At 36.4% G+C, this 113,901-nt stretch overlaps 5 protein-coding genes across 6 annotated transcripts; 2 read left to right on the forward strand and 3 right to left on the reverse strand.

Moving 5' to 3' along the window:
• Positions 1 to 3,544: 3,544 nt before the first annotated feature.
• On the reverse strand, positions 3,545 to 6,816 carry LOC126817093 (probable methyltransferase-like protein 25). The gene has a single exon (XM_056100324.1). The coding sequence runs from the start codon at positions 6,316 to 6,318 to the stop codon at positions 3,577 to 3,579; it is 2,742 nt and encodes a 913-aa protein (XP_055956299.1). The 5' UTR covers positions 6,319 to 6,816; the 3' UTR covers positions 3,545 to 3,576.
• A 15,723-nt stretch (positions 6,817 to 22,539) lies between these two features.
• Positions 22,540 to 24,221, forward strand: LOC130012422 (uncharacterized). The gene has a single exon (XM_056100325.1). It carries the CDS (start codon positions 22,596 to 22,598, stop codon positions 23,796 to 23,798), a length of 1,203 nt encoding a protein of 400 aa, XP_055956300.1. The 5' UTR covers positions 22,540 to 22,595; the 3' UTR covers positions 23,799 to 24,221.
• A 12,160-nt stretch (positions 24,222 to 36,381) lies between these two features.
• On the reverse strand, positions 36,382 to 50,648 carry LOC126817111 (uncharacterized). 2 transcript variants are annotated; one of them, XR_008787827.1, is made up of 8 exons: positions 50,039 to 50,648; positions 46,714 to 46,865; positions 44,422 to 44,591; positions 43,207 to 43,367; positions 41,915 to 42,079; positions 41,231 to 41,321; positions 37,350 to 40,706; positions 36,382 to 37,310 (listed from the first exon to the last, which is right to left on the reverse strand). XR_008787827.1 is itself a non-coding variant. In XM_050543924.2 (7 exons), the coding sequence occupies exons 1-7, from the start codon at positions 50,302 to 50,304 to the stop codon at positions 40,485 to 40,487; spliced, it is 1,227 nt and encodes a 408-aa protein (XP_050399881.1). In that variant the 5' UTR covers positions 50,305 to 50,648; the 3' UTR covers positions 36,382 to 40,484. The 2 variants fall into 2 exon arrangements, 1 of the variants encoding a protein (XP_050399881.1); XM_050543924.2 differs by having other exon boundaries at positions 36,382 to 40,706.
• A 50-nt stretch (positions 50,649 to 50,698) lies between these two features.
• Positions 50,699 to 61,650, forward strand: LOC126817082 (zinc finger protein 532). The gene is made up of 2 exons (XM_050543875.1): positions 50,699 to 50,788; positions 55,557 to 61,650. Exon 2 carries the CDS (start codon positions 55,700 to 55,702, stop codon positions 60,647 to 60,649), a length of 4,950 nt encoding a protein of 1,649 aa, XP_050399832.1. The 5' UTR covers positions 50,699 to 50,788; positions 55,557 to 55,699; the 3' UTR covers positions 60,650 to 61,650.
• A 6,628-nt stretch (positions 61,651 to 68,278) lies between these two features.
• Positions 68,279 to 105,231, reverse strand: LOC126817088 (uncharacterized protein DDB_G0283357). Its single transcript, XM_050543886.2, has 24 exons — positions 105,212 to 105,231; positions 102,911 to 103,008; positions 102,245 to 102,365; positions 101,182 to 101,269; positions 100,310 to 100,398; positions 99,348 to 99,411; positions 97,900 to 97,991; positions 94,991 to 95,059; positions 94,041 to 94,159; positions 92,568 to 92,640; positions 92,326 to 92,412; positions 90,905 to 91,024; positions 90,388 to 90,453; positions 89,387 to 89,506; positions 85,929 to 85,967; positions 84,157 to 84,216; positions 81,510 to 81,566; positions 81,095 to 81,163; positions 80,098 to 80,178; positions 78,393 to 79,223; positions 77,711 to 77,795; positions 75,916 to 76,100; positions 72,536 to 72,653; positions 68,279 to 71,553 (listed from the first exon to the last, which is right to left on the reverse strand). The coding sequence occupies exons 4-24, from the start codon at positions 101,209 to 101,211 to the stop codon at positions 71,341 to 71,343; spliced, it is 2,667 nt and encodes an 888-aa protein (XP_050399843.1). The 5' UTR covers positions 101,212 to 101,269; positions 102,245 to 102,365; positions 102,911 to 103,008; positions 105,212 to 105,231; the 3' UTR covers positions 68,279 to 71,340.
• Positions 105,232 to 113,901: the final 8,670 nt, after the last annotated feature.

The following is a 113,901-nucleotide window of genomic DNA, read 5'->3' on the forward strand; positions in this document are numbered from 1 at the left end:
TTAAATTTTCGTAGCGTAAACCAATGACGTATATATACGTCATTGGTGTAAACGCTATCCGGTCTGAGAACAGTACTCAGTACGGATTACTGCGCATGCGCTTAATGAACCTTGACCTTTATCCCCCCCACAAACATTGACAGTTCTGTCAAATGGCTTCCCAAACTAAATCAAATGCAATAATTGTTTTCATCCCAGTAATTTGCATAGGGACTGAAATTAACTCTTCTGTGAAGAGTTCCACATTTGGCGTGCCTGGCACGGTTCAGAAACCAGTTATTGTAGGGTAATGTAAAGGGGTCAACCATGTCTACCATCTGCTGAATGTTTTTAGTATTTTTACCCAAGTTATTTTGTATATTTGTGTATTATATATTGTATAGGCAGAGATATTTAATAGACCTAGTCATATTAAAATAAAATAATATAATGTTGTTGTTTTGATATTGTTACCCATAGATCTCCTGTCACACTTCATGTAATATACGCCCACATTTTCACGTGGACGTATTATGCCGTCGCCCCGGTCTGTCAGTCCGTTTACCTTTGTTTGTGGACACTCTCGAGGAACCAAGGTCCCATGTACATCGGCGTGCGTGTACAACATCCCTTGACAGATAGAATTTGATATACGAGTAGGCCGTAGTACCGCTGTCCGGGCAAAACTTCCCTCATAGCACACTATGTCGTATGCCCGTTTTCATTATCCCAGTTCGGAGCAGAACAGTAGGGCTTTAAACCCCATTTCATTTCATTTCATTTTGGTATATTAAAGAGGCCTTATCTCATTTCGATTTTGGCATGTATTGGACCGTTACTGCATGGATTATAACCCCTGATTGTACGAAAAATCACTTTTTGTGCTTCTGGACCCTATTGATGTCACAATTTTTATTTTAATCTTAAAAAAACTGTCCAAATATATTTTTATCAAAAATAGGGAGTTTGAATTTTGCGAAAATCGGATCGAAACGTCCCATATATATGACCCCTCTCCTGTAGCACTACCGCTGCCTCGTATCTTTATTTTGGCCCGATTGTCTAGGGGTTGGTTTGTTAGACTTGGGACTGGCTACTTTTGCATCTCTCTTCTTAAGAACTCCACCATTGTGTGTACGTGACAAGGAGTAAGGTCGCCTGTCCAACCTCGTGGGTTTTCTCCAGGTCCTCCGGTTGCTTCCCACTGCTAAAGACTGCTAATTCCGATGCGACAATGGGAGAACAAAAGTCCATCTTTCCTTAAGGATATTTTAACTGAAAACCTGTATGTTTCGCTTGGGAAATATCATTTTTTGCATTCCATCCGAACGACTCGACACTTTGCAAAACCCGGTTAAAGCCAGGACAAAACTTACCGAGGCACCCGAAGAAATTGGCAAAATGAATACGCTTTTCATTGAATCTCTCTATCATATACTATTCAAAAAAAGTAGGGGATATTTGATTTGTAAGTGTTATTAAAGTCACCTAATGAAACTGACGAAGAAACAAATGACAAAATGAAATGAAGTTCACATTCATCGATTTATTCCAAATGATCGTTAGACTAAGTAAGCCACAGACTGACCATTATAAGGGTAAAATGATACCCGGGGTCAAACAGCAAAGTTACCACAGCATCACAACCAAGTCAGTAACGGGTAAATCCTCCTCTGTTTGCCAAACAAGCATTGATCCGACGTGGCATACTCCTAATGAGACGTCTAAGGTCATTTTGGTCCAGATTGTCCCATTCCTGTTGCAACGCAGCAGCAAGTTCTTGGACATTGGCAGGACGTTGTTGACGTTGACGTAACCTCTGTCCAAGCATGTCCCAGACATGCTCGATGGGGGAGAGGTCGGGACTCAGTGCTGGCCAAGGTAATGTGGTGATGTTCTGTTGTTGGAGGTAACCTGTAACGATCCTGGCCCTGTGACATCTTGCGTTGTCATCCTGGAAGATGAAACGGCGGCCATGACGTCGTGCGAACGGCACAACATGGACTGCCAAGATGTTGTCCCGGTAGTACTGGCCTGTAACACGCCCTGCAACAACATGTAAAGCCGTTCTTCCAGCAACAGTGATGCCTCCCCACACCATAACAGAACCACCCCCAAATCGATCATGTCTGATGACGTTAACGTCTTGGAAGCGCTCGTTTCGACGACGCCACACCCTCCTACGTCTGTCCAAAAAATCAACAGTGAACCTTGACTCATCTGAAAACATCACATTGCTCCAGCGTCGATTATCCCAGTGTTGACGATCCCTACACCAACGACGTCTTGCCTGAATGTGATGATCTCTCAAACAAGGGATCACGCGAGGACGTCGGGCGCGAAGGTGACCCCTATGCAGTCGATTCCGAATCGTCTGGCCACTCACTCTCACACCAGTGTCTGTTTGAAGACGAGCGCTGATCTGATTTGCTGTGATGACACGATTTCTCAAGGCCAAGGTACGGAGAAATCGATCCTGGGCTTGAGTTGTCGCCCTTGGTCGACCTGAGCGTGGTCTGTCCTGTACAGATTGTGTATCACGTTATCTGGACCATAGCCTGCTTATGACAGACTGAGAAACATTCATCGTCCGCGCCACAACCGCCTGTGTTGTGCCGATCTGTAGCATGCCAAGGGCACGTAACCTTTCATTTTGGGTAAGCCGACGCATATCAAAATTTGTTTTCTGGTCACTAAAACAATTAAACTGATGTTTCCACCCTGGAATTCAATGCCACAATGACTGTAACATTCAAAGTCAGAGTCGTGCAAATCTTGGGTTGGACCCCCATGATGATCCCAAGCATCACCTGCATTCCATGCGGTAGCTATTGGTGCGTTTGGGCGTCACATGTAACTGGAAATGTTTCTTCTGTTAGGTTCTATAGTGACTTTTTTCGTAGTCATTTGCATATTTTAGTATTATGCCCCCAAAATCAAATATCCCCTACTTTTTTTTGAATAGTATATAACATTTTGTATGCACCGTCTAGAGCCAGTTCCTTTTAGAGCAGTCCTGTCATTCCTGTCCACGCTTATTTAAAAGTTGCTATATGAAAATATTGCTCCACTTACCTGTTTTAAGGCTATTTTCGGGCCTTTACCTTCTATTTTTCACTGTATTTTTCTTATTTCAACAAAAGGAATCATTTCTCACTTCATGATCTGAAAAAACGAGTTTCTGTGTACACATTGGCGTGCACGTAAAAGATCCCTTGAAATTTGGAATTTGATATAAGAGTAGGTTGTAGTGCCACTGTCCAAGCAAAATTTCCCTCATAGCACACTGTATGGCGTATGCCCATCTTCATTAGCCCCGTTAGGAATAGGAGCAAAACAGTAGAACGTTAAACCCCATTTCATTTTATTTCGCTATTCAAAAACATAAACACAATATGTTTAAGTTGTATTGTCATTACGAGACTTGTATTGTCATATTGCAATTTATTAAGGATTGATATCAACGGTTATAGAACTCCATCCGTCCCGAAACTGCTCCAAAAGGAATAGTCTAGGGCAGACAATCACAAAATATATTTTTAAAAAAACCCAAACAAAACAAAAGTGGACTATTGGAACATTTTCTCCATTTTGTTTTTATTTCTTTATAGCTACAAATCCGTAACACCTCGGTGACACTTCCGCATCAAATAAACGCACTAAAAAAACATTTTCTAACATGTCCTGTTCCAACAGAAAGGCAAATCGATCCAGTAAAATTAGAGTTTCTATGCATGGAGCCAAGGCAGCTCGCAGTTGAAAAAATGCTGCCAATTTTTTCTCCTCTTTGTTATACTTGTCAAAATAATTTGATAAAAGTTCTTCACTTAAATTTTTGGTTGGAAATCCGAGTTTGACGAATGCTTTCCTTACATAATCACTAAATGTTGCACAATTTTTATCAACATTTCTCAACCCCCCAACTTTGGTGTCTTCCCCAAACAAATCACAGACTATTTTTTGTAATAAAGCTCTTTTAAAGAAAGTTCTTCCTTGTAGTTCAGAATCCTGTTTCTTGATTCTACATGGAGATTGGACGGCCAAATTTAAAGCAGTTCTACCAAGAAAACATTTGTTTTTAATAAGGGTATCACTAAGTGGGAAACCGAATTCGGAAGAGTCTTGGTTACTTTCATGGGATACAGAAGATTTGGAAGATTTTTGATTCCGTTGATGAAGATTAGAAGATTCAGAAGAGTATTGGTTCTGTTGATGTGAATCTGAAGCTAAGGAAACATTTTGGTTCCGTTGATTCAGATCAGAAGTTTCAGAAGAGTCTTGGTTCCTTTGATGGAAATCCGAATATTCGGAAGAGTCTTGATTCCGTTGATGGAGATCCGAAAATTCAAGAAATTGTTCCTTCATTAAATGATAACAACATCCTACATAACATAAGACACGAACTGACTTTTCTTTCAAAAAAATCTTAACAATATTGGATGCTAGATCTCCACATGTATGCAATCCAGTTAAAAGAATGTTGGGGACTTTGTGCGAAAGTTTGTCATCAACATGGAGACCAGTTGCATCTGATATATTTTCAGGTAACGATGTACGAATCACATCCCATAATTCAGTAGATTTATCGATGTAAAATGTTTGTGGGAAATAATTCAAAACTCTTTTTCCAGAATCTTTATGTTTGCCTTTACCAGGTTTTTTATTCTTAGTCAATGAGCTAAAATTGACATTTGTTTTGCCCACAGCCCCTTCATCTATATTTAACATAGAAAATTTCTCAATATCCCCAGATTGGTCCAAGTTATATATTTTAGTTGAAACACCATCTGTTGACTGTAAATCTACTGGAGGTTCTCTCTGGTTTGGTTGAGATAAAACACCATCTGTTGACTGTAAATCTACTGGAGGTTCTCTCTGGTTTGGTTGAGATAAAACACCATCTGTTGACTGTAAATCTACTGGAGGTTCTCTCTGGTTTGGTTGAGATAAAACACCATCTGTTGACTGTAAATCTACTGGAGGTTCTCTCTGGTCTGGTTGAGTTGAAACGCGATCAGTTGACTTTAAATGTACTAGAGGTTCTCTCTGGTCTGGTTGAGATGAAACATCATCAGTTGACACACCTTCTATTGAAATGTGTAAATCTACTGGAGGTTCTCTCTGACCTGGTTCCATTAAATCACCACCAGTTGATGCTGGATCTTCTCTCTGGTCTGGTTCTGCATCTTCTGTCGATATAAGTACTGATGACTCCATCTTCAGCAGTGGAGAATCTCTTAGGCTTGTCACTGGAGGTTCCTTTTGGATTAGTTCATTATCTCCAGTCTCTGACAAATCATTTTGTTGATCTGGGAACCTGTTCTGTTGTCTGGTGACTTCAGATTCCCCCTGAACTGACGACACATTGCCAATTTGAGACTCCTTTTGAACAGGAGACTCTCTGTCCTGGCCCTCAACTTCAGATACCCTATGTTGCCTACCTTCTCGAGTTCCCAATTTACCCTGATCTGAAGACTGCTTCTGTTGAACTACTTGAAACTCGCCCTGAAATGACGTTTTTGAGAAAATCTTCTGGTGTTTTTGCATGAGTTTTGACCTTTTCTTGGCACCACTTGTATTTCCAGAAGAGGAATCAATTCCCACAACTAAAATATTGTGATATGAAGCCAAGTGAGTTCCCAAATAACCCTTACCGCTTCCAATATCAACAACCAAATCGGTTTTATATTTATCATGAAGTCCTGAACATATGCTGGACATAATCTCAATCTCGTGTGATTTCTTTTTGTTCATAAATTCATTTCCAGTACTCAATCTCCCCGCACTATTCATGAATTCATTTCCAGCACTCAATCTCCCCGCACTATTCATGGATTCATTCCCATCAGTGTTCGTGTTTCGATTAATTGGGAAAATATTTAACTTGTGTTCAAGCTCGTCTAAAGATGTCACTACATTTAATGCTTCTAATCTGTGGCCTTGTATGGATTGTAAGAATTCAGTGAGACTTTTATCGACTGGAATCTGAGTGTCTGAACATTTACATGGGACTTCAGTTGAATCTCTTTCGGTGGACGAAACATCCTCATGTTCTAAACAACAGGATAGTTTTTCTAAATAGTCATTCTTGGTTATATTATTTTCAACAACTCTTTCCCTGCTCTCTAAAAATTCTGTCACCTCTGGGAGCAGTTTGAGTTCTTCGTCAGTTAATGACAATAATTCCTTCTGCATTTCATCTGGTATCAAATTCCAATGTTCGTGAGTTAAAAAATTAATTGCATGAGCATTTATTAGAACTTGGTATTGTTTTATAAAAGAATGAAAATTACACAAATACGTCTTGATAATTTCTATGCTGATTTTTTCGCAAGACATTTTAGAATATTTAGAAAAAATATTTTGTTTGACACTTTGATAAGACTTTATTTCGAAAGAGAACTACACTTGCCTCACCGTTCAATTTCAATATGCCGAAGATGGGTGAATTGTTATTCAATGTCAGAATGACTATTACACACATAAGACTTGATAATTTAAATGTCGATTTTATCGCAAGGCTTTCTTGGTATGTTTCGAAAAAATATTTTTACGTAGGACGTATGTCCAAACAAATTACATACGGTTCACCTTCCATACTGGTCTGCCGAAGATTGCCGACTTATTAATAAGAGCTGCAATTTCTATGTTGAATGTTTGGTTGTGTAACTGCCATGAACAATAAACTATTTTACGTACGAACTCTGCTGTGTAATAACGTACGTATCTGGCGATAATTTGTCTTCAATTGAATTGTAGCCAGTTTTTATGGGAGCTCTGTTTGGTCTAATATTTTAAGTTCTCGATCTCTTCGTTGCCATATTGTGGCAAACTAAAATTTAGTACTAACCGCCGAAATATAAACGAAACGAATTTACTGTAAAGACAGACTTCACTAAATGGTGATTTCAGTTATAAAATTTTTTTAGGTTTAGGAAGTTTAATTGAATCTTACATGTATTTGTTATTTTGTGTTGTTAGATGTATGCAATCCTGTTTAAAGAGGCATTATATGTAAGATTTAAATAGAGCTGGTTGTAGTTTTGACAAGATGTGTGTAGGTGATCTTAAAGCGGAAATTGCAAATTTTTAAGTTATATTTTTAAAATTTATTAAAATAAAGCCTGAAAATAGATGGTATCCATAAACAGTCCTACCTTGTTAAAGAATAATCCTATTAATCCTATAATTTACTATTGCCAGCTGAGAAATTGGCAAAAATATCATTTTCCTCTTCATTTTCAAACATTTGAATATCGCTACTCCATGGTGGAGAATAGAAAACAAGGGAGGTAATTGTGTTATTATTTCCTGTGTAAATGAATGACACCTATGATCGTATAATTTTGAGTTGACAACCTATTGAGTAAAAGACATAGAAATAATTATTTTTTGACTTTCTTAGAAAATTTGCAATTTCCGCTTTAAACATAGCCTACATTATGCAAGAGCTTAATCTGCCTATTGCAGGTCTTTCTTTAGGCCTGAAATGTTATCTAAATTATTAATTAGACATTAATTAACTGATCCAGGCCATAATCAACTCTCGATGGCATCGAATTTCTCCGATATTAAATAGATTAGAATGGTTCAGCCATATTTTGATTTAATCTAAAAATGGAGGACATGACTTAGCTTCGAACAACCAGTAGGCCTACGGTGGTTGAAATTATTACGCTTCTTGTAAAACTTTCAAAGGCTAATATCTTCGCTCGCAATAGAGTAATTTGAATGAAATTTTCAAATTATTCATTTTACATTATCTATTTTCGAACTATTATAGCAAGAATGGCTAGCTCTTTATCTAAATCTTACAGTCAATCGAGTCTTATTCTCACTTCTCCATTCTCAAATCATTGAACTGGCGTGGTTTCGATTCCCTGGTTGTTAAGTGACAAGGAGTAGGGTCGCCTGCCCAACCTCATGGGTTTTTTCTGGGTCCTCTGACTGCTAAAGACCCCTACGCACAAGCGATTTAATGAAATAAAAAATTGAACAATATGTTAGTCCCGAAATGCCCTGGTTTGTATTGAGTGGACGTTAAACCCCATTTCTCTCCTCTCCTTGCCAGGCCCTCGGTCTTGCACCACAAGGGGAAACCTGACCAGAATATCCCGAGGAACTTTCTCGGCCAACATCAGGATCAAACCTGGGTGGGACAGAATCTTATTCACTGCTATCTGGTCCTTTATATAACACATGCTGGTCCTTTATATACTATTCAAAAAAAGTAGGGGATATTTGATTTTGGGGGCATAATACTAAAATATGCAAATGACTACGAAAAAAGTCACTATAGAACCTAACAGAAGAAACATTTCCAGTTACATGTGACGCCCAAACGCACCAATAGCTACCGCATGGAATGCAGGTGATGCTTGGGATCATCATGGGGGTCTAACCCAAGATTTGCACGACTCTGACTTTGAATGTTACAGTCATTGTGGCATTGAATTCCAGGGTGGAAACATCAGTTTAATTGTTTCAGTGCCAAGAAAACAAATTTTGATATGCATCGGCTTACCCAAAATGAAAGGTTACGTGCCCTTGGCATGCTACAGATCGGCACAACACAGGCGGTTGTGGCGCGGACGATGAATGTTTCTCAGTCTGTCATAAGCAGGCTATGGTCCAGATACCGTGATACACAATCTGTACAGGACAGACCACGCTCAGGTCGACCAAGGGCGACAACTCAAGCCCAGGATCGATTTATCCGTACCTTGGCCTTGAGAAATCGTGTCATCACAGCAAATCAGATCAGCGCTCGTCTTCAAACAGACACTGGTGTGAGAGTGAGTGGCCAGACGATTCGGAATCGACTGCATAGGGGTCACCTTCGCGCCCGACGTCCTCGCGTGATCCCTTGTTTGAGAGATCATCACATTCAGGCAAGACGTCGTTGGTGTAGGGATCGTCAACACTGGGATAATCGACGCTGGAGCAATGTGATGTTTTCAGATGAGTCAAGGTTCACTGTTGATTTTTTGGACAGACGTAGGAGGGTGTGGCGTCGTCGAAACGAGCGCTTCCAAGACGTTAACGTCATCAGACATGATCGATTTGGGGGTGGTTCTGTTATGGTGTGGGGAGGCATCACTGTTGCTGGAAGAACGGCTTTACATGTTGTTGCAGGGCGTGTTACAGGCCAGTACTACCGGGACATCTTGGCAGTCCATGTTGTGCCGTTTGCACGACGTCATGGCCGCCGTTTCACCTTCCAGGATGACAACGCAAGATGTCACAGGGCCAGGATCGTTACAGGTTACCTCCAACAACAGAACATCACCACATTACCTTGGCCAGCACTGAGTCCCGACCTCTCCCCCATCGAGCATGTCTGGGACATGCTTGGACAGAGGTTACGTCAACGTCAGCAACGTCCTGCCAATGTCCAAGAACTTGCTGCTGCGTTGCAACAGGAATGGGACAATCTGGACCAAAATGACCTTAGACGTCTCATTAGGAGTATGCCACGTCGGATCAATGCTTGTTTGGCAAACAGAGGAGGATTTACCCGTTACTGACTTGGTTGTGATGCTGTTGTAACTTTGCTGTTTGACCCCGGGTATCATTTTACCCTTATAATGGTCAGTCTGTGCCTTACTTAGTCTAACGATCATTTGGAATAAATCGATGAATGTGAACTTCATTTCATTTTGTCATTTGTTTCTTCGTCAGTTTCATTAGGTGACTTTAATAACACTTAAAAATCAAATATCCCCTACTTTTTTTGAATAGTATATAACACATGCTGATGAAATAAACAAATAATTCTGGGTGTCTGACCAGTTTCATTCCACGGGGGAGGGTAATAAATACAAGCAATTTTTCTGGAGCCACTCTGCATTGAATGACAGTTTTCGGGCATTATCATTAATGTTTAATCAATTTTTCAGGACCTGAAATTTAATTTCTCTTATGATTAATTGTAGTTCAGATTGGCATTGTGTGGGATTTGGGTTGTAAAACCATACAAATAAGGCTATATTGGAAACCTTTCAGGGTCTGAATTAGCAGGAAAATGTGTCTAATTTTCGTCAATTGGCTGGGGGACACCTCCTGAAACATACCAGAGAGGTGTGAATGGGAATATCTTGCCGACATTTCATTTCTGCATACTGACCCAAAATCTGGCATTCAGCGTGGCACAGAGATAGATAAGACCATGTTGCAATATTCAACATTTTGTGGGCGGTTGGGAGGGGCGAATACATAAAATGGCTGCCCAATCTAATTCAAACGCCACAATTGTTTTCATCCGGGTAATTTGCATAGGGACTGAAATAAACTTTTCTGGGAAGAGTTTCAAATTTGGCATGCCTGGCATGGTTCCGAGACCGGTTATTGTAGAGTAATGTAAATGGGTCAATTTCTAGAAATTTCTTGTGGCCTAGTACCGGCCACGTGTAAAGGTGGCTTTCTTAAAACAGTAGTGGTGAAAGGTACCCTGTTCTGCTAGTCAAGCACCAAGACATCACACATGCAGCACCCCCTAAAAAAAAACCCAGCTGCTCAGCAAACTGATTTTATGCTACAAGGTTAACGATTAAAAAGCTTGACAGTTTGGTTTTAATAACATTTATTTATTCTTTTTAATCAATAATAACAATTCTATTACAAAAAACATTTTTTTTTTATTGTACATGTATGAAAACAATCCAACTTAATACAAAATTGAAAATAAAATATTTCACATGTAATCAAACTTTACTATAATAATAATTTCTATCACTCTCATTGACAGAACAAAAAAGAGGAAACTTGTATTGTAAAATCACAAATTACAATTTGTGTATAAATTAAAACAATTGTATAATATGAGAACAAACAAGTAAAGCTACTAGTTTTAGACAAATAGTCATGGACTAAGGGTTATGGACAAATATTTATGGTTAATGGACAACTATGGATTATGGACAAGTATTTATGGTAATTATGAGTTTTGTGCTCACTAGACAGTTGTTTTCTACTTGACAATTCTTAATTTCCATAATCATAACCCGATTCTAAAACTAACTGAAAGTGGATAGATTGTCTAAAATATTTTGGCAAAGATGAGAAGAAACACAGGAAGCCTAATTTACTGTGAATACCCTCACTTAAAAAATCAACCCTTATACCCAAAGACAATATTCAAAGATAATTTATTGATTTTAATTCTTTTTTTTAAACGGAATTCAGAGGATTAGAATATTACTGAATAGTGGTCAGAAAGCTTATCAAATTGTTAGTACGGTACACATACAACAATGGTGTGAAATGGGAGCGCTTTAAGGTATGAGAAGTGATATTTTTTGCTGATGCATGCTAATAAAACTGTATATTTATTTGTTTCTCAAAAATCCACCTTTTCAAGCAGACAAGGAACAGTAAAGCTTTTATTGGAAAAAAATATGTTCGCTTTTACTTATAAATAAAACATGAGTCCATATTCTTAAAGTTGATAAATAAACATTAAAATGTTTTATATAGATAATTTTTTTTTTTTTTTTTAGGAAACTGAAGAGAAAATAAAAGACATAGAAGAGCACTGTTTCCAATTGTTGGTAAGGCATTAATTATTTATTTGGATCTGTTTCAGATTTTAATGTCATTAAAAACAGTACTAAAAACTTTTTCAGAATCGAGAAAGTATTGTTCGTGTGCCGGTTACTACATATGGACAAATATTTATGGTAATTATGAGTTGTGGACAAATATTTATGGTAATTATGAGTTGTGGACAAGTATTTATGCTAACTATGCATTATGGACAAGTATTTACGGTCATTATGAGTTTTGTGCTCACTAGACAGTTGTTTCCTACTTTTCAATTCTTAATTTCCATAATCTTGACGCGATTCTAAAACTAACTTAAAGTGGATAGATTGTTTCAAATATTTTGGCAAAGGTGAGAAGTAACACTGGATGTCTAATTTACTGTGAATACCCTCACTTAAAAAAATCAACCCTAACACCCAAGGACAACATTCAAAGATAATTTATAGATTTTGATTTTTTTAAAACAGAATTCAGAGGATTAGAATATTACTGAATAGTGGTCAGAAAGCTTATCAAATTGTTAGTACGGTACACATACAACAATGGTGTGAAATGGGAGCGCTTTAAGGTATGAGAAGTGATATTTTTTGCTGATGCATGCTAATAAAACTGTATATTTATTTGTTTCTCAAAAATCCACCTTTTCAAGCAGACAAGGAACAGTAAAGCTTTTATTGGAAAAAAATATGTTCGCTTTTACTTATAAATAAAACATGAGTCCATATTCTTAAAGTTGATAAATAAACATAAATGTTTTATATAGATAATTTTTTTTTTTTTTTTTAGGAAACTGAAGAGAAAATAAAAGACATAGAAGAGCACTGTTTCCAATTGTTGGTAAGGCATTAATTATTTATTTGGATCTGTTTCAGATTTTAATGTCATTAAAAACAGTACTAAAAACTTTTTCAGAATCGAGAAAGTATTGTTCGTGTGCCGGTTACTACATATGGACAAATATTTATGGTAATTATGAGTTGTGGACAAATATTTATGGTAATTATGAGTTGTGGACAAGTATTTATGCTAACTATGCATTATGGACAAGTATTTACGGTCATTATGAGTTTTGTGCTCACTAGACAGTTGTTTCCTACTTTTCAATTCTTAATTTCCATAATCTTGACGCGATTCTAAAACTAACTTAAAGTGGATAGATTGTTTCAAATATTTTGGCAAAGGTGAGAAGTAACACTGGATGTCTAATTTACTGTGAATACCCTCACTTAAAAAAATCAACCCTAACACCCAAGGACAACATTCAAAGATAATTTATAGATTTTGATTTTTTTAAAACAGAATTCAGAGGATTAAGATATTACTTAAATGTGGTAACAATGCGTATAAAAAGTTAGTACAGTACACGTACAACAATGGTATGAAAGGGGGTCGCTTTAAGGTTTGAGAAGTGATATTTTTTGCTGATGAATGCTAATAAAACTGTATATTAGTACGGTACACGTACAACAATGTTGTGAAACGGGGGCCGCTTTAAGGTTTGAGAAGTGATATTTTTTACCGATGCATGCTAATAAAACTGTTTATTTATTTGTTTCTCTAAAATCCACCTTTTCAAGCAGACAAGGAGCAGGTAAACTTTTATTGGAAAAAAGTATGTTTGCTTTTACTTATAAATAAAACATGAGTCCATATTCTTAAAGTTAATAAACATAAATGTTTCATATAGATAAATATTTTTTTTTTTTAGGAAACTGAAGAAAAAATAGAGTAAATAATGTTTTATTTTACTTTTTTTTTTAGGAAATCGAATGGAAATAATTATTGACTAGAAATAATGTTTTTTTTTTTAATAGAAAATTGAATAGAAGGGACAACAGATATTGAATGAATAAATAAAGTATTAAAATATTTGTATATTCAAACAATACCATCATCAATATTCATCCATTGGAACGAAAATCCTCTCTTTCATTCGGAAATAAATTGAGTCCTTAAAATAAAATGGATGACAGTTTAGATACCTAAATAGGATTTAAAAAAATGAAAAACATGTGAACATAAATTGCTAGCTGAAAAATGACATAGAAGAGCACCGTTTCCAATTGTTGGTAAGGCATTAAGTTATATATTTGGATCTGTTTCAGCGTCAGATTTTAATGTCATTAAAAACAGCGCTAAAAACTTTCTCAGAATCAAGAAAGCATTGTTCATGTGGCTGAAAAAAGTTCTCGCCTTTTGATCTGGACACTAATTTTATTAATGACCTTACACTGCAAGGAGAAGATGTTTGCTCCGTACCACCAAAAGACAAGGTACTTTATCCTTCAATAACTTTGTCTTAAGCCTAGCTTATGTCGCCCTATGATGGGATAAAACTGACGGCGACTAAGAACAACTGACAGCTTATGTTGCCCTACGATGCGATAAAACTGACGGCGACCACCGGCAACTGACAGCTTATGGCGCTACGACTGAATTTATCCACGACTGGACGCAATCACGAGCAACCAGTTGATCATAGTCGTAAGTGTGCTCATGTCGCCCGGCGTCCGCTGAAGGATCGGAGCCACAACTGATAACATGACTGACACGTGATAACCTTCAAAATGTTGTTAGCGCCCCCTGGGTACCACGTGACTAAATAATCGAGTTTTACTGGCTACATCTGCAGATCGCCAATTCAAGCCAGTGTTAGTTGCGCTCATGTCGCTTGCGACTAGGGACAACTAGTCATCTCCAGTCATAGGAGTAGAACGTGCGACTCGGATTAACTGGAGACGACCAGACAGCGACTGGTTGCTGTCCAACTTACACCAGTCATAAGAACGCTCAGGTCGCCCAGATAGTCACGACTGATCAGTCCTACTTGATCATAAACCAGTCGCTGATTTCAAGTCGCCGTCAGTTTTATTGCGTCGTAGAGAGACATAAGCTAGGCTTTAGGAGGAAAAAATTGGCTGTTCTAGGTACAGCTGATAGAAACTGTTCCTGTTGAATCAACGTTGAACAGATTTGTAGATAGTTAGATTATGAAACAAAATAAAAAGGTCCTCAGGAAAGAAGTCAGAAGATTCTAAGTCGTTACAAGTATTTTATAGAAGGTCTAAAACATGTCTATATCAAAATTGAACCAATCTATGTTTTAATGTAGAAATCAGATAACTATTAACATAGACTGGGAAATGTTGGTCGAGTTGTATGCCATTGGTCTTTTGACTAAAATGTCCCATGTTGGGATCATGGCAAGGGGCTGGAAGAACATTAGGGACTTAACTGTGACTGCCAGTGACCAAAGGGTTGGAGTGAACTTGAAAGAACCGTTGAAGAAAAGTATATATATAAAAAAACAAAATGTAGTCCATGCCGAATTGAGTGTGTTTTTTATTTTTTATTAGATAAATAAAAATACCTATGACAATGTGGTGGAAGTATTTGCTACCATAGTAGTAGGAGCTGAATACCCGACACAAGGATCAATCACATTGTCATGGCAACCAACAAGATGGAGGATCAACTAAATACTTATTGATAACGGATGATATGTATACAAAAAAAACAAAATGTATTTTATGTTGTAAAAATGCTGAATTCAAGGGATTTTTTGGGTTGTTGAGATAAATAAAAATACTTAAGACAATGTGGTGTAGGAGGAGCCAAATACCTGACACAAGAATCAAGCACATTGTCATGGCAACCAATAAAACAGAAGATCAACAAAAATATATCAATATCACTTTATATTCATTAAATGATTTAATGTGGTTGAAAGAATCTGATTTATAATGCAAACAAGAGTACTGAGCTGCATACCAAGGTATTCACTTACAGCAGTCAACCAGGGCTGTCGGTATTTTTCACAGTTGATTAGCAGCACTGCTAATCAAGAAGTCCAATTTTGCCAAATCTGATTAGCAAATTTAAAAACTGATTAGCAGTTTTTCAGTTTCAATGTAAAACACCTAAATACCAAGATATTACTTTAATTCATAACAAATATGATTAGATTCTGACTATTCTTAAGATTTTTTTAGCACTGCCACAAGTACTTGTGACAGTTTGTAAATGTGATGTAGACATTTAGTTAGGTCTTATGTCTGAAGGCAATTCTTGACAGTGACTTCTGAAGCCCCACTCATTTTAATTGTTATTTTTTTGTTACGTTAGAAATCTTCCTTAGAAAACAATCTCGTCTGCTTTTTATCGTGTATTACTATTTTTGTTCAATCGGGCGCACCTCGATTAACTAGACACACGCGATATAAACAATAATATTTTACGGGAATTTTTACTTTGATTTATCATTTTACAATACGTTAACATGTATTTATTTTTTTATATTTTATTTACAATACGTGGGGGATACACTGGAGTTATTTATTTCAAAATGAATATGATATAATTACTTGATGTCTCGCAACGTGAGTGCGACTACTTGATTCCCTATTTCTGGTTTAATAGTCCCTATTCATAGAGTTATGTCCCTGTGTTATATAGTATTGTGTCTGGGTAGCTCGATAAGAAAATGTCACACGGAGAATTCAGTTTTGTTTATAAAATTTTATTCAACATTTTATACACGTTGAAAGTGTTGAGTAAGCCTTCTAGTCTTCAAAATGTGGATTATTCTTGTGACAATATCCAAAATGACTGGCACATTAATGATTCGCAGTAACTGCGATTCAAAAACGTCAGATTTTAATTTTTGGTTAGCAACGGACGAAATATGTATCGCAAATTGCGCTGCGATACTGGTTGTCGGCAGCCCTGCAGTCAACCCATCTTCAATAGAAGGCTTGATCTCGCTTTAACTACGTACATCTTATCAAGGCCTTCACATAATACCCTGCATATTGCGGCAGTAATTTCGATTGGGTACAAGCCCAACTTGTGAGCCTATCAGATTCCTCGATCGTCTCGAATACCAAGTTTCGCACTTTCAAGCTAAAATGTCTACCTCTGATAATCGAGTTGCAAAGTTCAAGGTTCATTCAATGTCAAGGTTTCCGTTGAGGTCGCGATGTCACAACCTCTGATTGGACACTACTGCTCACGTGTCTGTAGATAACATAGCTATAGTTCGGGAATTGTGAAGTCAACAAGCAAGGGCCAGATGACTCGCAGTCGTTGCTTCAGGAACATGCAGTCAACCAGACAAGGACGAGAAATGATGGATATAAGAACTGACGGATATAACAAACACAACGTGAAGTACCATTACTGTAGATGACATTGTAACATAAGGACATCATTAAAGATATATTCTATATTCAACAAGCACCTGGTTTATTATTTTTATCCTCTCAGTTCTACAATATCAACTACATGTACAAAAATATCAAGGTTTTGTCTCGTTTGTCTTTTTATGGCAAATATTCGAATTCTGGACATAAATCAATTGCACATCCCCCCATTGATATTATAAAATTGAAAATATCTTGCTCTGCATCTAATGGATAGCTCTCGTTTTATACAAAGGAAAGTAAATATGTCATTAAAAACTCTATTTAAAATACAAAATGCATTTCAATCTTTCAAGTATTAAATTATGGAAACCTTTAATAATAGCAGATTTTCCAAACATCACAAATTAAAGAGGTCCTCTGGAAAGAAGTCAGAAGATTCTAAGTCATTACAAGTATTTTATAGGATGTCTAAAAGATGTCTATATCAAAATTGAACCAATCTACGTTTTAATGTAGAAATCAGATAACTATTAATATAGACAGGGAAATGTTGGTCGAGTTGTATGCCATTGGCCTTTTGACTAAAATGTCACACGTTGGGATCATGGCAATGGGGTGGAAGAACATTAGGGACTTAACTGTGACTGCCAGGGACCAAAGGGTTGGAGTGAACTTGAAAGAACCCTTGAAGAAAAGTATATATATAAAAAAACAAAATGTAGTCCACGCTGAATTGAGTGTGTTTACCTAAAACAATGGGGTTGCTACCTTTGTAGTAGGAGCCGGATAACCGACACAAGGATCAATCACATTGTCATGGCAACCAACAACATGGAGGATCAACTAAATACTTATTGATAACGGATGATATGTATACAAAAAAAACAAAATGTATTTTATGTTGTAAAAATGCTGAATTCCAGGGATTTTTTTTTTTGTTGAGATAAATAAAAATACCCAAGACAATGTGGTGTAGTAGGAGCCAAATACCTGACAAGAATCAAGCACATTGTCATGGCAACCAATAAAACAGCATCAACTAATATTTATCAATATCCCTTTATATTCATTAAATGTGATTTATTGTGGTTGAAGGGATCCGATTTATAATGTAAACAGGAGTACTGAGCTGCATACCAAGTTATTCACTTACAGCAGGCAACCAGACAAGGACGAAAAATGACGGTACAAGAACTGACGGCCATAATACAGACACCGTGAAGTACCATTACTGTAGACGACATTGTAACACAAGGACATCATTAGAGATATATTCAACAAGAATGTAAAATAGTTGTATGTCCCTACTCTATGTTTAAGCTAGCTCGATATCTGTCAGACCATTGACCAGGTAATCCTGTTTGATGAATTAATATATAAGTTACAATAGAGCTTTGTGTACAGTGATCTCTAATGATCTCTGTCAGTTCTCGCCTTTTGATCTGGACCTTAACTTTTTAATAGCTACACGATGTCTTTCAGGCATCATGATGTTGCAAACTGATCAGATACCTATATATGGTCAAAGATACGACAGACTTGACAGTACCGAGCTGCATACCTAGGTATTTACGTGTAGCAGACAACCAGACTAAATACAAGAGCTGATGGATAAGAGGACTAATTGATATATCATACACAACGTGAAGGATTGTTATTACGGTGGTGGACTTTGTAACTTGAGAAGACCTATTAAAAGATATATTCTATATTCTAAAAGAAACTGGCTTATCTTTCTTTACCCTCTACAGTACTATATAGAGGTGTAACTGGTGCCGTGACCAGGATAGAATATATCAAACTCAAGAAGACAGACAACGGAACTCAAGAAGACGGACAACGGAATATAAAGTAAGGTAAAGCAATTTGAATTACTAAACAAAATGGCAGAGGCAATTTTGAACAAATTAAATGGAAACGTAGGTCCAGCTTGATATATCGGTCAGGCCATTGTCCAGTGTAATCTTGTTCATGTTTTGATATGTATATATTATCCTTTTTATTTTAATTATTGCATTATTATTATTTTGATATATTATCCTTTTTCCTTTTAATCATTGTATTATTGTTAGTATATGTTTTATTCTTATGGTACAAATATTTTATAATATATAGGTGTGTTATTGTCTTATGCTAACACTACATGTATATTATAAACACATTCCGTAAATAGCTTCAGTCCAAAACACGATTGTAAATTTAATTTTAATCCATAAACTAGTTGTTAAGGTATTCAGATTAGTAATTATTGTAATTATTAATTAGCTTTCAGTCCAAACAAGGAACAAGACTGTTACATTGAATTGTCATGTGATATGAATCTCACTAACCAGGTGGTTGTAATTTTGGATATGACACTGTTAACTATATTAGAAGTAAATTATAATGACGAACGTATGTATACTATTACCAACTTGACAAAATTCTATTAGCTTAATGATACAACTATGTAACTTTGCCATTTCTACATAAATCGTATCATTAAATTCAGTGGGTTACAACCTATATGTCTTCTATATAGACATAAAAAGTTGTAAGCGAGTTGTTGTTAATTTACGTGTCATTTAATTATTTTATTATAGGGAATGAAATTATGGTTCCTATGGTTGACTTTTGGACTGACAAGAGGTTTTCTTACTCATGACAACTTACTGTTTAGACCAGTGAACCGGATAACGACGAGTAGATCTTCATGGCTTATAACAATTAATCAACGATATGACCCCTTTCGATAGATTTATTGAAACTCTATCCTTTGACATGGGACTTGCGCTAATAGAAATAGATGATATCACATCTCAGTACACCTCTAATGAGATGCGCGACTTCCGAATAACTTCAACTAAACTTAGGACTGAAATTATGACTTTAAGAGACAATCACGTTGACTTAATGACGGCAGTGGCCGATTTCAAAACATTACAGACCTCGAAAATGTGAAGATCGCTTATTCCCATACTAGGTAAAGCCTTGAATTTTTGGTTTGGCAGTCTCCGAGAGTGAATAGAAAACTATCAGAAATAATGTAAAAGGCTTAGCGATAAATCAAGAGGCCATTGCGCATGTCGCAAGGGAAAGCCTTTCCCTCTTAAAGGGACAATAACACTCTTGCTGGCTTGAAAGCTCCAGAAATTAAATAATATCTCTATCTAAGTACTAGATGTTTAAGTGTCCTACCTGTTGTGTAAATTATCCATTACATCCTTTTTTACTTGTCCAGAGGGTTCGAAAATATTTTTAAATCGAAGTTTCATTTGAAAAGGTTTACGTTAGACGTTTCAAACCATTATGTTGAATTTTTCAAAATTTTTAAATAAGGTGTGTTAAGATGAAATTTGTATCATCAATTAATTGAAATATTGTAAAATAGTACATTTTGTTGACCAGAATAAAGATTGGGGCATATTATTCAGTTACAACAAGAGTGGTATTGAGCCTTTAAATGTTTCGAGAGTCCAAATTTTAGCCGATAGACAAGCTATAAACAAACTAAATGACAAACTTGGTAGTCTGGATCAAAAAGTAATGAATATTGTCCGAGAATTCAGAAGACATGTGCTGCAACTGGAAAAGTTTCTGCACTTGTATCTTCGTTTGAATTTAGTTATAGACGACTGTTACAGGGTGAGAGAGTTCAAGTTAGAGAATATGTTGACCGATTGCTGACTGCTGTGTCGCCAACATCAATATGATTATAGTGAAATAATCTATCAATGACAGCTGATTCATTGTGTAGTTTTTTATTTAATATATTAATATCAATAATATATGTATACGCATACTTTAATTAACTTTATACCACATCTAAGTTTAGTATAAATTAGCTGAGGTTGTTGAGACAAATCAGTGGAGCTTGGAAGCTCACCAGAGAAGTGTCTCTCTATTTTCTAATATTGTAATACTGTTGCTAGAATAAATTAATGTCCAATACAGATAGTGTTCTAATTGAAATTATGTTATAAACATAAATTGGTGACCGTGTCCAGCGAACAACCGTGGTTGTACGGAAATAAGCAGAAAGCGGTGACAGTTGAAAATGGAGACAAATGTTTTTATTATGAACTTACACGAGAAGGACAAGATGTTACGGATACAGAAGGAAAATGGCCATGAAAGAAAGAAAAAATCAAATGAACTGTAAATCGCTCAAATGTAGAATAGCAGTTTTAGTATTATGTTATATGAAATAAAAATAATGATGAGGAGAGCCGAGTTATATCTAGAAGAGTTACTCACTTGGTCACCTGTCACCTACATGTAGTGCGATAACGCCGATCAATCTAAGGCGACTACTTGTTGAAATACAAGATATGTTGCCACCAAGTTTACATTTACCTGAGGACCCAAAGACTGACTTGTGGTCATTCTACTAATTACTGACCCGCATCACAGTTCTAGACGAACACCGTATTCTAGTGATCATATCGGTACCTATATTAGATTCCGACGGAAGATTAGAAATTTACTGTGCGCATAATTTGCCAGTGCCTATGACTTCCAAGAAAATTCCTTCTGATTCGAAAGCCCTATACGAGCTTGAGACCGACATTTTGGCCGTCAGCGTTCAAAGGACAAAAAACGTTTTATTAACTCGAGAAGAAGTCGATAAATGTAGCAATCTTTTAGTAGGACTTTGTCGCATACTAAGTCCGATATATCAAATAAATTTGAGTAAGCTATGCGTGGTTGCCTTATTTATGCAGAACAAAAGCAAATTGATAAATATTGCTGGGTCCTAATCAAGCCGAATTGCGTTTTACCAATGGCTGAATATGTCTCCGATGGATTTTGCCTAGTTACTACCCAGAACGAAATTAGATTTAGCGTCATATGTCAAAATTCCAAATTTATGCATTCCTCGCTGTTTCCCCACCTATAGGTGCGGTACAATTGAACCCTTCATGCTCTGCTTCTACTGATTACTTAAGTAGGGGTAAGTGGGGCAGCATGGACATAGGGGTACCGTGGACCACCCTACCTTTGGGGGGAAGATAACTCTTGATATATTCTTAACCATTCCTGGTATCCAGGAAATGATGTAATAAGGCTGCCATATTGTCTACAGCACATGGTTACAACAAGAACACTTGCAGTAAGTAAAAGTTTATTTTAAAGTCCTAATTTTTTTTCCGCGTTAATTTTTTGAGCAGTTGATAGCTCACATTGTTATCAAAGTAGCAGTCTAGTGATCCGCAAGTGCAATCTTATATGATTTTTGATTTTTTCTGTAAAATAGAGGAGTTTCTAGGCTCATCCATATTTGACCTAACCTCAATGTCAATCAGATTTTAGATATGGGGCACAATGGACCAGGGGCCGTGGGGCAGATTGGCACGGTGGTCCACAGTGCCCCATAGTGTAGAAAATGTAACTTATATGTCATGATTTTATTATTTTACAGACAAAATGGTTAGAAAATATAAAAAGAAGACTAACCAACCAAGAACTGCAGCAGTCAATATGAAGGAAGCAGTGAAACTAGTTTTGAATGGCGCATCGTTGAGAAAAACCGCTGAAGATTGGGGGATCGCTAGAACCACCTTAAGACGCTACGTAAAGGATGCCGAGAAATCTGGAGTTGAAAATACAATTTTTCTTAAAAGTAATTCAACTCGTCAAGTTTTTACAGACCTCCAAGAAGAGCTCTTGGAATCTTATATCAAGACCGCAGCAAAACACCACCATGGGCTGACGCGAAAGCATGGCAGCATGCTAAACAAACTAACAGAATGGGATTTGCATCAATTAGCTGGAATAGACTGGATCAATGGTTTTATGCAGCGACACCCAACACTGTTATGTCGAAAACCAGAAGCTACAAGTCTGAGTAGAAGCACCAGTTTCAACAGAAAGAATGTTGGCGAATTCTATGACAACTTAGAGAAAATATTTACTACTTACAAATTCTCTGCAGAGGATGTGTACAATATGGATGAAACTGGTCTAACAACAGTTCATAAACCCCCTAAAGTTATTGCTGATCGGAAAACGAAACAAGTAGGGCAAGTCACATCTGCAGAGCGTGGAATTCTTACAACCATGATAGGTGTTGTTAATGCTCTCGGAAACTACTTACCTTCAATGCTCATATTCCCCAGAGTTAATTTCAAGTCCCATATGCTAAATGGATCACCAACCGGTACAATTGGAGCTGCTAACCCATCTGGATGGACTAGCCGAGAAATATTTGTCCAATGGCTGAATCATTTCATTGAACATACACGAGCAAGTAAAGATCGTCCCGTTCTGCTCATCTTTGACAACCATGATAGCCATATTACGATAGAGGCGATTGATTTGGCCAAGAATAATGGTGTTGTGTTGTTAACTTTCCCACCTCACTGCAGCCATAAACTGCAACCTCTTGATGTTTCAGTTTATTCACCTTTAAAAAGGTATTTCAATGAAGCGTGTAATGCCTGGCAACTCAGTCATCCTGGACAAACTATTACGATCTATAACATGTCTGAGCTATTAAATTCTGCATTTCCAAAAGCCTTTACACCTAGTAATATTATGTCTGGATTTCGCAGACCGGGTGTATGGCCATTCAACAAGGATGCCTTTAAAGACGATGAGTTTTTAGGCGCTTTTGTGACTGACAGACCAAACCCTGATATAACGTTAGATGATGAAACTACCACAGGGGAGTCCAGTGATGATCATGTAAATCTACCATCAACAAGTACCGATAAGTCAAATGAAATCAGAGCTGCTTTGACGCCAGAACAAATACGTCCTTTTGTGAAAGCTGGACCTCGACGAAAAGTCACTAGGAAAAGGAAGACAACCAGTATTTTAACAGATACTCCTGTAAAAGAACAGTTGGAGAAAGAAGAAAGAGAAAGACAATTAAAGAGGGCTAAAACAACAAAGCGTAACATCGCAAATGACAACGATTCTAGTAGCGAAGATGATCTTGAGCTAGAATTAGATGACAATAGTGACACAGACCCACCAAGTGAACCAGAATTACCACCTGATATAACTGCCACTGACTTACAAGTTGGTTATTATGTATTAGTTAAGTTCTGCATGAAGAAAACTAAGAAATATTTTGCAGGAGTTATTACCAGTTTGAATGCAGATGAGGCAGTTGTTACATTTTATAAAAATGTAACAGTTTTGTGAACCCTAGCATTGAAAATATAGCAACAGTGGATGTTGATGATATTGTAATGATTCTTCCACTACCCACTTCTACTGGTGGAACAGAAAGAACCTGCAAGAAGATCATGTTCGATGTTGATTTATCGTCATACTTTTGAAGTTGACTATGTGAAGCCATGTTAGAGACTAGTCATTGTTCTACCAACCAAGTTTATTTTTTTTGCATGTGTTTGAAATAAATAGTTATAGTTCATTTTACATGTTGTTATATCTGGTCCAATGTGCCCCATAGGGCGGTCCAAAGTACCCCGTAGTTGGGGTACATTGGACCACTTTGGATCAATCTGGTTACATTAAATATTTCAACAAGTGCACCAAAATAAATATCCCGCAATCATTCCGAAGTGAAGCCGATATATTGGTCTACATCCCAAAGGAATGATGTGTCACTGAAATGAGTAAACTTAGAATATCTGAAAAATGGTCCACCGTGCCCCACTTACCCCTATGCCTTCCTTTTTATCAAAACAAATCTATTTTGATAAACCCTCTTTCGACTGGATAATTAACACGTTTAATGTGTCTATGGAAAAATTATGGGCACCTATCCAAACCACGCTTCAAAACTATACCCTAGAAAAATTTACCCAGGAAATTGCATGGGCTTAAAACTATCCCTATGTCTCATTTACTGTAAGAACTAAATAACCTTAAATCCAGTAAACCTGAGAAAAAACAGCTTAATTGGCGACATTATGCCATTGGGGCCGGTATCATCTTTATAGTTATCGTAGTCTTGGCCTAATGTTTCCATTATTCCAAAATTGGTAGAAAAATTAGAAAAGCCTTATCTGTCAAGTTTAATAAGTCAAATGATTTACCCCAAAATATTCCACGTCACCCTCCTACAGACAATATCATGCTCGTAGAAAGAGAAAGCCACTCTACGTCACCAACAGCTCCTCTGTTGGATCAGCCAGATAGACTATCCGAATATCTTACGGGAACCTACAGAACAAAGCAGCGTCAGACTTACCATGAAGCTGTCAGATTATCACAGCAAAGCACCCACTGAGAACGAATCTAAAGTGTACAAGACGGGCTGGAAAAAAGATAACATCTATGGTAGAACCATGGCGGATGTGCCTTGAACAACAGTGGTTGCGGACTATTGACACGAAACAAAATCACGCTGCAAGGAGACGATGTTTGCTCTGTACCACCAAAAGACAAGTTACATGTACTTCAACCTTCTATAACTTTGTTCTAGAAATAAAGAGATCCTTGGAAAAGAAGTCAGAAGATTCTAAATCGTTACAGGTACTTTATAGAATGCTTAAAGGATGTCTATATAAAAATTTAACCAATCCACGTTTTAATGTAGAAATCAGATAACTATTAACATAGACTGGGAAATGTTGGTCGAGTTGTATGCCATTGGTTTTTGACTAAAATGTCTCAGGTTGGGATCATGGCAAGGGGCTGGAAGAACATTAGGGATTTAACTGTGACTGCCACGGATCAAAGGGTTGGAGTGAAAGTTTGTGAAAGATCCCTTGAGGTAAAGTATATATATATAAAAAAACAAAATGTAGCCCATGCCAAATTGAGTTTTTTTTTTTTTTTTTTTTTTTAGATAAATAAAAATACCTAAGACAATGTGGTGTAGTAGGAGCCAAATACCTGACACAAGAATCAATCACATTGTCATGGCAACCAACAACATGGAGGATCAACTAAATATTTATTAATCCTTGATGATATGTATATATAAAAAACAAAATGTATTTTATGTTGTAAAAAATGCTGAATTCTAGGGATTTTTTGAGATAAAAAAAGAAACCAAGCATGAACATAATCTCGTCCATGACAAACTTGAGACAACGTAAGGATGTAAACATCAAAGAGTTTTCAGGTAACCAGTCAACTGAGCACAGATAATAGGTATACTATGAATTGTGGAGAAAATGCGCGGTATCCTTGTCAACGCAGACGATAATAGTATGCGTATTTTGGCACTGCAAACTTTAACTTGAACCGTGGCAGACTATACATTAAGACACATTAAAAGATACCCCCAATATACGTGGAATGCGTTAAAAACAATTTTAAAGGATAGATTTAGCGACATGGCAGACACCCAATTTGCATTATTAAAATTAAAAAAAATTAAGACAAGGTTACGGTAAGACTCTGCAAAAGTTTGCAGATAGAATTATATCGGTCGCGGAAGAAGCTTATACCACTGACGAAATGGCTAATCCGCTGATTCAAAAGTCATTAATCAATATTTTTTATTAATGGATTAAAAGTGGACCGCATAGCGAGGAAACTCGTCTCGGTTCATTCGAATACATTAGACGACAAGGTCCATATCGCCGCATATGAACAAAAACCGGCTCATTGAGATAGTGGAGATCATGAACTGGTTGACTTAAACCATATCGCGTCACTCTTAATCTTAAAGAAACCATTCAAGAACAGGGGCCTGTTTCACGACATGTTAACTAAGATCAAATCCAAATTTTAGTAATTTGATTGGATAATATTAAATTGATTTTAGTGCTTAGCCAATCAAAACTGAAGTATTTACTAAAATTTGGATTTTATCTTTAGTTAAGATTTTGAGAAACTGGGCCCAGATTGAGAGTATGTTAGAAGCAGACATAATTAGATCTTCCGAAAGCCCTTATTCACCTCCAATTTTTTTGATTCCCTAACCGGATAAAACGTATTGATTCTGTATTGATTATATGAAACTTAACCAACAACTGTGACAAAATGCTTACCCTCTTCCTCATATGGAGGACGTCATTTACTCATGGGGGGGGGGGGGGGATCTAAATGCTTCACATGCTTGGATTTTATGAGTGGTTATTGGCAAATTTCACTCGACGAGTCCTCAAAATCTAAAACAGCCTTTACTTCTTTCATGGGCCTCTATGAATTCAATCGCCTCCCATTCGGCATTTCTACAGCTTCTTCAATTTTTCAACACATGATGGATAAATTGATGAAAGGATGTTTACACAAGTTTTTCGAGGTATTTTTGGACGACATCATTATCCATTCCAAAACATTTCTTGAACATCTAAAACACATAACAGAAGTATTCAGATGCTTAAAGGCAGCTGGATTAAAGCTTAAACCTTCAAAATGTGAATTTTTTAAACCATCAGTTAAGTATTTAGGACACATCATTTCTAAAGACGGCATTCAACCTGATTCTGCAAAAGCAGAAGTTATCAAAAATCTAAAAGCACCTACAAAGTTGAAGGAAGTTCGTTTTTACTGTGTTAGTCTTACAAAACCAAAATGAAGTCTGAATACCATAAATAATCACAAGTGAAAGCAGAGAAGAACCTGGGAGGAATTAACAGACAATTTGTTACATAATCTGTGTGTTACAACCACGATACAACACTCTCTCTATAGAGTTGTGGAGAAAATACAGGCAAACATTGCAGAAACAGGAATTTATGAAGAGGCGTCCAGTCAAGAGGCAACCCTGCAGCGATAGAGCGCACAGGGATGGATCATTCCTGCCTGCGGAATGTAGTCGACCCGGGCCTCCATACCAAGGAATAAATTTGTTGTTCATGCTCAGTTGCATGGCCTCACTGCGAAAACAATTTTTGTAAAATAGACGTACATATTTAGTCTAACTCGATGTCAGTCAAACCATTGTCCAACCGGCCGTGGAAACGCCGTAAATGTAGTCTACCAGGACAGCAGTGTTAATGCCATAGAAAATAGGGAAGGCCAGTATTCTTGTTGGAACTGTGGCGAGGCCGGCCACTGAATGAATACAGTGCTAGCTTTAACCAAATAATGTTCTTTGTTTTTTGTTTATGTCTTTTTTATGGATTAATGTGTTGTGATTGTTGTAATTTTACATTAGTTGTACTTATTTTAAGCACCCGAGACCAGCTGGCTGAGTTGAATTGTCAGGGCTATATAAATAATTATTTTAATGTAGGAAATGCCACCAACCGGGACACCGAATGAGTGCATGTCCATAAAAGGCGTTGATGTGGTAAACATACGGAAACCCAGTATACATGCTGGAACCAAGATAATGTGGAGTTATTTGCTACCTTAGTAATAAGAGCTGAATACCAGACACAAGGATCAATCACATTGTCATGGCAACCAACAACATGGAGGTTTAACTAAATATTTATTTATCCTTGATGATATGTATATATAAAACAATGTATTTTATGTTGTAAAAAAAGCTGAATGTGGAATGAAATGAAGGTTGAATTAAGTTCTTCATTTGACGAGACGTCTGATCCCATGGACATTATTTTTTCTAAAAGATGAGAACGTCCAGCAATTCTCGGGACAGAATTCTGGCTACCGCGCATTTGGTGTACGAAGATGTTAACAACCTTGATATTGAGGCTCATATGGGGCTAACTGTCGTATTGTCTCCCTTTAGTCGTATTATCTCCCTTTAATTACGTATTATAAAAAGAAGTAAAATAAATGATGATTTGTTGATTTGTTTGTGCTAACATTTACAGATGCGATAGCTGAAAAACAGCTATACTACGAGCTGTAGAAAGTGCCAGCCTACCCTCATTAATCGCGACACAGAATGAAGATGTCATGAAGCGCTACAAAACGTGCTTGGGATAATGTAGCTTGAAAGCAGTCTGTTTTGGAGGTATTGAGGGTAAAAAAGGCAAAAATGAGGATTAACAAATACGCTGATTTATTACAGCACGGTGCTGAAGTTAACATGCTGATCAATGATCACAATAAAAAAAAGAGAGAGAGATAGATATATATATATATATATATATAGAGAGAGATAGAGTCATTTTGGGACTAACATGGTTTTATTTTATAGGGGTCTTTAGCCGTGGGAGGAAACCGAAGGACCCTGAGAAAACCCATTAGGTTGGACAGGCGACCCTACTCATTGTCACGTACAACCGACCGAGGATTCGAAACCAGTAACCAAGCCAGTTGACTAAATGACAGGCCTTATGATACAGTGTACACGTGCTAACCATTCGGCCATCCAACCCCCCACAATAAAAAGAGGGCTTTAAGAAAACTAATGTTGTTTTAAAAAGGGATTTATAAACAAATGGGGTATAAACAGGACCCAGTAATTCACTTGGGGGCCTCATTCACAGAAACTTAAAACTAAATATTTAGGACTTTTCATCCAATGAAATAGTTTCATTCTTAAAATATTTTAGTTCAAGTTTTCGTGAATTATGCCCCTGGTTGCCAAATAACACATCAAGAAGAGAATTCTATATTATCTAGATATCGATTTACTAGCCAATTCTGCTGGGAGCACTTCTAGAAATACATGAAGGCCTACAGAGCACTGCATTATCTAGAAATACATGTACTAGCCAACTGCAGGGAGCAGTACTTAATTACCTAGACACACTTGGCAAACATAGGGATGTCTTAGCACTGCATGTAAAGAAATATACTGCTATATTAAATCAGTTGGATATGCAACATTACATTTGATCGGCTGGATGTGCAACACTACCTTTTTTTGACTGGATGTGCAACACTACCTTTTATTGGCTGGATGTTCAACACTACCTTTTATTGGCTGGATGTGCAACACTAACTTTGATCGGCTGGATGTCCAACACTACCTTTTATCGGCTGGATGTCCAACACTACTTTTTATCGACTGGACGTCCAACACTACTTTTTATCAGCTGGACGTCCAACACTACCTTTTATTGGCTGGATGTTCAATACTACCTTTTATCGGTTGGATGTCCAACACTACTTTTTATCGGCTGGATGTCCAACACTACTTTGTTTTGTTTTATTTTGTAGAAACAGAGGTTTCACATTTTCTTAATAGAGGTAAAACTGTTAGAGAAGTAGAGGAGAAGGCTATAAAATAACAATCTACAATAATTGAAATATTTTTTCTTTCTTTTTTTTTTGTGAGATGTGGGCGGGAAAAGACATCAGATATTTTCCAAGATGTTCCTTTCGAACCTAAAGCAATAAAAATCAGGGGTATTCAAACGTGGTGTACAATATAGACTTGAGGAGAATCTGAGAAACTAAAAGAGAGAGAGAAATGGGGTTTAACGTCCGCTCGACACAAACTAGGTCATTTCGGGACTAACACATGGTTTAATTTTATTTACATAATTCGCTTGCGCGTAGGGGTCTTTAGCAGTGGGAGGAAACCGGAGAAAACCCACGAGGTTGGACAGGCGACCCTACTCCTTGCCACGTACAACCGGGGATTCGAAACCACGCCAGTCGACTCAATGACAGACTTTATGATACAGCGCGCGCACGCTAACCATTCAGCCATCCAACCCCCCTGAGAAACTAAAAAAACTTGGCAATGTAATCTTGTTCATGTTTTGATATGTATATATAACCCTTTTCATGTTAATTATTGTATTATTATTATGTTATTATTCAATGAATTTTGAATATGATTATCGTATTTATATTTTACAATATACATATGTACATGTATAGTAGGTATATTATTGACTTATGATAGCAATATATTCTAAAAACATTCCGTGAACTAGTTTGCCTAGGTATTCAGTATATCAGTAATTATTAATTAGCTTTCAGCCCAAAACAAGAAACAGGGCCCTTATTCACGAAAACTTAAACTAAGTTACAACCGAAATTTTAAGAAATACTGCAACTTCATTGGATATATGCAAATTGATTTTACTGGTCAGCCAATTGAATTGCAGTATTTCTTAAAATTTCGATTGTATCTTAGTTTAAGTTTTCGTGAATAAGGGCCCAGGATTGTTACATTAAATTGTCACGTGATATGAATCAGGGACATGAAATTGTTTAACTGTATTAGGCCAGACCAATTTATTCTCTTGTTTTACGGATCCGCCGACCTGAATTTCTAGAACCCGCCCAAAAAAAAAAAACATAATTGTGTCCGATGAAAAAAAAAATCAACCTTCAATCCCCGATTAAAAAAAAAAATCGTCTTCTGGACTTCTAAAACTGACGAAATTTAGTAACAGTAAAAGTAATGAAAATGGTAGTGCACGCAATATTGTCAATAGGAATAGCAGCTAGCTTGTAGTAGCGACATCATGTTGCAAAAAATTCGGATTTGGGCGACATTCGGGAATTTACCGCCACTTCAAGATTCTTGCCGAAAATATATTATTTATTGAATCCGTTTGCTTATTACCCGACAAGCCGATGTCAGGTAATAATTATTCATGTTTCCGGGCCAAGACTTGAGAACACCGGCTCACTTGATGAGAAGTCATGGCCCCGAACATGTATAATTAACACATGTGATAATGTAACGAAGTCAATGATTGGATTAGCTATATCAGTTAGCCAATGAAATACGTGGTAGCTTATAAAAAAAAATGAAAGTTGCGTCGTATGTTTTACGAACGTGAGGATGGTGAGCCGTTATTTATTTTATTGGTGTTAATTATTCTGTGATCGTCATAGAAGGGTGCTAATTTTATTGGTCAGATAATTAATCAGTGTTGGACATGTGAGCTTACATAATATTGTCAAAACACGTAAGTTGAGTTTATGTTAAATAAAATACCGACCGAAATCCCGATTTTCAGATGCGACATCATGATCATGTCGGTCCGTATAGCGACATGAACCGTGTTATAGCGATTTCTGCTCCTGATTCGCCCATTAGCGGGACCCCTTAGCAGAATAATATCGACGACCCAAATCTCGAACGAAAGTATTCACATAAACGCTGCCTCCATAAACCTTGACAATGCCAGCCTCGCTCGTCCAAACGCTACGTCTACTCTACTAATGTATTTGGTGACATCCCGTGACCATTCGGTTCTTTCCGTAGAATACCGGTCCAGTTTTCACCTAGCCAATCGTGTGCATTCTTTTATTAATCCTACTTATAACCAGCCAATGAAATATGTTTTCACTTCCTCTTTGGCCAATAAATTCGCCATGATGGTTCAATACGACTAATCTAGGCGTGTTGTTGGTGACATTTGATTTCGCCTTTCAAGCCCCACAATGGATTCACGCTATTTTAGCGTGAAAGTGGTAAGAGCTTTGGAATCTTTCAAGTGCCTGATAAGAATAAGCCTCGATCGAACAGTGGGTGAACTGGCTAATTTAGCAATTGAGAGAGTGGGCCTACTTCCTACTTCTTCCACGCCCAGCATTGTAGATGATGATGGACTGCGCATCGAAAAAATTATGGCCTTTGATTCCGCTTCCAGTTCAGACGTTACGACAAATGGTAACATCGTAGACGCATCAACACCCCTCCATGTCATCGTAGATTTTAATCTGATGTTTGTAACAGTCTTTCTTGTTTGCAAAGTGAAAGTCAGTGGTTCAAAATCAAACTCAACTCCTTCAAGTGGTGACAACGATAAGCAGGGAAAAAATGCTTTTGATGAAATGATGTCCAGTAACATAAAGTATGATTGTTTACCCCCCTCAAAAAATTATAACAATCTTAGAAAAGACCATAGGATGTTTAATGACATTCTTAGTTTGTTGAAAGAAATGAATGTTGGATTCACAGCCCATAATGTTAATAGTCTTGGGAAGCAATTTGTCAGCACACTCCACAATACATTATGGTATATTACTTCACAGCATCATAAGTTTAAAGATCGTGGATTACAAATTCCAGATATATTCCAAAAATTTTCTGGATATTATGACAACAAGGCCTGTCACAAAGGACCTCCCCAGGTAGATTTTGTTTTCTAGAACAAGGCTAGAATTAAAATATCCAAACAAAGCAAACTGTTAAAAACAGTAAAAGACATAGACATACATACAATAAACAAAACTAGTTATGTGGACTTTTCATATGGCATGAAAAGTGGTATCAGGTGTTCCGGAGGGGTAAGCGTACCCTGCCCTGTGCACAGCACCCGCCACAAAACAATAACTAGCAATGAAACACAACCTTTATGTAATAGACATTTGATTTTTAGTAGGGGAGTTATAGTATAGAATTTATTCACTCTGCAGGAGTTGTGGTCAACAATTCAATTATATCAACAAAGCTTGCCAAAAGAATATTAGCTATGTGGACTCTCCTTTAGAGATGGCAAATTGACACCAAGTTGTAGAGTGGCATCATCAAATGTTTGACAAGATTTTTTATATTGGAGTGTAACTGTAAGATGATAATCTGAGAGTTTGTTGAGAAATTAAGTGTTCAGGGAATAAAACGGGATTCATTTTGTTACGGAATTTGATTTTCATTTGTTCCTTTGATAACCTCTTCTATTTTATAATTTCAGATGCAAGAGAGTAAGCTTAGGTCATTGATAGATGAAATGTCAGATTTTTTAATGATTCCATGGACCATGAAGTTTACTAAATTATTCAATGCTGTGGAAGGCTTGATTAACATATTGAAGAAGTATGCTGACTTTTTATGTCAACAAAACATTCGATCACAAGCGCGCAATGCTTCCATGGAACCACTGAGGAATCCAAACATCAATTTTTCATTAACCCCAATCCAAAAACTCACAGGTCCAATTAGAGCTGATTACATGGCATTAGATGCAACCTTGTCTGTGAAAGAACCTTACGAATTCCTTGATTTGGTTGAATTCTTACCAGAAGAGCGATTTGACAGGCGTTCATGGTTAGAACATATGCAACTTCCGTATCCTGTCGCCCATTACACATATTTTCATGGTAATTACTTGGGAAATATTAATTTCATTTGGAAGCTTCCACCCGAAGATGAAAGATCAGATGATAAAACAGTTAAAACTGTACAGCAAATAAGTGAATATATACCTACATTTTCCACACGATACATCAGGCAACAGTTCCTCAACAAATATGTACAAGCTACAAATTCACCCAAAGCAGTCCTCAGAAATTTGTATCGATTTCTAACTAACGACTGCTCGTCTGCAGAAACCGAAGACCAGGAGGTTATTGATAAACGTGTGGAAGAAGTTATCTCCCTCCAGGATCCTGAACTCACATGGGATTTAAGAAAGATGAACGGCAATGCTCGAAATTCAAAGTTTGATATATTTTGGACCGAACTTGACAATTATTTCAATGAAATAAATCTAGCTGTACATGAGAGACGTCATGGTCAACATATGTACTTACCATACGCAATATCTATTGAAGACCTTGTGTCAATTATAAAAAAGCGGTTGCCCGAAAACACTCCGATCCCATCAAACGAATGGGTGAGATTACAATTCTGGCCAACTAACCCAAACACAATAACAGCACTGCGATATACGGCAAGGTTTGAAGTTAAGTTTACTATTCAATCCAGACAAATACGAGGTCAGCATGAGGATAGTCACTATGTAGCAGTACAACTACAGTACATCAAAGCCTTTGCGGTAAAATATAGAGAATTTACAGATTTCTTGTGGATGGATGACAAGGCTATTGTGCCAATTGGAGAACCAGGATTACCAGTTTCAACAGGAGTAAGACCTCATAATCGTTCTCTGGCTCCGAAATCAGGCCCTTCGATAAGTGCTCTTGACCATGACTACAATGTTTGTGGTGCTATCCCCTCAGTTACTTTCAAATGTGATATCCCTGAGGCTGCATCTAGTTCCTTCTTCAACGGAATAGCTTTTGTGACGGTTAAAGATAAGGTTTTCAGTCCGTCAAATGCCATCCGCCATGGTTGTGAAACAACCAATATATTAAGAACACATTATAGCCAGGATGATACCCAAGTAAACGCTGAACACCCAATTTTGATCATGTATACAGACGGTGGCCCAGATCATCGGACAACATTTGGTTCGGTTCAAATAGCAGCCATCTGCATGTTCATGTGGTTAGATTTAGATTTTCTTATAACTGCTCGCACTGCACCTATGGGTAGTTGGGCCAATTTAGCGGAACGAGTTAATTCTAATCTTAATCTTGCTTTGCAAAATGTGAGTCTTTCTCGAGAACATATGACAGACAATCTAGAAATGAAGATGAGGGGTATAAATAGTCTAAAAGCAGCCAGAGACACAGCAAGACGATACCCTGCGTTTAAAGAGGGTCTCATCCAATCAGTAGCACCTGTTATAGAATTGTTGCAGGAGAGATTTGGTCATTTGAAGTTAAAAGGGGAACCAATAGTTATTAGTCCATCTGCAAATCAAGAATCAATTGATGACTTTTTTAAGATTGTGAAGGATCTGATAGACCAAAATCTGATTGAAAACAAACTAACAAAACCTGATCTAGAAAAATCAGCAACACTTCAAGATTTCATGAAGAAGCACTGTCGTTTACGTAATTACACATTTCAAATTAAAAAATGTGCGAATGCTCTGATAGAAAACTGTGCTTACTGTCTCTTTAACCCACCAAGACTTCCTGATGAAGTGTTTGATACCCTATCCTTCGTTCCAGATCCTGTGGTAGCATCCAACAATAAATATGAATCATTCGAAACTGTTTATGGACAAGCAACAAATGATTTGGCAAGGCCCTCGCTAATGCTGTCTTCCCAAAATAAGGAAATTGACAAAAAGAATAGAAAAATTCTCAATGCTACTAAAGTAAGAGATGCGGTGTTATGTGTCGAATGTGGGAAACCACGGTGTGTGTACTCTGAAACTAAACTAACATATATAGAGAAACAAGCTGTTGATCGTCTCAAAGAACTTAATTCTTTTACATGTGGTTCCCCACTCTTCCCACATTCCAGCAAATATAATAGTTCTATAATAGTCCGAGAAGGATTGAGATGTTGCTCCACGATGGAAACAACTTACTATTCAAAGAGCACTGTATCATTACCTGCAGTTTGTTTTCATTGTGGAGTAGCTAAGTCTTCAGATTTTGCTGCAGATCAAAACATTCAAAGCTTGCAAGCGCAATACAGTGTTGTTCGACCGATATGTGTGAAATGTAAAGATGATGGCAAGGAAGCCATAGTGAGAGGGAAAAGAAATGTAAAAAGACTAAGAAAAATGTAAGATGATGGCAAGGAAGCCATGGTGAAAGGGAAAGACATTAAGTAGGAGCCCCAAAACAGATGTCACTAGACTTTAACACTGTAAAATAGCTGTTTCAACTTTTATTTTATTAAATGTGTTCACTTAAAGGTTGTTTTGGTTTTATGCAGGAAAATGAAATGAAATGTAGTTTAATGTCCCATTTTTATGCACCGTAAAGCTAATTAGAGACGGGCATGTGCCAAGTATGTGCAGTGAGGGTGAATATAAAGTGAGAAATAGTAAATGTATTGCAGTACAACCAAATTTTAAGTAATATAGACGCCATTTTGAATTCCCGCCCTTTGAATTTTTTTCATATTAATTTTAATTTTATTAATTGACTCAGCAACCCTGTACACCCTCATATAGCTCAATATGATGCATGCAAAGTGAGAAATAGTGAAGATATTGCAATGCCTATAAATTTAAAGTAATATAGCCGCCATTTTAAATTTCCGCCATTTTGGATTTTTCCATCATCACCAAAAAATTCAGTGAACCCCAAACTCTAATAGTTATTATGATAAATATAAAGTGACAAATAATACCGTTATTCCATAAAACTTGAATTTTCACTCCATTTTAGCTCAAAAACTTCTGGGGGTATTTTTTTTTTTTTCCCCCTGCCCTTTACACAATTTTGGTCTTTTTTTTTTTTTTTTTTTTTCCCTCCTGCCTTTACAGATTTTTCCAGAAAAAATCCGTAAAACAAGAAAATAAATTGGTCTGGCCTTAAGAGGAAATTATATAATGACGAACTTATGTATATTCTAAATTTAAGAGATCACCCATTTGACAGATTCTATTAGCTTAATGATACAACTATGTAACTTGGTCATTTCTACATAAATCATATCATATAAATTCGGTGAATAACAACCTATATGTCTTCTATATAGACATGCAAAGTTGTAAGCGAGTTGTTCGTAACTTTCGTGTCATTTATAACAAAATTAACCATAAGGTTTATAAGCTCTAAATTAATTCTCAAATTTTTGTCTTAGATTTTGGTCTACAATAGGATAGATATCAGGTACGTACAGCAAGTCAAGATACGGCTCTCAGTCTTGACCGACACGTTTCTACATCGTAGGCAGGTTAGATTATTAACGTAATCTAACTAGTACGATATTCTTAATTAGGAATTTATCGGACGTGAAGTTTATTGCTGTAAACGTACGTAGTGTTAAGTACAATTTATTTTGAATTCTGTCAAGAGTGTGAGACCTACCAATCTTTTGTAAAAATTGTATGTGCCTAACAGAACTATAAACGACATTAAACCCATTTGGGTATTGTGATATTTTATCCCGTGGAACTGGAAACGATCCAATTAAAGAAGAATAGTCCTAACCACTAGACAACCAACGATCCAGCCAGAACAATACCTGGAATTAGACCGTTTTCACAACGGGTGGTCTAGAAGGTTTGGGAGTTATCCATACCTAGTCCCTCGCAAGACAAGCTAGAGGCTCTCGGCCTTGATCCAAGGAAAAGTAACCAACAAGGTTACAGCAATCGGAAACAACTCGGGCACGTGGAAACAACTTAGGCAAGTTTAAACAGCCTTGGGAAACTTTAAACAACTTACGAAAGTTTAAACAACTTTTGCAAACAGAAACTTGGAAAATTGGAAATGACCCAGACAACCATCTTGGTAACTGTACCTACTTCAGTGGAACAGTTGACTACCTTGCAAGCATTGTAGGTAAATTCATCTACTTCAGTGGAACAGTTGACCATCTTGCAAGCATTGTAGGTAACTGCTTTGACAGAGCAGAGAGAGAGGAATGGGGTTTAACGTCCACTCGATCTGCTTTGACAAATACAGACACTGGTTAGTCAAAGTATAGAAGCGGGGGCGTTGTAAAACAAGTGAGGACAACAGACCACCACCCAGTGTTCCAAGTGTGGGATTAGACTTTGTTTTGTAGAGGGAAGCAACTGATTCATGGCATTCCACAAGAAATAGTGCCAGTGACTTTGATGGGCCGTTGTATTTGGGTCCCAAGTTTGGATTCGGATATAGCAGAAGGAGGTCAGACTGCTGACCTATGTTTGGTGTGAATCTTATCAATGACATTGTTTGGATCAGGGTTATCAGACTGAAGACTAGCTTGCATGCCAGGTGGAAAAGGCATAGTCTGAGAAGTAGCTTCGAGGGCAGTGTAGTAAAGTCTGAAGCCACAGCATAATGTGGTTTTGTTTTGAATATGGCAAAGTTAAAGTTGAATATACTTTTGAAAATCCTTATGTTCTTGTCACTTTACAAACATTGGAGCCCAGTGTGACATGTACATGTATGTCACATTTCCAAAAGTAGCTTAGGGTAAATGAGGTCAAAGGTCAAATTTGGTGCCAATTTAATGGATTTAATATTCAATGTTTTGACTTCATTATTTCAATTGCATTTGTTAAAATTGGTATAGTAACTTTCACGAACACTTTTAATACAAAAATTATTTATAGATAAAAACAGAGATACATTTCGTAATCGATTATAAATCAATGGTGTAAGTTGCTGGTTCCTGACAAACGAAATAACCGGATTGATAATTCCATTAAAACAAACCAAAATTTTTAATAATGAAGCATTTACCGGGACTGAGGGTTAAGGTTTAGAGAGAGAAAGAGGGACGGAGAGAGAGAGAAATAGGGTTTAATATCCATGCGGCACATACTAGGTTTCTTTTGGTTTAATTTTTTTTTCTCAAAAAATTTGACTGTGCGTGGGGGAGTCTTTCGCAGTGGGAGGAAAACCCACAAGGTTAGATTTAGGGTTGGGTTATGAGCATAGTTGCTACACAATGAAAAATTCACATCCTTTTCAAGACAGAAAATAAATGAAATTGGGATTGAAGTCTTACGGTAGATAAATAGATAAAATTTTTAAAAGAGAGAGAGAGAGAGAAATGGAGTTTAACATCCACTCGACACAAACTAGGTCATTTCGGGACTAACATATGGTTTAATTTTATTTCAATAATTCGTTTGCGCGTAGGAGTCTTTAGCAGTGGGAGGAAACCGGAGGACCCAGAGAAAACCCACGAGGTTGGACAGGCGACCCTACTCCTTGTCACGTACAACCGGGGATTCGAAACCACGCCAGTCGACTCAATGACAGACTTTATGATACAGCGCGCGCACGCTAACCATTCAGCCATCCAACCCCCCAATTTTTAAAAGACTATCTAAAGGGGTTAAAAATGTTTTTAATCTGGATCCATCTATTCAGATGCAGTGATCAACTGAATAACTGGCTTGGAAATAATAATATAGTTCTAATTCCAATTAGAAGGTCTTATTTACAAATACTAAAACATTTTAAAATACAGCCTTTTCACTGGCTAAGAGCAAAATTTAAAACTAAACTATTTTAAAATACAACCTTTTCATTGGCTAACAGCGAATTTTAAAACTAAGATATTTTAAATACAACCTTTTCATTGTTTAAGAGTGAATTTTAAAACTAAGATATTTTTAAAATACAGCCTTTTCATTGGCTAAGAGTGAATTTTAAAACTAAGATATTTTTAAAATACAGCCTTTTCATTGGCTAAGAGTGAAATATTTTAAATACAGCCCTTTTCATTGGCTAACAGCGAATTTTAAAACTAAGATATTTTTAAAATACTTCTATGGCTTCTTCTCACCAATCTCAATATTAGAATCATTCCTACAAACCTGCCATATTACCTACTCAAACCTGAAGCTTTGAAGCTGGAAAACACATTCTGTGAATCCTTGAAGCTAGAAAACACATTCTGCGAATCCTTGAAGCTAGAGATATGTAGACCCTTGACGAAACACAATCTAACAATTTTTCAAATTGGACTGGAATCTACAACTTTTAAAATCTGGACTAGATTTTAGTATTTAGAATGTTCACATAACACCATCTTGAAACTTTTTGCATAATGGCCCAAAAAAGTTAAATTGTTCGCTTATCTGAGGTCAACGGAATAGATTTCACCGGTGGCAGTTTAATTAATATTTGATTTTTAGCACTGTGGAATGTTTTTATCTGAGGAATGTTTTCAGATTCATTGACTAGCCGACATTGTTATGATCATTTTCTCAAAATATTTTCAATTCTAATCTCGGACATTTTCAAACTAGTTCAAATGTTCATTTCTTGGAATGTTTTCATCTATGGAATGTTCCTTGATCATTGACACTATTCTGATATGTTCTCAAATTTCAAATGTTCAGAGTTGTCAAATTTCAAATGTTCAGAGTTGTCAAATTTCAAATGTTCAGAGTTGTCAAATTTCAAATGTTCTGAAATTTCAAATATTCTGAGTTGTCAAATTTCAAATATTCTGAGTTCTTAAATTACAAATGTTCAGATTCTTCAAATTTCAGATGTTCTGAAATCTCAAATTTCAAATGTTCTGAAATCTCAAATGCTGAGTTCTCAACTTTTAAATGTTCTGAGTTCTCAACTTTTAAATGTTCTGAGTTCTCAACTTTTAAATGTTCTGAGTTCTCAACTTTTAAATGTTTTGAGTTCTCAACCTTTAAATGTTCTGAGTTCTCAAATTTCAAATGTTCAGAGCAAATTTTAAATGTTCTGAGTTCTCACGTCAAGACGTTTTGAAACTTCAAACTCTGAATAATCTTTCTTGGAGACTAATCTTAATGTCACAAGATAGAAACTCAACATTTTTGGGTCGACATTAACCAACCCATTATTAGTTGATAATGGAATACATGTTTTACAAAATACTTTTTTAGGACCTCATAACTCATCTTTTTGGACCTTCGATTCATTATTTTTTATATCTTCCTTACTCCCTTCTTCTGCCTTTGTTTCAGTTTCGTCATTCACAAATTCTTCTGGTCGTCGGTAATCTTGGGCCAGAACATCAGAGAATTTCGTCACAGCAGCATCAATATCAAAATTGTACAACTCTTCCCAAGTGAGATAGGTGTCACGATCCAAATTTATGAACTCAAACAACTGAAAAGTAAAAGAAATTTGTCCAATCAATAAAGAGAGAGAAATGGGGTTTGACGTCCACTCGACACAAACTAGGTCATTTTGGGACTAACACATTCGCTTGTGCATAGGGGTCTTTAGCAGAGGAGGAAACTGGAGGACCCAGAGAAAACCCACAAGGTTGGACAGACAACTCTACATCTTGTCACATACACCCTGGGAATCGAAAGAACGGCAGTTGACTCAATGACAGACCTTATGATACAGCACGCACATGCTAACCATTCAGCCATCCACCACCCCCACCTCAGTGAATACATGGTTCATGTTTTTAGTACCATTCAAAGGACTAGACACTTTTTCCATGTCATTCTGACTGTCCATTACCCATTCTGCATCACTGACAAGGGATGTTGAGCTGGAAACTTTTTCTGCTCAGGAATTCCTGGTTTGTGACCCATTCCGTTACACACTGAACCACTGTGGCCCCCCCCATGGGAAAGCCCCCGCCCCAAGTACCATTTCCATCTATTTAAAGGACTTACTTTAAGTCGTTTGGTTTTATCAACATTTGGTTCAAGAAAGTTATTTTTAGCAACGATATCTAAATCTTTATACGCTTCTAACATCTTGTACCTAGAAAACAAATATAGGTTTTAAAAAAAAAAAATACAGAAGTGTTTCAAAATCAATTTGATTCTGTAATAATAATAACAATAATAATAATAAAAAAAACATAATACTTCTTTATAACTAAATACATACTGTATTAAAATTAATATGAAAGAAAACTGAATTATCCATTCTGTAATAATAATATTCTTACAAATATATTTTGTTCTATGCAAAATAACAGTTGTTAACAATAACTTCATCCTCATTTGACAGTAATTTCATATCAACAATTTTCTGAGATTTATTTTTTCTTTTGAAAGCAATGATCCAAAGTACACAGTTCAATATTTTACAAATAGGGGTTTAATGTCCCAATTTTCTGCACCGCCATGTCTACTTCAGATGAGCTTACACCATACAGTGTGCTATGAGAGAAATTTTGCCAGGACAGGGTGGCTACAGTCTACTGTTATTGGAATTCCAACTGTCAAGGGATCTTTTATGTGCATGTCAATGTGTAGACTTGATCTCGGTTTTTCCATACGATCCGAACAACTAGACACTATCCTTGTCACATCAATATCAATCCTGAATATCAAATCTAATTAACTTACCTGACAAATTCATTTGGTGATGCGTAGGGATATTTATTGATTGGTTCAGTTTTATTAAATTTCTCGAACAGGCGACAGCTGGGATGATCGAACCACCAGCGGTGCGAAATCCAGTAGTTGACAGCCATATTTCTTCTTCCATTTGACCGTATTTGATGATACCAACTACAAAAGAATAGAATTAAAAGCTATCAATTTTTTGTTACTGGTGACGAGTCTATAAGGGTCATATCACAACCTGATTAAAATAAAGGTCTATATTTTGTTTCGTTTTTTTATACTTTCGATGGCCTACACTAAATAAAGATCTGACCGGTTGCACTGGAATGATGCGTCAGGGGCCATAAGAGCGTTTTTTTACCCTAAAACATCAGACATTTGATTAACCAATCAGCGTTCATGTTTCTAGAGAGATACCCACAGTTCCATGCACAGCACGCCAAGAACTAGCCGTAAAAAACATTTCATTGGCTAATCCCTAACATCAACCAGAACGCAGGTTATATAACAACCATTCCAGATCCTAGTGTACTCAAGACAAGTAAAACAAAATTTTGAACTATAAAAAACAAAACAAAATATAATCTGTGTTTTAATTAGATTGGGTTCTAACGGTTTAACCGAGCTACCAACTGATATTGATCACCAGAGTCAAGTGTAATTTACCCAAAGTGAGAGTTATCAGAATCAAAATTCATGGAGGCATAAAAAGTAGAAAATCAAAAGAAAAAGAGAAATTTTCATCCAAGATGGAAACATTTAACCTGAAAAAAACTTCCAGCTTTTTAACTTTTGAATTGTCAGAATTCTATTTCTACAGGAATTTCTGCTGATATCACTAAATAATGTCTAACAATTAAAGCTTTAAAATTCTTTTTATTTAAAAATGAATCAGGTATATTACTCATTTTGTTCAAGATCACAATGATTGATAACTTAGTTCCAGTCTGGGCTGAATTAACCATGTGGGGTGGAGTGGGCCCTGGACAACTTATTATCATCAAAAGATGAAATTGAGACAAAGAGAAATGGGGTTTGACATCCACTCGACACAAACTAGGTCATTTTGTGACTAACATATGGTTCAATTTTATTTCAATAATTCTCTGCACGTAGGGGTCTTTAGCAGTGGGAGGAAACTGGAGGACCCAGACAAAACCAGCGAGGTTGAACAGGCGACCATACTCCTTGTCACGTACAACCAGGAATCGAAACGCCAGTTAAGAAGTCTATAAGAAGTTGCGACACCTGCCTCCCTCCAAAACAGAAACAAACTAAAGATTCTAACTTACCCTTGAGGAATAAAAATACAGTCTCCTTTCTCCGCATGGGCTTTAATCCAAGGCAAATTCAATAAATCTTTGTATTTCTTTTTATCGACGTTGTCTACGTCTATATTACTATATTCACCATTTTCTACAAATCCTACCGATTCCACAACAGACTTGTACTTCTACAAAAACACAATAACATCAGTACCTATAGATACTTGTATTTTTAAAATTATCAATGAAATGACGAGAGAGAGAGTTCAACGTCCACTTGACACCAACTAGGTTATTTCGGGACTAACATATGGTCTGTGGCAGGAAACCAGAGGTCAAGCAGAAAACCCACAAGCTTGATCAGGCAACCCTACACCACTTGAGTCAATGACAGACCACACAATTTCACATGCACCTGTTAAACCGCTAGACCACCCAACCCCTTCTACATGTACATGGAAAAGAAAAGGATTTAAAATTCAATGTCCTATGGGTACTTTGAGACTAACATATTGAAATTCCTGCTCAATGATAAATTCCTGCCTAATGATGAAATCTAATTCTACTATGGGATCGTTTATTATCGAGTTTATCGAAAACAACCTGCTCAGAGAGAAGATTAGTGTATTGTTTATAATCCTATGTTGGTCAATGTCAACGACAATACCAAATCATTTACACTCTTTCATCATAGCATGGTTGATCAAACAGACATGAGAGAGAGAGAGAGAGAGAGAGAGGGAGGGTTAAACCCCCTTGACACAAACGAGGTCATTTTGGGACTAACACATGGTTCAATTTTATTTCAATAATTTGCCTGTGCGTAGGGGTCTTTAGCAGTGGGAGCAGGGAGAGAGTTTAATGTCCACTTGACATAAACTAGGTTATTTCAGGACTAACATGGTCCGTGAGAGGAAACTCAAGGTCCTGGTGAAAACCCACGAGGTTTGACAGGTGACCCTACTCCTGGTCACATACAACCGGGGTATTGAAACAATGCCAGTTGACTGAATGACAGACCTTATGATACAATGCACATGCGCTAACCATTCAGCCACCCCCCCCTCCCTTCCCAAAGTGAACAGTGAGGTACAATACTTTTTCAATTATTCCACTTCAAATAGTGTCCTCATGTTTTTTCTGGACCTCACGATATAGCTGAGACAATCAAATATGAACATGTCTATGAAACCATTGACTTATGCAGAATATTGGCTTTTAAAGATGGACAAATTTACTTACTTTATCTATGAGCAATAACTCCTTGCTACCATCTAAAATACACAGTAGATTATTTAACGGGTCACGATGTAACACGGAACTCGTACCACCGCTACTAAACCATAAAACTACGTCATGTATAGAACGTTCAAAACCTCCACACTGGAGAGTCAATGGCAACATCATATCATCTGAAACCATAAAAATAATTTTTCAAAGGAGGAAATAAAATCACTTTTAATATTTTTTTGTAAAATTTTAAACACGGATAAAAAATCCTAAATTGTGTATCTGTTTAGTTGAAGCAGATCATCAAACTAAGTCATGGCAAACCCTACAACAAACATCTACACCAAGTTTGAACATTTAAACAATCTACCGCAATTACATGTAGAAGCAGAGTTACATACTAAACCTAGACTGTCTGTCTACAGTAAACTCTGCTAGAGAACAGACACTAAGCTAGTTCACCGACATTTTGACATTTATAGTCCTAAATGTACATATGTTGTCCAAGTAGAAAATAGTTACGATACCTCAATAAGATCTACACAAAGTTTGAACATTCTATATATTTATGACCTCATACTATAGCCAGTAATTTATATGACAAATAAATGGTTTAAAGGGGTATTATGGTTGATTAGATAAAGAGTTGACAGTTCTTGCTTTAATAGTTATCCATTTTTACGTTTAATCATTCTTCACAAAATGCATTCCAATCCACTAAATATCACACTCTAGTGATGGCATCGAGAGTTGATTAAGGTCTGGATAAGTTAATTAATGTCTAATTAATAATTTATATAACATTTCAGAAGGACCTGTAATAGGCAGATTTAGCTCTTGCATAATGTATGTTTAAACTAAATCTGCCCATTGCAGGTCTTTCTTTATGCCTGAAAAGTTTTCTGAAGTATTAATTACACATTAATTAACTAATCCAGGCCATAATCAACTCGCGATGGTATCAGATTTCATCGATATTATAACCGTGCAGGTTATAGTAGTTATATGTTATAATTTAAATCTTGAATATTTAAGATAATATATTATTAATTTTAAAAGTGAAAGCCTTCAAATTGAATTTATTTAAACTCTCAGGACAATAACTATTCTATTCCTTTAAAACATTAATTGTATGTGTGCTATTAAAAGGTGACTAGCCAAGGGTGAAATGTTATGTAATCCTAATGACATATTAATTTATTATAATCCCTTATTGTTTATAAAATACTGTTATAGATAGAAAGTAACTGACAATATGGCCTGTCTGGTGAACATGTCAATTGTATGATTAATCTATTAATTGTTTTATTTACCATCGTTTTATTTCTTATATTGTACATTATTACATCAATGCTTATTTATGTCAACACTTGATCTAGCCAAGTGATTAGAAGTAATTCCATATAAATATGTGGTTGTACATGTACTTGATACGTCAGTCATTTAGGTCTATCCGAATTAGTAGCATAAGGTACTAGTCGGTTATCCGTGGTCCTGTAAGTGTATGTAGATAATTGTTATTATAAGTTTCCAGTATTAAAGAATTGAAGAACCATTCCAGACTCTTGTAATATCTGACGGACCTCACGGTCACAATATTAAATAGATTAGAATGGTTCAGCGATACTTTGATTTAAACAAATATCGAGGACCGAGACTTAGCTTCGATCAACCAGTACGGTGGTTGAAATTATTGCACACGTCTGTCAAACCTTCAAAGGCTAATATCTTCGATTGCAATAAAGTAATTTGAATGAAATTTTCAAATTATTCATTTTACATCATCTACTTTTAGCAAGAATGGCTAGTTATTTATCTAAATCTTACATAATGTATGTTTAAGATACAATGTACATTTAGCAACTGAATGAGCTAACACATGACCCAGTTCACTCAGTTTGAAATTGTTAATACATTGTATATTCATTCTTTATTATTATCTATATTTAAACTATTATAGCCCTGCAAGTAGAACCTCAAACACTTTATCTAAATTTGACATACATGTGACACATCCTTAACAGGACATCCTGCTCTCTCAAATTTCAGAGAATTGAGGACATACATAACTTACATTATACAAGCAACGAAACATTTGATACAAAGTACAATTTTGTGGATATATAATTACTGAGTTTAATACTACTAAGCAACATTTCGACGAGGATACTTAGTATTAAGCTCAGTACATGTAATTGTGTATCCATAAAATTGGACCTTGTGTATATTATAATATGTTCAATTACTAAATGCCAATCAAAGAAACATTTAATAACTGAAATTAAAAATCTAGAATCATTTTACCTTTCATTTTCTGTGTAATACTATCAATGAGATAAACTGGCTTCTTGCGGTAAATGTCCAAAAATTCATCAAGACTCAGCTTTACAGATTCTTTTAAACGATTCTCTTTCTTTTGGCTTTCAACTTTCATCTTTTCACTTCCAAAATTAGATCTACAAAAATGTTAGGAAACTAAAAGTAAGCGACAGAACTCCAGAAAGTATTTTGGGTAGATATGGGGGTTGAAATGAAATGAAATGGAGTTTAACGTCCTACTGTTCTGTTCCTAACCTGGGCTAATGAAGACGGGCATACGCCATACATGTACAGTGTGCTATGAGGGAAATTCTGGCCGGGCAGCGGCACTACGGCCTACTCTTATATCGAATTCCAACTGCCAAGGGATCTTTTACGTGCACGCCAATGTGTACATGGGACCTCGGTTTTTCGTCCCATCCGAACGACTAGACAGCTTTCCTTGTCAGCCCCTCCGTCCTGCATCACTGACAAGGGAGAACCACGCCGGAAAATCTGGATGAACTTTCTTGGCCAATGCAGGGATCGAACACCCGACCTCCAGGCTAGCGAGCTAGCATCTTACCCCCTTAGCCACGTGATCCCTAGATATGGTGGTTGAGTTTGTTGGGTAGATATGGGGGTTGAGTTTGTTGGGTAGATATGGTGGTTGAGTTTGTTGGGTGTTACTAGATAAATAGAAATCTCATGGTTTAGGTTTTTTCTATTATTAATTTAAACCAGCGGCGGCCAGGCAGGATACGCCCACATTTTCGAGAGATGGATAAAGAACAAGCTAACAAGAAAGTGATTTTTCCTAAAATCAAGAGCCATAATTCAGGAAATTACAATTCGATATGCGCATATATCGAAAGGAACTGAACGAACGGCAGCCATTTTGTCTGTCAATTTTCAGTCGTACTCGGGGTGTAACGGTGATATAATAATACGTTTTTTTAAATCGGATAAAAATTATGACCTCTATAGGATCCACAAGCTAAAAACGCAATTTTTCGTACAATCAGGGGCCACAATTCAGGAAGTTAAGGTCCGATATGTGCGAATATCGAAAGGAACCAAGATCTTTGGGTTATAAACTTACATTTCAAGTTTCAACAAAATCGGATAAAAATTGTGACCTCTATAGGGTCCACAACCTTGATATACCATTTTCTTACGCTATTTGAGAACATGAAAATGTGGGCGTATAAAAAGTAGCTATAATAAAAAAAACTTCATACTGGTGCAAACTGGTTTCTGAATATGAATACGAAAAATGGGTCAAGTGTCTTTCTTGGAAAATGTGTGATCTTGCATTTTATTTTTCTAAGGATAGATTGAAGTTGATAACTGAAAATAAAGACCTGTATTTGTTTTTATGTTCCTTAAACTAAACATACATTATGCAATAGCTAAATCTGCCTATTGCAGGTCTTTCTTTAGGCCTGAAATGTTTTCTAAATTATTCATTAGACATTAATGAACTTATCCAGGACGTAATCAACTCTCGATAGCATCAGTTTTCTCTGATATTAAATAGATTAGAACGGTTCAGCCATATTTTGATTTAATTTAAAAATGGAGGAGGGAGACTTAGCTTCAACAACCAGTACGGTGGTTGAAATTATTGCACACGTCTTGTCAAACCTTCAAAGGCTAATATCTTCGCTTGCAATAGAGTAATTTGAATGAAATTTTCAAATTATTCATTTTACATTATCTATTTTCGAACTATTATAGCAAAAAAAGGCAAGCTCGTTATCTAAACCTTACATAATGTATCTTTAATTCAAACACCCATTACTGTTGTGTGATTAAATCATATATATTCTATGTAAGCTGTAACTATATATGTTGGCTATAGCAAATGATTTGCTTTGTCTTGTATTAAAGAAATGTAGGGCCTAGTAATAACAATAATAATGCCTTTCTCATATAGGCCTACCAGTCACAACGAAATAGAAATAACAACAGAGAAAACTCAAAAAGTATGTAGCAATTTATTTATAAAATAGCAGAGGCATATCGATAGTCCTACTTATAAAAGAATACAATTATTCATTCATTCATGTCACTTATTACATGTACCATAATCACACCCAACAACGGAATAATATGTGTGCTATTTCTTATCTTATGTTAAAAATTTATTTTACAGTATGGCAAAGGATATTCGCTACTTGGATGATAATGAGTAATTTGCTGACTAACAGAGTGAGAGAGAAATGGGGTTTAATGTCCACTCGACACAAACTAGGTCATTTTGGGACTAACATATTGTCTTAATCATATTTCAATAATTCTCTTGCGCGTAGGGGTCTTTAACAGTGGGAGGAAACCGGAGGACCAGGAGAAAACCCAAAAGGTTGGACAGTCGACCCTACTCCTCGTCACGTACATGTACAATTGGCTATTCGAAACCACGCCAGTTGACTCAATGACAGACCTTACGATACAGCTCGCACATGCTAACCATTAGGCCATCCAACCCCCCCATTGCTGTTAACAACCAAAAGCTTCATCAAAGCCTAGAAAATTGAACAATTCGCATTTATGCTATTTCTATTAAAAACTTTGACACATACTTATGGAAACACAGCTACTGTTTCGAACAGTGTTCTCTTAACATTATCAAGCCCAAATAAGTAAGTATATCGGTACCGGTAGATGTTTTTTTCCCATAAGTATGTGTTATAGTTTATTCAATTATTGCTCTATCCAGTTAATAAATGCCTCTAAAAGTTTAAAAAAGATTATTTCTTTGGCAGATTCACTTCTTGGAAGAAAACCGTATGATGATGAATATAACAATGGGATTATTGTTAAGATCAATTGGCGAGTATCTGCCAAAACTATTTGCCTTGCTCTTGGATATTTGTCAGCTTGTTGTGATTCACTAAACACACTCCAAATTCCAGATGTATAGGCTCTAGGTTGGCTACAAATGATCTTAAATCAATAATTTTAGTGTTCTGAATGTGAAATATAATTTTCTACAAAATGATTAATAACTATAGAGAGGAATGGGGTTTAATTTCGGGGTTGGACTGCGACCCAATCCTTGTCATGATTGTACATGGGGTTTAATGTCCAATCGACACAAACTAGGTCCTTTCGAGAATAACAAGGTTGGGCAGCGACCATACTGCTTGTCATGTATGAACATGTACAAGCGGAAAACCAAAACCACGCCACTTGGCTAAAAAAGTCAAGAAGTCAAGGCTTAAGACTGAAGAAAAGGTATGAAAGGAAAAGGAAAACAAAAACAGACCCAAACTATGACAAACTAGTCAATAAAAGAAAAAAAAAAATAGAATTTATTTCTACTTGCCTGAGGTAATCATCGTCCTTCCAGTTCAAATAAGCAGGAAACTCGACATCTTCTAACACGGATTTCATAATCAAGGGAATCCCTGGCTTCATAAAATGCTCATAGAAAACGCCTGGGCTCGAAAATTTCCCAATCAAATCACAGCCTGCATCGGGAGGCGTGTGTTGTCCTAACGGGACACTTTCGATGCCAAGTATTACTTGAAGTAAATACAGAATCAAAAAAACAAACGTACGATCGACGAAAAATGTCCTTGAGGACGCCATAGTTGAAGGCTGATTGTCCCCAGAACGCTTTAGTGTAGTAACATGTTGGCGATATGAACGACACACCTCAAGTAACGCTATCAAATGAAAAGCCTGCAGCAAATGAAGAGGTCAAATTGCGTCATGAGTCACGCTTCAGCAAAGCCAAAGTTCAGCTACTCAGATTATTCACTGCAAATCTACAAATTTCCGGTAACCAACGCCATGTCACCGACAATACAATAGCACAAATAAATTCTAACCGTTCGATAATAACACATCTAACAAATAAATTGAATCATGCCGATTCCGAACGCCACTGCGCCAATTCTCGACCTGTTGGATCGAAATCGTCAATAACCATTTATGCAGGCAGCCATTGTCATAATGCATTATGGGAAATTGATGTTGGGCAGTCACGTGACGATATCCAGCCCCAAATTTCCATGCCGATTTATTGTGAATTCTGCACAATTTTCCAAAGACCTGCCTGCAAACTATTTTAGTAAGTTGGTGGTAATCAAATATATTTGACAATTTCAAATAAGAAAACATCAAAAGGTTTATTTGGGGACAGTTGTGTTAGGGATGGGAACAAATATTTCTCAAGGCAATGCTCAGGGTTCAGACCAATGTTTGATTGAATGTCATGGCCATCTAAATATTCTCTGCAGAAATTACTGCATGGAATGGAAATTTTGATTTTCCGTTTAAAACCTAAAAATGAAAAGCTCGTTGAATTATGCGGCTGCAGTGTTGGTAAATCATTTTATTTCCATGCCTTATATTCATTGGACATGGATTCATTACTCCAAATAATCAGGTGCGTACTATATCAATTTTGTTTGGGGCCCTGATGCACAGGCCCCTCATACAGCGCCGGATTAACCATTGTTGGGACCTTGAAGATGTGGGGGGCCCCCAACCTAACACAAGTGACCTGAACTTTTGCAGTATTATTCTACACACATTAATGTAACAACCGTAGGCCTACATCAAGCCAAATTTGAAATCGGTCAGTCATAAATAAGGGGGGACCTGTAGAATATCCGCGAAGTAACTGACCGTAGTTGATTTTTGACGAACGGCAAACAGGGCTGACCTGAATTTAAATGCTTTTTGTTGGAACCAAAAGATGAAATATCGTAAGTAAATAATGTAGTCTATACGGACATTACACATATTATATGCACCAACTTATAAAATAATTATAGTCTAAGGGTTAAACGCGGAAGAATCCGAGTCCAGAAACAAATGTTCCTCGATTCACCAGCGGGAAAAAAAAAAAATTAAACAAAAGAAAAATGGATAAAAGTCGAAAGGACGATGGGGCATCTCCGGATTGCACCGAATTCTCAAATGTCAAACGCAACACAAGCCCAAAATGGATGTAAGGGGCCCCACTGCCCAGTACTTTTAAAATCTGATGCAGAGTCTCTGTGCCTCCAAATTTGAAAGAAGCCAGCATCTACGAATGAACTAGCCACATATAAACTTCAGTGTAATTGAGTGCATCCTCCCTATTACCAAAGCCACAGTGGCTAAGTGAGTAAGAAGCTGTCTTGCTATCCTGTAGGTTGCGAGTTCGCTCCTGGTGTTGGCTGAAAAAGTTCATTAAGGTTTTCTGGCATGGTTTCCCCTTGTCAGTGGTGCAGGACATAGATAGGGCCTGACAAGCACAGCTGCCTAGTCATTTGGATGGGACAAAAAAACAAGGTCCTGTGTAGGCTACACATTGGCATGCACGTAAAAGATCCTTTGACAGTTGGAATTCGATATAAGAGAAGGACGTAGCTAGCGCCACTGTCAGGGCAAATTTCCCTCATAGCACACATGGCATATGCCCGTCTTAATCAGCCCAGTCGGAGCAGAACCGTAGTGCAGCTGTCTGGGGAAAATGAAATAAAATGGGTTTTAACCTCCTACTGTTCTGCTACAACTGGGTTAATGAAGACAGACTTATGCCATAAAGTGTGTTATGTGGGAGGGGAAATTTTGCTCTACTGCCTACTCTTATGTTAAATGTTAACCGACTAGGCTAGGGTTCTTTTACGTGCCCACCAATATGTACACGGAACGTTGGTTTTATGTTCGATTCGGAAAACTATACAGATTACATTTATCAACTGATTGTTTTGAAATTGATATATATGTTGTTGGCATTAGTGAGGTGAAGAATCCTATATAATTTCAATAATTTCTGTTAATTTCTTCTGGAGTTATGGAACTTATAGCCCTTGTTTCACCTTCTTGCACTTTGTGAACACCCTAACGACTAAAGGTATCATCCGATAGGCCTATGTATTAGATTTACATTCATTATTTGAATTAGTAACCTAAAGAATCCTATTGAATTTCACCAGTACTTCTAGAGTTGTGGCCTTGTTTCACTTTGGTCAACCTTGTCAATGCTTGAATGACAAAGACAAAACTTATCATCCAATCGGTATGAAATTGATATGCATCATTTGAATTAGTGAAATGAAGAAGTCTATTGAATTTCAGCAATTTCAGTCAATTACGCCTAGAGTTATGGCACTTGTCCTACTTAGTTGGACCTTTTGAATGTTCAAATGACAAAAGTTATCATCCGATATGTATGAAATTTATATGCATCATTTAAATTAAAACGAAATAGCCTTTCGAATTTCAACAATTTACATGTACATGTATGTAAATTACTTGCAGATATAAAGGCCCTTGTTCCAGTATGTAGATCCATGTGAACTCTCAAACAATGAAAATTATAATCTGATCTGTATGAAATTTCTTGTAAATGCCCACAATTACCTATACAAAAGAATAAATATGCAACAACACTTGTTAACCGCTCGGATAATTTAGCTGCTGTGGGCGTATGTTTTGTTGCTTGGCAACCTATCTTTTTTTTGTTTTCGGTCACAGGTTAGACATTTTATTACGATAAAAGACTTGGAGAAAAGGTGACATATTCCCATTTTATCAAAATCCTATCTGCTTCCTCCTTGACACTAAAACTTATTAGGTCTATTTCAGTAGGTTTGTGTTAGGCCTACCTAATAGGCTCATAAAAAAAGGGGGTGTTGGATGGCCGAATGGTTAGCACGTGCACGCTGTATCATAAGATCTGTCATTGAGTCATCTGGAGTGCTTTCGATTCCCTGGCCCCGAGTTCACAAAGCATTCTCAGACTTACATTAAGTATTTACTCAACTTTCAATCACTGTTTATGAGAAATATCTTTGATCCAGAAACACAAAACTTTGCACATAGTTTTAAATGATGTATTTGATATATTAAAAGAACAACAGTTTTATAAAAGGCTATATTTTAGTTCAAATAAGGCGAACAATTTTGAGTAAATTCTTAACTTAAGTCTGAGAATGTTTTGTGTACTCGGGGCCTGGTTGTACGTGACAAGGAGTAGGATCGCCTGTCCAACCTCGTGGATTTTCTCCGGGTCCTCCATTTTTCTTCCCACTGCTAAATACCCCTACGCATAATCGAATTATTGAAATAAAATTGAACCATATGTGTTAGTCCTCAAAAGACCTAGTAGGTGTTGAGTGGACATTAAACCCCACCTCTCTGTTTCTCTTTCTGTCTCTCCATGAATAAAGAAAAACATGCTTCGATCTAAAAAAGAAAGGGATTATTCAAAAATCTTTATTGAATCTACCTAAGTATTTTTATACGCCCACATGGAAATGTGGTCGTATATTGCCGTCGCCCCCGTCCGTCCGTCGATCGTCCACAATTTCTTGTGAACACTCTACAGACTACATTTATCATCTGATTGTTTTGAAATTGATATATATTGTTTGCATTAGTGAGATGAAGTAACCCATTTAATTTAAATAACTTCCGTTAATTTCTTCTGGAGTTATGGCCCTTGTTTCACTTTGTTGCACCTTGTGAACGCTCTAACGACAAAAGTTATCTACCGATCTGTATGAAATTTATATGCATCATTTAAATTAGTAAAACAAAGAAGCCTATTGAATTTCATCAATTTCCGTTAATTACATCTAGAGTTATGGCCCTTGTTTCACTTTGTTGAATCTTATGAACGCTCTAATGACAACAGTTATCAACCGATCTGTATGATATTGATATGCATCATTTAAATTAGTAAAATGAAGAATCCTATTGAATTTTATTAATTTCCGTTAATTTCTTCTGGAGTTATGGCCCTTGTTTCACTTTGTTGCACCTTGTCAACGCTCTAACCCATTTAATTTAAATAACTTCCGTCAATTTCTTCTGGAGTTATATCCCTTGTTTCACTTTGTTGCACCTTGTCAACGCTCTAACGACAAAAGTTATCAACCGATCTGTATGAAATTTATATGCATCATTTAAATTAGTAAAACAAAGAAGCCTATTGAATTTCAGCAATTTCCGTTAATTACATCTAGAGTTATGACCCTTGTTTCACTTTGTTGAATCTTGGCAACGCTCTAATGACAACAGTTATCATCCGATCTGTTTGAAATTGATATGCATCATTTAAATTAGTGAAATGAAGAAGCCTATTGAATTTCAGCAATTTCCGTTAATTTCTTCTGGAGTTATGGCCCTTGTTTTTAACTTTGTTGCACCTTGTGAACACTCTAACGACAAAAGTTATCAACCGATCGGTATGAAATTTATATGCATCATTTAAATTAGTAAAACAAAGAATCCTATTGAATTTCAGCAATTTCCATTAATTACATCTAGAGTTATGGCCCTTGTTTCTCTTTGTTGAATCTTGTGAACGCTCTAATGACAACAGTTATCATCCGATCTGTTTGAAATTGACATGCATCATTTAAATTAATGAATCGAAGAAGCCTTTTAAATTTCAGCAATTTCCGTTAATTACGCCGTGAGTTATGGCCCTTGTTTCACTTTGTTGTACCTTGTAAATGCTCTAACGACAAAATTTATCATCCGATCTGTATGAAATTTTTATGCCTTATTTGAATTAGTAAACGAAAAAGCCTGTCGAATTTGAACAATTTCTGTAGATTGCTTCCAGAGTTACGGCCCATGTTTTAGTTTTTAGAACCTTGTGAACCCACAAACGACAAAAATTATAATGTCATCTGTATGAAATTGTCTATTAAATTCCCCTAATTACCTACAAAAGAATAAATATGTGACAACCCTTGTCGACTGCTCGGACGAGTTAGCTGCTGTGGGCGTATGTTTAGTTGCCTGGCAACCTATCTTAATATTAGGTTATCAATATTTAAATGAAGATAGTATTTTATACTAATAATAAAAAACAATATTTTGATATTTTTTAGGCACATGGAGAAGATATAGAAAATGACCGAGGGGAAATAACTCTACTTGAATGTTTGGGACTAGATCTTCCAGACTTTCACTTATTGATGAAAGAAACACTCTTGTTTGTCCATCCATGTTTTAAAAACACAAATCAGACAGCATGGATCCTGAGAACATGGATCAAAAATCCGAGGATAAGATTTGTGAGATGGAAGCCATGAATGAAATAAAAGAAGCAGAAATAAAAAGACAATCAACAAATGAGGAATTAGACAGGGAGATGAAATCCAACATTTCAAACGTTTGTGAAAGTAAAGAATCCGTCAATGATAATTATGAAGAATCGGAAAACATTTCTTATCAACTGATAAATCTTGAATCCGAAGTTGAAAAATCGTCATTTCCGGAAAATAGCACTACAGACCAAAATGAGAAAAGTGGAAAATGTAGCGAAGACACAAATTGCATGAAATCGGGTTTAGAAGCTAAAGATAAGCAAACTGGAATCTCAATATTGAATACTTCGCTGGTTGAATCAACAAATTCTGCCGAGTTTCTCCAATCTGTTGATTCACAATCCTCAACAATTAAAATATCCGAAGAGGCCAGTTTTCAAATGAACAGAGCACCAGATCATTTTGAAGATAGAGAAGAGCCAAATAAAACTGACGATTTAACAAAATTGCAAACCTTAAAAACTACCCACCCAGAAATGATGAAACTGGATGAACAAAATGTTATTGAATGTCACACTAGTGAAGATGTAGACAATGATAAACTGAAAGTAGATACAGGAAGAAAAGATATAGACGATGATAAACTAAAAGTAGAGACAGGAAGTAAAGATAATGACAATGATAAATTGGAAGTAGAGACAGGAAGTAAAGATAATGACAATGATAAATTGGAGGTAGAGACAGGAATTGAAGATACAGACAGCGATAAACTGAAAGTAGACACAGGAAGTGAAGGGTTAAACAGTGATAAACTGGAAGTGGACAGTGAAGATATAGACAAAGGCAATGATAAGATGAAAGTAGACACAGCAAGTGAAAATATAGACAAGGACAATGATAAACTAAAAGTAGACACAGGAAGTGAAGATCTAGACAATGATAAACTGAAAGTAGAGACAGGAAGTGAAGATAAAGGTGACGAAGTATTGGAGGAAATAAACAAAGGCGAAAAACATTCACAAGATGAGATTATGGACCAACCTAATTTTGCGTCAAATCAGTCTGAGAAAACTCCCATCAGAAGAATTACCCCAAAACCAACAATTTCAGACCAAATAGACGCCTTCAATCGTTGTTTTGGTTCGACAGATAGCGATTCAGATTGCGATAAACTTGTACTCGATTATAAAACACAGGGTTCGGAAAGTTGTACATCGGGCGCCGAGACAGATGTAGATCTCCATGGAAACAAAACAACAAAACTGATGATGTATTCTAAATCTGAATTGATGAAAGATACTCTAATACCACCAGTCTGTAACGAAACAGAAACAGAAGATAACCAGCGGTCTCAAAAAGAGGAATTGAAGAACCGCATGATGGATGAAAAAGATGAAAGTGTTCGCAATAATTTGATGAAGGATGGAATGTCCAGAGATTCTACTATAGATACAGATGAGAGTGTGTCAACTGAGCAGTCCGTTTATCCTAATTTCAAACCAATAATAGACGTGCAAAGTCCACCACGAACAAGTAAAGATGACGAACTGAAGGGAACAAGTGGCAACGATCTAGCACAGATTTCAAAAGATTTGGAGATGGAGGATCAGAAAATGTCATATTTGAATGATGGAAAAACATTTAGTGATGAATTAAAACCTGAAAAAATTTCAATGGCTGTTGATGGAGACGAAAACCAAGTGTCATTAAATTTAAAATCTGAAGACACCTTAGCCGGATCAGGCCTTAGTACAAACACTCCTAATCGCCCTGATTCACGTCCAGAAACAGAAATGGAAACACAGTCTATCCCAGAGTTCTCTCCCACGTTGAATATCATCGCTGGGGTTCAGATTACACCAGAAGAATTTGAGAAAATTGAGACAGAAAATGACTTAAGTTTTAGTTCGAAGAATGAAAGTTACGAAGATGGAAGTATTTCTGAGAGTGAAATCCAGTCGGTGGCGGTTAAAATCTCCGAACCGGCGCCAATACTAGCGTCAATTCTTGACAAACAAGTCCCCAAAGTATCTAGCACTGTATCGGAGAGGGTAAACGCTCCAGAAACAAACGCAACAAAATTGACTGGCATGATAACCAAGATCAAAACAGAACCAGTAGATGAAGGCTACCCTTCTGCTTCGAGTTTCAATGTTTCAAAGATAAATGTGGCAGGAAACGGCAAACCTACACCGATTCCATTGGCGATACAGTCATCATCATTGATGCCTTACTCATCATCATCTTCGTCATTATCATCATCATCTACAGTAACGCCCCGTTTTTCTCTGTCAGAAAATTCAAATTTAGTATCAAGATTAAAGGTAAAAAAGGTCACAAATACTGCACAGATAGCGGGACCAAGAATTATTCGCGTTCCGAATCCCAGACCTCCGTATCAAGAATTAAATATTCAACCAAAAAGACAGGAGAATGGAAATGTTGGTAGGAAACCCACACCCCGTTACGGTGGAACCAAGATTGTACGAATCACCCAGGCAACGGCCAATAAACAACTAGGTCCTAAAGTTAAAAAGAATTTCGATTCATTTGACATTGCCAGTGTCACAGATATATTGCAGAGAAAGCATAAAATCGGCAATCATAAAGCACCACCTATCTTGATGAGATACAAAGATTATTTGAAGGACTTTACTGTGTCATCGTGTCTGGAATGCGGTGACAGTTTCACATCGCGTGAAATGCTTAGTTTCCATAGAAACCGAGTCAGTGTCGAGATCAGTTACAAATGTCCACTTTGTATGAATGTGGTCATTTTCTACAATAAATGCTCCTTTTTAAATCATATCAGAATTCATAACACTGAGCGCGCTCAGAGTAAAAATCCGGCGATACAGGTAAAGGCTGATATTTTGTCCATACGCTTAGCTCCGTATAAGATGATGCTAGAGACGCTGGAGAAGCCGATTCCCACGATTGAGATCTCCGACAAACCAAGACCTCGTCCTCCGCAAAATCTGGGTTCTTGCACTGAATGTGGTAAAGTTTGCGATACTAACTTGTCATTGGCTGAACATTTTGGTAGTGGTGAAGTGATTTGTTCGTTTGCACACGTGTGTAACATGTGCAACATGATATTTCCCCGTCAGTGTGCGCTCGAAGCACATAAACGATATCATTCAAACCAAATGCCATATACCTGTCCAGAGTGTGGACTGGTAGTAGGGGAAATCAACGAATTTAGAAAACATCTCCACACTAAATGTTTTCATTTTACCCGAGCTGGACTTTTGCGTTGCTTTCGTAACCTGTGGAAACCATGCGGACATACAGATATTCGACTTAATTCATTTATAAAACATCTTCACACACATCATGCCACGAAGATGAACGAATGCGCAGTAACAAAATCTCCGTCGGGTGAAGAAAAGACAGTAACAACAACGATAGTTGCTTGCGGAATCTGCAATACGGTTTTACGTAATCCAGTGAAAATGAAAGAACACATGAACATTCACGTTAAGGAGGTGAAGAGGAACGCAACTTTTGTTTACGTTTGTACGAATTGCCCCGTCAGCTCCTGTGGTTTAAACTTAAGCATGTACACATCTAAAAAGGATCTCGAAGATCACTACAGGTCAAAGCACAGAGAGTACTTTAAGATGCCACCAAATGTACGCTCGTTGATCTGCAGCGCATGCAGTACTGTTACAGGTTCGTACTCCAAATTTCTTGAACACCAACTTCAAGCGCATGAAATGATTAATGCAGAATTTTATTTCTGTCAGCAGTGTAAATGCATGTTTGAAAATCCTGATATTCTGTCAATTCATACCTGCCATCCCAAAGTCTTCACCATTGCAAAACACAGTGAAAACTATGGGGAACCGCAAAAACTCTGTGAAATCGCTCCAAAACCTGCAGTAAACTCGCCACCCAGGATAAGTCTTAAATCTCCGCCAAAACCGATGAACAAATCACCACCAAAACCAGTTTCAAAAGTGCAGCCAAAAAAACTGGTCCAACTACAACCGAAGCCACCAGCTAAAGTGCCAAATTTGGTTATCAAACTTGTGCCAAAGGCGCCTGAAAAACATGAGTGCTTATTCTGTCATAAGGAGTTCAAGAATAAAGATGAAAAAGAGAAACACAGCCAATCAGAGCACAGCTCATTTCCGTGTCATTTATGTGGATTAACGTACAAAACGCAACTAAACCTTGACGAACATGTACAGGCGACACATGAGGGATCAAAACCAGGGTTTTTCTGTCTTCCGTGCAAGAAAAAGGGAATTACAAGAACTTTTGTTAAGGCCGGTGTTTTAGAGAAACATCTAATCTTCAAACATCGAATTGCAAAAGCTCGTTTAAAAAGGTTTATTGCAGTGGGAAAGGAATCCTCAAAATCAGACAAATTGAAACGCAAAACCCTTGATGAATTAGAGTCTGTTCCCGTTAAGCGTCTGCGCGTTGAAGGAAGTGGTGTGTATACATGTGTAAAATGTAACTTCAACACGGAAGATTCGTCCGAGTTCAGCGCTCATATCGAGACCCATAAAACCACGGACACAACTCAATGTCCAGAATGTGGACTATGTTTCAGTGTTTTGCCGTCGCTTAAAAAACATCTATTTATGGTGCATAAGATTCGTAATGCGGATGAATACATTTCTGAAAAGGGAATTGAAGAACCAGAAGAAATGGATGTCGATGACGAGGAGGACGATTTGTTGGAAGTGACGATAAGTCCACGGAAAACCCCATTTACAGACATAGCTCCTAGCGAACCAATACGAAAGAAGAATGGGCCAATCGGGGAATTAGAATGTCGAGTGTGTTATCGTGAATTTGAAAGTGTAAATCTGTTGAAGAATCATATGAGAGTTCATGGAATGGCGTTTATACGATCCCGTCGCCTGACACCGTCCGAATCAGACGGTTGTAAAACTGACAAGGAAGAACCATCCCCTTAAAGATGTAATAATGTAAGGGCGAAATCTGCTTATTGAATAAAAACACAAGACGAAATAACCTCCTTTCTGCATCACATTTTTAGGATTGACTGAGAGCGAGAATATTTTTGGGTATTGTCATCTAATGTGCTTGAAAATTTATGTACATTATTTTAATTAGTAAACTGGAGAAGACTATCAAATTCCAACAATTTCTGTAAATTACTTCTAAAGTTCTAGCCCTTGTTTAACTTTGTAGAACCTTGTGAACACTTGAATGACAAAAGTTATCATCTGATCTGTATGTAGTTGATATCAATGTCTATTACCTACAAAAGAATAAATGTGACAAGCCTTGTTGACAGCTCAGCTGATTTAGCTGCTGTGGACGTATGTTTCGTTCTGTCTGTATAAAATTATATAAGATGCAATCTACACATTTGGTTATGTTTTAGTTAAATTTGTACATATATTGTGTATTTCTGTTCATGTAGAATTAAGGAATTGAATAATGATCTTTTAGAGGCATAATCTAATAATAAGTAATAATCTATAAATGATTTTGTGTATAGTTTGTTTATGTTATCGACAATTATTTTGTGTTTGTATATATACTTTATATATAAATACTTTTATAGGAGCTAAATCGCTGTGGGGGAGGGGGTTGAATGGCCAAATGCTTAGCGGATGCATGTTGATTCATAAGGTCTGCCATTGAGTCAGTTGGGGTGGTTTCGATTCCCCGGTTGTACATGACAAGGAGTAGGGTCGCCTGTCCAACCTCGTGGGTTTTCTCCGGGTCCTCCGGTTTCTTTCCACTGCTAGAGGCCCCTATGCGCAAGCGAATTATTGAAATAAAATTGGGCCATATGTTAGACCCGAAGTGAACTAGGTTGTGTCGAGTGGACGTTAAACCCCATCTCTCTCTGTCTTGCTAATATTTTGAACGTAGAAATTTACACAAATAGGTCGCAACACATATAATAATGTAATAAGAATGTATATAAACTGATTTACATGTACATTCAATCGTTTCTGTTTTTACTGTAATTTCAAATCAGTTATGTTCGGCGAAAAACACCAGAAGTCTCAATCAAATTGCAGTCTCTAGCGTCTGGTTATTCCAGTCTACACGGTATTGTACATGCTCTCCAGATAAGAATATGGCGTCACCATTTGACATGACTTGTGGAATATGTCTAGCCTAATTGTTCAGGTCCCTTGATGCAAATGGCGCTGAAACACATTATGGTACACGATTTGTGTACCAATGATAAAATGTTTATTTTGTCTTAAATTTTGGATGTCAGCAGCCCATCTTTTCCAGGTAAGATCACAACATCAATGTTGATTTAAATTGATAAATAATTCGTGTTTTCACTGTCGAAGACTTTGGATGATATTGAGTTAGAGACTTTGGATGATATTGAGTTGGAGACTTGGGCTACTTGAACTATCTGGAGGTCTTCTATGAAGGTGGCTTGTAAAACAAAAATAAATGGAATGGGGTTTAACGTTCTACTGTTTTGTTCTGACCGAAGACGGTTGTAAAATGGAAAATTAATATTATAAGGGGGTAAAATCAGTTTCAGGGGCAGATAACTTGTCTGAAACCGCTTATCAATAGCTACTTTAAGTTGAGTAATAATAAGTTAATGCCACATGTACATGTATGTCCATGTTTATTGAAATAAAATAAAACCAAGTACGAACAATCCAAACCATTAGACAAAATTTGAAGTCCTAAAAAAACGGTATAGGCAAAATAGTGTAATAAGGCAAAATAGTGTAATCAGCATATGGACTGTTCACCGTGTACAAAATACACGACAAACAGTGGTAACAGGTGTCCGGAAGAGTAAGCTTACCCTGCCTGGCGACACACCCGCCATAGCTGCATCTTCAGGCCTTTACTGGTAATACATATTCTCCATATACAAATAGCCACATAATACTGTGTTTCTTTCCTAAACATTTTAATTGACAGCTGTCTAGTCGTTCGGATGGGACGAATGGGAAAAAGCGAGGTCCTGTGTACACATTGGCGTGCACGTAAAAGATCCCTTGGCAGTTGGAATTCGATATAAGAGTAGGCCGTAGCACCGCTGCCCGGGCAAAATTTCCCTCATAGAACACTGTATGGCGTATGCCCGTCTTCATTAGCCCAGGTTAGGAGCAGAACAGTAGGACGTTAAACCCCATTTCATTTCATTTCTAATTTTCATATATACAAGCTAAGAGCAGATCATCAATTAGAATTTATAGATATAACTTTTCATTATTTACCATGAAACAAAGTTGTTTGTGTGTGTGTGTGTGTGCATGTCTATATATATATAAATAAAAGATTCTACTCTCAGGTAAAATTATATAGAAATATGAGGTTTTTAGAAAGAATATTAAATGCCTGATGATCTCTGTAGTGGGTGAAATCACTAGCTAAGATGAAATTAGTTTTTTCTTTCTAAAAACCTCATATTCCTATATATATACGTGTATAGAAGGGTCAGTTGAGTGGCTGAATGTTTTAAAGTATGCACTTTAGATCATAAGGTCTGTCATTTAGTAACGTAGTGAGGTTTTGATTCCACGCTTGTACATGACAAGGAGTGGGGCCTTGTATACGTTTTCTCTGGGTTGCCAGGTTTCCTCCCACCGCTAAAGACCACTTAGAGCAAGCTAATGATTGAACCATATGTTAGTCCCTAAATGACCTAGTTTGTGACGAGTGGACGTTAAACGTCATTTCTCTTGTAGATTAGATAAAGTATGTTATAAATTATAACATACTTTATCTACAAGAGAAATGACGTCAAATACCTCATATCAAAAATCATGCCAAGTTTTATATCAATCTTAATTCAATTGGTGCAACATTTGGCTTTTTTGAAGAATTTCAAGAATAATCCAATAATGGAAAATAGGTCCAGTTACCTAAAATCAATCACTTCTTCCTTTTGGTATCCATCAAATGATAAGCTATGATATATAATGAAATGAAATGGGGTTTAACATCCTACTGTTCTGCTCCAACTGGGCTAATGAAGACGGGCATACGCCGACAGGGCTGAGGAGATAGAAATGGAATTTAACTTCTGTAGGGCACAAACCAATCATTGCGGGACTAACATGGTTTAATTTTATTTGAATAATTTGCCTTCACGTAGGGATCCCGATGAAGCTATAATATATAAATATATGTACATATACGCATGTATTCATTAGAGTTGATTAAACAATATTTACAGTTAGAATGATCTTATTTTTTAATCTAAATCAAATGAAATGATATTTAATGTCCAACTGTTGTGGGGGGGTTGGATGGCTGAATGGTTAGCGTGCGCGCGCTGTATAATAAAGTCTGTCATTGCGTCGTCTGGCGTGGTTTCGAATCCCCGGTTGTACATGACAAGGAGTAGGGTCGCCTGTCCAACCTCGTTGGTTTTTTTCCGGGTCCTCCGGTTTCCTCCCACTGCTAAAGACCCCTACGCGCAAGCAAATTATTGAAATAAAATTAAACCATGTTAGTCCCGAAATGACCTAGTTTGTGTCGAGTGGATGTTAAACCCCATTTCTCTCTCTCTCCAACTGTTGTGATCTGACTGGGCAAACCCCACGAAGTGTGCTATGAGGGAAATTTTGCGAGGACAGCAGCACTGACCTACTCACTCTTATATCGAATTCCCACTGCCAAGTGTTCTTTTAAGTGCATGCCAATACAGTAGCTCAGGTTTTTCATCCCATCCTTGCCAGGCATTCTGTCCTGTATCCTGATGAATTTTCTCTGCGAACACCGATATCGAACTCCAGAGTGCCATGTTAGTGAGCCAACGTCTTACTAGGCCACAACATGTACAGCTCTCTATTTTTAATGTAAAGTCGGTCTGGCTCTACATGCTGCGGGGGGGGGGGGATGGCCGAATGGTTAGCATGTGCGCGCTGTATCATAAGATCTGTAATTGAGTCAACTGGCCTGGTTTCGATTCCCCGGTTGTACGTGACGAGGAGTACGCGCAAGCGAATTATTGAAATAAAACTGAACCATATTTTAGTCCCAAAATGACCTAGTTTATGTCGAGTGAACATTAAACCCCATTTTTCTCTCTCTCTACATGCTGCAATTAGGATGTCACCTCGAAGGATTTAGCTACTCTGGGTATATGATCCGCTACCTAGCAATCTATCTTTGTTTGAATAAATGAAATATTCACAAACATACATACAGTATGATGACATCAACTGGGCATGTCTAAACTAGAGTAGTCCACCACTGACATTCTGTATTAATTAAATATGAAATAAAATGAATTGAAAGGGGATTTAACATTTTACTGTTCTGCTCCGACTGGGCTAATGAAGACAGGCATATGCCATACAGTGTGCTATGAGGGATGCTAAACCAATGGGTGGGGTGACGACAATATCTGACCACATTCTAATGTGATATAAAATAATTAATAGAATACAATATCAAAAAACCATTGTTTTATCCAATGTTTCTTCAGTAAAAATACTAACTTTTTCATCCCAGAAGAAGTTAGTATTTTTACTGACAAACGCTGGATAAAACGCTGGTTTTTTGATATTGTATTCTATTAATTATTTTATATCAACTTATCTTAATATCAAATGCATCATTTTGACTTAGTCAAAATTGATCCCATCAAACCGTCTGTATTTGGTTTGTGTTTCCTGTTTCTATTGATTGGAAGTTTCACATTCTAATGTGAGCATACATAAAAAAAAATTAACAAAGATGTTTTGTAGTTTTATTTTAGTGTTTGTTTTATTAATTTGCGGATTTATATCATAATCAGAGACATTGCAATTGTCCGAGTGACATTAGATTAAAATATATAAAAATATACAACCGTATAAAAGTATATTATATATACAGACAGGATTAAATATGGTATATCAACATTGATATTAAATATCATAAGTTATAAAAACATAGAAGCGTACATAATCACAACTTTAAAGCTGTAATTTCATATTTTTAAGTTATATTTTTAAAATTTATTAAAATAAAGCCTTAAAATAGATGGTATCTATGAACAGTCCTACCATGTTAAAGAATAATCCTATTAATCCTATAATTCACTATTGCCAGTTGAGAAATTGGCAAAAATATCATTTTCAACTTTGAAGACTCCATGGGGGGGGGAATAGAAAAACAAGGGAGGTAATTGTGTTATTATTTCCGGGGTCAAAGGATTTTTAAGAGGGAGAATAATACCTATAATTGTATAATAGTGAGTTGACAACCTATTGAGCAAAAGACATAGAAATAATTATGTTTTGACTTTCTTAGAAAATATGAAATTATCGCTTTAACAAAAACACTTTATTTCTTCCAAGATGAATTATGTAAAGATTTAGATAAGGATAATCCTTATAAGACATACAGAAATAGATTTAGATAAAGATAATCCTTATAAGACATACAGAAATAGATTTAGATAAAGATAATCCTTATAAGACATACAGAAATAGATTTAGATAAAGATAATCCTTATAAGACATACAGAAATAGATTTAGATAAAGATAATCCTTATAAGACATACAGAAATAGATTTAGATAAAGATAATCCTTATAAGACATACAGAAATAGATTTAGATAAAGATAATCCTTATAAGACATATAGAAATAGATTTAGATAAGGATAATTTTTATAAGACATACAGAAATAGATTTAGATAAAGATAATTCTTATAAGACATATAGAAATAGATTTAGATAAGGATAATTCTTATAAGACATACAGAAATAGATTTAGATAAAGATAATCCTTATAAGACATACAGAAATAGATTTAGATAAAGATAATTCTTATAAGACATATAGAAATAGATTTAGATAAAGATAATTCTTATAAGACATATAGAAATAGATTTAGATAAAGATAATTCTTATAAGACATATAGAAATAGATTTAGATAAAGATAATTCTTATAAGACATACAGAAATAGATTTAGATAAGGATAATTCTTATAAGACATACAGAAATAGATTTAGATAAGGATAATTCTTATAAGACACATAGAAATAGATTTAGATAAAGATAATCCTTATAAGACATATAGAAATAGATTTAGATAAAGATAATTCTTATAAGACATACAGAAATAGATTTAGATAAAGATAATTCTTATAAGACATATAGAAATAGATTTAGATAAAGATAATTCTTATAAGACATATAGAAATAGATTTAGATAAAGATAATTCTTATAAGACATATAGAAATAGATTTAGATAAAGATAATTCTTATAAGACATACAGAAATAGATTTAGATAAAGATAATTCTTATAAGACATACAGAAATAGATTTAGATAAGGATAATTCTTATAAGACACATAGAAATAGATTTAGATAAAGATAATCCTTATAAGACATATAGAAATAGATTTAGATAAAGATAATTCTTATAAGACATATAGAAATAGATTTAGATAAAGATAATTCTTATAAGACATCCAGAAATAGATTTAGATAAAGATAATTTTTATAAGACATACAGAAATAGATTTAGATAAAGATAATTCTTATAAGACATATAGAAATAGATTTAGATAAAGATAATTCTTATAAGACATATAGAAATAGATTTAGATAAAGATAATCCTTATAAGACATACAGAAATAGATTTAGATAAAGATAATTCTTATAAGACATCCAGAAATAGATTTAGATAAAGATAATCCTTATAAGACATACAGAAATAGATTTAGATAAAGATAATTCTTATAAGACATATAGAAATAGATTTAGATAAGGATAATTCTTATAAGACATATAGAAATAGATTTAGATAAAGATAATTCTTATAAGACTTACAGAAATAGATTTAGATAAAGATAATCCTTATAAGACATACAGAAATAGATTTAGATAAAGATAATTCTTATAAGACATATAGAAATAGATTTAGATAAAGATAATTCTTATAAGACATACAGAAATAGATTTAGATAAGGATAATCCTTATAAGACATACAGAAATAGATTTAGATAAAGATAATCCTTATAAGACATACAGAAATAGATTTAGATAAAGATAATCCTTATAAGACATACAGAAATAGATTTAGATAAAGATAATTCTTATAAGACATATAGAAATAGATTTAGATAAGGATAATTCTTATAAGACATACAGAAATAGATTTAGATAAGGATAATTCTTATAAGACATATAGAAATAGATTTAGATAAGGATAATTCTTATAAGACATATAGAAATAGATTTAGATAAGGATAATTCTTATAAGACATACAGAAATAGATTTAGATAAAGATAATTCTTATAAGACATACAGAAATAGATTAAGATAAAGATAATCCTTATAAGACATACAGAAATAGATTTAGATAAGGATAATTCTTATAAGACATATAAAAATAGATTTAGATAAGGATAATTCTTATAAGACATATAGAAATAGATTTAGATAAAGATAATTTTTATAAGACATATAGAAATAGATTTAGATAAAGATAATTCTTATAAGACATACAGATTTAGATAAGGATAATTCTTATAAGACATACAGAAATAGATTTAGATAAAGATAATTTTTATAAGACATATAGAAATAGATTTAGATAAAGATAATTCTTATAAGACATACAGATTTAGATAAGGATAATTCTTATAAGACATATAGAAATAGATTTCACTAAAAATAAACACACTTTATGGATAAGCGCTGGTTGTTCTTGATATAATAGTTTCAAAATAGATAATGCAAAATGAATATATTGAAAATTTGATTCAAATTACTTTATTCTTAGCCAAGATGTCACTGTATTTTTAAAGATTTAGATAAAGAGCTGGTTGTTCTTGAATTTCGATAAAGAGCTGGTTGTTCTTGTTGTAATAGTTTAAAGATACATTATGTAAGATTTAGATAAAGGGCTGGTTGTTCTTACCATAAAAGTTTCAAAATAGATAATGCAAAAAGAATATATTGAAAATCTGATTCAAATTACTTTATTCTGAGCCAAGTTTTAAAGATTTAGATAAAGGGCTGGTTGTTCTTGCTATAATAGTTTAAAGATGCATTATGTAAGATTTGGATAAAGGACTGGTCGTTTGTGCTATAAAAGTTCCAAAAAAGACAATGAGAAATGAATATATCTAAATTTCATTCAAATTACTTTATTCTGAGTGAAGTTATGACTGTTTAAAGATGTAGCGTAGATCGTTTATTATCGTAGCAACGGTACCCGACAACCAAGACTAAGTCATAATTATCCATTTCATTGTTAAATATTGCTGGTGTTCAAATCAATTTAAATATCCGCTTTCTGATGTACTAGACAGTTGATTATAGGCTTGTCATGCGTATGAATGTCTAAAACATAATTTATATCAGATTTTAAACCAGAGAAAACACCTAAAATAGGAAAATTTAGCACTTACATAGTGCATCTTTATTTTGACGAGTTACTACAGGAAATGCCATTGATAATGCAACTTAAAGATACATTATGTAAGATTTAGATAAAGAGCTAGCCATTCTTGCTGTAATAGTGAGAAAATAAATAATGTAAAATGAATAATTTGAAAATTTCATTCCAATTACTATATCGTGAGCTAAGATATTAGCCTTTGAAGGTTTGACAAGACGTGTGCAATAATTGCAACCACCGTACTGGTTGTTCGAAGGTAAATCTCGCTCCTCCATTTTTAAATTAAATTAAAATAAGGCTGAACTGTTCTAATCTATCGGAGAAATCCGATGCTATTGAGAGTTGATTATAGCCTTGATCAGTTAATTAATGTCTAATTAATAATTTAGATAACATTTCAGGTCTAAACCAAGATCTGCAATATAGTGAAAATATATGAAATAAGACAGGTACTGCAAAAATATATGAAATATACTGACAATTGAAAGAGACTTAAAATATTTTAAGAAACTGGTAGAATGCTGAAAATTGTCTTGCCAATCAGAGGTAAACAATATATGTAAATCAGGGGCCATAATCCACAGGTAAACATGCGTCAAAAATTGACTTAAAACCGATAGCTAAATTTACAAGTGAAAGCTCTAGTTATGCCATTGATAATTAAGTGTAAGCCTGAATCACATGTTTCATGCCATCATCATCTTCAACAGGCCTGGAAATAACGGTTTTAGATATACCCGACAAAATATCAGGCTCTAATGAAATAGTGTCCAACATTTTTCAACTTAGTGCCGGACATGTATTAATAATATCAATAAAAAAACGACAAATCAGTTTCGGACAAAATGACAGGCACAAGAGGTTTTGAGTCTGACAAAGCCTGAACCTGTGCCTGACATTGTCTGTTACAGGTGCCTTATTTCCAGGGCCCTTATTCACGAAAACTTAAACTAAGTTAAAACTGAAATTTTAAGAAATACTGCAACTTCATTGGATATATACAAATTGATTTTACTGGTCAGCCAATCGAATTGCAGTATTTCTTAAAATTTCGATTGTATCTTAGTTTAAGTTTTCGTGAATAAGGGCCCAGGCTTGTAAATCTTCAATATGTAAAATGAGCTTTGCTTAAAATATCTTGTAAAATGTTTAAATATTGACAGAGAAAATATATAAATAAAATATATAAATACACATGGTAATAAAATATACACCTTGATTTCATCGCGACCATTAGACAAATACAGGATAACTACACAACAACAACCAGACAACAAACAATACAGCGGAGACAGAACTACCAGCCATCAGAGGTTGGAACAAGTTGGGGGTCCAAGTCCCAAGTCTTTACGAAGTCCCAAGTACGGAGTCTTTACAAAGTCCCAAGTACCGAATCTTCACAAAACCCAAGTCCTGTTCAAGTCGCCAGTTCATCAAATGAGTCAGAGATTGGAACAAGTTGAGGGTCCAAGTCCCAAGTACGGAGTCTTTACAAAGTCCAAAGTACGAATCTTCACAAAACCCAAGTCCTGTTCATCAAATGAGTCAGCAATTCATGTCGTATAAAGCAAGTTATGTTATAACCCCTCACTTTTCAAGTCGCAAGTTGAGATGAATATTTGAAATCGGACGCGAATCTGAGTCCTGGGACTTTTTTTCCCACCTCTGCCAGCAATAATCCAAAGATTAACCCACCTTGTGATTTTAAACCAAGTTACACAGTGTGAAATGAAATGAAATGGAGTTTAATGTCCTAATGTTCTGCTCCAACTAGTTACACAGTGTAGTTAAACTTCCTGTAATTTTTTATGAAAATTAAATTTTTAAATACATTCTTTACACATATATACTGTTCTTTTTTCAAATGATGAAATGAGATGGGGTTTAACTCCTACTTTGCCTGGACAGCGGCGTTCCCACCTACTCTTTACCAAATTCCAATTGAAAGTGTTTTTAGGTGTAGCTAATGTCCCATCCGGGTGTTCGGTCCCTGCATTGACCAAGAAAGTTCATCAAGATTTTCCAGCGTGGTTCCCCCTTGTCAGTGATGCAAAACAGAGGGCCTGACAAGGACAGCTGTCTAGTCATTCGGATGGGGCAGAAACCGAGGTCCTGTGTACACATTGTCGTGCACATAAAAGATCCCTTGACAGTTGGAATTCGATATAAGAGTCGGCCACAGTGCCGCTGTCAGGGGAAAATTTCCCTCATTTGCCCAGTTAGGACGTTAAACCCCATTTCATTTCATTTATAATATGAATTGCTTTTCCTACAATCATCAGTGGATCATAATTCTGTGCAAAGATCTGAATTATAACGATTCGTACGCATCATGTGAGCCATTACTTCTGAATTCATACTGCTACTTAAACTTCGATTTACGGCTGATGGTTCACTGGTTGACGGAGACGGAAGGTTGCTAGGATGTGATGGCGGTAGATATGCCATCGAACGTGGTGGTGTGCTCGTATTTCTGGGCGGTGTTCCAGCGTGATTTATCTGAAATAGACACCAAACAAAAAATGTATTAATTTCAATTTTAATTTTCAAGCAACCCTTAAGAGAGAGAGAGAGAGAGAGAGAGAGAGAGAGAAGGAGGGAGACAGATAGTTATGGGGTTTAATGTCCACTCAGCACAAACCAGGTCATTTTGGGACAAACATATATGGTTCAATTTTATTTCAATAATACGTTTGCGAGTATGGGTCTTTAGCAGTGGGAGAAAACCGGAGGACCTGGAGAAAATGCACGAGGCTGGACAGGCGACCATACTCGTTTTCACATACAACTGAAACCACGCCAAACAAAAAATCTATTAATTTCAATTTCAATTTTCAAGCAACCTTTATAATAGAGAGAGAGAGAAATGGGCTTTACCGTCCACTTGACACAAACTACGTCATTTTGGGACTAACATATATGGTTTAATTTTATTTCAATAATTTGCTTGCAAGTAGGGTCTTTAGCAGTGGGAGGAAACTGAATGACCCAGAAATTCAAGGATTTAATACACAATCAAACATTTAGTTACAAATCTTTCTCACTACTGGTATCCTATATTACAGCTGGCATATAGACACACAGCTAGTTACAGCTGGGTAGACAGGGATATACAGACACAGCTAGAGTTACAGCTGGGTAGACTGGGATAGAGACACACAGCTAGAGTTACGTAGACTGGGATAGAGACACACAGCTAGAGTTACGTAGACTGGGATATAGACACACAGCTTGAGTTACAGCTGGGTAGACTGGGATATACAGACACAGCTAGAGTTACAGCTGGGTAGACTGGGATAGAGACACACAGCTAGAGTTACAGCTGGGTGGACTGGGATATAGATACACAGCTACAGTTACACCTGGGTTGAATGGGATATAGACACACAACTAGTTACACTTGGGTTGATTGGGATATACAGGTAGAATGAGGATCAGATATACCCCTGTTTGACTAACAAGAAGTAGTGATTAATGATACCTGTGGTCTGTAAGTCTGTCGGCCATTTTGTCCATGATAATCCGTAGATACGGACTGGTTACCAATACCGTTAGATCTATATGATAAATCTTGTCCTTGGTTACTGACATTAGGATTTCTGAAACATAAATAAAATTCCTTTTACTGTGAACTTGATGGGGGGAATATACGATGACCAACACATTTTTTTTTTTTCTGATGTGCGTTTCATTCATCAAAGTATTAATAATAATATCACCATTTATAAGGTGTGCTAATACTGAAGAACAGTTTTTAAGGCGTCGGTGGTTGTTATATTCACTGATTATTAACAGATCAAGATATTGAAACCAGGGTATTCATTCATGTCAATACTTACAATTGGTTGATTTGAGGGCTTTTAAATAAATTTGCTGCTTTCAGAATACAATGAATACCCTACTGTATTTTTTCAAATAATTACAGCGGTTGCTATGTTTACAGTCAGAATTTAGAACTATTTAAACTAGGAGCAAATATAGTAGAGTATGGGAATAGGGTCAGTACTAGGCCTAATTTTATGTTAAATTAAACAGGGCCTTAAGCATAGTGCTGCACTGACTACAACATATAGTAAATCCCCTATATAAAATAAATAAGGGTCCTGGTTGTTTAGTAAGGGCTGAGGGTTAAGAGTAAATTTAATATAAACTAACTACAATTAGACAAAAACCCCATGCACTAATAACCACAGAAATACAGTATCACCATATTGTACTTGCATCTTACATGGTCATATTACATGCTTCTTTACACAGAGGATTATACATGATTGTAATCATAAATACAGTATGACAATATTGTATATGCCTCTTACATTGAGGATTGTAATTATACATGATTGTAATTATATATGATTGTATATGCCTCTTACATTGAGGATTGTAATTATACATGATTGTAATTATACATGATGGTATATATGCCTTTTACATTCAGGATTGTAATTAAACATGATTGTAATTATACATGGAGTGTAATTATATACGTTTGTAATTATACATGATTGTAATTATAAATACAGTATGACTTTATTGTACATGCCTCTTACAATGAGGATTGTAATTATACATGATTATAATTATATATGATTGTAATTATATATGACTGTAATTATAAAGGATTGTAATCATAGGGGTGTAATTTATATCACCAATAATTGACTAGAGTATAGGGGTGTAATTTATATCACAAATAAGTGAAATCACATGATACACCACCATCTTCACATTCTCATACAATCGTTAATACTTCATACTGACCATATCATTAATACTTCATATTCACCATATCTAATTTCAAACAAAATCTTTTGAGTCAAATTGTGTGTAAAATTATGCTTGGTCAAGAGTTATTTCTGTGGCCAATCAAACAGAGCTTTACAAAATGGGATTAACCAACCAGAGCTAAAAATGTTTGAAAGTGAAGCACATCTGAACAGAAAGTGAGGTATTTGATTGGCTAAAATGATGGCTCGATTCTGCAGTGTAAAATGAAGAATTGTTAAATGAAACGCTGCATGGTGTAAACGATCAATATCTCTTGGTATTATAAACAGTTGAGAATATGAAGACTCCTATCAAACCTTGACTCCGGGAGAGGGGTTTATATAGGCTTTGCCTGTTCCCCAATCCCCTCAGTTTCTGAATAAATATTGTTTATAAAAAACCCCAAAAACCCTTGACCTTTAGAAACCTTATTCAGAAGAGAACCATTAGAACCATAAACAATGTAATATGTGTTGATACATGGCCAAATATAGACTTGTTGATGCATGACCAAATATAGATGTGTTCATACATGACCAAATATAGATTTGTTATTTATACCGTCTGGGAGCAGACACGCTGCGATATATTCGTCTTTTATTATAGTCGTCATACAATCTGAATGAAATATACGTCATCAAATATTAAAGGTGCATTATGTAATATTTCTCAGGTATGTAGCAGATAGGATGTATAGCCAGTATTTAGGGTGACCTAGATTCGCCCCCCCCCCCCCCCACAAAACACCACCATCTCGGTGAGAGAGAGAGAGAAATGGGGTTTAACGTCCTAGGTCATTTCGGGACTAACATGTGGTTTAATTTTATTTCACGAATTCGCTGGCGTGTAGGGGTCTTTAGCAGTGGGAGGAAACCGGAGGACCCGGAGAAAACCCATGAGGTTGGACAGGTGACCCTACTCCTTGTCACATACAACCAGGGATTCGAAACCACGCCAGTTGACTCAATGACAGACTTTATGATACAGCGCGCGCACGCTAACCATTTAGCCATCCAACCCCCCATCTCGGGGAAGAAGCAGATTGCCACACACCTATGTATAAGACAGAACCCCCCCTCCGTTTCAGTGATGTAGCTGACAGTCACACACCAATGTTTAGTGGAACCTAGATCCCCCTCCCCCCATCTCAGGGATGTAGCAGATAGTCACACACCAATGTATAGGGTGACCTAGATCTCTCCACTCCCCCACCGTCACTGACCGTATATTATTATTATTAGCTGTGGTATATTATTATTATTAGCTGTGGTATATTTGGTATAAGCTATTAATAGTTACATGTACCTATAATCACAGTTATTATTATAATTGGGGGAAAGAGAGAGAGAAATGGGGTTTAACGTCCACTTGACACAAACTAGGTCATTTCGGGACTAACATATGGTTTAATTTTATTTACATAATTCGCTTGCGCGTAGGGGTCTTTAGCAGTGGGAGGAAACCGGAGGCCCCGGAGAAAACCCACGAAGTTGGACAGGCGACCCTACTCCTTGCCACGTACAACCGGGGATTCGAATATAATTGGGGGATCACGGTGGCTAAGTGGGTAAGGTGCTGGCTCGCTAGACTGGAGGTCGGGTGTTCGATCCCTGCATTGGCCGAGAAAGTTCATCCAGATTTTCCGGCGTGGTTCCCCCTTGTCAGTGTTGCAGGACGGAGGGCCTGACAAGGACAGCTGTCTAGTCATTCGGATGAGACGAAAAACCCGAGGTCCCGTGTACACATTGGCGTGCACGTAAAAGATCCCTTGACAGTTGGAATTCGATATAAGAGTAGGCCGTAGTGCCGCTGTCTGGGCAAAATTTCCCTCATAGCACACTGTATGGTGTATGCCCGTCTTCATTAGCCCAGTTCGGAGCAAAACAGTAGGACGTTAAACCCCATTTCATTTCATTTATTATAATTGACACTAGGTTTCGATGGTATATTATTTATTATTAGCTGTGGTATATTTGGTATAAGCTATTAATAGTTACCTATAATCAGTGTTATTATTATAATTGACACTTGGTTTCGATGGTATATTATTTATTATTAGCTGTGGTATATTTGGTATAAGCTATTAATAGTTACCTATAATCAGTGTTATTATTATAATTGACACCAGGTTTCGATGGTATATTATTATTATTAGCTGTGGTATATCTGGGATTTCTAGGTGATGTATTAGGATGTTGGGGTTGTGGATTATAAGATGATGCAGGTGGTGGATTCGTTGTTGAAGTATTTCGAGAGTAACTGTTATTATACACTGCAGACTGAAAACAAAAATAAAATGTGGTTTAACGTTTCACTTTTTGGCATCAGCAGGGATGATTAACACAATTACTATGGGAGGAACGTTACCCAGAAAGCAGCATTCACTACAACGTAGGTATCACATATAACTGTGCTGTTTTAGAAGCAGTTTCTGTATGTAATGTTTAGTTTTAAACCATTGGAAAAACTGTTTAAAGGGACAATAACACTCTTGCTGGCTTGACAGCTCCAGAAAATAAATAATAGCCTTATTCTAAGTACTAGATGTTTATGTGTCCTACCTGTTGTGCAAATTATCCATTACATCCTATTTTACTTGTCCAGAGGGTTCGAAAATATTTTTAAATCCAAGTCACATTTGAAAAGGTTTACGTTAGGCTTTTCAAATCATTTAGTTGAATTTTTCCAATTTTTTAAATTAGGTGTGTTAAGATGAAATTTGTATCATCAATTAATTGGAATATTGTAAAATAGTACAATTTGTTGACTAGAATAAAGATTTGGACATATTATTCAGTTACAACAAGAGGGGTATTGAGCCTTTAAATTTGTTGAGAATCATCGAAAACTATTGGGTTTCTGTTGTTGTGTTGTTTGAAATGGTCTGTCAAGATTAAATGAGTGTTGGGTTTATAACTGTTTAGTTTCTAGAGCAGTGTTGAGTAATTAATCTCAATAGTTTTCCAACAATGGTTGAAACAAAACATGAAATACAGAAACTCCTGTTAAAGAGAGAGAGAGAGAAATGGGGTTTAACGTCCACTCGACACAAACAAGGTCATTTCGGGACTAACATATGGTTCAATTTTATTTCCATAATTCGCTTGCGCATAGGGGTCTTTAGCAGTGGGAGGAAACCGGAGGACCCGGAGAAAACCCACGAGGTTGGACAGGCGACCCTACTCCTTGTCACGTACAACCGGGGATTCGAAACCACGCCAGTTGACTCAATGACAGACTTAATGATACAGCGTGCACGTGCTAACCACTAAGCCATCCAACCCCCCCTCCTGTTAAAACAGCACAACTACATGATACCCAAGTTGTAGTGATTTTTGCCGACTCTTTGTTAAGGGTTCGTTTAGGCCTGAAATGTTTTCTAAATTATTAAGTAGGCATTAATTAACTTATCCAGATCATAATCAACTCTCGATGGCATCGCTAGCCTGCAATGTTTACTGGATTAGGTTCCGATCTGCTGCTCAACTTTCATTCATAATTTAATCAGGAAATGGATAATCGAGACTGTGTTTTTTTCATCGTACCGACTTTAGTAATATAATGATCGAGGCTAGGCCTAAAATTCAATGGCTGAATTCTCAGTTCAGAGTGGTTCAATTAGACTGAAATTTTCAGCAAATTGGCTTTACATTAACTATTATAGTGAGAACTGCCAGCTCTTTATCTAATCTCACATAATGTATCTTTAAATCAAACTTATATATGATCGGTTTCATTTGATCGCATGATTTGATTTCATTAAAAAATTATTGTTAAGCATCTGTGATTTCTCATCAGTCCATTTGTAAAGTTACGTTACTAGAAAATAGACTGTAACGGTTTTCAAGAGAGATTTAATGAATAAAGATGTCTATTTAAATGTGTTTACCTGTGGTCTTTGTTGACTATTTGGATAATTTGAGGAAGTAGACTGAGGTGTTTGTTGTATTTGACTTGAACTTCTAAAATGAGACCTACAACATACCAATTACACTACATTACAATACAATATCACAATGCACTATTACAATACACTATCTAAAATGAGACCTATAATATTACAATTACACTACATTACACTATCACAATGCACTATTACAATACACTATCAAAAGACATTTCCCTCAACATGTTAGAACTTTCAATGACTGTCAGGCCTGGTGCCCTGTCACAAGTATAGATTATATGCGATGACCTTGTTGTTTATTAAAAATATAACATCCAATACATTATACAGGATATTTTAGACATGTTAATTTAATTAAGATTATTCACAATTGAAGGCGTAATTAACAAAAAATATGTCAAAACAAAAAAGTTCTTGTGTATAAAAAAAAAGTTCTTGTGTATATAAAAAGTCACTTTAAAATGTAATGCCCTGTTACATGTATATCTATATGTGATGCCCTGGCACATGCATACATCTATATGTGATGCCCTGTTACATGTATATATTTATGTGATGCCCTGGCACATGTATTTATCTATATGTGATGCCCTGTTACATGCATACATCTATATGTGATGCCCTGTTACATGTATATAATTAATATTTTCTAATAAAACGTCACCTATCCGGTACAGCATATTCCTGCTGGGTCTGGTAATCTGTAGAATTATAATTAATACCGCTAGATCCACGATAACTTCTTTCAGGACTGTTCCTAGAATTACGCTCTGGACTATTCCGGGACCGCTCTGCACTATTTCGGGTCCGCTCTGCACTATTTCTTGATCGCTCCGCACTATTTCTGGATCGCTCCGCACTATTTCTAGTTCTTTCGGTATCTTGATTAAAACTCTTTTGAGCTGCTTCGTAACTTTTATTGCTATAGGAAGAAAACCGGTCTTGTCGTTCCTGACGTGGGTTACCATAGCGATTAGAATTGTCTCTATCTGCAGGATTGGAATAATTTGAATGCTGGGAATTATCAAAGTTTGGTATATCGTCCGATATGTATGATCTTCGGTTAAAACTGGCCTCAATTTCAGACGGTCTAGGTTTCATTCCCGATTGTTCGTAATTATTTCTACGTGACGGATCCCTACGACTAACACTACCTGCACTACTTTTTTGTTCCATATCACGCCTATTCACACCACCAGAACTATTTTGCTGTGTCAAATTCCTCCGATGATCTCCATTAGCAGCACTACTTTCTCTATCCTGCTCTCTGTAGGTACTATTTTGTCCACGGTGATGAGGTGGTCGACCATTTTGATTATCACGATAATTATTGCTATAGTTACTATAACCACTAGGAGGTAAAATGTTATCTTGATTTTGATTGGTTAAACCAGAATAACTTTTAGTTCTTAGACCTGATTGGTGAGCTGGCATGGTTACAGTGGGAGCACTCTGTATATCACTTTTGCTGTTCTGGGAATATCTGTCAGTCTCTCTGAAGTAAAAATATCAAAAAAGATTAGATCCTTTTCCAAATTTTAGCTGAATACTAATTTTTCACTGAAATTAAATGAAATGGGGTTTAAAATCCTACTAGCTCTGAATTGGGCTAATGAAGACAGGCTTAAGCCATACAGTATGCTGTGAGGGAAATTTTGTCTGGACAGCGGCGCTACGGCCTACTCATATAACGACTTCCAACTGTCAAGGAATCTTTTACGTGCACGCAAATGTCTACACGGGACCTTGGTTTTTTGTCCCATCCAAACGACTAAGCAGATCTTAGTGCAGTAGAGGCCATCGAAAGTATGAATTAACGAAACAAAATATAGATCTGTAATTTAATCGGATTGACATCAAACTATTCTACAAACGCCCAGTAGTCCGGTAAAACATGCAATAAAATCTCTGTGAAAGTCAAAGACCAATACAGAATATAATTCTCCATTTGCAAAAAATGACCCATGCAGTGACCTTGTTACTATGACTACAACATCTACAAACAACCTCCATTCGTAGGAAAGAGAGAGAAATGGGGTTTAACGTCTACTCAACACAAACTAGGTCACTTCGGGACTAACATGTTTTTTTTTTTTAAATTTTATTTCAATGATTCGCTTTCGCGTAGCGGTCTTTAGCAGTGGGAGGAAACCGGAGGACCCGGAGAAAACCCAAGAGGTTGGACAGGCATCCATTCGTAGGAAATTCAATCTAACAATGAGTTGTTAAGCTATCAATGACCTGTCTCTGCGGTTTTGATAAATACACCTACCCAAAGCTATCAATGACCTGTCTCTACAGTTTTAATAAATTAAGCCTACCCAAAGCTATCAATGACCAGTCTCTGTGGTTTTAATAAATACACCTACCCAAAGCTTCGATGTCTGTTAACTCGAGCTTTCTGTCGACTTCGAGGTGATAAACGAACTCTAAAAGGTTCTGCTTTAGTCCTGAAAGGAAAGAGTAAAGATTTATGATCTGATGTATTCTTTGAATGGCATTTAGTAAAATTGGAATATAATCAAATAACACACTATTTATGGAATAACAATTACTATGGTTTATTTCACTGCGACCTTTCAACAAGATTTCACAAGTCGTTACCAAGCATATAACACAAATGACACAAGTGTTATATGCTTGATAACGACTTGTGAGATCTTGTTAAAACATCGCAGTGATTATATTTATACAATTTTTATAATTGATATTAAAACATTTTTCATCTCCTCTCTTTGTAATTACTAGCGTAATTCCCACCATTGAAAGATTAAATGTCTTACAATTGTTACATAATGTCAGATCGTATGGATATGCTATCGTACCATCTTGACACACGAAAGCGGAATTATTCAAATATCCTTATTGGCACCCATGGTTGTCCAGATGGCACTCTAAGTCATTACCATAATGGCTGGAGAGAGAGAGAGAGAGAGAGAAATGGGGTTTAACGTCCACTCGACACAAACTGTGTTATGTAATGTATCCAAAGCAGATTATTCAGTCAAGGTGAGAGAGTCTGAGTTAAGATGGAGAGCGGACATGTAAATTAATTAGGAGTTGGCACCTATGAGGGAAATTTTGCCCAGACAGCGGCGCTACAGCCTACTCTTATACAGAAATTCAACGGCCAACGTATCTTTAACGTGCATGCCAATGTTTTTACACAGGACCTTGGTTTTTCGTCTTATCTGTCCTGCACCACTGAGAAAGGGGAACCATGCCTGAAAATCTCTAACTTTCTTGCCCAATGCAGGAATCGAACATGGAACCGCCAGGTTAGCGAGGCAACCTTTTTCTCACTGACCCATTTTGACTCCAGTGACGAATAGAGGGTAAAATATAAAACATAAATAATTGACTCACTCTACAGAAACAAATGCTATATCCTTTAATTGTTCATCTGTCATACCTTCTGTATCAACCAAATCATATCTAAAATATATATAATATACAATTATAACACCTTCCATATCAACTAAATCATACCTAAAATATATATAATATACAATTATAACAACGTCTGTATCAACCATATATAAATATAACACCTTCCATATCAACTAAATCATACCTAAAGTATATATATAATAATTATACTATTAATATATTACATTCTAAATATGGTGCTATTCAAAATATATTACATTCTAAATATGGCATATTTCAAAATGTATTACATTCTAAATATGGAATTGTTCAAAAAATACTACATACTAAATATGGTATTGTTCAAAATATATCACATTATAAATATGATATTGAATAAATGTCGACTTACTCGAAATGTTGTTTTAATTCTTCCGGTGGTCGTTTATTACCAGGTGATTTACTTCTTCTAATAAAAAAAAAAATTATATTAATGTGTGAACCTCGTCTTTTTTGTCCCGTTCGAACGACTAGGAAACACCACATTTAGTCACATTTCTCGCGAACTGACATATCTGATACTTTTAAGTTGAGAAAAATGCTCTATTGTGATCTCTGTGGCCATCGCGAGAAAAGTGACGATTTGTGAGCACTGCAAGTGAGATGAAATCTGGAAGATTGTTATCACGAGTCCACTACTGCCGCTCCAAATTGTATTTAAAGAAACCGACTCTTCCAAAGTTGAATCGGAATACAACAATGAACATAAGACAGGTGCCTGTCAGACTCCCTAATCCACCCACCACTAGCCAAGTCAATCGAAATAACTAACAGTAATATCAATGAATCCTGCTGTGTTAAATTCAAGTACAGTTTGAAAGAGTTATATACAGAAGTTTGACATGACTTGTGGAATATGTCTATCCTCATTCTTCCAGTCCCGTTACAAATGGCATTGAACTGCATTATGGTACATAATTCATGTACCAATGGTAAAATGTTTATTGGATGTCAGCAGCCCATCTTTTCCCGGTAAGATCACAACATCAATGTTGATTTAAATTGACAAATAATTCGTGCTTTGTATGATTGGATGATATTGAGATAAAAACTTGGCTATTCTGTTGATAACTTTTCCTGGTATCAGAATCTTTAAAAGTAAAAATATTTATGGCAAACGTCTTAGAAACTTATAGTCTAAACATTTTTTTTACAATTTCATTTGGCTTAAGGGGGAACGAGGGGCGAAATTTTTTTTTTTCATTTAATGTTATTTTGGGTTGAAACTTTGTATATACTAGAAAGACCATTTAGTTAGCTGATTTTTTTCATCAAATCCCAAATCGGACATTGGTTGCCATGGTTACCAATGAATCAAGAAAAAATGGGGAAATTCGTAGGAGTGCTAGATCTCTGTTAATAATAACTCTGGCTTCTACCAAGGTCACGTGTAGACATTTGCGTGCATGTAAAAGATTCCTTGACAGTTGGAAGTCGTTATATGAGTAGGCCGTAGCGCCGCTGTCCAGGCAAAATTTAATGTTATTTTGGGTTGAAACTTTGTATATACTAGAAAGACCATTTAGTTAGCTGATTTTTTTCATCAAATCCCAAATCGGACATTGGTTGCCATGGTTACCAACGAATCAAGAAAAAATGGGGAAATTCGTAGGAGTGCTAGATCTCTGTTAATAATAACTCTACAGTTCTGAAACTTTCACACCTTATAAACAATGCATAAAGCTAGGAAATGACAGAGAGACATTTGGAGTCCTCTGTATTTTTATTAATTTATAAGCATTTATATAAGTGTGTGTTTTTTTTTAACGAAACATGAACTAAAAACTGAATTATTTACAAAAATAAAAACAGTAAATACAAAAACTCTCTGTTATCTCATTCAAAAGACTTTAATCTATAACTGTTGCAAATTTCAAGTAAAAATATTAGTAACTTTTTGAGATCTAGTAATTTGAAATTGCATTTTCGTCCAAAAAATCAAATCAGAGAAAAATCACCAAAAAGTAAATCATACTAAATTGTTTTATTTGGGTCATAACAAACAAGACTAAAAACAATTACCGGTCGACAAAGTTGGACACGGCTATAAAAATTACGATCCCCATAAAATGTTTTATTTTTTTTAATCACGGTTTATTAGAAATAATTAAAAAAAACTATTAAATTCATCGGTAAATATCGCTAAATAGGCTTGCGGGACATCGATCGTAGTCTTGGACTTCTTATAAAGTAATATTGTTATACAAAAAGAGTGGTTAACTGTGTCTATAAAGCGTGCGCATCACGGCATCCCGTTGCTAGGTGACGGAATTCCGTTAGACCAATGAGGAGATGTCGTTGTTATTACGTCGGATATATTGACCCCGCGATCAGGTCACCTAACCAAAAAAGGAAATTCTCGAGCATTTTTGGCGCTTAGAAAACTGACGGGAATTAATAAATTATTTTTATTCCCATCATGCTATTCTTTGTTTACTCTTTCCAACGGTATATCAAACATGGCTGTCAATGGACATGTGGAGGCTTAAAATCGGGATTTTTTAGACGTTATTTTATCAAAATTCGGACATGTACAGGTTCAGAAATGTTTACCATTCAACAGAAAATGTACTTTTTTTACATAAAAAAAAATGAAATTTTTGATATTTTGTTTTTGGGAACTCAAAGAGAAGGCTTCAAACTATCAAAAACTGTCATTACTTAAAAAGTGAAATTATTTAGAAAATTCAATTTTTTTCGACCCGCGTTCTCCCTTAATGAACTATTTCACCAAGTTTTTAAACATTTCCATTAAGAAATTCGTCCTGTATAGCATTCACAATATCTCATAGATCTAAATTGGGGGAGAATTAATCGATTTTCAATTGAAACATAGATTTGACAGGATTCTTTACACCCCACTAAGAAATCACTGAAAATTTGAAAAAAAATCTGCTAAGACCTCTGAGTTGTAGTCAGTTGACGGACAGAAAGACAGGTGGACACAGTTGATAACAAAATACATCCACATGAAATGTGGGTTTCTAAAAATTACTGACCTTCTTCGTCTGCGTTGTTTGGCGTCTCCACCAGGAGCAGAATGAAGTGACGGCACAGATCTAAAAATAGAATTTAAACATATTTAGGCATTGAGATCAATCTGATTAAAACACAGATCCTATTTCGTTTCGTTTTTATGGTTAAAAATTTCGTTTTACTTGTCTTTACTACGCAAGGATCTGAAAGAATTGTTATATAACCTGCCTTTCTATTGATGTCAGGGATTAGCCAATGAAAAGGTCTTTTACGGCGAGTTTTGGACTGAGTTGCATGGAACAGTGGGTAACCCACTAGAAACATCAACACTGATTGGTTAATCAAATATTTAATGTTATAGGTAAAAAGCCGCTTGTATAACCTCTGACCCGAAATCCCTCAACAACTGGTCAGATCTTTTCATGTAGTAGAGGCCATCGAAAGTATAAAAAAACGAAATGAAATATAGATCTGTATTTTAAACAGATTGACCTCGAGATGGGACCTAAATCATAACATACACCGTAAAAGTGATTCATACAATAAATCTTACTGTAGAGAGAGAGAGAGAGAGAGAGAGATGAGGTTTAACGTCCACTGACACTATCTAGGTCATTACGGGACTAACTTATGGTTTAATTTTATTTACATAATTCACTTGCGCGTAGGGGTCTTTAGCAGTGGGAGGAAACCGGAGGACCCGGAGAAAACTGATGAGGTTGGACAGGCGACCCTACTCCTTGTCACGTACAACCGGGGATTCGAAACCACGCCAGTCGACTCAATGACAGACTTTATGATACAGCGCGCGCACGCTAACCATTCAGCCATCCAACCCCCCAAATCTTACTGTACTTATAACATTGGAATTAAATATTTGACAGAGCTGTCTCAAGGACACCGTCAATGTTATAAGACTTATTTAGGTCTTTAGGCACTATGTAGATTCTTGGAGAGATTCAAGAGACACCATCTGGATTCAGAATGCCCCGTTAAGTTGTAGGGGAGCCATATGATGTAGTCGTTTCGTCAGTAAACTCGTTCAGCAAATTAGTTGGTGGAGGGAAAGACATGTATACTTTAAGTGTTGTAATGTAACCTAAGCTTGTAACCTATGTATCCAGTGCTTGATATGAAATGTTAAAACAAACTGTTGCATTGTTGCTCCTGGTAGATAAACGTCTTAACTACTGAGATAGTAAGGAGACAATACACAGGAGTCCTAGCAAAAAGAAGAAATGAAATGAAATGAAATGGAGTTTAACGTCCTACTGTTCTGCTCCTAACCTGGGCTAATGAAGACGGGCATACGCCATACAGTGTGCTATGAGGGAAATTTTGCCCGGACAGCGGCACTACGGCCTACTCTTATATCGAATTCCAACTGCCAAGGGATCTTTTACGTGCACGCCAATGTGTACACGGGACCTCGGTTTTTCGTCCCATCCGAACGACTAGACAGCTTTCCTTGTCAGCCCCTCCGTCCTGCATCACTGACAAGGGAGAACCACGCCGGAAAATCTGGATGAACTTTCTCGGCCAATGCAGGGATCGAACACCCGACCTCCAGGCTAGCGAGCTAGTGTCTTACCCACTTAGCCACGTGATCCCCAGCAAAAAGAAGAGAATTACAAATATAACCAGAGACAAAACTAGATCATCACAAGACTACTAAAACTTGTAGCAGAGAATAGAGCATGCGTCACACGTCAGCTGTGGGGAGTTTTTGGCATGTGGGCTTTCCACATCTAACCAGCGTTGCATAGTACTACATTACACAGTTTTATTATCTTACCCATTTGGACGATTTTCTTTATCAGCAAATGGAAACAACCTATAAAATAAACGGTCATGTTTAATAATCTAATAATAAAAATTCTACATCAAGATCAGTCTGGAAAATTCTAGATGAACTGTGGCGGTGTAACCATGGACCTTATAATACATGGACTGGTTACGAGAAGCAATATCGCTAAATGTCTGCCGCGCGAGACTTCGCGCGAGAAAACACAAGAGAAGCCAATAGCGATATTACTCAATGTCTTCGCTAATTAGCTATAATCACTCGTTTTCATCGTTCCGTTTTGTGTCCAGAATTTAACAAAAACTGCTTAAATAAATTTTTGTTTGACAAGATAAGTCATTAACTATAATTTCCGGTGCATATATGTATACATTTTATTTTAAACAACTTTATAATTACCATCTTCAAAGTACACGTAGACTGCATCTCCGAAACAAAGACGTCGCCATTGTTTGTTGTTATATGAACAATCGAAAACATGAGTCGGGATTTTTGCTTTCAATCAAAATCTATTTATTATTTCATATTTTCCTGACATAATTCTGATACACGTGAATCTAAGGCATTGTTTGGAAAAAAAATCATCGATTTTTAAAAAAGTGAAATATAATTAATTACTTCCTAAAAACAACGAAAATAACACTTTGGACAATTTTATGAGAAAATATGTGAATTTATTTTTGCTTTCAATCTGTGAAAGATTTTATTTTTTTTTTGGAATTGATGATCCGTTTCTCCATAAACTTTGATATCTTATCTACTGTACTGGGCAAAATTCTTATTTTTAAAACAAATATTAACATTTTTAAAAAATTATTTTGTTTTGTGATATTTTCAAGTACCAATGCATGTACTGTTCAACAATCATGAATAAACCTGTATTTGATTTGACCCAAATTACCCCAAAGTTTTGCCCAGTTTCTTTAGATAGAAAAAGTGAGAAATTTTGTTTAAAATAAGTTTAATTTTATTGGCATATTATTCAATAAAATATAACCATCCGACGGCTCGCAGATTTATTTATAGGTGTTGGAAGCCATTATACTCATAATGGAGCAGTACGCATGCCAGGTAACTACAGACGCCGCGAAGGGACTTAACTCATTAACAACTTTCGTTTGGTCGTGATTGACACGTCTCAAATTACCGTGAGTGTCTCAAATTACAGCGCGGCACACATCTCAGGTTTGGTTATTAAGCCGTTGCCAGTCCATGTATTATAAGGTCCATGGTGTAACTAAATAATGCCACATCTTAAATGCATTGACATGAGAAACTATCACTGTAACCCAGGTATCATTAATCTTGTGTATCTAGCACTAATTTCTTTCACATTTGTTTAATATCAAATCTTTGTTTAAAAATTCGTAATAATCATTTATAATCACCAAAAATCATCTAATTTGTACTTGTGTCCAGTTTAAAGCTGACTGATTAATTTTGATAATGAGTGTCCAATTTACAAGTATTTAATTTCCTGACCACTGTTCAAAAATGAATCATTATATATCAATTTTCAATTGGGTTGTTTTTTTTATAACAGTGATTGAGAAATTCAACACTTGTAAATTGGACACTCATTATCAAAATTGAATGGCCAACTGGACATAAGGCTACACAAAATAAATGTCTTGTTTCTCGGGCAACTGACAGCTGAAACTATAGGGGGGGAGGGTGGGTTATTTTTTTTTTTACCTCATTTCTGGCTAGAGGATGGTGCAAAATAAAATTTGGCTATTGTTGAAAATTGATGGGGCGGGAGGGCGGCCTTGTATTTTTATTTTTTTTTTATTTTTTAATGAGAAAGTCATTACTCGTCTACGGTTTTGCTTTCAGTTATATATTATACATACTTAGAACATAAACCCAAAAATCAAGTCTACTCAAACACCGAACACTGACTGAAAGGAAAATAATTTTCCATATTTAATTCACGTAATGTAGCTTACTAATGGTAATGGTGACAACCATAATTAAAATTGGTTTAAAATAAAATTCCGTACGACTATTAATAGACGTCCATAATAACGACAATATTTTAAAGAGTAAGCCTCTGTCAGCATGTGTATCAAAAATAATCATCACTTAGATCTAAATCTAGTATCGCTGGTTTATAATGATTGACCTAATTCCAACCAATGCATGTCACGTGTCATCGGGATTCGGGAAATGACTGTTTCTCAGGATATTCGGTGTGTTTCTCAGGATATTCAGTGTTCTATCTTGGGTTTATATCGAATGACTATTTAAATTTAATTAACAACTGGTCAGTAAAACCATCAAATGTGTAATCCAATTATTATTTTCCAGATTATCAAAACTACCGTTAAATGTGCTAATGACCCAGATTCTGACTAAGGTATGGTGACTATCATCGTATCGTATTCGTAGCCACAAGTTATAATAATTAACCTGTTCTACGATTCATTGTTTTATAAGTAGGATTTTTTCAAACGTGGACCGACTGAAGCCGGCAAAAATGAGCCGATTAAGATCGAATGATTGAAATACATTGCATTGTTGTCAATGACTTTCGGTGTTTAACACGAATCAAATTCTAGTTCACAAGGGGAGGTAATTAAAATCACGTGATACAAAAATGGAGGTTCTTTCGATATCAATAAAAAAGACCCGTAAATGAGCGTTTGCATCTGAATCAGTTTAATACATTTGAATGGATATTCACGTATGGGGCATGTAGATACATGCGGCATATTCTTTTTATGACTTGCTTATCGATGTTCGGGCGGGCGTTTCATATTTTTTATTTTTCATCAAGACTAATGAATAGGCCGCATACGCAACGAATTTTGCGTGCGGGAGGTGCCCGAGAAACAACTTATTTTATTTGTGTTGCCTAAGTACAAATTACATGATTTTTGGTGATTTTAAATGATTTTTAAACAGAGATTTGATATTAAACATGCATTATGCAAGAGCTAAATCTGCCTATTGCAGGTCTTTCTTTAGGCTTGAAATGTTTTCTAAAGTATTAATTAGACATTAATTAACTGATCCAGGCCTTAATCAACTCTCGATGGCTTCAGATTTCTCCGATATTAAATAGATTAGAATGGTTCAGCAATACTTCAAATATGGAGAACCGAGACTTAGCTTCGATCAACCAGTACGGTGGTTGAAATTCTTGCACACGTCTGTCAAACCTTCAAAGGCTAATATCTTCGCTTGCAATAGAGTAATTTGAATGAAATTTTCTCTATTGTCATTTTACATTATCTATTTTCGAACTATTATAGCAAGAATGGCCAGCTCTTTATCTAAAGCTTACATAATGTATCTTTAAACGAATGTGAAAGAAATTAGTACTAGATACACAAGATTATAATGATACCTGGATTACAGTGTATGGTAACCAGTTTCTATGGTAACTAAATAATCCTACAATTTTAATGTATTGATATGAGAAACTATTATGTAAAGAAACTTACATGGGTGGAAGTTCTGAACGATCCTGTAATATATTATCGTTTGAGTTTCTGTTTCTACGGTTCTGTAGAGCGAAACGATACGAAACGTCGGATTCACTACCGCTATCTAAACCTTCTCGTCTGAAAGATAAACCATAACATTAAATTTATGCAAATATTCTTCTTTGGCTTCAAATTAAAACTAATAGATTAATGCATCAATATTACAAAGGGGCATAGGAAACCCAGCGAGAACACATGACAGTAGGCAGGCGAGCCTATTCTTTGTCACATTCTTTTTTCAGATCTTATTTTTCGTTTCATTTTTTATAGTTCAACATTCGTTTTACTTGTTTTTACTGAACTACATGTAGGATCTGGATGAGTTGTTATATAACCTGTGTTCTGGCTGATGTGAGGGATTAGCCAGTGAAACGGCTTGTTGCGGCAAGTGCACAGAACTGTGGGTATTCAACTAGTAACGTCAGAGCTGATTGGTTAATCATAGAGTCAAAGGCTGCATGTATGACCCCTGATGCGACCTCTCAGTACAACCGGTCAGATCTTCATGTAGTGAAGGCCATCGAAAGTATAAAAAAACGAAATGAAATATAGATCTGTATTTTAATCAGATTGTGTCACATACAAGTGTGGGATCAAAACTGCACCACTCAGTAACAGACCATACGATGTACAGTGTATGCGTTAGACCAATCGCCCACCCAGTCCCCAGTCTTCAAAGAGAACAGATAATTGGTAAAAAGGCAGACAAATGCAGTGTCAGGTGCTTATGAGGCCCCTCTCAATCCCTGACCCTCACAACTAAAGGTGGTTGTTATTCTTAGTGTTAAGCGACCGCTTCCACCGACCGAAGCCGAGGATGCCAACCGGTGTTTAAGAATGCAGAGCACGTACCTTGGTCACGGTCCCTAGTCAAGCCTATAGGTCAATCTGGCACTGAGTTTTGGCCAACCAAAAGTTAAACTTATATTTTATAGATTGTATATTATTATATTTCCTACCTTCTTCTTCTTGGAATAGAGACATCACTTTCACCATCAGAACCTTTACGACTGGACGGAAAATATCTGAAATAAAACATACTAACAGTATTATACCTGGGTCTAGAGATAGGCATTCATAATTAGTAACTCGGTCGAACTCAACATCTAATTTTATGGATGCACAACTACTGAGTTTAATACAATGCGATGTTTGCTTGATAAAGACAAGAGTATCCTTGTCAAAATGTTACTTAGTATTAAACTCAGTAATTGTGTATCCATAAAATTGTACCTTGTGTTAATATCATTCCTAGTTATGGAGATTTTTCATACCATCCAAACGATTAGGCAGTTGTCCTTGTCAGGCCCTCTGCCCTGTACCACTGACAAGGGAAAACACGCCGGAAATTCATGATGAAGTTTATCGATCAACACCGGGAGTGAACATGCGACCTCCAGGCTAGTGAGCCAGTGTCTTAACCACTTAGCCACCGTGGCTTTCCATTACTCTATTAAGTAAGAAAGTGTTACTTACTTTCTCCTGTGGCTGACCCCACTTTCACTGTCACTACCCGACACGCCACGGTTATGTCGAGGAAAAAACATTTTATCACTACGAGCTGAGATCGGGGAATTACCAGTTGTGTACAAACCCCTGAAAGATTAAATTTGATAATATTTATGAAATGAGATAATACTTGATCTCAACAATTTTCATTAAAAGAGGGAGAGAGAGAGAAATGGGGTTTAATGACCACTCAACACAAACTAGGTCATTTCGGGACTAACATATGGGTCGACTTTATTTCAATAATTCGCTTGTGCACAGGGGTCTTTATTAGCAATGGGAGGAAACTGGAGGACGTGGAGAAAACCCACGAGGTTGGAAAGGCAACACTGCTACTTGTCACATACAAAGGTGGAATTGAAACAACACCACTTGACTCAATGACATACCTTATGATCTAAAGTGCATGCTATCCAAATCCTCCTTCATTAAAATGAACATTATTTTTTAAGGAATATATTTCTGACATGGTATATGCCGCTTATAAACCCAAATAAAATAACTTGACAAGAAAGTTGTTAAAGCCTCATTCCTAGAAAACTACAAGTTCTTAAATCAACAACCACAAATTTTACACCACCTAGTCGTTGCTACATTGCTTTGCAATTCCCAAACTTATAGCCAAATCATCTCCCTTTACCGCAAACACATGAACAGTAGCATCCAGTCAGAGGTTGCGACACAAACACACTCAAATCAAACATGGCGACCTCCACGGATCCTTGATTATCACAGGTAGACATTTTAGGAATGATCGAGGAATCTGATAGGCTCTGAAGCTGGGTCAGTACCAAATCAAAATTAGTGCTGAAATATACGGGGTACTACGTGAAGGGCTTGAAAAGATGTACAGAATTAAAAATCGAAATCAAGCCTTTTGTTGACGATGAGCAAACTATAATATTGTGAAAGTTCAATCTGTAAAAGAAATATCAGTCAAAAAATGGTTCCACTCCGTTCAATACAAGCCAACGTCATCAATGGCTGTCATTGCAATCCAACATGTGATTAACTACCACTAACAGACGATCATGCGCTGTACGGGTTGAAAGTAGTATAACTAAGAAACCGGAAATCTAACAACGTCTAGCTCATGTTACTCCTCAATCCGAGCTACCCCTATACATCAAATTTTAGCATCGGGACAGCGCTAGTGTAGCCGCCAAATCTGAACAGACAGATAGACAAACAGGCGACAGTCACAAATATTAGTATGGATTGAAATACAATTCAGCAAGGATTAATTTGAATGAAAAAGTTATTTCAATCAGATTGAAAGGAACCTGTGATTATCTATAATTGATATTTTGATTTTTTACTCTTTAGAAAAAATATTTCCGAAAAATGAAAAATGACTTGAAATGTGAAATTCATTTCACTACACCTACCCTTCATGGTTATTTTCCCAGGGTGCTGATCTCGTACTCCTGGGTGATTCTGTCCCTTGTAATTCTGGTAAACTTCTATGACGGGGCCTGAGAAAATAATTAAAGAGAAAAAAACAAGAATAATCCAGATTTCATTTCTTATCATCCCATCCAAACTGCAGAGCACAGGCCTACAAATTTGAACATTTTTGCAGCAATTCAAACAGAGACACAATTATTATTTTTACTTTAAAGAAACTTACGCTCTGACAGGTTCTGGTGCCATCACCATGGTAACATGACCACCATCAGTTATCTGTATTCTATTAGAATTATCTACAAGTATATCAACAACAGCAAAACATTAAATAGTTGGCCTAAAATGGAAATTTCCCATTAGAGGTGCTTGATTGCTGTTCGATCTAGAATAGAGTACGTTGTACTATACTTTTGATTGGGTTCGCATGTTAACAGGACGAAATGTCCTAGTCTACATGATTCTTCTGCAACTCATCAGATGGTTCAATCTATGAGTAACAATGATATACAACCCTAATGTTCGACTACTCAGTCATAAATATAAATAAAATAAAATGTGGTTTAACGTCCTACTGTTCTGTTCTGACTGGGCTAATGAAGACTGGCATACGCCATGCCAGCCCTAATGTCCTGCACCAATGATTAGGATTTATGTGTCCTGCACCAATGATTAGGTCCTATGTCCTGCACCAATGGTTAGGCTCTATGTCCATGATTAGGCCCTATGTCCTGCACCAATGATTAGGCCCTATGTCCATGATTAGGCTCTATGTCCTGCACCAATGATTAGGCCCTACATGTCCTGCACCAATGATTAGGTTCTATGTTCAGCACCAATGAGAAGGTGAAACTAGGTTGGAAAATCTTCAGGTACTTTCTTTGCCAACACCAGAATTGGGAGAGTGAGAGAAATGGGGTTTAACATTCACTTGACACAAACTAGGGCATTTCGGGATTAACATATGGCTCAATTTTATTTCAATAATTCACTTGCACACTTGCTGTGGGAGGAAACTGGAAGACCCAGAGAAAGCCCATGAGGTTGGACAGGCGACCCTACTACTTGTCACGTACAACCAGGGATTCGAAACCACGCCAGTTGACTCAATGACAAGACTTTATGATACAGCGCGCGCACGCTAACCATTCAGCCATCCAACCCCCCATCTCGGGGAAGAAGCAGATTGCCACACACCTATGTGTAAGACAGACCCCCCCCCCCTCCGTTTCAGTGATGTAGCTGACAGTCACACACCAATGTTTAGTGGAACCTAGATCCCCCTCCCCCCATCTCAGGGATGTAGCAGATAGTCACACACCAATGTTTAGTGGGACCTAGATCCCCCTCCCCCCATCTCATGGATGTAGCAGATAGTTACACACCAATGTATAGGGTGACCTAGATCTCTCCACTCCCCCACCGTCACTGACCGTATACTATTATTATTAGCTGTGGTATATTATTATTATTAGCTGTCACATACTCTGGGTAATCAAAACAAAGTCACCTGACTCAATGACAGATCTTGTGATTTCATATGCACGTGTTAAACGACTAGACCACCCAAATCCCTCCACCAGAATTGAACCCGGAGCCTTCTGGTTAGTAAGCAATCGCTATAGTAACCGAGCCACCTTAAACAGACATGTTCGGGGTTTATTTCTATCAATTCAAGTATGAATATAAAAATATTCACCATTTAATCTGGTATCAGAATTTATTCTTCTCTGTTGTCGTCTGCTAGCAACACGTATAACGCTTTGTGATGTATTATGGGTAAGTTGATCTGCTTGGGCCTGTCGTTCTGTCCTACCACTAAAATAGACAACGTTTATAGTATTCCACCGTTACAGAATTGAATGGTGAATTGAATAATAGTTTTAAGAAAGGCCAACACTAATAAACAGTAAGCAGGCATGTTGTAAAAATTTAAACATACATTATGCAAGAGTTAAATCTGCCTACTGCAGGTATTTCTTTAGGCCTGAAATGTTATCTAAACTATTAATTAGACATTTATTAACTTATCCAGACTATAATCAACTCTCAATGGCATCGGATAATCAAGATTTTAACTAGATTAGAACGGGTCGCCAATTAAGAATGGGAAAACAAGGCAAAGTCTTGAATATACCAGTGTCCTGGTTACCATAATGCACACATCTTGTCAAAATTACAAATAGTTATAACTTTGCTCAGAATGAAGTAATCTGAATTATATTTTCATTTTACATTATCTATTTTTGAGCTATTATAGCAAGAATGGTTAGCTCTTGATCTAAGTCTTACATAATGTATCTTTAATATAAGAAAGTATTTGTCAAATAAGGAGAATTTCGCCACGGCTGCATCTGTGTTTCCGTTTAAAATATGAACAAAAGCTACTGTATTCAACATTATAACAATCCACGCCCTATTATAATGGAATCAAACGGAAAAATCAAAAAATCAGATTATAAGCATTAGTGCCTGATATTTTGTCAGTTACTAGTTTATTAGTGCCTGATATTTGTCAGTTACTAGTACATTAGCGCCTGATATTAAGTCAGGTGTACCTAATTTCCAGGTATGGAGTAGAAGATATTTTGTCAGGTGTACCTAATTTCCAGGTATGGAGTAGAAGATGACGAAGCATGCTGATCTTACCTGTAGCGATGTTTAGAACCCAGACTAAATATTTTAGTTGTATTTGAACCATCGTGAACTCGTGTCAGTCTACGTAGATATATAGATATATATATATATATACACAGGATGTTTTATAGATAAATACTATAATAAACAGCTAAAGAAACTAACAACGAAAACTCAAAAGTGAGAAAGTTTGAATGAATGAATGAAATGAGGTTTGAAGTCTGACTTTTCTGCACAAAATGGGCTAATGAAGACAGGTTATTTCAACGACCATGAAGTAACGAGATGTTACAATTTTAACAACTCTTTGCCCAGGCAATTTCTGGCTATATTTGTATTAAATGAAATGAAATGGAGTTTAACGTCCTACTTTTCTGCTCCTAACCTGGGCTAATGAAGACGGGCATACGCCATACAGTGTGCTATGAGGGAAATTTTGCCCAGACAGCGGCACTACGGCCTACTCTTATATCGAATTCCAACTGCCAAGGGATCTTTTACGTGTACACGGGACCTCAGTTTTCCATCCCATCCGAACGACTAGACAGCTGTCCTTGTCAGGCCATCCGTCCTGCATCACTGACAAGGGAGAACCACGCCAGAAAATCTGGACGAACTTTCTCAGCCAATGCAGGGATCGAACACCCGACCTCCAGGCTAGCGAGCGAGTTTTCAAATGTCATAACCAATTTCTTTTTTGTATAAGTTTCTTTAGCTGTTCATTATATAATTAATAACAAACAGTGACTAAAGGAGGTGAAAAACAGAAAAATTAGATCACAAAATAAAACAATTAAAATTAGATCACAAAATAAAATAATTAATATTTAATGATTATCTTTCATTAGTATAAAATTTAACAAAACTGTAAAATAATAAGAATCTCATTAATTAAAGCAATTAATTAATAAAAAATCATATCATGACTACTCCATTATAAAATAGGACTAATTGTCTACGTAAATCATTTTATAGATCTTATATTTCTATATTCTTTAACGCATAGATCGAGAGTTGACCCAAGACAAAGACAGAAGCAGGTACAGTGGACTCTGTCACATCCGGCATCGTACGGGATCGTTACAATATTTCGGATCACACAGCATGTCGGGATACTGAGCTTAATCTGTGCAAAGTGTTTAATGTCGCGGTATTTGACATGAGTAACTAAAATCAAATACCAAGCGCACTCTTACAAGAGATTATAAATTGTAAAATAATCAACAGAGAATTTATAACATTATCAAAGTAATCAACGCAGACCGGTGCTTGCGAGTTTTAATCTCACCGATAATTGATTGGTGATTGTATGTTAATCTTTTCTGGCTTCACACACATTGAGTTTTAATCTCACCGATAATTGGATGCTTCACACCCACCGTTTGAAGTACGGATTATACGGTGTCGATTCAATGGAAATTATGTGACGGGACGGCTGATTGATGTCGTAATCCGGAACATACAGAATCCGGATTTACCAGCGATTTTTTGGCTGAAGTAATAAGGAAATAAATCGGGACATGAAAATCATGTCGGATGTCACAGCAATCCGGAGTGAACAGACATCGGATGTGACAGAGTCCACTGTATAATAGGAACCGAGCACAACGCCATAATTCAAGAGTCGACTCAAGCCAATGAAAGAAACAGGTATAATAAATTTAAATTGACCAGGAACAAGACACCATAATTTAAGAGTTGACTCGGGTCAAAGACAGAAGCAGGTATGATAAATCTATATTGACCTGGGCCCTTATTCACGAAAACTTAAACTAAGATACAATCAAAATTTTAAGAAATACTGCAATTCGATGGGCTGACTAGTAAAATCAATTTGCATATATACAATTTGCATATTGGTCAGCCAATCGAATTGCAGTATTTCTTAAAATTTCGATTATATCTTAGTTTAAGTTTTCGTGAATAAGGGCCCAGGAACAAAGAGGCCATAATTTTAATTTGACTCAAGCCAATGAAAGAACCAAGTATAATAAAACTATAAGGACCAGGAACCGATGACGACGTCATCACCGCCATCTTCGAAAGAGTGACATCTCGAAATTCGAAGTACGTCAATCAATGTGCAATTGTCCAAGGAACATATATATTTCACTTGAATTGACGGAGCCTTAGGCTTTTAAGAAAGAGTGTTCTCCCCAAGAACAACAGAGACGAGTATCGCTTGGAGATCAGTTCCCGGTCAAGTAAAGAATGGAATAAGGTTTTATATAAGGGGGGAGGAGAGAGAGAGAGCGATGAAATGGGGTTTAACATCCACTCGACACAAACTAGGTCATTTTTGGACTAACATATAGTTCTATTTTATTTCAATAATTCGCTTGTGCGTAGGGGAAAAAAAGCAGTGTTTCCAAATGAAATTAAAATTACTTGTTCTAACAGAAAAGCAACTTATTGTCCATTCAGTTAATCAAAAGGACAACCCCCCAAAAAGTGCTGCCTGCTACTGCTCTAGTGCCTGAATAGGATTGAATGAATTTATAATGTTGGTCATGAATATTAGTCATATAAAAAGCAAAAACAAAATTGTGACATCTTATTAACAATAAAACATGAAATTATAAAATAACAATAGTATCTATGAGAGGTTTATCATGGAGGTGTGTAAAACATCAATAGTTTCTATGAGAGGTTTATCCTGGAGGTGTGTAAGTTTTCTTAGTAACTCTTATAGAGACTAGAGAATGTCCTCTAAGAGTTTAACACTACCCCCCCCCCCCAAAAGAGATTATCTTATCTTTTTATAAAGGCTTGTTCTATTTTTCCTCACACAATAACTACATCATATCACCATGGAAACAGTTGCTATATGAATATACAGATATCAATAATTTCATATTTTATAGTTATGATGAAAGGTAAGTATAAAACACAATTATAACGTGATGATCTACATTAAATACCTGAAGAACGCGTGATGCTCCACACAACATTTCCATAAATGTTTACAGGCTGATTTCGTTTGTAGTTCAAAAGCGTAACTATGTTCATCGTTCTACAAAAATAAATGAAATGAGGTTTAACATCCTACTTTTCTGCAACGACTGGGCTAATGAGACAATCATACAGTCTGCTATGAAGGGAATCTTGCCCAGACAGTGGCACTAAAGTCTACTATTTATTTTGATTTCCAACTCATGCGTTCTTTTAAGTTCACGCCAATCTGTACACGGGACCTCAGGTTTTTCATCTCATCCGAATGACTAGATCGCGATATTTGTCAGGCCCTTCATCCTGCACCACTGACAAGGGGAAATCACGCTTGAATATCCGTGATAAAACCTGAGAACTCTTGGTTAATGAGCCAGCAACTTACTCACTGAGCCACTGTGGTTCCACTTCCACAAACATAGAAATAACAAATGGGCTAATGAAGAAGATCATACACCATGCAGTAAAATATTGGTTTGACGGACAGCAGCATTTCCGCTTGCTTTCTTTTTAATCCCATCTGCTAGGTCTAGGTGTTGTTTTTGTTCTATCCAAACGACTAGACACTATTCCTGGCTCTCAAGCCCTGCACAATTGACCATTGGAGGGGATTTTTGAATCCCTTGCAAACAGGCCTGGAAACAACGGTTTTAGATGTACCTGACAAAATGTCAGGCACTAATGAAATTGTACCTGACATTTTCAACTTAGTGCCGGACATGTATTAATAATATCAATAAAAAACAAAAAAACACTGCCGGACAAAATGACAGGCACCAGAGGTTTTGTGCCTGACAAAGCCTGAATCTGTGTCTGACACTGTCAGTGACAGGTGCCTTATTTCCAGGCTTGCTTGCAAACTACAATTTTTTTTAAGTATTTACAACGATATAGTTGGTATCTCTTTAATCTGACTCAATCTAAGTTAAGAGAGAGAGAGAGAGAGAGAGAGAGAGAGAGAGAGAGAGAGAGAGAGAGAGAGAGAGAGAGAGATAAATGGGGATTAACGTCCACGAGGTTGGACAGACGACCCTATTCCTTGTCACATACAACTGTGGAATCAAAACCACGTCAGTTGACTCAATGACAGACCTTATGATAATAGCCGCACGCGCTAACCATTCGGTCATCCACGCCTCCCCCAATCTAAGCTAAGGTTAGGATCGTAATACTGGCTATAAAAATAGAGTTGGAAAAAAATATAATAAATAGTGGTGGTAAAAACTATTATAAATAGAGTTGGTAAAAATAATTATAAGTAGCGTTGGTAAAAACTATTATAAACAACGTTGGTAAAAACTATTATACATAACGTTGGTAAAAACTATTATAAACATCGTTGGTAAAAACTATTATAAACAGCGTTGGTAAAAACTATTATAAACATCGTTGGTAAAAACTATTATCATAAAACACTTACACTTTTATCTCGTACTTTGATTATAAAAACTTTTCCTTTAAATGTAACTTTTGAAATTCTTGGCCTGAAACAGACGTATAGAAAAGGATGAAAAACTCTAATTGGATATCTCCTACCCGCAAGATTACAAAATCCATCCAAAAGTGAAACAAAATGAAATGGGGTTTAACGTCCTACTGTTCTGCACCAACTGGGCTAATGAAGACAGACATACGCCATACAGTGTGCTGTGAGGAAAATTTTGCCCGAACAATGGTGCTACAGCCTACTCTTAATCCTAATTCCAGCTGTCGAAAGGACCTTGGTTTTTCATCCCATTCGAACGACTAGACACTGTCCTTGGCAGGTCCTCTTGAAGATCTTTCTCTCACAACACTGGGAGTGAAGCTGAGATCTTCTAGTTAGCGAGCGAGAGTCTTACTCACTGAGCTTAAATGGGTTTTAACGTCCACTCAAAACAAACTAGGCCATTTCGGGACTAACACATGGTTCAATTTTATTTCAATATTTTGCTTGCGCGTCGGGGTCTTTAGCAGTGTGAGGAGAAAACCCATGAGGTTGGACAGGCGACCCTACTCCTTGTCGGGTACAACCGGGGAATCGAAACCACGCCAGTTGACTCAATGACAGACCTTATGATACAGCGCACACGTGCTAATCATTTGGCCATCCGACCCCCCAGCTTTAATAATATCTATATTAAAGTGTGTGATCGTCGTTTGTTTGTTTGTTTGTATGTCTGTTCTGGATTGGCGGCTAAGCTAGCACTGTCCTAAGGCTAAAATTTGGTGCATAGGGGTAGCTTGGACCGGGCAGTAACATAGGCCTGGTGCCGTTGGCCTACCACTTCTAGTTTCAGAGTTAAAGGCACAACCTATGCAGCGCTGGATCATCCGCTAGTTTAAAATAAATATCCGACACAAAGTTAAAATGTTGATTATTTCCAGGTCATCATTACTTACCAGAAATAATTCCCAATCTTAGCTTTATTTTTAAATACTACAATACCAGTTGGTGTTAAACCTAAAAAATACTCCAAACTTTTCTCTCCCTGTAAAATAGAAAAACAAGATCATAATAAATCTACAATCTTCAAAAGTGATTTTGAGCTTATATGAAATTAAATTCCTGTACCAACAGGACTATTGAAGATGGGTGTACAAGAGGTGGGAACAAAACACGGGACCTCGAGTCCGAGTCGAATCATAAGTTGCGGCCCTTTGAGTCCGAGACGAGTCCCAAGTAGCGGCACCTTGAGTCTGAGTCGAGTCCCAAGTAGCGGCACCTTGAGTCTGAGTCGAGTCCCAAGTAGCGGCACCTTGAGTCTGAGTCGAGTCAGCAAATAAGGTGAGTTAAAGTTATGCCCCCTTTTCGCGACTAAAGTCCTAAGCCTTTTCAAGTTGTGAGTCGCCACAACTGCTGAGTGTTAGTCGCAATAAATATTTCAAGTCAAGTAGCAAGTCGTTCCCATCTCTGTTCATGTTCGGACCAGAGCGTTGCTGCCTCCTCGTCATCCAAATTCAACTGTCATGGTTTCTTTAAAGTTCAAGTCAATATAAAAACAGGGCCTCGGTTTTCTGAACTTATTTTCTTAACAGGCCCTTCTGAGTGCACCACTGACAAGGTACCTTCTCAGTCTACATCAGGATCAAAACCCTTCTTTGACAGGAAACTGGAGGATCCAGAGAAAACCCATGAGGTTAGACATGTGACCCTACTCCTGGCCACATACATGTACAACCAGGGAATCGAAACCACGCAAGTTGCCTCAATGACAGACCTTATGATACAACGCATACACACTAACCATTCGGCCACCCCACCCCCCACTTACCAAAACTGGATGTAGATCTACTCCGTACATTTCTAACCATTTAGCTTTCTCTAGATAACGATATTCAGCTATAGCAGGTACCTGACCTCTACAAACAAAAATATATCTAGATTATGTTTCACAATACTATCAGAGAGAGAGAGAGGGGGGGGGGGTGTTTACGTCCATTCGACACAATAAGGTTATTTCAGGACAAACATATGGTTCAATTTTATTTCAATAATTCGCTTGCGCGCAGGGGTCTTTAGCAGTGGGAGGAAACCGGAGCAAACCCACGAGGTAGGACAAGCGATCCTACTCCTTGTCACGTACAACCCGGGAATTGAAGCCACGCCAGTTGACTCAATGACAGACCTTATGATACAACGAGCTTGCGCTAACCATTCAGACATCCCCCCCCCCCACCCAATACATGTATGTAATGTACTGTGCTATGAGGGAATTTTGCCCAGACAGTGGCAGTTCAACCTACTCTTCATCAAATACCAATTGTCAACTGCACCTTGTTATGTCATACCATCCTGGACGCAAACTGAGTAATTTGGGGACTAACATATGGTTCAATTAGCGGTGGGAGGATCTGGAAAAAACCCACAAGGTTGGACAGGCAATCCTACTCCAACGTCACATAGAAGCTAAGAATCGAAACCACATCACTTGTTTCAATAACAGAGAGAGAGAGAGAGAGAGAGAGAGAGAGAGAGAGAGAGAGAAATGGGGTTTAACGTCCACTCGACACAAACTAGGTCTTTTCAGAACTAACATATGGTTTAATTTTATTTCAATAACTCGCTTGCGCGTAGGGGTCTTTAGTAGTGGGAGGGAAACCGGAGGACCCGGAGAAAACCCACGAGGTTGAACAGGCGACCCTACTCCTTGTCACGTACAACCAGGGATTCGAAACCACGCCAGTCGACTCAATGACAGACTTTATGATAGAGCATGCGCACGCTAACCATTTCGCCATCCAACCCCCCCTCAATGACAGACCTTATGATCTAAAGTGCATGTGTTAAACCATTCGACCATCCCACCCCCTGAACATGATAAACAAGGTACCTACACTAATCGTTTATGTAAGGCTGCCAGTTCATCTTCCAGTTCTTCAGTCTGATTGGGTAAAAATCTGAACTCAGAAATATATCCAGACGTGTAACGATTCGGATCGAAGTCGCCCAATTCAGCTATAAAATATAACAAATTATTTTCTTAATCAAAACCTCCTTTTATTTGGCAGAAATATCTGGATATCAACCTATCTTTAACTTAAGTCTGAGAATGCTTTGTGAACTTGGGGCCTGTACTTTTAGGCTTTAAATTAGCGAGAGAGAGAAGATTGGGGTTTAACGGCCACTCGACACAAACGTCATTTCGGGGGTAACACATGGTTCCATTTTTTTTCAATAATTCGCTTATGCGTAGGGGTCTTTAGCAGTGGGAGGAAACTGGAGAACCCGGAGAAAACCCCAGAGGTTGGACAGGCGACCTTACTCCTTGTCACGTACAACCACGGAATTGAAACTGCACCAGTTGACTCAATGACAGACCTTACCATACAGTGCGCACGTGCTATCCATCCCCCTTTTTAAATTGGTCTTTTTCCCAAAGAAATAAGAAGGAACATTTTTACAGGTGTCCCCGAAGAACAAAACATCAAATTAGTGTGTCCTAATTCTACGATTTTCTTCAAGTGTCCATTAAGGCGTGAAAAATACATAATCTTTCTTACATTGAACGGCGTAAGCACAGAGTTCTTTGGCTTCATCGTAAGTAACAGGTAATCTCCCTTGAAGTATATCTCGTTTGACTTGAAGAAAAAATAAATATCTGTAATAAAAAAAAAATTAAATAAAAAAATCTGAAGGGAAAAACCTTCAAAAAATCTGTGTAATTGGTGGATAAACAGAAAATTTAAAAGATTGTTTTCTTACACATTTTTTTTCATTTGTCCATTTGGACAAAAGAAGTTTTGAAAATGAAGGGAGAGAAATGGAGTTTAACATCCACTTGACACAAATTAGGTCATTTCAGGACTAACATATGGTTCAATTTTATTTCAATAATTCTCTTGCGTGTAGTGGTCTTTAGCAGTGGGAGGAAACCGGAGAAAACCCCCCGAGGTTGGACAGGCAACCTTACTCCTTGTCACATACAATCGTGGAATCGAAACCACGCCAGTTGAATCAATGACAGACCTTATGATACAGGGCACACATGCTAACTATTCAGCCATGCAATCCCCCGTATTGAAAATGAAACGGGATGAAAATTAGTTTTAATGTCCCTTTTACCGTATATATACAGCTAGGTTGTGAATAAAATCAGAACTAGACATGATTCATCTTATCAAAACAATAATGATTTTATTCAACTGGTTATTTCAGGTGAATTAATTTGTTGTATTCTCTACCTGGTTTATTTCAGGTAAATTAAATGTTTATATTCCTACCTGTTTTGTTTTTTTTAGGTAAATCAATTGGTTGTATTCCCTACCTGGTTATTTTAGGTAAATTATATAATTGGTTGTATTCCCTACCTGGTTATTTGAGGTAAATTGTTTATAGTCCTACCTGGTTATTTGAGGTAAATTATTTATATTCCTACCTGGTTATTTGAGTTAAATTAATTGGTTGTATTCCCTACCTGGTTATTTGAGGTAAATTAATTGGATGTATTCCCTACTTGTACCTGGTTATTTCAGGTAAATTAATTGTTTATATTCCTACCTGTTTATTTCAGGTAATTTTTTATATTTCTACCTGTTTATTTCAGGTATATTGATTGGTTTTATTTATACCCTACCTGATTATTACAGGTAAATTAATTGCTTTTATTTCCTACCTGGTAATTTCTTCCCGTAATTTACACGGATCTGCTGCGTAAAATTTGACACCAAAATAAAATGTGAAAGGAAGAGAGCATGCTGAAACAATAGAAGATGCATAATACTAGAATGGTGAAATCTAATGCACAAAATATAATGTAACAATTCAATCAAAATTCTCCAAATTTAAAACTGAATAAAAATAAATTTCATCAGAGCTACGTTTCTACAAAGTTTCAAGCACAAGAAGACGACAAGAGAATCACTGTAGAAATGCAGCTCCGATTAAAAATACATAGAGAGAAAGAAATGGGGTTTAACGTCAACTCGACACAAACTAGGTCATTTTGGGACTAATATATGGTTTAATTTTATTTCAATAATTCACTTGTGCGTAGGGGTCTTTAGTAGCGTGAGGAAACCAGAGGACCTGGAGAAAACCCACGAGGTTGGACAGGTGACCCTACTCCTTGTCACGATTTTCCATAGCACTCTTGTGTTTATTTTAATGTGTTTAATTAATAAATGCTGTTTAAACAGTTTGCACAATGAAGAATGATATGGCTCTATCTTAATAAAGATATAAATTTCTAAATAGTACTTAAAATGCTCAAAATACATTATTGAAATAATTCATGCAGCTAGGAACAGGAAATGAAATTAAAAGGGGTTTAATGTCCTACTACTCTGGAAAATCAAAGGGAACTTTCTCCGCCAACATAAGAATAGCAAGCTAGTGCCTTACTCACTTAGCCACCATGGCTCCAACCAGGAACCAGAAGGATTTTCTTTTGCACCATCACAGATAACTGTATTGGCTGATTTAATGCTCAATCCCAGTTAACTGTATTAGCACCATCTCAGTTAACTGCATTAATGACTGTATCATCAAAGTTGGTCATCATAAATTCATTTAAACCCCAATTCACAAACCACCTGGTTATGACAATACATGTGTATAATACTGTACTGCATAACACTATTGCACATACCGGTAAACTTCATATGTGCGCTTTATATATACCTTGACTACATGAAGGTGGGTTTTGGGTAATCAACAGATGGGAACAGAATGCTTCAAGAGATGGACAGAGTATCTCAACTAGACGCATGCATTGAAATGTGCATTAATTCATTGATTCAAGGAGTATGTCAGGAGTCCATGCAATAATAATAATAGCTGAGGATAAGTTAGTTATAATTTACCTTTGAGTTGACTGGATAAAGATTTGGTAGGTTCCAACCAATGCTAATAATATACAACAATAATAATTACTACTGGAGACATTTTCACATAAGAGAGAGAGAGAGAGAGAGAGAGAGAGAGAGAGAGAGAGAGAGATTAATGTCCACTCAACACAAACCAGGTCATTTCAGGACTAACATTTATTTCTATAAATCGCTTGCACGTAGGGGTCTTTAGCAGTCGGAGGACCCGGAGAAAACCCACAAGGTTGGACAGTCAGACGACCCTACTCCTTGTAATGTACAACCGTACAACCGGGCAATCGAAACCACGCCAGTTGACTCTTTTTATTTCTAAACAAAATTTTAATCAGATCAACCAATTCTATACTTTATTTTGACATACATGTAAATCAAACAGGTTTAACTTCTTTAAACATACATTATGGGAGATCAAAAGCTGGCAGTTCTCACTATAATAGTTAAAAACTAGATAATGTAAAGGCAATTTGCTGAAAATTTCAGTCAAATTGATCTACTATGAACCGAGAATTAAGCGATTGAAATTTCGGCCTAGCCTCGATCATTATTACTAAAGTCGGTACGATAAAAAACATAGTCTTGATCATCCATTTTATGATTAAATTATAAATGGAAGTCGGGCAGCAGTAAATATCGCAGGCTAGCGATGCCATCGAGAGTTGATTATGGTCTGGATAAGTTAATTAATGTCTAATTAATAATCTTGATAAAATTTTAGGCCTAAAGAAAGATCTGCCATTGGCAGATTTAGCTCTTGCATAATGTATGTTTAAATGTTAATACAGACAAAAAATAAACCAAACCTTAACCCAATTTCTCTTTTCTTTTAAAAATAAAATTGTATTGTGTCTAGACTGTGTAAGCCCTTTTTAATAATGGAAAAAAAAAAAAACCTATAAAAATGCGCAAATATCTAAAGTATATCTATGAGAGTTTTATTGAGTCATGGTTGGTGGTTGTAACGTGTGAGATATACATAAAGAAGTCTGATATATCCTGACTCAAGTAACGGTATTATTACAATACATAGTGTGTAGATGTATATTATAAACTATAATAAAATATATTTTAATAGGGTTATATCTTCTCTTATTACACACATTCGTATCTAAACTACAATTAAACATGACTAGCCCCCCAGACATACTTGAGAGGGTAATGACACAAACTCAGATTCCGTTCTGCTAACTTTGGTATTATTAATAATAACATGCTCATTTATAGAGCGATAAATCGACATAACATACTCAAGATGTATAGAAAAACACTAGTGTTTATACTGTCTAAAAATAAAACGGAAACAGATATGCTTATTCATATACTGTAACCAACTATATTTACATAGAAACATGCTACATGATATATTTATTTTAAATTCACTATACGAAATCAGTGAAATGGGGTTTAACATCCTACTGTTCTGCTCCACCTGGGCTAATGAAGAGAGGTATACAATGTACATGTACATACAGTGTGCTAGGAGGGAAATTTTGCCTGGAGATATACATACATGTATATCGAATCCGAACTTCCATGGGTTTTTTTTACCTGCAAGACCGGGCAGCTGCACTATGGCCTACTCTGCCAAGGGATCTTTTACGTACACACCAATGTACACAAGACCTCGGTTTTTCGTCCCATCCGAACGACTAGACAGCTGTCCGTGTCAGGCCCTCCGTCCTGCATCACTGACAACCTGCCAGGAAAATCTGTATGAACTTTCTCGGCCAATGCACCACAATTTCATTAAAACACAGATCCTGAATCCTATTTTTATTCTTAAAAAATTTCGTTTTAGTTGTCTTTACTACACTAGGATCTGGAAGAGCTGTTATATTACTGGCGTTCTGGTTGAAGTGAGGGATTAGCCAATGAAGCGGTCTGTTACGATGAGTTCTTGGCGTGTGATGCACGGAACTGTGGGTAAACCACAAAACAACATCAACGCTGATTGATTAATCAATGTCTGACGTCATAGGGTCAAAAGTTGCTCGTACAACCCCTGACGATACCTTCCAGTACAACCGGTCAGATCTTCATGTAGTGTAGGCCATCGAAAGTATAAAAAAAACGTAACGAAATATAGATCTGTATTTCAATCAGATTGGTATTCTTAATAATTAGTTTTATCACACAAAATGTGAATAATAGGAGAGAGAGATAATAATAGGCCTAGCCTGTTCCTCAATCCTTTTCTGAAAATAAAATATTGTACATAAAAAAAAAAAGAGCTATTCACTGAGAAATGAACAAATAGTTTGATAATTACCGTCTGACCAGCTTGATCCACAAATCTTAATCCAAAATAATCTTTCTCGTGAATATTGAGATGAAGAAATACTTTATCTAACAATACTTGACCTTTACAGCTGTTCTGAAATAAAACAAAACAAACAAATATAATGGATGGTAGACATGGCAAGGTTTGGGGGGCGTTTGCAGTTTTCCATTTATTTTGCTGGAACATTGATAGTTTATCCTATTATCTGAGAAGAAATTTAAAAAAATAAATAAATAAATAAAAAAAAATTGATATCTTGTGGAACTCTTGCCGTAAAAAAACACCACAGACCCAAAATGTTTCACACAGATTCCCCCAAACCTTGCCATAAATGATGGATGGACCAAGCCTGGAAATAAGGCACCTGTCACAGACACTGTCAGACACAGATTATCACAAAACAGGCCTAGAAATAAAGAATCATGGTGTAGTTGGAGACAAACATATGAACCGAAAGAGAGAGAGTGAGAGAAAGAAGAGAGAGAGAGAGAGGGGGGATAGAGAGAGAGACAGAGAGAGAGATTTAAGGTCAGCTCACACAAACTAGGTCATTTCGGGACTAATATATGGTTCAATTTTATTTCAGTAATTCGCTTGGGCAAAGGAGAGGAGGAAACCCGAGGACCTGGAGAAAACCCACGAGGTTGGGCAGGTGACCCTACTCCTTGTCAGGTACACCCGGGGAATCAAAACCATGCCAGTTGACTCAATGACAGACCTTATGAATATGATACAATGCACACACACTAGCCATTCGGCCATCCAACCCGCCTAACCAGAAACTGTACATTCTTGCTCTTGGTGTGAAGTTCATAAAAAAATAGACTAATGCTTCATCAATTCAAGTTTTGATTGACATGAAATCTGGCATGATACTTCTTCGGACAATTGCCCATCAATTGACAGACTTTGATATTTGATACAACTTCACAATTCCAAGCTGGCTAATTTCTGGCTCATAGTATGGTCGTACTTATCACTATGGTTACATGTACATGTATGTGTGTAATGTGATATACATGTAGGAGAATTTTGCTTGTACAGTGGCATTTTTGTCTACTCTTGTTTCGATTTCCAACTGCCAAGGGTTCTTTGATGTGCATGTCAATGTTTACACAGTGGAGATTCGTTTTTGTCCCATCCAAATGACTAGGTACTTTTACGGTCAGCCCTGCAATATGAGACTGAATCACTAGATATGTTCCCCTCTCATGCAACTCTCAGATGCATCAAACCCAACTGAATGTGTGATTGAGTCAACTGGTGTGGTTTTGATTCCTTGCTTGTATGTGACCAGGAGTAGGGTCGCTTGTCCAACCTCAGGGGCTTTCTCTGGGTCCTCTGGTTTCCTATCACTGCTAAAGACCTTTCAGCGCAAACGAGTTATTGAAATGTCTTGTGGACATTAAACCCCATTTTTCTCTCGCTCTTTCTAATACAAAATAAAAAAAATATAACATGAGGTTCTAATAAGATCAAATCAACACCATAAATAATAATATATCCAAGATGGCTGAAGTGCTTTAAATTTTTTGATCTTAAAGTTATACTTTTGGTATTCAATTCAACAACATAAAGTTCAATAAACGTGAGTTATTTATGGTGTGAAAGACGTCTTACTTCTTTGACAACTATAGGATGACATATTAACACTTCACTATTAAATACGGCCATAAATAATAACCTTAAAAAGTTTCTGTCAAAGGGAAATATTTGATAAATGATTGAATATTGTGAGTTATTGTTGTATGACTGGAAGATATTTCAACTGATAAACTACATGTGTACAACAGTTTATTGTTGAACATCCAGTAGTCTATTTGTTACAGTCAATTAGGCATAGGGTATCTATAGAATCGTATACTTTTGTCAATTAGACAGAAATATTTCGTACTTTTGTATTTTCTCGCCAATCGTCACACATAATTTAAAAAAAATATACCTGACTCGATATCTCAATATTTTTTTTTTCTATACAGAAATATCTTGCACTTTAACTTTTAGTGTTTTCTTGAGACATAGTTTTAAAAAATATCTAGTAATATATCTTGTTATCATACCTTTTACAATCCAAATATGTAGGCCTACTTTGATATTCTCAAGGACAAATCAATTAAAGAGCCATGGTGGCTCATGGAGTAAGGCATGGATTCATTAGCCAGGAGAGAGAAAGAGAGAAATGGGGTTTAATGTCCACTTGACACAATCAAGGTTATTTCTGGACTAACATATGGTTCTATTTTATTTCAATAATTTGCTTGCGCGTAGGGGTCTTTAGCAGTGGGAGGAAACTGGAGGACCCGGTAAAAACCCACGAGGTTGGACAAGCGACTCTACTCCTTGTCACATATAGCCTTAATGATACAACGCGCACACGCTAACCATACAGCCATCCACCCCCTGCTGTACGGAGTAAGAAGCCCTTTTACCAGACAAGAAACATGAAGGAAGAAATAATTTGTTCCAGCCTGTAATTTGATCAACATCTTCAAGTACATGTATCTAAATAACTTGTCTTCTGCACGTGAAATTAACGGGGTTTTTTATTCTCCAGAAGAAAATGTTAAAAGCAAACGCATGCCATCAATCATTTACACAACAGGAGGGACTGGGTATGGTGAAAGTATTTATAGTAATTGCCAATATCTGTTGCACGTGTGTCTAAGTTAACTAGGTTTTTATAACAGGCTAGTTAATTACAAATATAGAATCAGGTTTTTAAGTAGAAAATCTGATGGAAGTTATTGCGGGTACATGCATGTATATTGATAGGGTATTATATATGGGAGATTAGATTAGAGAGAGAGAGAGAGAGAGTTTAAGGTCCACTGACACAAAAGAGGTCATTAAGGGACTAACACATGGTTCAATTTTATTTCAATAATTCGCTTGCGCGTAGGGGTCTTTAGCAGTGGGCGGAAACATGAGAAAGTCCACGAGGTTGGACAGGCAACCCTGCTCCTTGTCATGTACCACCGGGGTATCGAAACCCTGCCAGTTGACTCAATGACAGACCTTATGATGCAGCGTGCATGTGCTAACCATTCAGCCATCCAACCCCTATAAAACTCTCAGATTTCTTATTTTTTGTATACACGTACATGTAGGTCAATTAGATCCAACACCACTGAAATGAGCATATTAAAATGAAATAAGTTTTATCATATTGTTTTTCTGCACTTGACTAATGAAGCCCGGAGGACAATGAATTATCAAGCCAGGAAATAAACACCTGTCACAGGCAATGTCAGGACAAATTCAGGCTTTGTCAGGCACAATACCTCTAGTGCATGTCATTTTGTCCGGCACTGATATGTCTTTTTGCTGATATTATTAATACATGTCCGGCACGAAGTTGAAAATGTCAGGTACTATTTCATTAGTGCCTAATATTTTGTCAGGTACATCTAAAACCGTTATTTCCAGGGCTGACATTGAAAGAGCTGAGGTAAAATCTAGGGTGTAAAAGATATCCCGAAGATAATTACATGTACAATGTGTCAAGTCAATCTCGTTAGTCGGAGTATTTAGTTTAACATCTTCAGCCAACCAACAACATTTAAATCTAACACTGTTGACATTTATTGACTTAACTACTTGAAAACCAATTTACAAAGATGTCACAAAATCAATTCAACAATTATCTACATATTTACCTTGTCGACATCGTCCATCACCTGGATATAATGATATTACTTGTACCTGACAAAACTGACCAGTAATAACATACTAGTACCTGTAAACCTGATCTTATGAACTTTGGGCTGGACAATGTTTTAAAAGCATTAACAATATAGAAATGAAATGGGGTTTAACGTCCTACTGTTCTGTTCGCCGAACAGGGCAAATGAAGACGCGCATACAGCATATACAGTGTGCTATGACACTATGAGGGAAATTTTGTATAGACAGTGTGCTATGAGGGAAATTTCGTCCGGACAGCAGTACTGCGCCCTACTCTTATATCAAATTCCAACTGTCAAGGGATCTTTCATGTGCATGCCAATGTGTACACAGGACTTCGGTTTTTTGACCCATCAGAATAACTAGACAGCTGTCCTTGTCAGGTCCTCCGTCCTTCATCACTGACAAGGTGGAACCACGGCGGAAAATCTGGATGAACTTTTTCGGCCAATGCAGGGATCAAACACCCGACCTACAGGCTAGCAAGCCAGCGTCTTACCCACTTAGCCACCGTGGCTCCCTTAAAAATATAGAAAAAAATAAATCTGTGCAAGATAAAAGTAAATGAAATGAAATTTTAGTGTTAAATTGATTTATGATACCATAGTGGCCGGTTCTTTGTTTTACCAATCGGCTAAAGCCAATTGCGCTGCTGTGGGCTGTACATGTATGTTCTGCTGCCGGGAACAAATTTTTGTTTGAAATAAAATGGGGTTTAACATCCTACTGTTTTGCTCCTACTGGGTTAATGAAGACGGACATGTACTTGCAAGTACAAATCACCTCCTCCTGATTTCCTAAATTACTGGAATTTATCGAAAAAGTTTGGACCAAGTGGCAATGACATGGGACCCATAAAAACAATTCACAAAATCATGCTGGCTTTAAAATATATGGCAATTTTTACAAAATACCAAAATCACTGCCTCATGGACAAATACATGTACATGTTACCTTAGATGTGCATGTTGTGTAGTCACTTGTCTGTGTTTGTGTTGAGTTTAGCTACTTGTAGAGTTTGACGAAGACCCCATTGTTTCATAAACATCACGACACAAAAGCTGGCATGGTGTGATATACTCCAAAAGGATCATTTATTTCAACCATAGTGTTTGTTTTTTACAAACATACTTACAGTACATGTAGCTCTAAACATATTAAAATAATTTAAGTTTCAAATCAAATTTAGAAGCAGAAAAAAAACCATTTTAATTATATATCTTTATGTGTTGACTTTATTGTCTGACGTGTACACTGTACATGTAGATGTAATGCTTGAATGTGAGCAGCGCAAGATATTCCAATCCTTCGCCAACATTAATTTTAGTTCAGGTATACATGAACAATGTATATGCCAGTCTCCTCAACACATTAATTTTAATAGCCATATATGCCAGTCTCCTGATCACATTAATTTTAATACCCATGTACATGTACATCAGTCTCCTCATCACATTAATTTCAATACCCTTGTACATGTATGTCACATTAATTTTAATACCCATGCATACCAGTCTCCTCATCACATTAATTTTAATACCCATGTATGTCACATTAATTTTAATACCAATGTACATGTACATGTATGTTACATGTAGTCTCCTCATCACATTAATTTCATGGGATATAAATTTTCTTGTTTTACCATACAAATTAAAAATATCAAAATTAGAACACTTTTTATCAGAATAATTTCTGTGGTGATAAAAGATAGGGCAGTTGATGATAAGTGTTAGAGTGTGTAACAGTTACCTGATACCTGTAATCTAATTAACAACACCTGTACAATAGTCTACCTGTATACAGGTAAAGGTAATAGGCGTGAACAGTTTAGTTATCTACTTAATGGTATTTTATTTATCTATGTTCTATGTATGTCGACGACCATCACATTATAAAACTGCGGCCGATATCTGTATTACTACTATGTCAAACCATATGCAACTTACCCTGTCTATCGACATGAAGCTAGTTGACTAACATTATAATTTGTACATCAACTTCGAGAATTTATGAGAAGTATTTATTGTGCTTCCATTTAATAAAACTTGAAACATGATGAACGGATTAAAACCACATTACAAAATAGTATACGAATATTTGAATATGGCGATTGTTCAGAAAATAAATGAAATGGGGTTTCACATCTTGTCTGCATCAACCAAGCTAATTAAGACGGCATCAACCGAGCTAATTAAGACGGTAATAGGAAGAGCGAGAGAAATGGGGTTTAACGTCCACTCGATGAACTAGATCATTTCGGGACCAACATAATGGTTCAATTTTATTTCAATAAATCGCTTGCGTGTAGGGGTCTTTACTCTTTAGCAGTGGGAGGAAACTGGAGGACCAGGTGAAAACCCACGAGGTTGGACAGGCCACCTTACTAATTGTCATGTACAACCGGGGAATCGAAACCATACACATCCAATTTCAGGAGAGCTTTTTTGACTCTCCAGGAATTTATTCACATGAAGGCCTCATTAACATCAAATCAGTAACCACCCCCAACCTCCCATCCACCATTTATTGTGTACCAGCGATAACAGCCAAATGGGTGAAATTGATCAACTGTAGAAACCTGAATGAAAATAATTTCCTTTGATGTTTTGTTGTCATGTGAAATGTAAATGGGTTGTATATTCAGTAAAGGTCAGAGGTCAGATACTAAGTGGTAAAACAAGAGTAGTATTTAATGTTTACA

Source organism: Patella vulgata, chromosome 4, assembly GCF_932274485.2.
Source record: "Patella vulgata chromosome 4, xgPatVulg1.2, whole genome shotgun sequence".
Taxonomy (NCBI): Eukaryota; Metazoa; Mollusca; class Gastropoda; family Patellidae; genus Patella; species Patella vulgata.

What these genes read in the sequence shown, in the direction of transcription:
- LOC126817088 (XM_050543886.2), bottom strand. Translation starts at nt 101,211, where the DNA reads ATGTACGGAGTAGATCTACATCCAGTTTTG. An exon ending in TCTATTCCAAGAAGAAGAAG is followed by an intron (nt 89,507 to 90,387) that starts GTAGGAAATATA and finishes TTTATCTTTCAG; the next exon opens with ACGAGAAGGTTTAGATAGCG. An exon ending in ATAGTCAACAAAGACCACAG is followed by an intron (nt 76,101 to 77,710) that starts GTAAACACATTT and finishes TTTTGTTTTCAG; the next exon opens with TCTGCAGTGTATAATAACAG.
- LOC126817111 (XM_050543924.2), bottom strand. Translation starts at nt 50,304, where the DNA reads ATGGCGTCCTCAAGGACATTTTTCGTCGATCGTACGTTTGTTTTTTTG. An exon ending in TATTACACAGAAAATGAAAG is followed by an intron (nt 44,592 to 46,713) that starts GTAAAATGATTC and finishes TTATGGTTTCAG; the next exon opens with ATGATATGATGTTGCCATTG. An exon ending in TGTATTTTTATTCCTCAAGG is followed by an intron (nt 42,080 to 43,206) that starts GTAAGTTAGAAT and finishes ATTCTTTTGTAG; the next exon opens with TTGGTATCATCAAATACGGT.
- LOC126817082 (XM_050543875.1), top strand. Translation starts at nt 55,700, where the DNA reads ATGGATCCTGAGAACATGGATCAAAAATCCGAGGATAAGATTTGTGAG.
- LOC130012422 (XM_056100325.1), top strand. Translation starts at nt 22,596, where the DNA reads ATGGATGAAACTGGTCTAACAACAGTTCATAAACCCCCTAAAGTTATT.
- LOC126817093 (XM_056100324.1), bottom strand. Translation starts at nt 6,318, where the DNA reads ATGTCTTGCGAAAAAATCAGCATAGAAATTATCAAGACGTATTTGTGT.